At 49.6% G+C, this 144,179-nt stretch overlaps 1 protein-coding gene across 1 annotated transcript; it reads left to right on the forward strand.

The window, feature by feature from the left end:
* The first annotated feature begins 11,588 nt into the window (after positions 1 to 11,588).
* Positions 11,589 to 109,731, forward strand: LOC133352369 (hormone receptor 4-like). The gene is made up of 5 exons (XM_061567963.1): positions 11,589 to 12,003; positions 76,980 to 78,150; positions 93,497 to 93,584; positions 94,775 to 95,719; positions 109,396 to 109,731. The coding sequence occupies exons 2-5, from the start codon at positions 76,980 to 76,982 to the stop codon at positions 109,406 to 109,408; spliced, it is 2,217 nt and encodes a 738-aa protein (XP_061423947.1). The 5' UTR covers positions 11,589 to 12,003; the 3' UTR covers positions 109,409 to 109,731.
* Positions 109,732 to 144,179: the final 34,448 nt, after the last annotated feature.

The raw sequence follows: 144,179 nt of genomic DNA on the forward strand, positions 1-144,179 counted from the left end.
AAATTCAACACACATACATACACACGTAGCCGCCTCCTTCCTTGCAGCCTCGATGGCATTGTGAATGCTGGTCACCCATCCATCCACAAAGCAGGCTCAATATCTGCTGAGCATCTCAGATCTACCCGGGCTGGGACGCATTCCAGGTAATTTTCTCGGAGTTGCGGTGTCTTTAAACTATGCTCTTATATATTTAACCTATTTTATTTATTTTTCAAGTAGAGCCCACTGAGCTATACAGATCTTTTTCAGAAGCCATCTGGCCACAAATGATAACTAAAAAAAGTGGCTTATAGTGTGGATATTTATTGCCGCCAAACACTTTAAACGCACGTTTCTAAATGTGGAGGGAAAACACGGAGGACCCGGAGAAAAATCCACGCGACCACCAGGACAACATGCGAACTCCAAATATACAGGTGTCCGGGCCGGGATCGAACCCACGGCCATCCTGTATACCAGGCGAGGTAGTTAACATCTCGCCACGGGTGTCTTGTGACCCCTCAATTAATTAACCCCAAACATGTTTTTCCCTCTGCATATTCATTTCTGAGATGTTAACTACTTCGCCTGGTATAAAGAAGGTCGTGGGTTCGATCCCGACCCTGACGCCTGCCATATATTTGAAGTTTCCGTGTCTCTCTCTCCGTGGTCGCGTGGATTTTTCTCCGGGTCCTCCGGGTTTTCCCTACACATTTAGAATCAACATCACTCGTTTAGAGTATTTGGCTGCGATACATTTCCACATTACGATAAGCCACTTTGTTGGCTATCATTTGTAATTGCCAGGTCGATTCTGGAAAAGAGCTACATAGCTCAGTGGGATTTACATGGTAAAATAGAAGAAAATACCAATTTCAACTCGCGATTCCTTAAATTAAGGTACTGGCCAAACATCCCATCGCAGGACGCAACTGCAAACGAGTCTTGGGACTTGGTGAGACTTTCTTGAATATATATCAACGTACGGAATTCCCTTGTTGTTTCACGAACTTGCTATCCCCGATTTTTGGCTATCCGGGAATCGTATCTGGAACTTTACACGACCACTGAAGCGAGAGAGAGATACGCTGATGAGAGATAGACTGAAGAGAGATAAAGCGACGAGAGATCAAGTGGTGAGATAATTTCGATGTAAAGCTTTCGTGACTACAGGGAATCATCTTCTTGGTTCTTTCGGTAAAGTCACTTAGAAGGGAAGTAATACAATAATAAAAATAAAACATAATAAATATATTATTATTAAGAACCAAGAAGATGGTGAGATAATGTTCATGTAGTGAAATGCTTATTTATGCGTTTGGTCATTCCTTAAACAAGACAGATTTTCGTAGGCCAATATAATTATTCGCGAATTTGCTATTCGCGAGCACCCCCGGAACGTATCCCTCGCGAATGAAGAGGGAACACAACTGCACATCGCTGGGAGGAGTTAAGCGATTCGGCCAGCACGCGATTTGATGAATTGTCGCGATTCGATTAACAAAAAATATAATCCCTTAAACGGTACACTATTCTTACGGGTTCTTTTTTTTATTGTGATGAATGTAGCGGCCTCTAGTGGCTGCAGTGTAACATACATTACACGTACGAACACGAATAGAAAGTACATGATATCGTGGGTGTTCTTTTTTAAAATGCAACTTGCCTGGCATGGCGTGCATTGGGATTGATGGGCGACAAAAATATACATTTAGACAGATGCTTTGAAATAAGATGCAGAGATGTGCTCCACATCCTATTATTTTTAGTGGAGTGTCTATAATTAAATCGCCCTCTACCCTCTCTCTCTCTCTCTGTGTATATACACAGACACACACAGTATTCTTACTTTTGTAGTGACGTAAATGGTGTCACTAACGTGTTCGCGCCAGCTACTGTTACAGGAGTGCAACTGTGTGTCTGGAGTCTCTCTCTAGCACCAGAGTAAGTGCGGCGGGTCAGCCAGCGCTAGGGGAGCATAGTCCTGGCGATGGCTTGAGAGAGGTGGCAAGTGAGCACGTGGTAGCCTGAGTGGGGCACGTGATGCTCTGTCGAGATCCTTCGGGAAAGGTCTCGAAGGGGGCGTGGCCACGCGCGGAGCGAGGCCACGCCCAGGAGCATCAAGGGGCAGCCCCGAGAGAGTTCTTAGTTCGTCTGTGGAATCAAGCCTGGGTCCCGCGTCTCGTCATCTCCAGTTAACTCGCTGCTCACATAGTTAGCCATATCACCTACTATAGAACCCGAGTTACGTTCAGTGTTACCCGCTAGGGAAGTTGTTAAATAAAGGAGTCGCCTCCCAGTGCAGAGTGTGTGCCTCCGTGTTGAACACTACACTTTGAAGACGCTCGATATTAAGAGTTTCAAGTTGCGTGGGTTCATATTTTGCTCTGACACGCGTGAGCCGAGCACGAAGAGCGCGGATCGCAGAGGACGGTCGAGTTGCAGGTCGCGTCCTGTGTGAGTGTGTAGCAGCGTTGCTGTAAACGTCAGCACTGGGGAGACAAAGGCGGCCGGGTGTCTTGGCCACCTCGTTTGCCGTTCGGGCCTTCACGGGTGCTCGCCAAACACACACTTGGTCCAATAGTCCGCCAAAAAAAGGGGGGTACATTGCCCTTCTGTGTGTTTGCATTGGGGAGCGGTGGTGCACTGGATAGCGCACTGCGCCACAAACCCGGCGGCCCGAGTTCGAGTCTCGCTCACGGCACAACATCGGTGGTGAATAACCGTGGTGGTACTGGGCCTCCCCTAGGTCGACTCAGCCTTAGAAAAAATCTGCACATTGGTGCCGCGTGTGCGTGGTTTACTGGCAACTCAAACTCCTTGTGGGCCGTGAAAATCTCAATAGGCTCTGTCTGGCAACGCTTGCCCCAACGGTCCGTTGAAGGCTATACGGGGGGAGCTTTGCCTTTTGTGCGTATCTCACCCTTCTCCATGCGCTTGGGCGAACTTGAGTGAGTGGCACGGCCAAATTGAATTAAAACTCCCTCCACAGAAGCCCTTGCGGTGGGGCCGTAGAGGTCAGATCACTGCGCCTCTAATGAACCCGGCAAAACCTGGGTTCGATACCCCGGGGGCCGGCACCGAGCGATTGCAATTTATATCCGAACCTGTTCAACAGCTTCTTAAACGGGCTCGCGGTGCGAAACGTCACAGCCGGGGAGACAAAGGTGGTCGGGTTTTTGCGTGGCGCCGGCTCGACCGCTCCCACGTCTCCATCGTTGGCCTTAATAGGCGCTTTCTAACAACGCTACATGTGGAATGGGGGTCAGCAAGCAATAATAACCAGATACATTTTCGTTCGAATTCGGTATATGTGTAGTGGGTTCACTTGAGAGACACATCAATTCAGGAGACAACACGTGTATTCTACGACCACAACGGGGTAACTATATAACCAGTAACCACAACGGGGTAACTACATAACCGGTAACCACCACGGGGTAACTACACAAACGGGTCAGGTCAATCGGCACACTGCCTGACCCATGATGCTGAGCACGAAGACCGAAGAGAAGACAGCACGGCGGGTTCCATTCCAGCAGACAGCCCCGACGCAGCTCCGGGACCTCCCTTTTATGCCCCTCAGCGTGGCCCCGCTCCGCCCTCGGACACGCCCCCATCCAGAACCTACTAGAAGGTTCTGGAACCTACTAGAAGGTTCTGGATCGCCTTCCACGTGTCCCCTGCCTGGCTCCGCCCTCGGCCACGCCCCCTTCTGTAACTCACTAGAAGGTTCTGGACCCTACAATGCGTGTCCCCTCTGTCACCTTTGGCCTACATCCCATCACGTGCCCCTGCCGGCCAAATCGGGCTACTGCGTCCTCAATTGTCCCCTACTCTGCCAGCCCCAGAGACCTCTTCCATGACATCATAGACTCTGCTGGCAGAGAGGGCTACCATACCCACTGGTCCTCTCTCTGTCCGTAGATGGTGCTAGGCACCGCAGTGACCCATTATATGTCACTACATCACCCCCCACCCCCCCTTCGTAAAACTCAGCCGTCCCGGCTGATCACTATACCTCAAACAACTGCCTCACAAATTTTTGAACAACAACAAAATAAGTGGCAACCGTCGACATAACTGAGGAGCACCCCAAAAAAATAATTTGATGAGAGATTCGCGAGCCAAAACACTATCATCGTCATCGTATGTCATCACGTTTCAATTGTATCGTACCTGGAGGGCACTTTGCTCATCCATTGCTGGATGAGGGCCTCCCCAAGCTGTCCATACTTCACCACGCCGGCCAGCGAGGGTTGGTGATGCTGGGGGAGCATAGAAGCGCAGCACAACGGCGGGAATTTCTGCACTGCCCTCTGCTGCCCACCCCGTAGCTCTACAGCTGCAGTAGCAGCAACAGCGGAACACCACATCCAGTATACCCCTCGAATGTGGTGAGAAATGTTAAACTGATGGTGTCACCTTTATTGGCGATCTCTCTCTGTCACCCAACGATCGGCAAGCACTGCTTAGCTCTTATAAAGATGATTCACCACACACGCACACCCACTCAGGTATTCACTGATATCAGTAATGCCAACACGTAGGTGATTACATACCGACATAAACACGAGCCCTGATTCACGTGGACTCAGCGACGAACCTCAAACCCAACCTCAACCCTCCCCCACCTCCCTCCTCTCCACCACTAATCCTGCCTTTCTTCCCACACAGCAATCACTCTCTCCCTCCCACTCATCCCCCATCCCCCCTCCACCCCAGACTCCCTACTACCTAACCACTCACCCTCTTCACCTCCTCACTACCTAACCCACTCACCCCCTTACACCCACTCCCTAACCCACTCAACCCCTGGTATCTCCCTTCCCCGATCCGCAACACTCACTCCCTCTCTCCCTCCCACCCCACCCCCAGCCCACCTCCCCTCCCTCCCTCCCTCCCACCCCACCCCCAGCCCCCACCCTCTCCCCCCTCCTCTCCTCTATCTCCCACCCACAGCTCTCGCTGCCCCCTCACCGCCCGCTCACCTCAGCGCTTCCCTCTCGCCCGTCTCATAGCCCCCCCCCTGCCATTGACTCCCTCCCTCCCACCTCTCTTTACGCCAAACCTTCCCTATCCCCTCCCACTTCACCCGCACACCCATCTCACCCTCCCCTACCTGCCTCCCTTCCCACTTGACCCACAACACAAATCCCCCCACCCCCCACTTCCCCTCCCCCTCGATCCCTCCCTGCATCATCCCTCCCATTATTGCCCACACACCCCATCGTACACCCCCTAACCCATCCATCCACCCTCCCTCTATTTACCCCCCATCCCCATCCCCTCCAAGCCCCCCCACGTAACAAAGTAAAAAATCCGCCCGTTTCGCCTATCGGGGCAAGTGCTGTTCGTGAGTCGCACCTATGAAGGCGGGCACGGCGCACCAGGGCGTGAGTGGTCCAAGCACCACGTCTGACCGCCTTTGTCTCCCCAGTGTCGGTGTGTGTACACGCACCGCACCTCGGGGGTGGCCCAGGACTGGTTCGGATAATCGTCACTGGCGGTGTTGACCGTGAGCGGAAATCAAACTCGAATAAACCAACACCCGATCGCCCACACCCCTATAGGCACACTCACCCGCCCACCCATCCACTCTCCCACCCTCTCCCCATCTCCCACCCACTCAGGGCCCGATTCAGGCACGGGGGCTTTAGTGGCTGCTGCCCAGATGCCTCCGCCAGCTAGAGGGCCTCCAGAAATGAAGTGAAAAGTGATTTCGTTTGTGAATTCTGAATTTTTGTTGTTGTTAGCCTTGTAAAAATAAATTGTATTTTTCTTTAACTTTGTTTTCCTTTTCAAAATATTACGGGGGGGGGCTCAAAGTTCCCTGTCGCCCAGGGGCCTACAACATCTGAATCCGGTCCTGCACCCACCCATCCATTATCCCACCCTCTCCCCATCTCCCATCCATCCATCCATCCTCTCCCCATCTCCTCATCTCCCACCCATCCACTCTCCCACCCGCTCCCCATCTCCCACCCATCCACTCTCCCACCCGCTCCCCATCTCCCACCCATCCACTCTTCCACCCTCTCCCCATCTCCCACCCATCCACTCTCCCACCCTCTCCCCATCTCCCACCCATCCACTCTCCCACCCTCTCCCCATCTCCCACCCATCCACTCTCCCACCCGCTCCCCATCTCCCACCCATCCACTCTCCCACCCTCTCCCCATCTCCCACCCATCCACTCTCCCACCCTCTCCCCATCTCCCACCCATCCACTCTCCCACCCTCTCCCCATCTCCCACCCATCCACTCTCCCACCCGCTCCCCATCTCCCACCCATCCACTTTCCCACCCGCTCCCCATCTCCCACCCATCCACTCTCCCACCCTCTCCCCATCTCCCACCCATCCACTCTCCCACCCGCTACCCATCTCCCTCCCACCCATCCACTCTCCCACCCGCTCCTCATCTCCCACCCATCCACTCTTCCACCATCTCCTCATCTCCCACCCATCCACTCTCCCACCCTCTCCCCATCTCCCACCCGTCCACTCTCCCACCCTCTCCCCATCTCCCACCCATCCACTCTCCCACCCTCTCCTCATCTCCCACCCATCCACTCTCCCACCCGCTCCCCATCTCCCACCCATCCACTCTCCCACCCGCTCCCCATCTCCCACCCGTCCACTCTCCCACCCTCCCCCCATCTCCCACCCATCCACTCTCCCACCCTCCCCCCATCTCCCACCCGTCCACTCTCCCACCCTCTCCCCATCTCCCACCCATCCACTCTCCCACCCTCTCCTCATCTCCCACCCATCCACTCTCCCACCCGCTCCCCATCTCCCACCCATCCACTCTCCCACCCGCTCCCCATCTCCCACCCATCCACTCTCCCCCCCTCTCCCCATCTCCCACCCATCCACTCTCCCACCCGCTCCCCATCTCCCACCCATCCACTCTCCCACCCTCTCCTCATCTCACACCCATCCACTCTCCCACCCGCTCCCCATCTCCCACCCATCCACTCTCCCACCCTCTCCCCATCTCCCACCCATCCACTCTCCCACCCTCTCCCCATCTCCCACCCATCCACTCTCCCACCCTCTCCCCATCTCCCACCCATCCACTCTCCCACCCGCTCCCCATCTCCCACCCATCCCCTCTCCCGCCCTCTCCCCATCTCCCACCCATCCACTCTCCCACCCTCTCCCCATCTCCCACCCATCCACTCTCCCACCCGCTCCCCATCTCCCTCCCACCCATCCACTCTCCCACCCGCTCCTCATCTCCCACCCATCCACTCTTCCACCATCTCCTCATCTCCCACCCATCCACTCTCCCACCCTCTCCTCATCTCCCACCCATCCACTCTCCCACCCTCTCCCCATCTCCCACCCATCCACTCTCCCACCCTCTCCTCATCTCCCACCCATCCACTCTCCCACCCTCTCCCCATCTCCCACCCATCCACTCTCCCACCCTCTCCCCATCTCCCACCCATCCACTCTCCCACCCTCTCCCCATCTCCCACCCGTCCACTCTCCCACCCTCTCCCCATCTCCCACCCATCCACTCTCCCACCCTCTCCCCATCTCCCACCCGTCCACTCTCCCACCCTCTCCCCATCTCCCACCCGTCCACTCTCCCACCCTCTCCTCATCTCCCACCCATCCACTCTCCCACCCGCTCCCCATCTCCCACCCATCCACTCTCCCACCCATCTCCCACCCGTCCACTCTCCCACCCTCTCCCCATCTCCCACCCGTCCACTCTCCCACCCTCTCCCCATCTCCCACCCGTCCACTCTCCCACCCTCTCGCCATCTCCCACCCATCCACTCTCCCACCCTCTCGCCATCTCCCACCCATCCACTCTCCCACCCTCTCGCCATCTCCCACCCATCCACTCTCCCACCCTCTCCCCATCTCCCACCCATCCACTCTCCCACCCTCTCTCCATCTCCCACCCATCCACTCTCCCACCCGCTTCCCATTTCCCACCCATCCACTCTCCCACCCGCTCCCCATAACCCACGCATCCCTCCCTTCCTCCATCTCTGCAAGCAGCAACGGCAGCAGCAGCAGCTCGCTTCTCCGCTAGTGGGCGCGGTAGGCGTGCGTGGAGAGAGAGAGAGAGTCAGGCTGTGTCGAACCGTGCCGAGCCGTGCCAACTCTCTCCCCCCTCTCTCTGTGTGCAGAGCCGTACAGACTCCAACTCTCTCTCGCTCGCTCTCTCTCTCAGCAGAAGGCGCCTCGCTCGCAGGCGAATCAACACACGCTCCAGTGGTTGATGCGTCTATGGTATAGCAGCAGCCAGCTGGGCTCATACAAGCCGAGCTAAGCCTAAGCCAGCCCCGTCTCCTGAGTTAGTGGGGTGTGTGTGTGTGTGTTTCGAAAGCGCTTCGAATAGTATTCATTTAGACACGCACGTAGACACGGGAGCAGCTCAAGTGGACGCAACGATTACAGGATATTTTTTTCAGCTCAGCCTACATACCGCCAGAGTACACATTATTGTTAGTGTTGTGATATTTTGCGTGAGTGTCCGTGTGTGATAAGAGCAATTTGCTGCTTTGCATCATATTCAGTGATCACACAACCACACATAGTGCATAGCCCAAAGTGCATTGGTTGAACGTTGCAGGCTGATGTGAATTTCAAACTATATCCAATACAATAGCAGTTTGTGTTTATGTTGTAATAATACGTTTTGATGGTGAGTTATTTATCAAACGTGAAGTTCATCTTAACAACGTCGCGGATTACCACGTGAGTATTGTGAATGTAATAATCATCATTATTATTATTTCTACAGAAGAATTGCAGCGTTACAGCACACGGAGTCGTCAAATCGCTGAATATCGCCCCATACTTAATAATCAATCACGGGGAAATTATTAAATTTGCACCTGTTCTACCTCGTATGGAATTGTGTTGGCTAAATATGACTCCACTGCGCCTACTCATAATTAAGGTTAATCAATACATTGCGGTTAATTTTAATGCATTAACACACTTTTAACGGGGGGGGGGGCTCATTAGAGCATTTAATTTCGTACGGCTCGGGTGATTCCGGGAATTGCCGCACGAAACGCGTAAAGTAGGTGATTGAAATTAAGCAAAATAGTTCACAAAGCGGCGACGAATATGGCCGTTGAATGGGTTAAACGGTGTTAATTAAAACAACAATTAAAAAAATAACAGCGATGGGGGGGGGGGAACAAATACCACTGCGCTACGAACCCCGGGCGGACCTGAGTTCGATTCCCGGCACCACGGGGTGACGCAATCATCGGTGGGACGTCGAGATTTGTACCGGTTCTCGGCTCGAGCCGCACTGACCGGCGTGGTGAAGTATGACAGGGAGCTTTATCATCCAGCAGTGGATTGACAAGAGTGCATAATTGAATGCGAATGTAACGGTGCAATTAAACGTGAATCATGCAATTATATTTGACTTGCGTGTGAAAAATGGAATGGCCGTGGCGCAACAAGTGAAGGATGATTTGGAATGCTGCTGCTGCTGCTGTTGATTAGTATGCTGATAATATTAGTATAATGTTAATGATATAATCATAATAATGATGATATTGATGAGATTATACTGATGATGTTAATGCGAACGCTCGTGATGTCGATTTGATGATCGTGAGATAATGCTGATGTCGATCCAATTTATGATAATGAGATAATGCTCGCGATGATGTTGATTAGATAATGATAACGAGATGATGTTGGTGATGGTAATGATGATAGGCGTTTATTAAAGAGGCGTGTTCCCGTCTGCACAGACTCGGCGCCGTGCGCGTGCAACCTCCCGAGGGAGCGCGCAAACGAACGACATTGACGAACGAATGAACGAGTCACGTCGTCGGCACGAAAGTCAAGGACGGAGTGAAGGAATACACGTGACACCAAAGGAAGGACGCGTGGTCAGGGCGCGTGATGTCATTCAACATCCCCAGCGGCATCGTCCCAACCATCGGCACCACCATCAACAACAACATCAACAACAACATCACCTGCCCAGCTTCATGAGAGAACGAATCGCGAACGCCAGCTGATGTGCAGTATACATTGACTGCTGCAGATCTAACTGCAGGGAGAATTGCTGCAAGCGGTACTATACGACTGCTGCCTCGACTGCTGCTGCTGCTGCTGATAATTCGGATAATAATTTGCGATGTGGTAGATGTTATTTATTTATCATTAATTCATTAATTGAATCTGGGCAACGTTGCCTTGCTGGGATCGGCAGACGGAGCTCCCGGCCAATGAGAGAGACGGAGGCGAATCCGTCGCGACTCGGGATGAGTGACAGAAGAAGGCGATATCAGCAGAGGTGCCCCACTCACTCGCTCACCCACCCACCCACTCACCTACCCACCCACGCGCCCAACCCACTCACCCACCCACCCAGCCACCCACGGACTCACCCAGCCACGTACCCAAGCAAATCACTCACCCACCCACTCACTCACCCACCCACCCACGCGCCCAACCCACTCACCCACCCACCCAGCCACCACGGACTCACCCAGCCACGCACCCAAGAAAATCACTCACCCACCCACCCACTCACCCACCCACCGACTCACTCACTCAGTCACTCACTTACTCACCCACTCACTCACTCACTCACCCACTCACCCACTCACTCACTCACCCACCCACTCACTCACCCACTCACTCACTCACTCACCCACCCACGTACTCAAACTCACGCACCCAACCCACTCACTCACCCACGCACCCACCCACGCGCCCACGCACCCAACCCAATCACTCACACAATCACTCACCCAGCCACCCACGCACTCACCCAGCCAGGCACCGACTCACACACCCAATCCACTCACTCACCCACGCACCCAGCCACGCACCGACTTACGCGCCCACCCACGCGCCCAACCCAATCACTCACCCAGCCACTCGCCCAATTACGCATCCGCCCAGCCAGCCGCACACACGCACAAAGTAGCTCGGTGGCTTGCTCACCCAGCCAGCCACCCGTTCAACCCACCCACTAAGGCATTTATTAATTCACTCGGCCAGCACACTCGCCCAATCATTCACTCAGCCACTCATGTATCCATGCACGCATTCACGCACATTCTTATAAACGCACCGAGTCACTCACTCCTACTACTAATATCTTAACCCCGCTCATTCACCCAACCATTCACCTACACACCTACTCGCCCACCGACTCGCTCATCCACTCTCCTAGTCACCCAGTTGCACCCTCATCCATTCACCCACACATTCGCTTTTTCATTCATCTCACCTATTCCCCCAGTGACTCACACAAACATTCATCGACTCGTATAAATCAATGCACGCATCCACTCGCTCTCTCACCCACCCATCGACTCCTTCACGAACAGACGCGCGCACCCAGCGCACTGCCAGTCGTACTCACCGGTATATTCATTCACCCATCCACACATTGATTCACACACACACCTCTCACGAATTGAATATTTCACGCACAATCTCACTTGCCCTCTCACCCACTGACTCACGCACTCGCCGCTTCACATTTTCACCCATCCACTCGTACCCACATTCACCCACCCACTCACTAATTCACTCACTCACAATAATCACCCTGTCGCATGCACTATCGCACGCATCCGTGATGCCACCCACTGACCATCTCGCCCATTCACCATCTCATTCACCATGTCGTTAACTGCCTCACCACCTCACAGCCGCACTTGATAACCACCCACCCAACGCTTAACCACTCACCATCTCACTCACCCACTCGCTCACTCGATTACCATCTCACTCACCCAGTAGCTTGACCGCTCACCATATCGCTCACACAGCAGCTTATTATCTCACCATCTCACTCATCCACTCCTTCGCTCATTCACTCATTCGCTCACCATCTCTCTCTCTCACACACACACAGGCTCGTTTTAATATGCTCACTATCGCACTCGCGGTCACACACCCGCGCGTTTCAGATCACGCAACACCACAACCACAGTGAAAATGCGACAACAGCATTAGCTGCCATCCATCCATCCGTCCATCCTCTCGGTGTCGTGCTAAGGTGAGTACTGTATAATGATGTGGTAGCAGTCTTTGCACCTCGTGATGATGACGACGAGGTTGGCTTCACCACGCTACACATGCAATGGCATCGCTATGAAGGAGTTACAGATGACGATTGATGCTGCAGTTATAGATCTGCCTGTGGATAGTCGCACATACTGACTCTCACCTCGTTATAGACGATGCTTAGGATGTTGCAGTTACAGATGATGTTAATGTTGACGGTGGGTAGTCACACAGACTGACTATTTTGGCAAATCGCCCGATGATGCCGGATGTAATTACCAGCGAAACGTCGTACCCGAACTGTAAACGTTGTGGATTTACTCTCCAACATACCGGTGGGCTGAAGTAGTATACTACACTATACACTACACTATGCGCTACACTACTGTATACTACACTATACACGATATTAGTAACTAATTGTCGCGTTGTTTACGTGACAAACCTTCCTGGCTGTGTCGGGTGGTGGAGGGTTACGACACATTCACACTTACGCGATTTAACCCGAAAAACGTAATTATGGAGACTGACTCTCACCTCGTTATGGATGATGTTTAGGATGGTGATGTTGCAGTTACAGATTTGAAAAACAAGGTCTTACCTCGCTCGACAACGGTGATCATAGGCTGTACGTTATAGACGTGGTCGTAATTGACTTTCACCTCGTTATAAATACCGACGAAGATGATGATGATGTTGGTCACTTGGTTATAGCTGCACAAGTATCGAACTCACCTCGTTAGTCATGATGATGACGAGCTTTCCCCTAATTCTACTATCACAGGTATCGCTGCGATAGTTAGTGGACTTTCACCTCGTTGTGGAATGCTGATTTATGATGGGCTGTTGGTTACCGTTGTGACAGTGATTGATCTTACATCGTTATGCGTAATGATGATGATGATGACGACGACCATGCGACTGACGATCGGATACACGTCTTAAAGATGATGATGATGGTGGTGGCAATGGATGATAGTGGTGGTGCTGGCGGTGATGGCAAAATATCTGTCTCTAAATGTTATTATGACGAAGCTTAATGACGATAATGTTGCTGGAGGCAACAGGTGCTCGTTAATGTCGCAATGATGGTGCTGGTGGTGCTGGTGGTGCTGGTGGTGCTGGTGGTGCTGGTGGTGCTGGTGGTGATGATTCTAAAACGGATGTCGATGACAGCGATGGTGACGACGGTGATGGTATTGTCGAGGTAAACCCGACAAAGGTTGCTGATTGCGCGATGGGCAATGTGACCGGCAATCGATGTGCTCGGAAAGAAGGGGCATTGCCCGAAACGTCGCTCATCGTACATTGTTTCCTAATTAAGACCACGCACCGCACGGCGTTACTCACGAACGCGTTGGGTTTGTTGTTGTCGCCGTTGTTGTTGTTGTTGCTGTGATAGTCAACAGCTTCTATGATGTATCACTTGGCGAACAGAATACGACTCGACATTAATTTCCCCCAATTAGTGGAACGCATCTCGATTGCTTGGTAGGACAAAAACAAAAATCCCACCCGAGCTTTAGTTGCTAGCCACTGTAAGCAGCGCGCTAATTAAACAGGGCTGCTTCAACAACACAAAAAAACATTAACACTTATATGGAATTATCGTTTTTCATGGAAAAAGAACGGATAATATGACACTAACGCGATAACAAATGTGTGTTAATAGCTTCAACAATAGTTTCCACTCCAATCTAGATTTGAAGCTTTCGTGACTGCAGGAATCCATACTCTTTGGTTCTTTCGGTGAAGTCACGTAGGTGGTAGAAAAATAATAATCGATCACTAATCGATTATTTTTCTACCTACGTAAGGAGTCTCCCACTGGTTCGCCATCGTTGTCAACGCGTGCCTGCAATCTTCTGCAGGTGGTCTCCAGCGCCCGGAGACGCAACATTGCTGGCGGTGTTGTCGCAAATTCTCATAAGCGTCAACGTTTTCATTTTTTTTAAAGCACCCTATATATACGCGGTCTGCATCGGTACGGCAAGCGGATGCGCTTCGAACGGACTGCGCCCTGGCATAGGAACGTGGAGTTTCCACCACTGGTGATGACCCCTCGACACGCCACGCCACGCTGTTTGGGGAGAAGTGGCTCGGGCGGGGGTGATGATGAGACCTCGACGCTTTGGATGGTGGATCTGTGGTTCTGCTGGGGACGAAATCTTGTGTGTGTGTGTGTGTGGGGAGCGGTGGTGTAGCGGTTAGCGCGCTGCAATACAAACCTGGCGACCCGGGTTCGGTTCCCGCTCAAACGGCCAACACCAGTGACGATTATCTGAACCGGTTCTGGGCCTCCCCTAGGTCGACTCGGCCTCAAATGAGTACCTGGTGCGGCGTGTAAACATTGTCACTGGGAATACGAAGGCGGTCGGGAGTGGTGTTGGCCACCCACTGCCTCGTGTGCCGTGCCGGCCTTCATAGGTGCTCGCTAACAGCACTTGCCCCAACAGTCTGTTAAGGTTACACGGAGATATTTGTCCTTTGTTTGTTGTGTATCTACACGTGCGTTGAACTTCTTTAGCACCGCACGCAGACGACCGTGCTAATCAGGGGTGCGGCGGGGGGAGGACAACGAACTTAACAGAACAAAAAAACTATTCTAAGAAAAAAGATGAGTGGTTTTCAAGATGAGTGGCTCCTTGGCCTTGGGTGCCCGCACACCCTGGGGGTGCAAGATGCCCTCTCCGTGAGTGTGAGATGCCCTCTCTGGGGGTGAGAGATGCCCTCTCTGGGGGTGTGAGATGCCCTCTCTGTGTGAGATGCCCTCTCTGTGGGTGTGAGATGCCCTGTCTGGGAGTGTGAGATGCCCTCTCTGGGAGTGTGAGATGCCCTCTCTGGGGATGAGAGATGTCCTCTCTGGGGGTGTGAGATGTCCTCTCTGGGGGTGTGAGATGCCCTCTCTGGGGGTGAGAGATGCCCTGTCTGTGGGTGTGAGATGCTCTCTCTGTGGGTGTGAGATGCCCTCTCTGGGGGTGTGAGATGCCCTCTCTGGGGGTGCGAGGTGCCCTCTCTGGGAGTGTGAGATGCCCTCTTTGGGGGTGTGAGATGCCCTCTCTGGGGGTGTGAGATGCCCTGTCTGGGGGTGTGAGATGCCCTCTCTGGGGGTGTGAGATGCCCTGTCTGTGGGTGTGAGACGCCCTCTCTGGGGGTGTGAGACGCCCTCTCTGGGGGTGTGAGATGCCCTCTCTGGGGGTGAGAGATGTCCTGTCTGGGGGTGCGAGATGCCCTGTCTGTGGGTGTGAGATGCCCTGTCTGGGGGTGTGAGATGCCCTTTCTGTGGGTGAGAGATGCCCTGTCTGGGGGTGTGAGATGCCCTGTCTGGGGGTGTGAGATGCCCTCTCTGGGGGTGTGAGATGCCCTCTCTGGGGGTGAGAGATGTCCTGTCTGGGGGTGCGAGATGCCCTGTCTGTGGGTGTGAGATGCCCTGTCTGGGGGTGTGAGATGCCCTTTCTGTGGGTGAGAGATGCCCTGTCTGGGGGTGTGAGATGCCCTGTCTGGGGGTGTGAGATGCCCTTTCTGTGGGTAAAAGATGCCGTGTCTGGGGGTGTGAGATGCCCTGTCTGGGGGTGTGAGATGCCCTCTCTTGGGGTGTGAGATGCCCTCTCTGGGGGTGAGAGATGCCCTCTGTGGGGGTGTGAGATGCCTTCTCTGGGGGTGTGAGATGCCCTCTCTGGGGGTGAGAGATGCCCTCTGTGGGGGTGTGAGATGCCCTCTCTGTGGGTGTGAGATGCCCTCTCTGGGGGTGAGAGATGCCCTCTGTGGGGGTGTGAGATGCCCTCTCTGGGGGTGTGAGATGCCCTCTCTGGGGGTGTGAGATGCCCTCTCTGGGGGTGTGAGATGCCCTGTCTGGGGGTGGGAGATGCCCTCTCTGGGGGGTGTGAGATGCCCTCTCTGGGGGTGAGAGATGCCCTCTGTGGGGGTGTGAGATGCCCTCTCTGGGGGTGAGAGATGCCCTCTGTGGGGGTGTGAGATGCCTTCTCTGGGGGTGTGAGATGCCCTGTCTGTGGGTGTGAGATGCCCTCTTTGGGGGTGTGAGATGCCCTCTCTGGGGGTGTGAGATGCCCTGTCTGGGGGTGTGAGATGCCCTCTCTGGGGGTGAGAGATGCCCTCTGTGGGGGTGTGAGATGCCCTCTCTGGGGGTGTGAGATGCCCTCTCTGGGGGTGTGAGATGCCCTCTCTGGGGTGTGAGATGCCCTGTCTGGGGGTGGGAGATGCCCTCTCTGGGGGGTGTGAGATGCCCTCTCTGGGGGTGAGAGATGCCCTCTGTGGTGGTGTGAGATGCCCTCTCTGGGGGTGAGAGATGCCCTCTGTGGGGGTGTTAGATGCCCTCTCTGGGGGTGTGAGATGCCCTGTCTGTGGGTGTGAGATGCCCTCTTTGGGGGTGTGAGATGCCCTCTCTGGGGGTGTGAGATGCCCTCTCTGGGGGTGTGAGATGCCCTCTCTGGGGGTGAGAGATGCCCTCTCTGGGGGTGTGAGATGCCCTGTCTGGGGGTGTGAGGTGCCCTCTCTGGGGGTGTGAGATGCCCTCTCTGGGGGTGTGAGATGCCCTGTCTGGGGGTGTGAGATGCCCTCTCTGGGGGTGTGAGATGCCATCTCTGGGGGTGAGAGATGCCCTCTCTGGGGATGCGAGACATGGCCAGATGTTTGTTTTTAGGTCAACCATCGAAACACGCAAATTAATTACGGGCACCTACGTTCAACTACTTTGTTTCATCAAACCTATGTACTTATTAATATTATACATTTTTTTGTTTACGATTAAGAACCAAAGCGGGGGGGGGGAGGGGGGCAAGGCAACAGTAAATGTTAAGAACCGTTGATCAAGATTATCTAAAAGTGCCTCGATCGCAGGGGCTTCGTCATATCGGAAGTAAGAGCGTTCCAGACGGCCGCACAAGCGCATCTGTAAGCGCGCGATGCGGTGACCGCCTTTGTTCGACCGCCAAGCCAAAAGCCGCTGCGGCGAGGATGATCGGTGTGTTTTATTCTCATTGACGAGATCGGCAAGGTAATTGTGGCTCATTTGTAGCGAGCGCTTTTGTGTGTGCGTGTTTGTGTTGTGTGCGCGCAATTAGTGCGACCTTACAAAGGCAGTCGTTCGGCAAGCGGAAGCCAATGCAGCTGAGCGAGCACTGGAGGAACACGTTGTCGGATCTGGTGCACGTGGTCGATTTTATCTCTCGGTTGAGATCCAGAAACAGGAGAACGACGTCACAGTGAAGTTTGATTTTGAATTTGATATTTTGCGTTTTCTTTAGATCGCACACCTCCTGGCTCTGACACTCCTCATCCCCGATCACTCCCTCCCATCCCGTCCCGTCCCGTCCATCCATCATCCCTCCCTCCCTTTCTCCCCTCCCTCCATCATCCCTCCCTCCCCTCCCTCCATCATCCCTCCCCTCCCTCCCTCCATCATCCCTCCCTCCCTTTCTACCCTCCCTACATCATCCCTCCCTCCCTCCCCTCCCTCCATCATCCTTCCCTCCCTTTCTACCCTCCCTACATCATCCCTCCCTCCCCTCCCTCTATCATCCCTCCCCCCTTTCTCCCCTCCCTACATCATCCCTCCCTCCATCATTCCTCCCTCCATCCTTCCATCATCCCTCCCTCCCTCCCATCCCTCCATCCATCCTCATCCTCCCTCCCCTTTCTCCATCCTCCTTCCCTTTTCATCCTCGCAGACAGCGGCCTGACAGCCACCACACGCATCAGAACATCCACAGCGACTTGCCCGATGAAGCACCACCTCCACTTCACGAATGAAACCGTTAACGACAAATGCCACTGCAGTCGTGCGATCGTCGACATGCAACCCAAAGCATGGATCCGCATCGTAAACATGACACAGAGACCCATAGAGATACACGGAGGCTCATCGAGATATACATTAAAGACAAGCCACAAAAGTGCGATTGTGGGCCATGATTGTGGGCCATGCTTGTGGGCCATGATTGTGGGCCATGATTGTGGGCCATGCTTGTGGGCCATGATTGTGGGCCATGATTGTGGGCCATGCTTGTGGGCCATGATTGTGTGCCATGATTGTAGGCCATGATTGTGGGCCATGATTGTGGGCCATGATTGTGGGCCATGCTTGTGGGCCATGATTGTGGGCCATGATTGTGGGCCATGATTGTGGGCCATGCTTGTGGGCCATGCGCTCCTTCAACGGAGCAGAATCGTTCCATTGTGGAAATGCAAACCGAACTATGGACCATAACGGCGACACGACACGGACTCTCTGTCTGCCGAAGCCCTCTCGTCGTGACCACCAGCAGCAGCAGCAGACCTCGACACTGACATTCATCTCCTGGGCCGAGTGCCATTTTATACGCGAGAATATAATCTTTAAGAGGTCCATTGTGGGCCCCCTCGTTTTACGAGACGGCCGGGACGTGCAGACACAACGGACAGAGATGGCGAATGCTCCTAACCCGGGGCTGTGTGGGAAGCGTTAACAGCGCTTGTAAAATGCCCCCAACAAAGGCTGCAGGTGTAATTGTTAAATTTGTCTGCAGTGTGTGTGTGAAGTGGCTGCCGTCATCTTACCCGCTCGCCATCTCACTCACCCAGTCGCTCACCGTCTCACTCACCCAGTCGCTCACCGTCTCACTCACCCAGTCGCTCACCATCTCACTCACCCAGTCACTCACCCAGTCGCTCACCATTTCACTCACCCAGTCACTCACCCAGTCGCTCACCATCTCACTCACCCAGTCGCTCGCCATCTCATTCACCCAGTCACTCACCCAGTCGCTCACCATCTCACTCACCCAGTAGTGAACCACTCACTCTCACACACACACTCACTCACCATCTCACTCATACACACACACTCACCATCTCACTCTCACACACACACACTCACCATCTCACCCTCACACACACTCACTCACCATCTCACACACACTCACTCACCATCTCATCCTCACACACACACACTCACCATCTCACTCTCACACACACTCACTCACCATCTCACCCTCACACACACTCACTCACCATCTCACCCTCACACACACTCACTCACCATCTCACACACACACACACTCACCATCTCACTCACCCAATAGTGAACCACTCACTCTCACACACACACTCACTGACCATCTCACCCTCGCAAATACACACTCTCTCACCATCTCACTCACCCAGTCACTCACCCAGTCGCTCACCATCTCACTCACCCAGTAGCAGGGGCGGTTTCTTCATTAGGGCGATTGGGCGACGTACCCGGCCGGGTACAGGTAGCCGGGTATCGGGTAGGGTACGGGTATCGGGTACCCGGTTGCGACCTTTGGCTTGATGGGAGCCCTCGAACAATAGACTGCCGGGGGACACAGATAGAACGACAGATCAAGTTCTTGATGGGAGTCATCGAACAGTGAACTGGTGATCGACAATAAGAAACAGACCAGTCACTGAGTGGAGTTCTCAGGCAACAGGCTGATGATGGACAATGACAGAAAGACAGATCAGGCCACGGTTGCATATTTAAATAACCGACCAGCAGACTGGTCTCTGATGCGGTTGCTTTGATGAAAGGCTAATGATGATGTCTCCAATGGCGGCGTCTCTAGACAACAGACGCTATTAAACTACGACATATTTTTTATCTTTATTTTACAGGTATGTGTAGCTTTTTCAGGAAGCGACATGGCTGTCACAAATGATAGCTCAACGAAGTGGCTTATCATCATCACGTGGACATTTATAGCAGCCAAATACGATATCGGTGTGGGTATTTGCGTAGACGTGTTTGTGTGTGTCCGTGTTGGCACAGTAAGGGGGCACAGGTGGTGCATCAGCCAGTCATCTCGGTCATCTCAGTCAGTCGACCCATGGCACCTGGGTCTGCCAGCGGGTGTTCGACACTTCAGGTGGCCTCAAGGTGCACATGGCCTGGCACAAGCGTCGTGGTGACGTCACCGCCACTTAGTGGCGAATTGCGGTTGTTGTGTATCTGTGGGGAGCGGTAGTGTAGCGGTTAGCGCTACGCTGCGCTCCGAACCTGGCGACCCGAGTTCGATTTCCGCTCACGACCAACACCGGTGACGATTATCTGAACCGGTTCTGGGCCTCCCCTAGGTCGACTCGGCCTCAAATGAGTACCTGGTGCGATGAGTTAAGCATCGCCAATGGGGAGACAAAGGCGGCCGGGCGTGGTGTTGACCACCCACCCCCTCGTGTGCCGTGCCGGCCTTCATAGGTGCTCGCTAAAAGCACTTGCCCCTACAGTGTGTTACAGGCTATACGGGGGATCTTTGTCTTTTAATCTGCGCGTGGTGCTGGCCACCCACCCCCTCGTGTGCCGTGCCGGCCTTCATAGCCGCTCGCCAACAGCACTTGCCCCTACAGTCTGTTAATGCTACAGGGAGATCTTTGTCTTTCTACACATGTATGTGCGCTATGTATTGCACGCTTTACTTCTTTCACACCGTACGTAGCCAACCGTGCGAATCGGAGTTGCGGGGGAAGGACAACAAACTGAACGCAAAAAGCAGTTCCGAAGAAGTGAGTTCGTCGATCTAGATGATGATTTAAAAGCGCACAGCGGCTTCCTAATAGCGGAACGGAAGAGCGTTCCAGACGGCCGCAGAAGCGCAATCCGAATGCGATGCGAGGAGGGTGACTGGAGGTCACGTGGTGGTTTGAGCTCCTTGACGAAACCAGCGAGGTTCGAATCTCGCTCGCGGCCAACACCGGTGACAAATTATCTGAACCGGTCCTGCGGCTCCACTAGGTCGACTCAGCCTCTAAATTGAGTACGTGGTTTCGGTGTGTTAAAACATCGCCACTGAGGAGACAAAGGCAGCCGGGCGTGGTGTTTGCAACCCACCCACCCACTCGTATGCCGTATCGCCCTTCATAAGTGCTCGCGAACAGCACTTGCCCGAACAGTCTGTAAAGGTTTTATGGTGTGTGTGTGTTGGCTGTGTATCACAGGGCTGTGGTGACGCAGTCACGCTGCGTACATGGCCGCTCCCTGCCGGGCTTTAGCGTGTAAGCGTGACAGACAGGGAGACGGGAACAGAGAGAGACACGTGGAGAGAGACAGATACATTGTAGTTGGGAGGGGGCAGAGAGGCGGGGGTAGAGACACGCGCACAGGGAGACAGGGACAGAGGGCGCCTCTTCCAGGGTGACTGGGATAGGAAGATTGACACGTGGAGACAGACAGACACAGAGAGACACTGAGACACGTGGAGACACGAGGAAAGAGACCGAGAGACACTGAGACACGTGGAGACAGACAGACAGAGAGAGACACTGAGACACGTGGAGACAGACAGACACAGAGAGACACCGAGACACGTGGAGACAGACAGAGAGACATTGAGACACGTGGAGACAGAGAGACAGACAGAGAGAGATACAGAGACACGTGGAGACAGACAGACAGAGAGAGACACTGAGACACGTGGAGACAGACTGAGAGAGAGACACTGAGACACGTGGAGACAGACAGACAGAGAGAGACACTGAGACACGTGGAGACAGACAGACACAGAGAGACACCGAGACACGTGGAGACAGACAGAGATACATTGAGACACGTGGAGACAGAGAGACAGACAGAGAGAGATACAGAGACACGTGGAGACAGACAGAGAGAGAGACACTGAGACACGTGGGGACAGACAGACAGAGAGAGAGAGAGACACTGAGACACGTGAAGACAGACAGACAGAGAGAGAGAGGCACTGAGACACGTGGAGACAGACAGAGAGAGAGAGAGACACTGAGACACGTGAAGACAGACAAACAAGAGCGAGAGAGGCACTGAGACACGTGGAGACAGACAGACACAGAGAGACACCGAGACACGTGGAGACAGACAGAGAGACAGCTTGAGAGACGTGGAGACAGAGAGACAGACAGAGAGAGATACAGAGACACGTGGAGACAGACTGAGAGACGTGGAGACACTGAGACACGTGGAGACAGACAGACAGAGAGAGACACCGAGACACGTGGAGACAGACAGAGAGAGAGACAGACTGAGACACGTGGAGACAGACAGCCAAGAGCGAGAGAGACACTGAGACACGTGGAGACAGACAGAGAGAGAGACACTGAGACACGTAGAGACAGACAGACAGAGAGAGACACCGATACACGTGGAGACAGACAGAGAGAGAGAGAGACACTGAGACACGTGAAGACAGACAGCCAAGAGCGAGAGAGACACTGAGACACGTGGAGACAGACTGAGAGACGTGGAGACAGACTGAGACACGTGGAGACAGACAGACAGAGAGACAGACAGAGAGACGTGGAGACAGACTGAGACACGTGGAGACAGACAGACAGAGAGAGACACCGAGACACGTGGAGACAGACAGAGAGAGAGACACTAAGATACGTGGAGACAGACAGACAGAGAGAGACACTGAGACACGTGGAGACAGACAGAGAGAGAGAGACACCGAGACACGTGGAGACAGACAGACAGAGAGAGACACCGAGACACGTGGAGACAGACAGAGAGACGTGGAGAGACACTGAGACACGTGGAGACAGACAGACAGAGAGAGACACTGAGACACGTGGAGACAGACAGAGACACGTGGAGACAGACAGAGAAGAGCCAGACAGCGAGGCAGGGTCGCTATCACGCCGGGCTGTGCACCGAGATTCGTGCTGTCACCTGAATTGGAGTTATTGCCGTGACGTCCTTGTTCTAGCAGAGAACGTGGTACACGAGGAGAAATCATCTCGCGTGTTTCTTGGTTCTATGGAGCTGGACCGGACCCTAGGTTAACTCGGCATAAAATTTGCACTTACAACGTCACTGGATATCCGGTACTGGTGTGGTCAGTTCTCGTTGTTATAACCGCCGTAGTATTAAAACATGTTCATCATACTCTTAGGTTTTTTCGGTAAAGTCACGTAGGTAAAAAATGTAAATGAATAAAAGTTAAATTAAAAAAATTAAAAATTCACGACGTTTCGGAAGCAACACAAGCCTCCGTCTTCAGGTGGAACCGTCACAGCTACGACAGCTGTATCAAGTAAATGAGAGATCACAAGAAATACTATATATACGGGGTAGTATTTCTTGTGATCTCTCATTTACTTGATACAGCTGTCGTAGCTGTGACGGTTCCACCTGAAGACGGAGGCTTGTGTTGCTTCCGTAACGTCGTGAATTTTTTAATTTGTTTTATTTTACTTTTATTAATTTAAATTTTTTACCTACGTGACTTTACAGAAAAAACCTAAGAGTATGAATCCTTGCAGTCACGAAAGCTTCAAATCTAGAATCATGTTCATCATAATAACAATTGTCGTCATCATCATCATGTCTTCAGCCACCATAATGATTCCTTCATCATCATATCTTTACCATCATCTCCTGCCGCAGTATTGTCATCACCACCACCTTATAACCCACATCATCAATTAATCATCATTGTCATCTTAACCATTATCTATCATAATAATGAATCATCACTTGAACCAACACAATCATTAATTGTTCATCATCCAACATCATCATCACCTTGACCACAACAATACCAACAATATATTCTTGGTTCTTTCGGTAAAGTCACGTAGAAGGGAGACAGCGTCTCCCCGACAGACCTGGTCTTCACCTGAGGACGGCTGCTTGCATTGTGGCCGAAACGTCGTGAGTATTATTTTATTATGTTAATTTTTATTATTTTATTATTTCCATTCTACGTGACTTGACCGAAAGAACCAAGAAGATGAATCCCTGCAGTCACGAAAAGCTTTAAATCGAGAATTATTTTATTATGTTTTATTTTTATTATTTTATTATGTCCCTTCTACGTGACTTTACCGAAAGAACCAAGAAGATGAATCCCTGCAGTCACGAAAGCTTTAAATCGAAAAATAACAACAATAATCACCGTTTGCCATTCATCATCACCATCACATCGTGTTGACAAATGTCTATGCTCCGTGTCTTCACGAACCCCTCACTCACCAGCGCGGTGAAGTATGGTCAAAATATCACAAAGCCCAAAATGGGTTGTGGAGGAAGGGGGTTGGTTGGGGGGGGGCTGCGTGGGGTGGGAATGGGCTCTCATCCAGCAGTGGAGCGACGATGTTCTGCGCGTGCACTCGCAATGACGCGGGTGTCCACATTTCACTTGCGAAAGAGGATCATGGATCTGAATGGGTCGTAACCCGGATAAATAAAGAACATCGATCACTCTATCAGTTAATCGATGCGGTTGGGTTTGAAGGTCACGCATTGACCAACGTGTTGATCACAGACCTGTAATATTTTTAAATACCGGCTTGGAAATAATAAAAATAAACATCTCCTTGCATGGCGCATTGAGGTGGAGTTCACGATGACGAGAAGATTCATCATCGTCAGGCATGATCGATCCACTGCTGGATGAATTCCTCCCCCGAGACGCTGCCATATATCACGACCCCGTGATTTAAACATCCACTCACCACCCCAGCATGACGTGAATTGAAAACGAAACAATTTTTTTTATTTTATTTTACCGGGTTAAGTCCCACTCGGCTATAGGGCTTTGTTTTCAGAGGCGACCTGGCCACAAATGATAGCTCAACGAAGTGGCTTATCATCGTGTGGACATTTATAGCAGCAGTCGAATACTCTGAACGCGTGATGTTGTTGATTCTAAATGTGGGAGCGCAAAAGGACCCGGAGAAAAATCCACTCGACCACGGGGAGAGAGAGACACGCAAACTCCAAATATACAGCAGGCGTCAGGGTCGGGATCAAACCCACGACCTCCTGTATACCAGGCGAGGTGGTTAACAATTTACCACCGAGAGAGAGAGAAACATGCAAACTCCAAATATACAGCAACAGGCGTCAGGGTCTGGATCGAACCCACGACCTCCTGTATATCAGGCGAGGCAGTTAACATCTCACCACGGGGAGAGAGAGGGAGAGACGCAAACTCCAAATATACAGCAACAGGCGTCGGGATCGAACCCACGTTCTCCTGTAGACCAGGCGAGGTAGTTAACATCTCACCACTGGGAGAGAGAGGGAAAGACGCAAACTCCAAATATACAGCAGCAGGCGTCGGGGTCGGGATCGAACCGTCGTTCTCCTGTAGACCAGGCGAGGTAGTAAACATCTCACCACCGTCGGTAGACGTCCTCTGGGTTGGTGTTCCATCCCTTTGACTGTCACTCCATCGCTCGTCTCGGTCACCGGCCACCGTCCCCCACCAACTTTCCGAAACACGTTCCTTCGGAGTGGGCAGGTAGGAACTTGGTCGGACAGCGCATTCGTGCACGACAGAGAGCTCGCGGTCACGTGACGCACTTCAACCAATCCGGGAGCGTACACGTTTGGGAGGGGCTATGCACGACAGACAAATAATGCCTGGTGGGCAGTGTGGAACTGTTGTTCCTACCTGTATTAATGCATTATTTGGCGACGGCTGCAGCGTTGGTGGTGACGGCGCACGAGTACAATTAGCAACGACGACAAGAACAAACACCGTTCGTCAATGACGGTGAAACATAGGATAGGCTTAGCCCTTTCCGGCAATCATACGGGAGGTGTGAAGATGTTCAAACACCACGTAGATTACACCTGTTGCAAGGAATCAAGTTGGCACTAACACCACACGTTTCTTGTTAAAACATGCAAAAACGAAGTACTTTGCTCATAATATTAAACATCATAACGTTCTAATTGTTTTTGAAACTGATTGGCCTACACCAGAGACGGCCTCTTTCTTGGCCTTGTGTCTGCACCGGCGTTAGACGTCAGATAACGCCAAAAGGCGAACGGCACAAAGGCAATGAAAATGTCAAATAATTAATAGCTCGGTTGGGCCAATTTAAAAAAAAAATCTATTTTAATGTTTTACTTATTGCGCTCGTGCAGCCTGGAAAGCCGCCTCGCCGAGTCCTCACGACCCTCTGTCACGGGGGGGCCCTGCCAAGTTTTCGCAGCAGGCGGGTCGCCAAGTCGCTTTCCCATCATCCCAAATGAGTCATTTCCAGGTTACTTTTTCAGCAGTGGGACGTTTTGGTCAATTGCCAGTTGCCCCCAAAAATGTAGTTTTTTCTAGCTCGGGGAGAAAAGTGGAGGACAAAGAAGAATCCCATGGGCAACAGCGGGGGGGGGGGGGGGGGGGGATGACACACAAATTCCACGCAGAAAAGACACCCGAGTCTGGAATGGAAGCCCAGGAATGTTCTTGCTGTGATGCACGCACAGGTCGCTGCTACAGTACCACTTGCACCAGAGGTCGCAATCGGGTACCCGATACCCGTACCTTACCCGATACTCGGCTACCCGTACCCGGCCGAGTACGGGTACCCGTTTGCGACCCTGGTGCGGCCGGGTACGGGTAGGCCGTGAGTCACTGGTGAGTAACCGTTTGCCACTCATTTCCCAACGTCTTGTCTCTTCTCACAATTCAAGTTCCTAGAATTAACCCACCCGCGCCTGCAACATGGCTTCATACCAGAGGTCGCAATCGGGTACCCGTACCCTACCCGATACCCGGCCGGGTACGGGTAACCGGGTATCGGGTAGGGTACGGGTACCCGATTGCGACCCTGGTACGGCCGGGTACGGGTAAGGAATCAAAACCCGTTTGCGACCTCTGACTTGCACCACCCTACCGCCCTTTAACACGACGTTAAGTTGCGTGCAGATGCTTGCCCGCGGTAAATCCAAATTGTATTTCATTTGCGTTAACGAGTTGAATACTCTGACGGGAGCAAGAAGCACCACACCGGCCAAATAAGAACATTTACGGACTTGTATATCGCGAAAAATAATCCACCCATCGCCCGGGAACGCTCTCTCATTGCCACTTGGGGTGACTCATTTAAAAAAGAACTTCAGAATCTTTGTTTACACTGGGGAAATCCGATGAGCTATGAAGCTAATTTTTATAGATGTCCAGTAGGGACATGAGGTAAGAACGTTACAACAAACAGTAAAAAAACACGATAGGAGTGCAAAATACAAGAAATGTTAACAAACCCCCCCCCAAAAAAACATACAAAATTAACTAAATACATCCCCATCGTATCGGGCAAAGCTTACGGAGGCATTCACTTTTTTCCAGAAGTGACCTGGCCACAAATGATAGCCCAAAGAAGTGGGTTATCATCATCGTGCGGGGATATACAGCAGCCAAATACTCTCAACGCACTGATATTCTTGGGTCTTTTGGTAAAGTCACGTAGATAGGTTCAAAGAAAATAACAAAAAAAGAACAAAAAACTACGACGTTTCGATCGCAACACAAGCGATCGTCTAAACGTACGTTGACTCTAATTGTGTGTGTGTGTGTGGGGGGGGGGGTTACAAAAATAACAGGAGGACCCGGAGAGAGAAAAATCCACGAGCAAACGAGAGGAGAAAGAGACAAACACGTAAACTCCAAATATACATACTCTTAGGTTTTTTCGGCAAAGTCACGTAGGTAAAAAATAAATAAGAAAAATAATATACATATTTATATTATTATATTATAATTCTATTATTATTTCTATTTTTATTATTATTTATTTTTTACCTACGTGACTTTACCGAAAAAAAACCAAAGAGTATGAATCCTTGCAGTCACGAAAGCTTCAAATCTAGAATCCAAATATACAGACGGCCTCAGGGTTGGGTTCTCACCCTACGCTGCTGCTTTCTCCCCGTGTCTCCCCCTCCTCCTCCTCATCCTCCTCTATGCGCTTGCATCCCATGCAGGCGACAACGGCTCGAGGCCTTCTGCTAATGAGATTCCTCCTCGCACTTTAATGAGCGCCGGCTCGCTCGGCGATGAATCGCAACAGCAGGGGTGGCGGGCACGGGGGTAGGCGAAAGGGGAAAAAACCGCACGCCGCGGATTTGTAACGGACGCTAACGAGGAAGAAAAACCGGGCACGTCGCATCGATTCCGGAACGCTTTGAATGGCAATCAACGTGTTTGTTTGTCCGCGGAAGCATTTAAATCGCGATTATGTTTTGTTTGTCTTCTCTGTGGAGTCCGGATGTGCTCCCCCTTGGTTCAGCCTGGGTGTCCACCCGTCTTTGGATTCTCCGGTTTTCTCTCATCGCGAATAAAAGCACAAAAACTAAAGTAAATATGATGTGATAATTGTTTTTTTACCCTTTAATCTGGCAACAAAACTAACACCTCTTTTTAAGAGGAGTCATGTTTGCATAGACCCCAATACCTATAGTCATAATGCAAACAAAAACATAACTCTGATAATGTATGCACTGTCCTTGAAGTTGATTGGTCCACACCCGAGACAGCTTTCCTTAGAGCCTAGTCTCACATGGGTTGGACCAGATGACGCCAAAAGGCGCACAACTCAAAGACAATGCACCATCAGAGTATGAGAGCTCGGGGTAAGCATTTACACAATTGGTACCTCATTTGCCAGTAAAAAAAATTATCATATTTTTTTAAATCATATTTTATCATATTTTTTTTTACTGGAAAATGAGGTACCAATGGTGTAAATAGGATGTGTTTCGTCGATTGATTTTGGCTGCGGCTCACACAGGAGTCCGTGGGTAATTAGCGCCGCAGATGAGGGACGTTGTACGGGACTCGTGGTGTTATTTATAGGACGGACGAATAGAAACAAAACAACAACCACATCGATAATTATTAGAGCAGCGAAGGCTGTGCGAGCAGTAGCAATATCGCGTCAGATGAAGAAACAAAATGAGGCGGCCAATGTGTTTTAATTATTTTGTAAGAGAAGGGGCGGCACTGAGAAGTCCCAGGGTCCAGAGAGCAGAGGTCGCAACCGGGTACCCGATACCCGTACCCTACCCGATACCCGGCTACCCGTACCCGGCCGGGTACGGGTACCCGTTTGCGACCCTGGTGCGGCCGGGTACGGGTAGGCCGTGAGTCACTAGTGAGTAACCGTTTGCCACTCATTTCCCAACGTCTTGTCTCTTCTCACAATTCAAGTTCCTAGAATTAACCCACCCGCGCCTGCAACATGGCTTCATCCCAGAGGTCGCAATCAGGTACCCGATACCCGTACCCTACCTGTACCCGGCCGGGTACGGGTAGGGTACGGGTACGACCGGTTACGGGTACCCGTTTGCGACCCTGGTGCGGCCGGGTACGGGTACGGGTAAAGGATCAAAACCCGTTTGCGACCTCTGCCAGAGAGTGAGGGGCAGGGCCCAATTAGTTGGAGGGGGGGGGAGAGTGGATCGGCTAACATCATTGCATGCATGTCCTGGCGGTTGTGTTGGCCGCCGTAAGTGATTCACGTGGACAGGGCAGAGAATGAACTTTGGTGGGCCAAAGGGGCATGTGGTGGTTGAGTGAGCACGTGGTGGATCGGTCGCAGTGAGTGCCGAGCACATAAGTAAGAGGGTGAGTGGGCAGGTGGCCAAATGAGTGAGCTAGTGAGTGGGTGGCTTAGCACATAAGTAAGAGGGTGAGTGGGCAAGCGCTCAAATGAGTGAGCCCCGCCCCCCCTCCCAATACGTTCCATTCATTGGCTACCACATTCTGATAAGCCCCCCCCCCTCTCCTCCCACCTTAACTTGTATTTAAGAACTTGCATCTTGGAATCCCTGCCTCACTTGATACAGAAAATCTGGCTGTGACGGTCCAACCTGATGACGGAGACTTGTGTTGCCTCCGAAACGTCGTGATTTTTATTCTTTTATTTTATATTAATTTTAATTTCATTTTTTTACCTACGTGACTTTACCAAAACAACTAAGAGTATGAGCTCGTGAGTGGTTGAGCGAGCAAGCGAGCGATCGAGAGCTCAGTCGAGTGACTTTACGATTGTACGTACGACCAAGCGAACGAGTGAGTGAGCGAGTGAGAGATTCGGGAGAGCGAGCGAGCGATCAAGTGACGGAGCGCGCGCGCGATAGACAGAGAGAGAGTTAGAGAGTGAGCGAGCGGTGACCCACCGCTACCAAAAGCCGATGGGATGCGTGAGAACGATGGCTCCGGCGTTTCCATCGAGTGGCTCCACTCGTGCGCGCGCACCGCGGGTGAAGCAGGACTTCTCGACTCGGGCGGAATCATCGCCAGGGTTGCCAACCTTTCCAGGATTGCTCCAGAATCGCTCCCTCCCCCGCACCACCAGAATGCCCCCCCCCCCCTTGATGAGTGAGGTAGCTGCAGCTGCAGCAGCATTCGAGACGATGCATGCATTGCACTTCAAGTTTCAAGTTTCATTTATTAGGTATAGCCCTGTGAGCCATGCGGCTCTTGAGTCGGGTGCAACCGCAACAAACTAAATATGAACAGAGAACATCCCAAAGCGATGACGCGTAACAGAAACATCCTGGAATAAACCAGCAAATATCCCCCCCCCCCCAAAAAAAAGTATTAAAACGCTGTGTGAAAAAATCTCAATGTGGTGCAAGCCAACAACAACAACCATAAGACAATTTAGATTAACCATATGTTTTCAAATCACTAAAATAAAGCTATAAAACAATGTAACAACTGTAATCATAGGAACTGTGATTTAAATTGAACAATAAACGATATTCATAACACGTATGACAAAACTTGCAGCCATAGCTGGCAGCATGACACTCCCAGTGTATGATGTGTGAGTGAGTCAGCGGCAGCGTGACTTGTTGCCCTCTTCTGGAATTGAGAGATCTTCATCGTTCTTCTCGAATCAGAATCTTTATTTTAACTGCAGGAGGAATCCGATGAGCTATTAAGCTCCTTTTCACAGATGTCCAGTATTTGCGAGGCCCCGCCGTGGCTAGGAGATGTTAACTACCTCGTCCGGTATACAAGAGGTTGGGGATTCGATCCCGACCCTGACGCCTGCTGCTGTATATTTGGAGTTTGCATGCTCTCTCTCCATGGTCGCGTGGATTTTTCTCCAGATTCTCCGGTTTTGTTTACAAGGCGCACGGATGCCTTGTGCGTGTAGTTTTTTTTTTTAGTAAATCATTGAAAATCCATAATATAGCTTTTTTGGGTTAGAGAGCGTCAATATAAATGTGTCGTTAAACCCGCCACCACCAGCCACACCGCCAAAGAGTAAGGTTTGTCGCATAAACAGAAGATACCAGTAATCTGATTGTAAATGTTGTGGATTTGCTCTGCAACACACCGGTGTGCTGTACTAGTAACGAAATGGCATGTTCTGTTAACGTGACAAACCTTACTAATTGCCTTTGTATTATGGACGATAAATAACCAATGACTACCACAACCGTGCCTTCTTCGTGGGACTTTTTTCCGGGTCCTATGGGTTTTTTCCTTCCACCATGTAGAAAAACGTGCGTTTCGAGTATTTGGCTGCTATACATCTCCAACGTAACGATACGCCACTTCGTTCATCTATTATTTGTGACCGGGTCGCTTCTGAAAAAGAACTCTAAGGCTCAGGCGGGCCTTGCCTGATAACGTCTAATACAAGCAAAGTTCCCTTGATACGACCCCCGGGGTTTTTTGTTGCAGTTCGTGGCTGCGAAAAATCACAGGGCCGACGCGACCCAGCAGTCGAGCGCCTTTCACAGCTTGTCTTGTCGGCGATGTGCCCGCGGTTCGACCTCTGGCGGCCGCCCCTATTTAATACTGCGGCTGTGCGCATTCACGACACGGAGGCAACGCCGCCGCCGTCGCCTCGGGCAGCTGCTTCGCTCTGACAGTGGACACGTGTCAAGGGTCACGTGGCGTCACGCGCAGGGACAATTGTGTGCTGGCGTCAATGTCCGAATTTGAAAAATTGCACCGCAAATAATGATGATGATTTACATCTCTAAAGCACCCGTGAGCAATCGTTCTCAGGGGCGCTATGCATGGCAAGCGGAACCGAGGGAAGAAGAAAAAGAAGTGAGAAGGACGTTTGAAAATAACTGAAGAGAGAGAGAGAAGGGCTGCGTGTAGATGCAGCACTTGTCGTAGTTTAAAAAAAACAAGAGTGAGCGAGAGAGTGAGCGAGAGAGCGAGAGAGTGAGGGGGGGTACATAAAAGAAAGCATAAAAAAAAACGAAATGATGAACGAAGCAGAGTGCCGACTACACCGAGCATCTTGTTTCCTCTGATCGTAAAAAAAGGGAGAGAGAGAGAGAGGCATGTGTATACAGATACGCTTTTCGTCGAAATTTGAAGATTTGCATATCTCTGTGAAGTCCTGGCAAGGAGTCCCAGAGTTGAGGTGCCGCAATTGCGAAGGCAACGATCATCCCACCCCCCCCCCCCCCCCCCAGTGTGTAAGCCCAGAGACCGTGGTGACGGCGAGCAATGCACAATCTTGAGGATCTTCTTACTGATCTTGATGGAATATGCGTGGCTAATGTAGGTCATGAATGTAAGTGCAAATGGCTGTGCTCAATTGGATTGCCTGTACAACTAGTAATCGTCCCAACCCTCCCCACCCAAATGCGAAAACTTGGCAGGACCCTCCTGAAATAGGCCATGAGACTCGGTGACGCTTTTCTGGGTGTAAGAGAATAATAACAATGATAATCCGGACGTTCTGACAATCGAATTATCCGCGACCACGAACGGATAATTGAATCTGCCCTTTCCACCCCCATATCGGCGTGAAATAAGAGTCCTTTAATCTATACTACTTCATGAGAAGTAATCCGCGGTCATTGCCGTGGATGCACTGGCCCCCGTCAAAGTAATGTGGAATTTCCACCGCGCGACTCGGAGCCGCCGACGGAGTTGAGCGCCGCCGAAGGTGAATATGGCACCGCGCAATTCGTCTGGAATTCCGTGCCGTCGACTTCGTTTTGCGATTCCTCCACAGAGGCACTCGCGGGTCTCTGGACATTTGCGCCACGTTTGTAAGGAGCTTAGTGATATTTACACAGAAAGAGACCCACAGCTGTTTCCCCCCCCCCCCAAGCCCCTCATCTCCCAGCCTCCCACCTTCAATCGCTGCTTCAATCCGTGTTGGCAGTTTCGGGCTATTTTAACAATGATAATGCATCTTCTTGGTTCTTTTGGTAAAGTCACGTAGACGGGAAATAATAAAATAATAAAAATAAAACATAATAAAATAATTCTCACGACGTTTTGGCCACAACGCAAGCAGCCGTCCTCAGGTGAAGGTCTGTCGGAACTTTACCGAAAGAACCAAGAAGATGAATCCCTGCAGTCACGAAAGCTTCAAATCGAAATTTAATGATAATGCAGTGTAGCACCTCCTCCTCCTAACCACGATAATTGGTTCCACGAAACCGGTGGTGAAGTGATTAGGTTGTTAAGGGAGGAGAGGAAATGCGCGCTTAAAGGCTTAATTCGCTCCGACAGCATCGAAAGTTATACCATTTTTTTTCTCCACCCAAAAAAAGGCACCTTGTTATTCGAATCGATGGATATTAACGCGTAAAGTTATTAACACCATTGTAATAAAGGACTCCTTCACACGATGTTGGTCTCTGTTGGTCCTTTATTGATGTTCTTCTCCTCCTCGCTCCGCTGGCCTCCTCCTCGGCCCAGCGTCGTCTCTCCTTGCGCCCCGCGCACTCTGCAGCTACTCTGCTGCCTGTGCAACCTCGCACCCTCTGCTAGCCTCCGCTAGCCCTGCAGCTACTCTGCTGCCTGTGCAACCTCGCACGCCCTGTGCGCCCCGCGCACTCCGCTCTCTCCGCACCCCGCTGGCTGGCGCCGTCTGGCGAGCCCTATCAGCCTCGCGGCTGAAGGCACGGCGGCCACCCAACGTGGTCTCCCTCTTCACTCCCTCGACTGCTCCAGATGTCTTCCGGTCTCTTTCCTATAACCTCTCTCCCACGTGACCCTGACTCCTCCCTCTCCCACGTGACCCTGACTCCTCCCTCTCGGATCGTCACATACGGCCTTCCCATTAACGCTCGCATTACACCATTATAAACACTTGCTATTAAAAGAAACACGGTTAATACGTGCATTCATTAGAATTTAGTTGTACCGCCAACAGCCCGTCGTTTACAGAAAGCGAACACATTGTGCGCTTTGGAGGCCTGGCGTTAAGCGATTAGTCGTTAAGAGGGGTGGTCATTAAGAGGGGTTCTACTCTACACAACATTATACACTACACTACAATACACTACACTACTGTACACTACACTACTGTACACTACACTACAATACACTACATTATATACTACACATTGTGCGCTCTGGAGGCCTGTCGTTAAGCGATTAGTCGCTAACAGGGGTGGTCGTTAAGAGGGATTCTACTCTACACTACATTATACACTACATTCGACACTACACTACACTATACACTACACTATACACTTCACATTGTGCTCTCTGTGGCCCCATCGTTAAACGATTAATCGCTAACAGGGGTGGTCGTTATGAGGGCTTTAAATTAATAACAACAGCAGCAGAACGATTTGTGACAACAGCGCTTTCAGATGCGCTTCTGCGGCCGTCTGGAACGCTCTTCCTTCCGACGTTATCTACGTACGGTGCGAGGGAAGTTCTACATACGAACGTACATTAGGAAGCCACTGGAGCTGTCCAATTTTAAATAATCTAGATTGAAAACGAATTTCTTTCACAACTGCGTTTTGTGCTTAATCTGTTGTCCTTCGACCCGCACCTCCGATTTGCGTGATTGGTCTACGTACGGTGCGAAAGAAGTCCAGCATACCATACGTAATTGTAGAAAGTGGTCGTATGGATTTCTTGACATACGCACACAACTTGCGGGCATTTGCCTTCTCGTAGAAGTCAGCCTCGCGAAAAAGAAACAAAACTTGCAGTTCAACGTACGTACGTACGCAACGCAGGCAAATTTCGCGAAAGCGATAATCGCGGTACCCCCCCCCCCCCCCGTGCGCCGACCTTGACCAGCGCAGCGCTTTCACTTTGAACGTTGAACTCACGTCGCGCCGTTACGTAGCGAACCGTGCTAGTCGGAGGTCACCCCTCGTGTGTGGTTCTCAGATTGTTTGACTGCTGTACATTTCCACACGATGGGCCACTTCGTTGAGCTATCATTTGTGGCCAGGTCGCTTCTGAAAAATAGCTCAGTGGGCTTTACCTGGTCACATAATGCGTAGTCTAGTTGTAGGTTATTTTTTTTTTGCGGTTGTACTTTACCGTTCCTATTCTTTGCACTCCGATCGTGTCTTTGTACTGTTTGTTGTTGTAACGATCTGACCCGTCACGACTGGAGATCTGTGAAAAAGAGCTTCAAAGCTCATCGGATTTTTCCAGGATAAATACTAATTCACAATCTGATGACTAAGGGGGGGCACCAGGGGAGCATTGGAGAATGGCCTGGATCACACACACAATACAGAGACCCATAGAGATACATAGACCCATAGAGACCCATAGATATACATTAGAAACCCATAGAGATACGTAGAGATACATAGAGACCCATAGAGACCCATAAAGATACATAGAGACACATAGAGATACATAGAGACCCATAGAGATACGTAGAGACCCATAGAGACCCATAAAGATACATGGAGACCCATAGAGATACGTAGAGATACATAGAGATCCATAAAGATACATAGAGACCCCCAGAAATATATAAACAACGTGTGTTTGAATGCGTCTGTGTGTGTGCGCGCGTGTGTTTATGCTTCCCCCAAAAGGATGACATCGTGGCACAAGAAGAGTGGTAGAAGAACGAATGCGCCATGAATGTGACGTCATTCGAGAGTAGGCGGAGCAGACCCGGGGCGAGACTCAATGTGAATTAACCGGGTGACGGTCGCTGTGAGATTCACTGCCTCTTTGTTATAGCTATTGTTTGTTAATGCGTGTCCTCATGTTCCAGCTGGGGTGGAATGGTGGAGCCAAGTGAACCCCAGGTGTCCCAAGAGTTAAATTCCTCGGCAACGTAAAAAATGTTACTTCTTCTTGGTTAAATTTCGATTTAAAGCTTTCGTGACTGCAGGGATTCATCTTCTTGGTTCTTTCGGTAAAGTCACGGAGAAGGGAAGTAATGAAATAATACAAATAAAACCTAATAAAATAATTCTCACGACGTTTCGGCCACAACGCAAGCAGCCGTCCTCAGGTGAAGACCAGGTCTGTCGGGGAGACAGCGTCTGACAGACCTGGTCTTCACCTGAGGACGGCTGCTTGCGTTGTGGCCGAAACGTCGTGAGAATTCTTTTATTATGTTTTATTTTTATTATTTTATTATTTCCCTTCTACGTGACAATGTTACTTACTTGTTTCTCATGCTCGTCAACTCAGGAATGCCTCGCTGAGTTCTGAAGACTCCTTTATTTACCCCCAGGAGTGTCCTGCCAAATTATTGTTTATGTTTGCAATAGGAGAGCGATGATGTGGCAAAGTTATGAATTCATCACTGGCAGGATCCCGCATAACTTCAGTGGTAAATAGGATGCCGAATCTGTAGGTTTTTCATCGCTTCTGAAACCTACACCTCACTCCCCGGTCTCTTGACGTCATTTCTCCTTGTCAACTTCACCCGTGTCGCGTGACGTCACCACTCACCTCGCCAACGCACCCCAATCTAGCATGACGCAATCACCCCTCTCTGCTCCAACACACCAATGTCGCGTGACGTCATAACCCGCCCCCCCACTCACGGGTCTCTTGACGTCATTGCTCCCTCTCCTACACCTCACCCGCGCCCCGTGACGAATTCAATATTCACCGCTGTTATTGACCCGTGCACAGGACTTGAGCTCGGGTCGCGAAGTGCGCTAACCACTGCACTACCGCTCCCCCTTTCATACAAAGACAAAGATTCCCCAAGTGTTTTTAGGGCAAGTGCTGTTAGCGAGTAGCAGCTATGAAGACCGGAGACGGCAGCACCACGCCCGGTCGCCTTTGTCTTCCTAGTGGCGATGTTTCCACATCGCACCAGGTACACATTTAAGGCTGAGTCGACCTAGGGGAGGCCCAGGACCGGCACAGATAATCGTCACCGGTGTTGGCCGTCAGGTTCGTAGAGCAGCGCGCTAACCGCTACACCTACCGCTCCCCCACACACAACAACCGCCATTCGCCACTAAGTGGCGGTGACGTCACCACGGCGCTTGTACCAGGCCATGTGCACCTTGAGGCCACGTGAAGTGTCGAACGCCCGTTGGCACACACACTCACATACACACACTCAGTACTCACACACCCCCCCCCCACTCGTGCCCCCACTGCTGCCTTCGTTGGGGTGGGGTGGGGGGTCTCAACAGAGCGGCGACCGCGGCACCACCGCGGTGAATCATCCGGCTATTGTTTAATCCCCCCTACCCAAGTAATCGCGCGGAAAGCTTCCTCCCATTCTAGATTTGAAGCTTTCGTGACTGCAATGATTCATATTCTTAGGTTTTTTCGGTAAAGTCACGTAGGTGAAACATTAAAATTAATAAAAGTAAAATAAAATAAAAATCACGACGTTTCGGAGGCAACACAAGTCTCCGTCATCAGGTGGACCGTCACAGCCAGATTTGCTGCATCAAGTGAGGCAAGGATTCAAGATGTAATCCCTTAAATGCAAGTTGAGGGGGGAGGAGAGGGGGGGGGGGAGCTCATCAGAATGTGGTAGCCAATGAATGGAACGTATCGGGAGGGAGGGGGGCAGGACTCAAAGAAGGCACGAAGTGCTACGTAGAACGCATCGGGAGGGGGAGGGTGGCGAGCAATGACCAAGCCCGAATGACCTCATTTCAGCCAATCGCAGAACAGATGGCCTGACGGATGGGCTGCTTGGGGGATGCTTTTTTTTTTATAAAAAAAAATATTAGTGACCTTACAGCCCCTTGTCGTTACGTGGCTGGGCGATGGCCTTGCCCTGCTCCGTGTCGTTCGTGAGGGTTGTCTGACCGTACGCTCGCCACACCATTCCAGTTGCGGGTGTTGACAATGGCAGCACAGGTTGTCACTGATGTGGAGGGGGAAAAAACCGGAGGAGGACCCAGATAAAAACCCACGCGACCACGGGGAGAGAGACACCGCAAACTCCAAACATACAGCAGGCTTCGTTAGGGTCGTGATCGAACCCACGACCTCCTGTATACCATGGGAGGTAGTCAACATCTCACCACGGGAAGAGAGACACCGCTAACTCCAACCATACAGCAGGCTTCGTCAGGGTCGTGATCGAACCCACGACCTCCTGTATACCATGGGAGGTAGTCAACATCTCACCACGGGAAGAGAGACACCGCTAACTCCAACCATACAGGAGGCATTGTCAGGGTCGTGATCGAACCCACGACCTCCTCTATACCATGGGAGGTAGTCAACATCTCACCACGGGAAGAGAGACACCGCTAACTCCAACCATACAGCAGGCATTGTCAGGGTCGTGATCGAACCCACGACCTCCTCTATACCATGGGAGGTAGTCAACATCTCACCACGGGAAGAGAGACACCGCTAACTCCAACCATACAGCAGGCTTCGTCAGGGTCGTGATCGAACCCACGACCTCCTCTATACCATGGGAGGTAGTCAACATCTCACCACGGGAAGAGAGACACCGCTAACTCCAACCATACAGCAGGCTTTGTCAGGGTCGTGATCGAACCCACGACCTCCTCTATACCATGGGAGGTAGTCAACATCTCACCACGGGAAGAGAGACACCGCTAACTCCAACCATACAGCAGGCTTCGTCAGGGTCGTGATCGAACCCACGACCTCCTCTATACCAGGGGAAGTAGTCAACATCTCACCAAGGGAAGAGAGAGAGAGACACCGCAAACTCCAAACATACAGCAGCCATCGTCAGGGTCGGGATCGAACCCACGACCTCCTGTATACCAGGGGAGGTAGTCAACATCTCACCACGGGAAGAGAGAGAGAGAGACACCGCAAACTCCAAACATACAGCAGGCTTCGTCAGAGTCGGGATCGAACCCACGACCTCCTGTATACCATGGGAGGTAGTCAACATCTCACCACGGGAAGAGAGGCACCGCAAACTCCAACCATATACTAGGCATCGTCAGGGTTGGGATCGAACCCACGACCTCCTGTATACCAGGCGAGATATTTAACATCTCACCACTACAGTACCTGGTACAGCGATACCCCGGTTTACGTTGGGGGGGGCGGGGTGCATTCCTGAAAGGTGCGACAACGAATATGAAAACGACGTCAATCAAAGCGATTGTCAGGCGTAGCAGGCGGTGAAAGCGAAGGCTGAGAGGCGACGGATGACGATGATGTAAATCTGGGGATAATATGACTGTGCATCGGCCTAAAAAAACACCACCCCCCGGTGCTGAGGATTTACCTGCGACGTTACGGCCTCCTGTATACCAGGCGAGGTAGTTAACATCTCGCAAAAACAACAACAACAACAACAACAAAACTCCTTGAGACAAATAACATTACAAACTTCACACGGAAAGGCGCTCGGGTCGGGAATCGAGCCGCATGCCTTTTGTGCTATTGGGACCACAGGACGTGGCACCGCTGCAGCCTCACGCTGCCCAAGCCGATCGCACTGCTACTGCTCATGATGGATGATGGTGTGGGAGCGAGGCACCTATTGCAATGGGGGGGTGGGTGGGGGGGTAAGATACGACCGTATCGCACTCTTGAGCCCCACCGGACGCGAGTAGAACCTTGCGAGACCCCCCACCCTCTTGTACTTCAGGGTAAGCCGAACTCTCTTGAACTTCCTTTGCACCCGTACGTAGCTAACCGCGACAATCTCCGCCACGCCACGCATCCCCGACGCCCGGGCGGCGTGACGAACGGCACAATTAGCGCGAACGCTCGGCGAAGGGTGCCGTGAAAAGGTGGGGGGGTTGGGGGGAGAGGTGGGGGGGGAGAGGTGGGGGGGAGAGGTGGGGGGGAAGATGGAGTTGGGCGGGGGGGACCATCGCTGTGTGAAGTGCGCTGCGACTGCCGTCAAGCGATGCTGGGTGAAATTACGGGCGAACGCCGCTGACGATCAGCGGGGACCACGTCTCATGCACGTTTCATCCACGTTTCATCCACGTTTCCATCCCTCCCTTCAGCTCCCGTGTGGACGCTCGTGCGCGTGATGCACACACCGCTCGTTTTCAAACATCCGTTGTATTTATTTTTTTATTATTATCATTATATATTTTTTTAAGAACACCACCACCGGCTCATCCCGAAAGTGATTTTACAGCCGATGGTTTGGTTGGGTTCACAAGTATTTTTCAGCCGTTTGGGTCAGGGCCCGATTAAGTTTGATCGGGGGAGAGGTGGGGGGGGGGGGCTTCCCAGGGTTTGTGAAAGTTTTTTGGAAGTGCTTTTAATGTCAAGTGCGCGACCGCTGTTCCCGGGAATGATTCGTGTCACCCGGCCCACCTCGTCCTGTCCTCGTAATGCCCGGGCAGTGCCACGGCGGTGACGACTCACATTTGCGGGGAGCGGTGGCACAGCGGTTAGCGCACTGTGCTACTAAACCCCGGCGAGCCGAGTTCGATTCCCGCTCACGGCCAACACCAGGTGACGATTATATTTATCTTCTTGGTTCTTTCGGTAAAGTCACGTAGAATGTAAATAATAAAATATTGAAAATAAAACATAATACAATAATAATAATAATATATTAATATAATAAAATAATATAATAAAAAGATTATATTTATCTTTCAGTTTTTGTTTAATTTATTAGGTATAGCCCTGTGAGCCATTCGACTCTTGAATCGGGTGCAAACACAGCAAACAAAAAATAAAAACATGAACAAGGAAACATCTTAAAGTGACTGCGCACAAACAGAAAAATCCAGGAAAAAACTGCAAAGTCTTCCAGAAAAAAAGCATCGTACACCAACGCTGTGCAAAAAACCCAGTGAGATGCAAGTTAAACAACAACCACAACCACAAGACAACTTAGATTAAAGCCATCATTCTAACTCCGTACTACAACAAACAAGCATGGCCAAACCAAAAAACTTTTCGAAATCACCAAAATAAAGCTATAATCAATGTAACAGTGATCATATGAACTGTGACCGAAATTTCACAATTAACCGCATAAACAACATGTACTACCAAAAGCCCTGTAGCATAGCTGGCTGCATGAGTCACTTCACAACAACAGGAGCAATCAGTAGGAGTATCAACATTTTTCAAATGCACCTTCAAAGATCAGCACCGGTCGCTGGGTCCTACCCTAATTTGACTCAGTCTCAAATGAGCACCTGGAGCGGTGTGTTAGTATCGCCACGAGGGAGACAAAGGCGGCCGGGCGTGTTGTTGGCCACCCACCCCCTCGTGTGCTCTGCCGGCCTTCATAGGTGCTTCTCGCTAACGTGACTCACCTCAACCGCCTGCTTAAGGCGACACGCAGGATCTTCGTCTTTGGTGACAGGCAAAAGACATGCGCGCGTGGTGCGTAGATGTAACCTCTGTGGATTTGGCAGCACACACTGGCGTGTGCGTGGCATGTACTTAGGGAGCCGTGTGAACGTCGTTAAATATGTTTGTTTTTCAGCCCGCTTCCAATGTTTCTGTTGCTTGATGGATTTTCTCACCGTTTTACAGATTTGAATTGCTCAAATAACGCATATCCTTAAAGGACAATTTATACGCGACTTCCTTGTGCTTACTCTTTGGTTCTTTCGGTAAAGTCACGTAGAAAGAAAAGAAAATACATAATAGAATACGACGTTTCGTTTGCGAAGCAAGCAACAGTCATCAGGTGTGAATGCAAGCTCGGAGAGAGACACATATACAGAGAGAGAGACAAACACAGACACGGTGAGAGACATACACAGAGAGAGACATACAGAGAGAGAGACAAACACAGAGAGAGAGACATAGAGAGAGAGACAAACACAGACACGGAGAGAGACATACACACAGAGAGAGAGACAAACACAGAGACTTTGACTTTTAAAAGATTTTATTACTGGGGCGACAATTGCGCCCCAGCCGCTTCTCCAGTCAAAAAACACCGTGGTCATGCGACCAAGACTCCCTCCGGCGGGTCACAACAGAAGACCGAACAAAAAAGCGACACCCGTGGCACGCACGCCACTCTCGTCGTTCGCGAGCGCGTTGCTCCCTCCCACGCGCCTCACAGCCACTGCACCACTCGCGCGCGTCCCGCCGCCGAACAGTCACGCACACAAACGGTCACAGGTTTATTGTCAGCATGCCGTTCTCGCAGGTGCAGAGCGCAGAGCCGGCTTCCCACTTCTCCCGAAAGAAGTCGTAGTTTCCGCTCACTTGGCCATAGTATTCATGCTCCAAGTGGAGCCTCGCTCCTATTAGGCCCCTCATCATTGCAACTGTCGAACAGTTGCTGTCTGGGTTTGTGTCGTCTTTGAGTCTTCCCTTTTTCCGTGTCTTATAAATCGCCAGTTTAGCTTGTGCGACGACGAAATTCGCCAGCGTGTGGCGTTTATTTACGCTACGTCGCACCCCGCACACGAGCGTGCTTTCGAAGAAAGGTATCTCCAATTTCTGAAAGACACTCCTTAACGTTTGGAAGAGCGGTGCCAGTCTCCGACACTTTACATACATGTGGGCGAGGTCCTCCCTCTGGCCGCAAAAGACGCACGCGTCGGATGCTCCCGGGTTGACTCGCTCCTCCCACGCCGCCGAGGGTAGGGTCCAGTGGGCCAACCTCCATTGGAGGTCCCCGCTTCGCTTTGCCACCGGGGCCTTGTACATCTCAGCCCACTGAGGGGTGACATCAATCAGTGGGGGGAACACCTTTGCCCACTTCGTGCAGGGCAGGTCCTCAAGGGCTCGCCGGTGTAAGACCTTCACGCAGAAGTTGTACAGCGCCTTCTTGGAGGCGCTCTTCAGGGCGCCGTCCTCACAGTTCTCGAGTTTTAACAGCATCCCCGTGTCACTTCGCCCAGCGGGCTGTACACCGGCGATGCGCAGCTCCGGAAAGGCGGGAGGGGACGTGTGATCGTGGCCTGTGTCGTCTGGTGCATTCAAGTGTAGGTGCAGGCCTTTGGCCACCGTGAGTGTCGCACGCAGTATTTTTTCTCCAGCCAGTGCAGTGCGAAGGCCTGCGGTTCGGCTTATTTCGGCCGCATTTTTCCATTTGCGGCCTCCCTCGCGGTTTTCCACAAGGTCCCTGACCGCCCGCACTCCGGCTGTGGCGAAACGGTGTGCCATCGTCTTCTCTTGCCGGATGTCTGCAAAAAGGTCATTGTAGAACAGGGGTTCTTCCATGAAGGCGCCCATGCCACCGTACGGGTCCTCTCTCTTCCACTCCAAGCTCCGCCACGCCTCCGCAACGCCGCGATAGTACAGGGGGAGCCCCGTGCAGTCAATGCGGGCGAGGTCCGCCAGGAAGAGTTCTTTCCCGTATCCTAGCCGTCCCCCTGCGTGCCTCAGCAGGGCGGCGGCCAGTGACTTCCACGGTGCCTCGTCCGGGTCGTAGAGCAGGCTCTTCACAGCCTGAAGGCGGAACACCATAATCCGGGCGGCGACGTCCGTGAGTCCCTGCCCGCCCTCGTCCAACGGCAGGTGCAAGACACCCGGCCTCATCCAGTGTTTACCTGCCCAGACGAAATCAACGAGCGCTCTGTTCGCCTTCGCGATCAGCCATCTGGGCGGCTGGAGGACCTTCGTCGTGTGCCACAATATTGAGGCAGCAAGATTGTTCGCGACCAGTGTCCTCCCTCGAAAGGACAAGTGCTGTAGGAGGTGCTGCCACGCTCCCAACTTTGCCTCGAGCCTCTCGAGCAGGTCCGACCAGTTTTTTCTGACCGTTTGCGGGTCGCCCAGGTACACTCCGAGGTATCGGACCCCGTCCTCCCGCCACGCTACCCCGCCCGGAAGGGTCCCTAACTGTGTGGGGTTCTGTGGTCCGACCCTCAGCGCCGTGCACTTCTGCCAGTTTACTTTGGCACTCGTGGCTCTTTCATAGTTCCCTACAGCCCGGCTCAGCGCCGCAACGTCGTCTTGGCTTCTAATCACCACGCACACGTCCTCCGCGTACGCCGAAAGTTTTACTCTCACCTCCCCGGGTCCAGGAATATCCAGCCCGGTCAGGGCGTTCCTTAAGCTCTCGAGGAGCGGCTCCAGCGACAGCGCATAAAGGAGCCCTGACAGGGGGCACCCCTGTCTTACTCCCCTTGTCGCAGGGAAGGGCCGGCTCAGTCGCTGGTTTATTTTAAGCATGCTGTGGACATTGGCGTACAGCAGTCTGACGTATTTCGTGAAGGCGGTGCCGAGGCCGAGAGAGAGCAGGAGTTTCTCCAGATACCCATGGTCCACTCTATCAAAGGCCTTCTCCTGGTCCATGAAGAGTAGCCCCACCGCCGTGTTCTGCATTTTGGCCACGGATATGATGTCCCTTACGGTGTGTATGTTGCTATGAATGCTGCGACCCGGGACACAATAAGTCTGTTCGCTCCGTATGATGAGCCCTGCCACCATCTTTAGGCGGTTCGCCACGGCCTTGGCAATGATCTTATAATCTGTGCACAACAGCGAGATGGGCCGCCAGTTCCGAATTTGCTGCAGGTCGCCTTTTTTCGGCAGCAGTGTGATCACTGCCCTCCTGCAGCTCAGAGGCATCTCTCCCCTTCTTAGACTATCCTCTAACATTTCCATCAGACAAGGGCCGAGCAAATCCCAGAACGCCGCATAGAATTCCACCGGCAGTCCGTCAATTCCCGGCGCTTTCCCTCTCGGCAGCCCCTCCATGGCGACGCACAGCTCTTCCACGGTAAAGGGCTTCCCCAGCCTCTCCCTTTCCTCGCACCCTAGGGTGGCGTTTCCCTTCAGGAGCTCCTCGACCGCTCCCTGCTGCGTATGTTCGCTCTGGAGCAGGTCAGAGTAATAGCGCGTGGCGATCTCTCTGATTTCTTTCTCGTCTGTCGTCGCCCCTTCATCGGTGGACAGGCTCAGGATGGCGTTGCCATTGCGTGAGGGCGCGGAGGAGGTTTTGCTGTTTTCTCCGAGTCTGAAGAAGTATTTTGAAGGCGAGTCTGTGTACGTGAGGTGCTGCATCTTCTTCCTCACGAAGGAGGCGTGCGCTTGTTTGTCCGTGACGTTTCTGAAGAGTTGACGCCGTTCCAACAGGAGGGGGAGCGGCTCAACCCTGTCCTCGTGCGCGTTCGTTGCTGCACCTGTCTCGGCTTCAAGTCGCAGCAACTCGTCTGCCAGGCGCCCCACCGCATCGCGTTTGACGGCAGCCCTCTGTCCCGCGAGTTGCAGGCTGAGCGCTCGCACTTGTGTTTTCAAGGTCTCCTACCCCTGCTGGCCGGAGCTGGAGCCGGAGGCGGCCTGCTCCCTCCTCCAGTGCGGCCAGCAGGCTACGAAGGCCGTCTTGAACGCTTTCTCGTCCAACTGCTCCACGTCCATCCGCCAGTAGGGGCAGCGGCGCGACTCTCCATAGACTTGCAGCGACGTCGACATTAGATGATGGTCGGAGAACCCCGATGGATCTATTCTACTGTTGCTCAGCCGGTTTACCCCTTCTTTGTTTATATATATCCTGTCGAGTCTGGCTAGGCTTACTTTCCCTTGGGCAGACCCGCGGTGCCATGTGTACTGTCGTTGGGACGGGTGTTGCAGCCTCCACGCGTCTGTAAAGCCGCAGTGTCGCAGAATTTTTGCGAGTGGACGTGCGGATTCCGGGTGTGGTTCCGGGCCGTTTCGGTCAAGTGCTGGGTCTAGGGTGCAGTTCCAATCGCCCCCTACGACTGCTATTACTTCCTCCTCGTTGCATTTTATTAACGTGCGGCGGAGTGCGTTGGTGAAAAACACCCCTCTCTCTCTGCTCTTGCTGGGTGCGTACACGTTTATAATTCTGTACTTCATGCCACCGTGCACAAAGTCCATAGATATTAGGTGTGCCGCCAGAATTTCCTTGTACACCAGTCCCTCTGGGGCGAACCCTTGTCTGAGCAGGATCGCAACGCCCGCATGATGGTCCTCACCGTGACTAAAAAATCCTGGGGTGTCATTAAGATGTTGTCGCTGATTGTGCAGAGAGGCGTCGAGGTGGGTCTCCTGCAGGAGCGTCACGTCCACCTTGTGTTCGTCCGCAAAGGTGCGAATGCGGTGCCACCTCTCGTCACCTCTGGCTCCGTTGCAATTTAAGCTTGCAATCTTGATTTTGATGTTAAGGGCCATCGCGGTTTCAAATGTCAATCGTTACATCGACCCTGGGGGGGGGGGGGGTCTTGGAAGAGGAGCTGCTCGTTCTTCATTGTTTGCGCTATTTTCTTCAGTCGGAAGACCTCCTGCTTTGTGAAGGCGTACAACTCCGGTTTTCTCACTATTTTCCGGGTCGTCTTCAGGAAGCCCTTTATGTCGGGAAAAGTCTCTGTATGTACGATCTTCCGCTTGTTGTAACTTTTCTCGAGGTGAGAGCGGATTTCCTCGGGCGCGTACTCCCGTTCTGTCGCCACGCTGGAGTAGCTTGTTTCGCTCACGGTTCCGTCCACCTCGTATACTGCCTCCGCGTCGTCCGCATTCTCCTTTATGGCCTCATAGGTTTCGGTTGGGTTGGGTTGCTCCGAGGCACTCCCGAGTCCAATCTGTCTCTCCGCCATGGTTTCCCCCTCTTGTGCTCTGTCGGGCGGAGGGGGGGTGTTGTCTCCGAGCCCCATGTGTTTGACGAGCACTTCTGCAGCGTCCGGCTCTTCTCCTTCTCTCTCTAGGGGAGGGGGGGGGGCCGGGTCCAGTTCGGGTGGTCGTTCTCCCCCCCTGTTTCCGTCAAGCGAGTCGGCTCCGTTAGTGGTCGCCCTCGCGGACAACTGCGGCTCGGTCCCGTCACCGCCGGCTGCTATTGCGCTGCGGTGGCTGTGCAGCTCATCGCTGCTGCTGCCACTGCAGCTTCCTTCACCCCTGGTCGCGGCTGTCGCAGTAGGCCACGATGCGTTTCGGCCGGGTGCCACCGCCTCCCTTCTCTGCGGTGTCCCTCCTGGCCTTCCTTTTCCGCGTCCGCGTCTCGACGACGGTGAACTCCCCTTCCCCGTCGTCGTCCATCAAATTATCGCAGCCTACCTCATCGTCGGCGGGAGGGTGTCGCTGCTGCTGCTGCTGTTGTCGCTGCTGCCGTACGCCCCCCTCCTCCTGCTGCTCCTGCTGCTGCTGCTGCTGCGGCTGCCGCTGCTGCTGCTGCTGCGGCTGCTGCTGCTGCTGCTGCTGCTGCTGCGGCTGCTGCTGCTTCGGCTGCTGCTGCTGCTGCTGCGGCTGCTGCTGCTGCTGCTGCTGCTGTGGCTGCTGCTGCTGCTGCTGCTGCGGCTGCTGCTGCGGCTGCCGCTGCTTCTGCGGCTGCTGCTGCGGCTGCTGCTGCTGCTGCGGCTGCTGCTGCTGCATGCTGCCGCTGCTGCTGCTGCTGCCGCCGTGGAGGCGGCGGCGGCGGCATTTGCTGCGGCGGCGGTGATGTCGCCCGTTGCCGCTGTCGCAACGGCAGCGGTGGCGGTGCCTGCTGCGGCCGTTGTTGTGGCCCTTCTGCTCCCCGCGGTGGTGCTGCCTCGGGCGGCACCCTCTTTACCTTCTTTTCCTTCGGGCAAACCCTACGGGTGTGCCCTGTGCCACCACACCCGTAGCATCGTGGCGCCGCCGACGATGCATATACCGTGTAGGTGTGCCCTTCCAACGTGTACTTAAAGTTTAAGTCCACTTCCACTGTCCCGTCCTTGGGGATCATATACACCTGGCGTTGTGAGAACACCACGTGCGCCAGCTTCGGGTTCTGAGTTCTCAGCGGCAGCATCGTCACGTTCGATACTACCGTCCCGAACCGTTGGAGATCCTGCTTCAGTGTCGCGCCTTTCAGAAAAGGGGGGGCTCCCGAGATGATCACCCGGGTGGCTGGTGTTGAGAGCGAGGTGCACTGTACGTACACGTCCCCGACGGTGATCCCCGTCTCTGCCAGGCTCGCCACCATCCCCTTCTTCTCCACGTACACGACCACGCCGCGGTCCTGCCTTTGTGCGACCAGGACACCGGCGTAGCCTACGCACTCGGCTACCGCCTCTGCGACGGCCTCAGCTGTGGTCTCGGGCGGCGGGAAGCAGATCACCCCGTTCCCCCTCGCCAGACACTCTAGCCTGGGGTACTGCGCCATGATAATGCTGAGAAACTCAGGGCGGCACCCCCCGGCTATTGTGAGAAAATAAACGTAATAAAAAAGCAAAGAAGTAATAAGCCCCACACAAACCAAACACACAACAGCACACAACCGAACAAACGACCAGGCAGACAGACAGACAAACAAAACCAACAAACACACGGACAAACAAACACACCAACCACACCACACCAACCAGCCGACCAGCAAACAAAGAAAACGAACAATCCAACAAACAAACAAACGAGAGACAAACGAAAACCGCACCAACAAACACACAGGCAAACAAGCACACCAACCACACCACACCAACCACACCACACCAGCCAGCCGACAAGTAAACGAAGGAAACGAACAGTCAAACAAAAGAAACGACAGACAAACGAACAACCACACAGACAAACACACAGACAGATGACCCGACAGCAGTATTAAAACTGCTACTATCGCAGGCTAATACACACGAAGAAAAGACACAGGTTCACCTCTCTCTAGGCCGGGCTCAGGTGAATGAGCCCAGGCCTCCATTCACACCCACGTTGGAGCGGGAGCAGCAGGTTCGTGCGGCCGCACCCAACGAGAGACACAGAGAGAGAGACACAGAGAGAGAGAGAGAAAGACACAGAGAGACTTTGACTTTTAAACAACTTTTTTTTGCCGCCAGTAGCAAAAGCACTGGAGGCGATTGCAATATGAAATACACAAAGTCACCAGCAAACAAAATAAAAGAAACGTTACAAATCGACGCGCTGTGGCGCTGAAAGCACCGCGCACAATACAAAAGAAAAGTCACGTGGTTGTGATGTCATCGCGCACGCCACGGTGGCGAGCGAGCGCTTCAGAAGGTGAACACCACGAGGGTGCCATCCACGCTGGTACATAGAGGGCCTTTTCCGCTCCCCAGCGTTCGAAGAAGACGTGCACATCACCAACATGTGTGTGGTATGCGTGCTCCAGCCGGAACCGCGCCTTCAGCAGACCTCTGAACACTGGAAGCACAGAGCAGCCGTCAGTGTCACCCTCCAGCAACTTTTTTTCTCGTTCTGTACACCGCCATGAGAGAGACACACACAGAGAGAGAGACAAACACAGACACAGAGAGAGAGACACACATAGAGGAGAGATACATTATATATATAGAGAGGGGGGGATTAGGGCAGATAAATTAGCATGTCAGTGAGAGCGGCAGGGGGAGAGAAATTGCAAGTTTGAGAAAACAAACCTAGTAGTCGGCTAACACAGCAGTTCACACTTTACCTGGTTGATTACGTTCTTGCAAAGATTGTGCTTATGGATCTGGCGTGCCTCATTCGTTTCGAGTATTTGGCGGATATAAATATCTACGCGATAAGCCACTCGGTTGAGCTATCATCTGTGGCCAGGTCGCTTCTGAAAAAAAAAGACCAATACAGCTCAGTGGGCCTTACCCGGTAAAAAAAAAAGAAAAATTTTAGTACATTTTTTTCGTACATTTTTAAATCTCGTGGAGTGCTTCATGCCGATAATTCATACTGCCAAGCCGGCGTATCCGCATTCCAGAGAGCATTCAGCGCTGGCTTTTGAGGGGGGAAGCCCCACTTTGATAATTCACTTCCTTCCTCTGACTGTTTCACCAGGACACACATTGCCCTTGTGTTGCCAATCACTCCGTTGCTGTTCACCTTGGTCTTTTCAGTCCAGACCTCCCCCCCCCCCCTTTTGTTCAATGCGACAGACGAATTGTAAAGCTGCATCAAAGTTTTCACGAGCAGGTTTTTTTTTTTTATATCAACATACTAAGACTAATATCCCGACCAACCCCCGTATAGCCGTAACAAACTGTTGGTGCAAGTGCTGTTAGCGAGCACCTATGAAGGTCGGCACGGCAAACGAGGCGGTGGGTGGCCTGCTCTACTTCCGGCCGCCTTTGTCTCCCTAGTGGCGATGTTCACACGCTACGCACAACACTCAGCCGCTGTTTGTAACTAAGTGGTGGTGACGTCACCACGGCGCTTGTGCCAGGCTATGTGCACGTTAAGGCCACGTGAAGTGTCGAACGCCCGCTGGCAGGAGGTAACGAGACAGACCCAGCAGGTGCCATCGGTTGACTGACTGAGATGACTGGCCGATGCACCACCTGTGCCCCCTACTGTGCCAACTTGCTGTGTTTTAGCCATCCAGCCCTCTGCTCGTTGTTGTGAGCGTCGCTCCTCTACCCTCCGTTGTTGCTGGAGGGCGACTGCCTCCAACTGCCCAGTAGCGTCCTTCACGAGCCTCCTTCACAGAGGCCGATCTTGACACCACTGGTACCAGTCATCAGCAAGTCCACTCAGCTCCACATCCTCTTGTACCAAATCACTCCTTTCCTTCTCTAGCCCGTGCCGCACTCATTTAGCTCCCTCGATCCGGCCGAACAAAAGCTGTTTAGGCATACGGTGGCTAGACATGCGGGCTACATGACTCGGCTAACGCACAACTCACAGTGATACACACACACAGCGATGCGATGACTTCAATTGTCATTTTTAAGAAGAAAAAAGATTCGTGGGACGGGCCACAGTGTTGGTGGTGGCTTTGCACGTGGCCTCTCCTCTGAAGGTTTCCTGGTTTGCGTGAGAAATTGGGATCGTGGTCTGGGATGTGAGGCTTAATGGATTCATGTCTCTGTTGTGCTAACTTTTTTTTTTTGCTGTTTGTGCCTTTGGTGCCATTCCTTTCTTTGTTCATTATTATTTTTTGGGTTTTCATTTGCTTGGTAGTAGCTGTCTATATGATGTAAGCTCTCGTATATAATCAATGTGCAGCGTTGTGTGATGCCACTAGCATGAATGACGCTACATTGAATGAAGTAATTCTAATCCAACACTGTGGAGGCAGCAGCGAGAGTTGGTAGATTCACGTGGTATCCAAACGTGGGGGCACACTCTGTTACACGTACAGCACCGTGCGCTTGTTGCGCGTGTCAGTCAATTTGATGACATTTTTAATTCTCATGGCTGGAATTTTTCCACCTTAAGTTCACAAACGAGTTTCAAGTGCTGGCTTTTTTGGGGCAGTCATCGATGACTGGGTTGAGACTGTCATTGGACTGCACTTAAGACACTCAGTTTATAATAATAATGATTGCAATAATGGATCACATAAAGCTTCTATTATTTAATTTAATTTATTATTTTTCTTTAGACGTGACTTGACCGAAAGAAACAAATAATAATTCCTGCAGTCACGAAAGTTCTAAAATTAAGTACAAAGCCAATACCACACGTATCGGAGCACGTATTTATAGCTCAGGGTAAAATCTCTTCTTATTTTTCTTACCTTGATACTGGCAAAAACAAATGTCCCATCACTACAACAAAAATTACGTAAAAGATATTGATGAAGAACCTCATCGGTCAACGGAGAGCGCCGCCGGCTGAGTTTGGTTTTTCGCGGTTGTGCCGCCGTGGTGCGGCCGCGGCTCTTGCGGCACGTTGCCGGGTTCGGCGAGCCGCGTGTGCCATTCGGCGGGATGTCCGACGTTTCGCTCCGCCCACCGTTGGGAGCTGCTCCACAGGGAACGGCAACTCGGAGCGGCTCCCAGCACACGGAGCGGAGCGTCACAGCAGGCAACGTGCGATGATTGAATTTTTTTTATTTCTTCTCAGTGCATTTATATGTTGCTATTTTATTACAATTGTCAAACCCAGTTTTTTCCAAAACGTTCCAACTTGCTCTACAAACATTGATGTACATACACGGATGTGTTTGCAATTTCCATTCCTCTCCAAAGCGTACTTTTTTGGGTTAAATTAAGCTATGTCGCGAGCCATTCTTATGAAAATCTGAATCTTTTATTTATCTTGGAGAAATCCGAAGAGCTATGAAGCTTTTTTTACACAGATGTCCAGGAGGGGCAGAAAGTCACAACAACAAAGAAAACTAAACAAACGATAGGAGTGAAAAGTTTAAGAAAAGGAAGGCAAATCACTCAAAATAAATACGGAAAATAGATAAAGTATACGATGCACTCCTCTACTTACGAACATTCGACTCACGAACTTTCAGAGATACGAACAAGCGTGTCTGTATGTCCAAGTTGCCTGTTCGGACTGAGAGTCGTAAGTTCAACCACCGCGCAATAGATGGCGGTGGTGGCATCTACATCTGCAGAACGTGAAGAACCAGTGGCATCGACATCTACAGGAGATTATACAACTTTTAAAGCCATTCCCCGTAATTGTTGTACACGCCGTGCAACATGGTTGTAATCTACAGGAGTAAAGTTGCACTTAGGAGCAAATCGACTTACGAACAGAGACCTATGTGAACCTAACTCGTTCGTAAGTAGAGGAGTTACTGTAAGTTCATTTCGCGTTAGTACAAGGCATCATAGGGCGAGGCGTCATCACGAACGAAGCCGCTGCTATGTCGTAGTCTCACAGTAGGGGGAGATGTTGCTGCTGTCTGTGTAATCCCCTTTGTATGGATGTATCCCGAATGACGTCACGCACCTGGGGGGGGGGGGGGTGTCAGACATTTGTGACGATGTGTGACGAGGGCAGGGGATATTGAATCGCTCGCTGTGGATGAAGCAGACGGCGCCAGTACTTGCATTTACTTAATTTTACTCAACTTTATTTCCAAGGAAATACTCCACCGATCCTTTCGCAGGATGGTCCTGCCGAGTATTTTATTTTAAATTTTCCGCAGTAGTTGGGGGGGGGGGGGCGGTGGTTTGGGCTTGGTGGAGGGGGGGGGTGTAATCGCTATGTACGATCCCAATTGAGCGACACGGCGTAACACTGGGGGGCCTTGCCGGGTTTGCGGGGGGTGTTGAGCCGTACTGCTGGGTCGGGCAGCGTCACCTCGCCCCCCCTCGCCCCCCCATGCGCCCCCCCCCCCTCGACCCTGCTCCCCCCAAAATTCGAGCGGGATTTTGTGTCGTGACGCAACTCTCTTGTTGTGCACGCGGTCACCGTTAAGAGCGGGGGTCAAATTTGAAGGCCCCTGACCCCCACCGCTCTTTTGTGAACGTTCTTCGATCGGGCACCGTGCGTGAGTTCATTTCCTTTGCTCTGTCGGCCCCTTTTACAAACAACGACGACGATTGCCTCGGCAAAGAAACTCCGATGTGCCTCCGACGGTTTCGCCGCGAGTTGTTTTCGAATATCCACGCCGAATGATTGATTCTCCGCTCCGATTTTAGAAGGGGTAAAATAAAACCGCCAGCTTAAATTTCGATTTAAAGCTTTCGTGACTGCAGGGATTCATCTTTTTGGTTCTTTCGGTAAAGTCACGTAGAAGGGAAGTAATAAAATAATAAAAATAAAACGTAATAAAATAATTCTCACGACGTTTCGGCCACAACGCAAGCAGCAAGCATGCTAATTCCCTCTTGATATGCACATTATTTTGTCAAGGCGCTCCTCTTTCCCCCTCCAACCCAGCTTAAATATACGCTCCAAGCTTGGTGGTGTTTCATTCTTCACCTGAGGACGGCTGCTTGCGTTGTGGCCGAAACGTCGTGAGAATTATTTTATTATGTTTTATTTTTATTATTTGATTACTTCCCTTCTACGTGACTTTACCGAAAAAACCAAGACGATGAACCGCCAGCGTCTAATGCTGCGGGAATAGCCTCGTCGAGGAACTTTCATCTCCTTGCCTAATTCGCCGTCTCATTGTTGTAATGTTTTTCATTGCAATCGTAGCGTGGCTGCTTCATGACTTGAAACAACCTCCTTCTCTTCTCCCTTGCCTATCCTGCTACTGCTAATCCCTGCCCCCCCCCCGCCACCGGCTACAACCATGCCTACCCCTATCACTACCCCAACCCCTATCACTACCCCAACTTCTATCACTACCCCAACCTCTATCACTACCCCAACCCCGATCACTACCCCTATCACTACCTCTACCCCTATCACTACCCCTATCACAACCCCTATCACTACCCCAACCCTTATCACTACCCTAACCCCTATCACTACCCCAACCCCTATCACTACCCCAACCCCTATCACTACCCTACCAAACCCAACCCCTATCACTACCCCAACCCTATCACTACCCCCAACCCCTATCACTACCCCAACCCTATCACTACCCCAACCACTATCCACTACCCAACCCCTATCACTACCCCAACCCTATCACCACCCCCAACCCTATCACTACCCCAACCCTATCACTACCCCAACCCCTATCACTAACCCCAACCCCTATCACTACCCCAACCCCTATCACTACCCCAACCCCTATCACTACCCCAACCCCTATCACTACCCAACCCCTATCACTACCCCAACCCCTACCACTACCCCAACCCTTATCACTACCCCAACCCCTATCACTACCCCAACCCCTATCACTACCCCAACCCCTATCACTACCCCAACCCTTATCACTACCCCAACCCCTATCACTACCCCAACCCCTATCACTACCTCAACCCCTATCACTACCTCAACCCCTATCACTACCCCAACCCCTATCACTACCCCAACCCCTATCACTACCCCAACCCCTATCACTACCCCAACCCTTATCACTACCCCAACCCCTATCACTACCCCAACCCCTATCACTACCCCAACCCCTATCACTACCCCAACCCCTATCACTACCCCAACCCTTATCACTACCCCAACCCCTATCACTACCCCAACCCCTATCACTACCTCAACCCATATCACTACCTCAACCCCTATCACTACCTCAACCCCTATCACTACCCCAACCCCTATCACTACCCCAACCCTATCACTACCCCAACCCCTATCACTACCCCAACCCCTATCACTATCACTACCCCCAACCCCGATCACTACCACCTATCACTACCTCTACCCCACCCTATCATACCTCTACCCCTACCCCTACCCTATCACAACCCCTATCACTACCCCAACCCTTATCACTACCCCACCCCTATCACTACCCCAACCCCTATCACTACCCCCAACCCCTATCACTACCCCAACCCCTATCACTACCCCAACCCCTATCACTACCCCAACCCCTATCACTACCCCAACCCCTATCACTATCCCAACCCCTATCACTACCCCAACCTCTATCACTACCCCAACCCTTATCACTACCCCAACCCCATATCACTACCCAAACCCCTATCACTACCCCAACCCCTATCACTACCCCAACCCCTATCACTACCTCAACCCCTATCACTACCCCAACCCCTATCACTACCCATCCCCTATCACCACCCCAACCCCTATCACTACCTCTACCCCAACCCCTATCATTACCCCTATCACCACCCCAACCCATATCACAGCCCCTACCCACACCCCTCCTTAACCACTCCAACCTATCCTGTCACCGTAATGACACCACTACTTTTTAATAACCCCACTCTTTCTTTCAACCACTATCATCTTATGGACAATTTTATAGTCTTTGAAAAGGCGCCTTGGAATGAGGCATTATATACATCGATAGAAGATAGGATCATTAATAATGCGTTTGATCATCCCTGCGTGTGCTTATAAGCCAAGACCTGGCTTTTGACAGCCTGAGGCCGACTGCGCCCGTTTCCACAGGCTCCAAAATGCCTCTTCACCTCGTCGCAGTCGACGCAATGCAGACGTGGAATGGCATGTTTGCTACTGATTCGTGTCTCTTCTAGAATTCTAATTATCGAAGGATACATGCGGCCCGTGGCAAAAAATTCCTCTTCTGAGCTCAGCTTTGCTCTCGCCTAATTTGGCCATCCCTCTCGACGTTCTGCGAGTTGGAATTTTAAGCGATCTCGGATTGCAATCGTGATGCTTTCTACATCGAAAGTTAAACGACATCTTCTTGGTTTTTTCGGTAAAGTCACGTAGAAGGGAAGTAATAAAATAATAAAAATAAAACATAATAAAATAATTCTCACGACGTTTCGGCTACAACGCAAGCAGCCGTCTTCAGGTGAAGAATGAGAGGCTGCTTGCGTTGTAGCCGAAACGTCGTGAATTATTTTATTACGTTTGTTTTATTTTATTATGTTATTATATTATGTTTTATTATATTATGTTTTATTTTTATTATTTTATTACTTCCCTTCTACGTGACTTTACCAAAAAAAACAAGAAGATGAATCCCTGCAGTCACGAAAGTTTTAAATCGAGAATTATTTTATTATGTTTTATTATTTCATTATTTCCCTTCTACGTGACTTTACCGAAAGAACCAAGAAGATGAATCCCTGCAGTCACGAAAGCTTTAAATCGAGAATTATTTTATTATGTTTTATTTGTATTATTTTATTACTTCCCTTCTACGTGACTTTACCGAAAAAACCAAGAAGATGAATCCCTGCAGTCACGAAAGCTTTAAATCGAAATTTAAACGACATCGTTTCGAGGGTGGTGATGTCGCCGCTGCTGCGTTGGCAGCGGTGCACAGACAATAACAACAACCACACCAACAACAACCACAACAACAACAACGGAAACAACCACAACGACGACAACAAAACTCAACACACGTGTCTGTAACACTGCGTCGTCTTAAAACAAAAAAAGGTAGGCAACGTTTCGGGCAATGGTCCTTCTTCGTAGCACGTACATAGAGAGGGCAGTAGAGAGAGAGAGAGAGAGGGGGAGAGAGGTGATGCTTTGGGAGACGGAACTTCTTTACACCATGAGGGTGCCTGGTGAGAATATTTTTTTTTAAATATATTTCATTTGTATTGAGGCGATGTGCGGCATTCCCATACCTCACGTTGTTGACGCACGCGGTCACACGCACGCACGCACCGTCAACATACGCCAAGCCAGTTTAACACGCAGCAGCAGTAGGCTTTCACGACCAATATTATCCATAATAGAGGTGTTTGGGTTGGATCGTGATGAATAACCCCAACGGCGATGGATTTTCGTCGTGATTTATTTGCGTACATTAGCAAGCCCCTCCTCCCTCGCCTTCGCATACGAATGGCTCACACGTGACGAGATCACATTTATCCTTCTATTTCAAAACGAAACGGGAGGATCTTCTTGGTTCTTTCGGTAAAGTCACGTAGAAGGGAAGTAATAAAATAATAAAAATAAAACATAATAAAATAATTCTCACGACGTTTCGGCCACAACGCAAGCAGCCGTCCTCAGGTGAAGACCAGGTCTGTCGGGGAGACAGCGTCTTCAGACGTCTTCAGACGCTGTCTCCCCGACAGACCTGATCTTCACCTGGTCTTCACCTGAGGACGGCTGCTTGCGTTGTGGCCGAAACGTCGTGAGAATTATTTTATTATGTTTTATTTTTATTATTTTATTACTTCCCTTCTACGTGACTTTACCGAAAGAACCAAGAAGATGAATCCCTGCAGTCACGAAAGCTTTAAATCGAAACGGGAGGAGTTTTCCACAACTCTGGTTCTCGCCTGATGATGCTGGTTGTTGTAATTACCGGAGAAACGTCGTCCAGTACTCGAATTGTAAATGTCGTGGTGGGTTTTACTCTCCAGCACACAACCGCTTAGTGCTGTACGAGTAACGCAATGGCACGTTTTGTTTACGTGACGCCATCTTTGCTAATTGCCTGCGTCGGGTGGTGGCGGGTTTTAACGACGCATTTATATTTACGCGATGTAACCCAACAACCCTTCTATTGGGGGATAAGCCGAACCGGTGATGAAAAGCATGGGAGGCTCGCTGCCCCAAACCATTCAAGGGGTATCCTACTAAAGGGGGGGGAAAGGGTTACTTGCTCATAAAGGGGATAAGGGATGACAAGGGGAGGGAGAGAGCGATTATATTCTAGATTTGAAGCTTTCGTGACTGCAAGTATTCATATTCTTACGTTTTTTTCGGTAAAGTCACGTAGGTATTAATTTAGATTTTTTTACCTACGTGACTTTACCGAAAAAACCTAAGAGCGACTATAACTAAACAACACGGCTGATATAAAGGAATGGAAAAAAAACCACACAAGGCGGCCCTAAACGAGCATTTTTTTTAAAATTTCCACTGAGAATTACGTTTAAAGCACACAAATAATTTTCCAACGACCAGTTTTATTAATTAGCGCGCGGTCATTGCTCAAAGCAACATTGTTGGCCCCTTACTCAAGAGAAGTACGATCAAGGCATCATTCCACTCACGGAGTTATTTCCATCTCTCTGTGCGTGAAGATACATTCCGCAAAATGGTTTATTGCAAAAAAAAATGTGAACACTTGGGAGAATTTGCAACAATAGCAGGAGACATGTGCCGCCTCCGGGCTCTTGAGACCACCTGGAGAAGATTCCAGGCCCCGTGTTGACAACGATGGCGAACAAGTGGGAGATTCTTTGACTTTTTGAAGCTATCAACATTACATTTGTGATTGTGTTACAGTGAATTATCCGTTATTTTTGCATTACAAACGATCGTTTCAAAAAGTATGAAGATTTTTTTGAAGCACCCTGTATTATGATGCGTAATTATATTCTTTGTTCTTTCGGTGAAGTCACTTAGAAGGGAAATAATAAAATAAAATCGAAAAAAAACAAGAATATGAATCCCAGCAGTCACGAAAGCTTTAAATCGAAAAATATCCGTAATTAAATTTCGATTTAAAGCTTTCGTGACTGCAGGGATTCATCTTCTTGGTTCTTTCGGTAAAGTCACGTAGAAGGGAAATAAAAAAATAATAAAAAATAGAACATAATAAAATAATTCTCATGACGTTTCGGCTGCAACGCAAGCAGCCGTCCTCACCTGAGGACGGCTGCTTGCGTTGTAGCCGAAACGTTATTATTTTATTATTATTATTTCCCTTCTACGTGACTTATCCGTAATTAGTTCATTTCGTGTCGCATCGGGTACGCTCGAAGACCAAGTTTTACCGATACACGATCTAACGCAAAAGAAACTTAATTACGAATCGTTCCGTACACAGGTCAGCTCAATTTTAATCCAAGACCTGATCCCATCTTCTTTAATGATATTCACCATCATTTTTTTTTACATCTGTTGCGGGTGCTTTCCCCTCGTTCTTACCGCGGACGATCACGGCTCTCATGTCTCTGAGCGTGCCAAGAAAAAAAAACACACCCAAGACAGAATATGCTGTACTCTGGAAGTAAAAAAAACCCCATTAGGAAGACAATGAGAAAAATTAATTGCAGAACTCAACGCGACATTGATTGAAGATGTCATAACAAGCGACGAGAGCATGAAATCAGCCGAAGAGGAAATCATCGCGACCTTAATTATCTAACTATCTTACCGTATAATTTACTCTGTCGTTTCAAGAGCCTGGCGTTTAATAGCGTGAGTTACGGTTAGCTCGGGGGGGGGGGGGGGGGGGGCTTTGGAAAGCCTGACAACCCGGGTTCGATTCTTGGCTGCGATTAATATCAATGATTTGAAAACTAATTTCCTGCCTAAAATATTAAAACTTCACTAACTCATGGGATGGACTTTTTTTTTTTTTACAATAATGTCTTATAGTGTATTGTATTACATTGCTCTGTTTTTCTTTTTAACCTTTTCTTGTTTCATTGTATGTAATGTTTGAGATTAGGGATTAATAAAGTACAACCATAACCACAATCATATAAACAGAAATCTATGCATTGTTATATGAAGACAAGTCCAGATATTGTGGCCAAGGTTTAGCAAATTGTTGTTTTTATTTACATAACATAGCAATTATTATTTTTAAATATTTTTGAAGGGGGGGGGGACATTTTGAGCATATTTGAATATTGGGATGTGTCCCCCCCAATATATATATTATAATTACGACCTTGGCAAATTGTATCGAAACTTATCCCGGCTCTCACCTGGGCTCAACTCGGCATTAAATGCGTAGCTGGTGCAGCGAGCCAACACCAACATTTTGGGAGGTTGGGTTTGGCGAGGGACAGAAGTCGGCCCGACACGATGCCGGGCTACGTGACCACTCGCAACCTCCGATAGGCGCTCGCTAACGGCGCTCTCGCCCCTTGCGGTCGTTGAAGTCCTCAAGGCTCAAATCACAGCCGTCGTGTCACCAGCGAGTGGGCGCCACGCGCATTCGATGGGCTCGCATCCCTTTCGTGTTCCAACCCAAACCACACACGGGACGCATGCTGCATTACGGGCGCGTGTGGCAACATCGTCCACCCACCCTTACCCCCCCCCCCCCACCGTGCTTCGTTTGTACCCATTAAATATTTCCGCCGAAGCCAAAGAGTTAATGCTTTAAGCCGCACGAAGCTACCGTAGCCGCGTCGTAGAGCGACACGGGGAAGTGCATCGGTTGTGGGGGATGGCGACGGATGGGCTGGGCCCTGCCGCAGAGCGAGCCCGTGTCCCCCTCGGCCTCGCGGACCTCGGAGTCATGGGGCGGCAGTGGCGGCGCGCGAGGTCGCAAACGGGTTTTGATTCCTTACCCGTACCCGTATTCGGCCGCACCAGGGTCGCAAATGGGTACCCGTTGCCTACCCATACCCTACCCGAAATGAGTGACAAACGGTTACTCACCAGTGACTCACGGCGTACCCGTACCCGGCCGCACCAGAGTCGCAAACGGCTACCCGTACGCGTACCCGGTCGGGTACGGGTAGCCGTGTATCGGGTAGGGTACGGGTATCGGGTACCCGGTTGCCTCGAAGCGAGAAGGTTCCAGGGTTCGATTCCCTACACGGGCACCGCGGTTTGTTTAGTTCTGTCGTCCTGCATCGTGGTGTTTTTTTAAATGTATCTATGTATTTATTTATTTATTTCGGGTAGCGGTACGAACCCAGCGACCCAAGTTCAATTCCTGTTCACGGCCAACAACATTGACGATTATTTAAATCGGTCTTGGGTCTTCCCTAGGTCGACTAAGCCTCAAAACGAGTACCTGGTGTGGTGTGTAGATATTACCACTGGGGGAGACAAAGGCGGCCGCGCGTGTTGTTGGCCACCCACCACCTCGTGTGTCGTGCCGGAGTTCATAGGTGCTTGCTAACATAACTTGTCTCAACAGTCTTTTAAGGCTACACGGGGGATCTTTGTCTCTTTATCACTGTTGATGACCGGTAACGTTATTATGATGAGAATTTGGGGAAAATAGACGATGGGAGTGAATTCTCAAGGGGAGCAGTGTGAGGGTAGAAGCAGAAAGAGATGCGTTGTGTGACCTGTGGTGTGGTGAGTGGTGGGTGAGTGAGTGGTGAGGTGAGTGTGTGAGTGACGAGTGAATGAGTGTGTGAGCGAATGAGTGAGTGAGCAACTGGGCGGTGTGGGCCAGCGAATGAGTGGGTGAGTGAGTGAGTGGGTGAGTGAGTGAGGAGGTGAGTGTGTGAGCTACGAGTGAATCAGTATGTGAGCGAATGAGTGGAGTGGTTAGGTGAGTGAGTGAGAAACTAGGCGGTGTGCGCCAGCGAATGAATAGGTGAGTGAGTGAGTGTGTGAGTGACTAAGTGACTTGGTGGTGTGGGTCAAGCGTACTAATGAGTGAATGAGCGAGTGAGTTGTTGTGACCTGCAGTGTAGTGGTTGATCGTCTTGTAGATGAAAGGAAGCAATCAGTCTGTGGAACACCGAGTCCTCAACACAGGCGTAGGAAGGAATCCATGAGAATGAAATTCATGGCGAGAGTGCCCGTGGTACTAGCAGTAGTGATATAAGGGTTTGTAGTTGTGCCGTAGGGATGATGCTGCCACGTGGTGTCGATCATCATCCCCATTGGTTGCCCTGTACCAGTGGTGCAATTCCACATTTCTATGGCAGGGGCCAGTGAGCCTCTCCACGAGACAACCAAGAGTTTGTTTCTCACAAAGCATCGCTTTGGTGTCACTATTTGTCGCCCGTACGTTTTTTTCTTGCTTCCATTGCCTCTGGCACGTTCTGAGTCAAGAGTTTAAAAACAAATTAAATATACATTCCTGTGCGCTCCGGTTCCCTGCACGGACTTATTTATGTGTATGCGCATGCATCCCTTTCACGGGAGTGCGTTTGCGCGGAACTAGCATGACGCGTCGTTTCTCGAACTTACATTTGAAACGTCTATTTTGGGCCATTAGCCTTGGGGACGCGCAAAGGACGCTGGGTAGCTCGGTGACTTTGGGCGGGCCGGGGGTCATTTTGGCCGTGTCCAAGCAGCCAATTCTTGCTTTCGTATCTTTTTTTTCCCCAGATGTTAACTACCTCGCCTGGTATACAGGAGGTCGTTTGATCCTGACCCTGCCGCCTGTGGTATATTTGGAGTTTCTCTCTGGCGTGTCTCTCTGCCCTGTCCGTGGTCGAGTGGATTTTTCTCTGGGTCCGGTTTTCCCCCTCCACATTTAGAATCAACATCGCGCTGTTAGAGTATTTGGCTGCTATACATTTCCACACGGCGATGAGCCACTTCGTTTGGCTATCATTTGTAATGGCCAGTTCGCTTTTAACAAAAAGAGCAACGTAGCTCTGTGCGCTTTGCCTGGTAGAATAAAACGAATAAAAATTAAAACGGGTTCGCGAGTTTAGTGACCTGGTGATTGCAACTTGCTCACCAATAACTGCACAAAGCAAGACAACATCCAAAACCTCAACATTGCTTCTACGTAGTAGTAGGTTTTTACCCTTTAAACTGGTACAAAACTGACACCTTTATACAAGGCATCATGTTTGCAATAACCACAACACAAGCAGTCAAAACTTCAAACAAAAAGAAACAACTCTGATAATGGTAATGATATGCACTCTCCTTGAAGTTGATTTTATTTGTACCAGTTAAAAGGGTAAAAACCTACTACTATATTTTGCCACTGGTAAAGGAGGTCTCATAGGCGTAAATTGCTTCTATGCTTAATTTGGCTAAATTCCGGCCCCAATAATTCTAACGTCGCTTTGACCGTCACGCGACGAATATTTACTCTTCTTGGTTCTTTCGGTAAAGTCACGTAGAATGGAAATAATAAAATAATAAAAATAAAACATAATAAAATAATTCTCACGACGTTTCAGCCACAACGCAAGCAGCCGTCCTCAGGTGGAGAACAGGTCTGACAAGCCCCAGGCTTGGAGCGACTATTTAAGGCTTGAAGCTAGTCGCTCCAAGCCTGGGGCTTGTCATTCAGACTCTGTCTCCTCGACAGACCTGTTCTCCACCTGAGGACGGCTGCTTGCGTTGTGGCCGAAACGTCGTGAGAATTATTTTATTATGTTTTATTTTTATTATTTTATTATTTCCATTCTACGTGACTTTACCGAAAGAACCAAGAAGATGAATCCCTGCAGTCACGAAAGCTTTAAATCGATAAGAATATTTATTCTTTTGAGTGCGCGTGAGGACATTACATCCTGGGGCTTCGACTATGCGCGCGTTGACATTTGAGATCTGGGAAATGCGACTACCGTTTACCGTCGCTGCGCCATGTGGAAAAGTGCACCCCTGAAGAGAGAGTGGACACAATAACGTCGTTCGAATGGATTTCAGAAGTTATGTTTTTTTTAAATCCTTTATATTAAGTTCGCTTGCTTGCTTAGGACCGTGCAAATCTTTCGGTCGTTTTTTAACCCACTTCCCGTGATCCAATCGAGCTGACATTTTGCACACAGACTCGTTGTGCGTGACAATGCATGTTCGTGAGAAAAAAATTTTTTTTCAAAATTTTACACTGTTTAGGGAATTTTTTTAAATATTTAATTACCAATTGTTTCATGCTGCCAGACAATCATCTGACCCATAGGTAGCAGCCATCTCAAGCCAGAGGACGAGAGGACTCTAGCCGCCCCGATGCCATGCATATAAAGGATTTATAGTGAAAAACTTTGTTTTTACGGGTTTACTTGTTTACATGTTCGTTCCTCAGTCCACTTGTCCTGGTGAGGGTCGCGGCGGCAGCGTGTTGAGTAGTGGCGGTGCACACCTCCATTTCCCTGGTGTCAGCACTACTACACTACACTATACACTACCATACACTACTACACTTTACGTAGTGTATAGTGTAGCAGTGTATAGTGTAGTAGTGTGTAGTTATACACTACTATACACTACACACTACTACACTATACACTGCTACACTATACACTACTACACTTTACGTTGTGTATAGTGTAGCAGTGTATAGTGTAGTAGTGTGTAGTGTATATATAGTGTATAGTGTAGTAGTGTGTAGTGTATATATAGTGTATAGTGTAGTAGTGTGTAGTGTATACACTACTATACACTATACACTGCTACACTATACACTACTATACATTACTCCACTATACACTACTATACACTACTATACACTACCACTACTATACACTACTACACTTTACACTACTACACTATACACTACTATACACTACTACGCTATACACTGCTACACTATACACTACACTATATACTACTATACGTTAATACACTACTATACACTAGTATAAACTATACACTGCTACACTATACACTACTACACTATACACTACACGATACACTACTACACACTACCACTACTATACACTACTATACACAGACTCGAGATGTCCAGCCCCACCCACGCTAGGGGTTGGCAAATTGGCAGAAGATTCCAAGGTTGGTGACGCGGGTCGATACGTGATCCAGTCGCACGTAACCCTGATTGCACAGAAAGTGGCGAGATGTTAACCGCCTCACCTCGTATGCAGGGGTTCGTGGGTTCGATCCCAACCTTGATGGCTGTATATTTGGGATGGTGTATGTCTTTCTCCCCGTGGTCCTCCTGGTTTTCCCTCCACATTTAGAATCGACGCGCGTTTCGAGTATTTGCCTGCTATACATTTCCACGTGAAAGGCCAGTTTTTGTTTACTTTCATTTGTGAGAGCCAGATTACTCCTTAAAAACGAGCTATATAGCTCAGCGGGCCTTACCTAAATAACAAAAACATGTTTATAGTGAGCTTTTTTTGCTTAATATTGGAAGGAAAAACAACAGAAATAGTCACAAATTATACAACCACAGGATAAATGTCACCCGCAGAGTCACAGTTGTTCAATCACAGTCGCAAGTGTGGCTGCAGTTGGCAAGGAGAGGCAATTTGCGTCATTCAAATATTTGTTTTTGATCGTCATCGCTGTAGACTGACAGAGATAATATATTGCCATTCTAAATGTATTGCTATAGAAGGATTATCATCATCATCACCATCATCACGATCCATAGGTTTCCACTGCACATTTCCTCAATTGTTTACCACTTTCCTCTGACTTGTGCCAATTTGCTCAGGTGGTGGTCACATCTTTCTGGCACCGATCTCACATGCTCTTGTCGTCAGGCCATTCTCTGTGGGAGTTTATTCTTTCTCCGGTTCATAGAAGTGTAGTGGGTTCGAATTAGGTGCACACACACACACACAGCTTGGAGGCAACACTATTTATTCAACGGTAAGTAATAGAACACTGTACATGAGGTGGTGACCACCTTCCTCACCTCACTAACACTCTGGAACACGACACAGAGTGGACCAGGCAGGCAACGGGCTGCATGGTCCAGGATGACGACCCGGGACTTGGGGACCGATGATGTCGTCTTCACTTTGGAGTTCAACAGCCCCCCTCTGCATCCACACCCCGCTTATATCCGCTCCGGCGTGGCCGGCTCCGCCCAGGCCACGCCTCCCTTCCCAGGCCACGCCTCTCTTCCCCCACCTCACGGGAAGTCTGGGTCCCTTCACCACGTGACCCCCCAGGCACCCCATTGGGGCCCCCAGCCCTCGTACGGGCCGACACAGTAGTGACGTCCTATGTCACTACAGATGGATGCGGCATCTAAACTTGACCCAAAGAGCGATCAACGTAGACGCAATTAAAAGGTTGCACGTAGAAGAAGACCTGACAATGCAAGCCAACTGGGCCCTATTTGGACACACATACGTAGGATGGACAATAAACAGGAACATTATAATTGCGTTGTTGGGAGAGAAAAAATGGAAGCTACCGGTAAGAGAGGAAGACCGAGCAGAGAACGACCTTCACGACGACATCGTAAGGGATTGGTGCCATGAAGACGCGGCCACTGCCTGGCACAAGATAAAGAGGAAAGTGAAAACAAATGGCGAAATGTGCAGTGGGGGCACCCACTACGGGGCTACCTGCCCCATGGATCGTGATTGTGATGACGAGCGCTCGCACCTGTTGTGTGGTCCCGTTAAGAGATCAGCGAGCGATGGAATAAACAAAGTAAGCTCATTGCACATTCAAGCGACAATATCCCGCCTCCTCCCCGCTGTTTGGTTTGTGACGAGAGCAATTTATTATTCACCCTCTGAATGTTTTATTAAGTTGAGCGATGTCTATGAAATATGTATCCGGCTGGGGATTTCAGAATGAAAACACAGCAAGGAATCGTTGCTGTAAATAAAAGAAGACTTTTTTTTAAGGCGACTTGAAATTACGCAAATCGTCAAAATCACTTCAAAGTAAAAAAAAAATTATATTATGAATGTTTGTTGTTGTTATCGTCATTTTAGAAATCAATTGAAAGTCAAACGTTGAATAATAAAAAAAATAATGTGTTCCTTAGATGACAGTTGTGCGATAGCGACCAGAATATATAATAATAACAACACACCGGTCAATACGGATGCATTGGTATGTAGTTCTCCCCATCGAATTGTGCTGCGAGAAATCTTCGTCTTCCCGTGATAAGTGGCGGTTTCTTTGTAGCGCAGAGGTTGGCAAAGCCGAGCGAGCGCCGTGCGTGTACGCCGGACGTGGCCGATGGCCTGCTGTGGCACTGCCCACGTGGTGACGGAGGGTGTACAACGCAGCAGAAAATCCATCGCTGTACTGCACCTCTATGCTCCTCACTTCTATGCCGTCCCACATTCGGCAAGCCGCGCTGAGCTGCGCTCGGACGTAATTGCGTTCGCGATCGGCACCGTTGATTTGACGAAAGGACTTTGGACGGCACTTATTTGCTTACTCGTCGTGATCCACGAACCCTGCCTCCCAAGTCTACCCTCGTCGCGATGCCCCCCCGGCATATGGTAAAGACCCCGCTGTGAGTTGGCAGGGCCGACTGCGCCCCACCGCCCCGCAACGTGGGAAGGAAATTTATGGCCTCATTGACTAGAGCGTGAAATTGAGGTCGCACGCAACGATCGCCCCGTATAGCCCACAACAGACGGTTGGGGCAAGTGCCGTTAGCGAGCACCTATGAAGGCAAGGCACAGCACACGAGTGGGTTAGGTGGCCAGAACCAAGCCCGGCCACCTTTGTCTCCCCCGTGGCGATGATTTTATGCACGTCACCACATTGATGCTGAGTCGATGTAGGGGAGGCCGAGGATCGGTTCAGATAATCGTCACTGGTGGTGTTGTCGGCCGAGTATTCTTATTCTTAGGTTTTTTCGGTAAAGTCACGTAGGTAAAACATTCAAATTAATAAAAGTAAAATAAAATAAAAATCACGACTCGGGTGGCCGGGTTTGTAGCGCAGCGCGCTAACCGGCATGCAATATCTCTGGCACACACACTTGCCGCAGAGCAGAGCGTTTACACTGTGGCAAATGGGTTCGGGCCACCGGAGATGTTTATTTATTTTTGGCTTCGCCGGAATTATCGACGAAACACTTTGAGACACGTGACCGCCGCGGAAACGGAGCGAGGACAATCGTCGTCGTCGTTGCAGTCGTCCGACGGATTTTTTTTGTTTTGCTGCACCGTCCTGTAGCGTGAGAGACGTGGCGACGGTTGTGTATAGGGTCGGGGCGCATCGCTGGAACGCATTGATGGTCCCCCGGGGACAAGACAGGCGATGGAATGGCAGCCCAAAGGAGAGAAGCGCTCCGGAGAAGGTTGGCCGTCGCGGAAGTGATGTCCTGATGTTGACGTCGAGAGCAACGGCTTTAATTTCACATCGAAGTGGTTGAGGACAGATGATTGCGTCACGAGTAGCTGTGATGATGCCTCCTTTGTGTAGATCTGTGTTAGTCTATGGGTCTCTATGCAAGTCTTTGGGTTTCAGTGTGAATCTCTAGATCTGTGTGTGTCTATGGGTCTCGATGTAAGTCTATGGGTCTGATTGTGAATCTCTAGATCTCTGTGTGAGTCTATGATAGTCTCTATGTAAGTCTATGGGTATCATTGTGAATCACTAGATCTGTGTGAGTCTATGGGGTTTTCTATGTAAGTCTATGGGTCCCAGTGTGAATCTCTAGATCTCTGTATGTGTCTATGGGTCTCCGTGTAAGTCTATGGGCTCCAATGTGAATCATATATCTCTGTGTGAGTCATTGGGTTCTGTGTGTGGGTCTATGGATCTCTATGCAAGTCTATGGGTCCCAGTGTGAACCTCTAGAGTCTAGACGATGCGGTACGCGGATCGATTTTCTATTTTTGGCCCCCGTTTGTACCGTTTCGTTCGAATCATCTGTCTCCTTTGGGCCGTCTCATCGACCGCGTTGTTCCACCTCGTGCCCGTGCGACGCGTTGTTCCGTCGCGTTGGCGTTCCGTCTCCGTCCGCTCCACCTGAGATGACAAATTCACTTTTGGAGGCTCGGGTCAAGACTTTTATTCGTCTTCTTAGTTCTTTCGGTGAAGTCACGTAGAAGGGAAATAATAAAATTGAAACATAATAAAATAATTCTCACGACGTTACTTGATACAGCTATCGTGCTGTGACGGTTCCACCTGAAGACGGAAGCTTGTGTTGCCTCCGAAACGTCGTGAGAATTATTTTATTATGTTTTATTTTTATTATTGTATTATTTCCCTTCTACGTGACTTTACCGAAAGAACCAAGAAGATGAATCCCTGCAGTCACGAAAGCTTTAAATCGAAGCTTTTATTCGTGTTTACAAAAAAAGAAAGGAGCACACCTCCACGATCAGAATGATCGTTTATTATAAACACCGCCGCACGAAAGCGCGCCGCTGCTCTCCCAAAAGAAAACGATCGCCGCGGATGAACTCGCGGAAAGTCGACGGTGACAGAGCACCGCGAACGCCTTCGTTTTGAAACGCGTGAAGCAGGAGGTCGCCACCGTCGCCACTGCCGCGGTACACCATGGTACGTCACCTGCACCTTTTGTGTTTTTTTTTTCTCGCGCCGGCAGACGAAGCCATTCGAGCCACGCGTGCGCGGCCGTGTGCGGGAGGTTATTTGCCTCCGATGAGAAATGTTGAATTTTGTTTAAAACGCTCTTGTGTCGTTCTCCCATGCTTTGGGTATCTTATCTCATTTACAGCTGGGAATTTAATTCAAAATGAGCCCCCCCCCTCTCTCCCACCGACTGTGCCCCCCACGCCCCACTCCATGTACCACGATGGCTAGGAGATGTTAACTACCTCGGCTGGTATACAGGAGGTCGTGGGTTTGATACGGACACTGACGCCTGCTGCTGTATATTTGGAGTTTGCGTGTCTCTCTCTCCCCGTGGTCGCGTGGCATTTTTCTCTGGCTCCTTCGGTTTTCTCCTCCACAGTTAGAATCAACATTCCACGTTCAGAGTATTTGGCTGCTGCTCTTAATTTCCACGTGATGATGATGAGCCACTTCGTTGAGCTATCATTTGTGTTTGCCAGATTGCTTCTGAAAAAGAGCTATATAGCACCGTGGGCCTTACCTGGTAAAATCTAAATATGTTATTGTTTAAATTGTTTAGTTTTACGCACCCCACCTGCCTCCTATGCGCACACGTCGTAGATGACATTGACAAACGATCTATTTTACCGTTGACGTTTGACACTTTTGATGTTGCGCAGAAGAAGGGGGTGCAAACCGGCCACGTCGACCTCATTCTCCTTGATTGTCGCGTGAAGCGAGAGGCATCTGCCATGGGAATGTGAAATGTCTACCACCACTGTACCGGTAATGGAGGTTACTTCCCCCCTCCCCCCCCCCCTGCATTAGTCAATCTGTGCTCCGCTCGGTGTATGTATAATACGTAATCGTAACAAGCATTTGCACATTTCACCCATTAATATTAATATAATTTCCGGGGGTATAACAATGCCCGAGCCCCTTTGGACAAAATACAACACCGTTAGTCAACTTTACTTTATGGCTTTTATATGTGCCAACGCATGCCTTGGCGGCTGATTAACGAAATGTTCTCTTTTTTAGCGAGGGCAACGGATTGCATTGTTTCGGTGTCTTTTGCCCTCGGTTTTTGTTTTGGCATTGAATAACAACAAAACGTAATGGCAACAATTTTCATCTTGCAGCTGCTCCCACCGCCACACAGAATTCGCCTCCCTCGCTCTCGAAAAGAGAGGGGAAACGACTCGGAGACGCCAGGAGGAGGCATCTCATATGAATGGGAAGGCAGCAGCAACCACAATTGCTCAAGGGCTTAGGTCCTCTATATATTTTTTTTATTTTAACAGGTAAGGCCCACGACCTGGCCACAAATAAAAGCTGATCATCACGTGGAAATGTATTGCAGCCAAATACTCTAAATGCGTGTTTCTAAATGTGGAGGGAAAAACCGGAGGACCCGGAGAAAAATACAGGCAACCATGTGGAGAACAGGCAAACTTCTAATGTATGCAGTCGCTAGGGTCGGAATCGAACCCATGAACCTCCTGTATACCAGGCGAGGTAGTTGACATCTCGAAATTAAGTTATTATCGGCTAATGAATGAGCGTTTACACTTGGGAGGAAACCAGAGCGCCCGTACAAAAAAAAAAAAACTCACGTGTGCGAGGGGGCAACGCTCTATCCCGGCCGCCACGGGTAACAGGACGGACAACACGACAACAACGGCAACGACAACAAGAAAATAGTCGGCAAACAAAATTAAGATAACCAAACATTAAAAGACCCGACGAGCGGTCGCGGATGATTGCGTGGCACCGGGGGTCGTGCGGGAGACCCCCTCGAGCATCGCGACCCCCGCACGCTGACGACGATATCCAAGCGCAGATCTTCCCGATCGTCGCCGTCTGGAACGCGATACCCCTTGCCACCCCATCGCTAAATTTACGCGCCTTCCCGTGGCATAAAAATGGTAAAAAAAAAAGAATGTGATTGCTTGCTCTAGATGGGAGGCAAATGACACGAGTCTGGCGGCGCAATTGCGTTGTAAGTAGTAATGAAAGAAACATCTTAAGTAAGGTAAAGAAGAAACGTATGGATTTCTAAAAATAGATTTCTCTCTTCGTTCTCTGTAGGGAAAATGCCTTCAGCAATGATGATCGCCGTCAGGTGGTTTGAGAGTCCATTCGCAAGTGATGGGGGCCTGTTTTATCTCCTGGCCGTCACCTTTGCCACGTACCGAAGCAAAATCGAGGATCGATAGCCGGGTGGCTCCACGGTCAAAAAAGCTGAGCCAGCACTGCTTAGATGCTGGCTTCGAATCCAGTCCTCGGCCATCTGTGATTTAAATCTGGTTCTCCAGTGCAGTGAGTTCAGAGTCAGACGATGTATTTATACTGGAGGAATCCCACGAGCTGATTTTATTACGTGACATGAAGTAGGACCGTTGCCCGAAACGTCGTCTGTTATATATATTTTTCCCTTTAAGACAAGACACACACACACACAGACGTATTGAAGAACGTGTCGAGTGTTTGATGCTGTTAGTGTCATCGTGCACCACTGTCAACGCAGCAGCAGCATCACTAAATACTCCATTTAATAACATAATAATAGTACAGGCTGGAAAACCATGCTGCTTCAAACAGCAATAACTACAACAACAACACAAAGATCAGAGGGGAGGGTCAGAACGTCACAAAACAAACAATATGAAAACACGATAGGAGTGCAAAGTATAGGAAACGTAAGCAAATTTAATTTAAAAAATATGTACAAGAAAAACTAAACAATTTTTTTATGTTATCAGGTAAAGCCCACTGAGTTATTAGCTTTTTCAGAAGCAACATGGCCACAAATGATAGTTCAACGAAGTCACTTGATGTGTGGACATTTATAGCAGCCGAATAATCTAAATAATCTAAACGCACGTTGATTATAAACGTGGAGAGAAATACTGGAGGACCCGGAGAAAAAAATTCCATGTGACCATGGTCAGAGAGACATGCAAACTCCAAATATACAGCAGGCGTCAGGGTCGGGATCGAACTCCCATCACGTAACATTCGGTTTTGCACTCGATTTGACTAAATTCCAGGCCTCAAAATTTTCATGTCGTTTTGACTGCCGTGCGATGAATATTGCCGCTCGTATGTAGATCCCGTGACATCAATTGCCCAGGGTGGGGTCATCGTCTGCCGGCGTCACGGTCAAAAAATGTTTGGGGCCAAATCAGGAAGAAAATGACACCGCAAATTACTCAATTGGGAATACATTATCACCCCCGTCCTCCTCCTTCTTTTACCGTGACAACTTGACAGGACCCTCCAAAATAGAATCACAAGACTCATCAGCGTTGTTTTCACCGAGTGAAGAAGCGTCGTAATAATAATTGTCCAAACGGCAGAGAGCATCTCGTGTGATGCGTCATGGAAACGGCACGGGGTGGTGGGAGGGGGGATATGGGATGGGGAGGGATGGTGCGAGGTAGGGAGGCAAGCGGACAATACGTGGGGTCATGGTCCATCTCATCTGGGATGTGGGGAGGGGCGGGTGGGGGAGGGGGTTTGAGGTCTGGGAGGGTGGGGGAAGCTGCTGGGATGTGGGACTTACCCAACTCCCACCCTCACATGGCAGCTCTCTTCCCACCCGGCCACTTACCGCTTCGATAGCAAGGAGGTGGTGGGGAGGGGGGGTCACACGAGGTGGTGGCTGTGAGCGCGGTTCAGTAAGGCAGGGCCTGGCTCCGGCCTCCTCTTAAACCAGTTCGTGTTCCGTCATTGCTGTGACTTGCTGACCCGCCCCATGCTGAACATCTTGTGAAAGAAGGGCTTCGTACGCTCATCGGATTCGTCCAGACTAAGTAAAGATACTGATGATCCTATTTGGCGGCCGAAATAGGATCATCAAACGCAGAGCCTCTCCCTGTCCGATTCTCGTCCTGTGAGTGTTTTTTTTTGGCTCTTCGAATCGACCGGCGAGCCGGTAGAATTACACGTTGCCTGGCGCCATGTTGAACGCTCACGGCGCGTGACTTAATTTAATTTGTTTGGCTGTGTCGGGTGGGGTTCAGGGTGTTGGCGGAGAGAGACAGCCCGGCAAATACGGCGTCGATCTCGGCTAGCGTGCGGTGGGAGCGGTTTGTGGCCAGCGTTGACCCAACGTTGCCATGGATATCGTCCGCTCATCGGAAATTATTCCAAAGTCAGGCTTCGTGATATGTCACGAACCGGGCCTGAATTGTCCACTTGAACGAATGATACGAAAGAGAAAAAGAGAGGAAAACGCGCGCGTATTTTCGGGCTACGTTGCGCCGACTTAAAAATCTCTCATCACCGTCAAGCAAACGGTGAAGACCCGTGAGCTGTAATTGGGCTTCGAGATAAATGTTGTGCGGCAGGTGTTTTTTTATCTTATTTTATTCCTGGAGTCCTGGAGAAATTGCCCCGGTGTGATGGCCGTTGTGAACGGACAATGCACGCGGAGCCGTGTGGCTTCCCGTGACCCCTCGTGACCCCCCCTCCCCAGGTTGCCGATCAAATTGAACCCCCGGGAGAGAGAGACGGAGGGAGGGAGATAAACGCGCGCCTGTTTTTGGGTGGCTCTGCGTTACGTGCAACAGAAATATTTACTCTATCTACCCGCCTTCAAAATTGCAGGGTGACCGTTGGAGGGACGCAGCTGGCCAACGTGGTGGCAGAGCGCATGCGTTCGTGTGTGTGCGCTTGTGTGTGAGCGCGTGTGTGCGCGCGTGTGCGCGCGTGTGTACGCGCGTGTGTGCGCGTGTGTGCGCGTGTGTGTGGGGAGAGGTGGCGTAGCGGTTAGTGCACTGCGCTACGAACTCTGCGACACGGGTTTGATTCCTGCTCACGGCCAACACCAGTGACGACTATCTTGACCGGCCGTGGGCCTCCCCTAGGTGAGGTGTGTAAACATCGCCACCGGGGAGACAAAGGCGGCCGGGCGTTGTGCTGGCCAACCACCCCCTCGTGTGCCGTGCCGGCCATTATAGGTACTCGTGAATAGCACTTGCCCCGACAGTATGTTAAGGCTTTACGGGGGATCTTTGTCTTTGCACATCTTTGTGCACCTCGGGCAGTTGTTGCAGGTAGGTAGGGATAAAGATGATGCAATTAAGAGGGGACGATAAGAGAGGGGTGGAGTGAGTATGGAATAATGAACTTAATTGTAAATAACGAGTTACCATTTCCATTCTGCCAACCCAGTGAAGAATGACAACGTTGGGTTAACAACGTTGAACGCTGCGGTGGCGAGATGTTAACTACCTCGTCTGGTATACAGGAGGTCGTAGGTTTAATCCCGATCCTGACGCCTGCTGTATATTTGGAGTTTGCATCTCTCTCTCCCCGTGGTCGTGTGGATTTTTCCTCCAGGTCCCACGGTTTATCCCTCCACATTTAGAATCAACGGTGAGTTGAGAGTATTTGGCTGCAATTCATTTCCACGTGATAAGCCACTTTGTTGAGATGCCATTTGTTGGCCAGGTCACTTCTGAAAAGAGCTATACAGCTTAGTATGGTACCTCAACGCACACGGGAGTTTTCGCAACATCTTTTCGGTGACCCACCACCAACACATCGCTGCTGCCTCCGGCAATGCTCATGCGACAGCGTAGCCACCATTGCCCTTTGTCAATCCACTGCTGGATGAAGGCCTCCCAACCCCCTGTTGGGTTATTTGCTGGTCAGGTAGCGGGGGGGGGGGGGGGCGGTCGGTGAGTGTGTACTGTGTGTCATATTAAATATGTGCGATTGTCCAAAAAAAAATTACAAGAGTGTTTTCTACCCGCTGCACACGGCAACTTGCATAACAATCAGACAGCCAAGGTCGTTGGATTCACGGCACTCAACGCATTCGTGCATTAACCACCGAAGCACTGTTCTCCCAAGTTGGTGTTTAACATTGCACAATTTGACACTTGGAATGAATGGGTCTTTTTCACGACCCAAGTGCAGGGGCCGTCAAAGTGTGTAACGCTTGCAAGCGGGCAAAGTGGTAATTGCATCTCGGCACACTTCGGGAGCAGGGCCCCGGCGACACCACTACTCATGCGCTTTGCGTGCCGGCGTTTACTTGGATGTATCGTGTTAATTCTCAGCCAAAACACGACGTATGAAATAACAAGATAGCTCACTGACTGCTCAGCCACACTGGGGGAGCGCGCGTGGAGGTGGGAAGAAAAGTTTGAGCTGGCCGAACTCTCGCAAATTGAGTCACCGGAGACGGAGTCGAGTTGACCCGCGGCCAAATTAATCTGGCTGATGGACTTTTTTCTTTCCTGGGCGAGGAGCGATGATGGCACGCCGCTGCGCCACGCGCTGCCTTGGGAATTTGCCTCCCCCCCGCCCCCCACACACCTTTTGGATCTTCCGGGTTCTCGTCGCCGCGTTTTGCTGGAGTGCCGCGCGAGAGGAAAAGTTTCGAGAGAAACTCTTTTCAAACGGCGGCGTCACAGCGCTACCGTCGCTGGCATGCCCCTTCGCCCCCCCACCTAGTGCAAGGGGTGAAATGGAATCGTCCACCACCATCTACCACCGTCTACCTGTCCAATAATCCCCCCCCCCCACCATCACCATCATAGCCCGGTGCCTGGACCCCCCCCCCCCCCCCCGTGGCCTCTCTGTGGTCCTCTCAGTGCAGCTGCACCGCCTTCAAACTCAGTAGCTGTTAAGATCAACCACGTGTTTTTTTACCTTCCTCTCAAGTAAGGCGGCGGAGAAACTGCGGAACCTCCGATGACCGTGCCGTGCTTTCACAGCGGCCTAGCGATGGCTGCCCACCTGTTCTGGTTGAGTTTTCCCAGGATCGCCCTCTTGTTCATTTGACTGTCTTTGGAAATCTGTTACGTTTTCCCGGGACATGAATTGGCCCAGTTTTTGTCACTTGAACAATCGTATTCTTCTTTTTCTTCTTCTCATTTCGTATGGCTGCTGATGTAGATGTCGAGCAACAACTGCAATTTCCCATTCAAGTGGTCAAGCCAGGTAACCGCGTCAGGAGTAGCAGAGTGTATCGCCGTATTGTTTGTTGTGGATTGGGAAATTGCGTCGTCACGTGTTGTACGGTCTGTTCTGGACGACCACAGTCGCACATTGCTGGAGAGTTTTTTCATGTTCCATTTGTCCATCGGGTATCTTGGCATCGACCGCCATGGGTTGTGTCTGCTATTTAGGGTGGACCATGAGCTTCGTGGGAGATCAGAATCGTTTTTACAAGCTCATGCATTGGTGTTGAGCTCTCCCCCTCTTCTGGTATTGTGAGATATTCTTCTGCCCTTGATTCGTTTTAGTTTTGCATAGCTCAAAGGTGGCGACCCCGAACGGCAGCAATGGTTGGCAAGGGGCATAGATAACATGTGGACAACCACTTTTGGACGGATGTGACCCAAATGACAGGTAGCAGTGATGCATGGATAGGCAACTCTAGAACGGTTTCATCTACGCTGCGGTGAAGAGTCCCAGTGATGTCTGCCACTGCATCACTGCTGCTGTCAGGAAATGGCGATTGTTTTCTTTGCTTGCGTATTGCACAGAGGCCGTGTTGTTTTGACACCTCTTTGTGTTGTTGTTGTAGTTATTGCTGTTTGAAGCAGCATGGTTTTCCAGCCTGTACTATTATTATGTTATTAAATGGAGTATTTAGTGATGCTGCTGCTGCGTTGACAGTGGTGCACGATGACACTAACAGCATCAAACACTCGACACGTTCTTCAATACGTCTGTGTGTGTGTGTCTTGTCTTAAAGGGAAAAAATATGTATAACAGACGACGTTTCGGGCAACGGTCCTACTTCATGTCATGTAATAAAATCTAATATTATCGCGCGCTATGAAGACGGGACATTGTGCCCATCAGAGTGTGCGGGGGAAGGACAACAAACGAAACACAAGAAGCCGTGGTAAAGAAATTAGAAATTAGTTTTTCAATATAGATGATGTAATAGTGCGTGGCTCCAGTGGCTTCCAACTATCTGAAGGAAGAGCGTTCCAGATGGCTGCAGAAGTGCATCTGAAAGTGCGCAACGCGGTGACTGCCAAAAGCCGCCGACGTCGCTGCTGTGAGGATGACCGGAGTTCGCACGATGATGGTTTATGCGCCACGGCAAGATCGGCAAAGTGTCGTGGTTCACTCGCGGCACAGCACCTTGGGCACGTGTGACGAGAGCCGCGTTTTTTTCCTCTAAGACCGCAACTCCGTTTTCCGCCCACAGATGTCTTGCGTGAGGCCGCTCTGGGCATGGGGCCTGTGGACGGTGCTGGTCAGCCTGGCGCCCACCGCGTGGCCTGGCCTCGGCACTCACGCGCTCCACCCGGACGCTCCCACCGCTCCGGGCCCGCGGCCACCTGGTGCCCGCCCATGCCTGGCGCCGGTCTGCCCGCGGTGGAAAACGACGATGACGACGACGACGACACCGAAGCGCTCGCCGGGGCTCGCCGCGTTGGACTTCCCCGGCCGGAGCGTGAACCCCGCCGAGCGGCGCCCTGGCGGTGCAGTGGACGCCGGAGCCACGGGGCGTCTCCTCGGATCCAAAGGTGCTGCGGCGGCGGCAGAAAGCGACGCCGCTAACCGGATGGCGTTCCCCACCAGCCCAGTTCACAGCAACGCTGTGCACCGGTGGCCAGCAGCGCGATGGACGGTGGCACCGGCGGCGGCGGTGTTGTTCCCTGGGTTGGGCAGCGAGAGTGTGAACGGGCGGTGGACGCGGTCGGTCGTTCTGCCGGTGTTGCCGCGGGCAAGGCAGGATTCTCTGGGTGCCGTCATTTCCAAAGCGCCATCGACGGCGACAGCAACCGCGGCGGTGATAGCGCCGCACTGGACGACGATCGCACGGCGGTGGCCGCAGCGGCAGCAGCAGCGGCAGCGTCGTCGTCGTCGCCGACTGACTCGGCGGGGGGCATCGACTGGCCGGCCCAAACCTCGGCCGCCCCGGAAGGCCCCGACGGAGGCCCCGGAATACTTGGGAGCCGGCGGCGGCTGGAGGGGCGGCATCGGCGAAGCCGAAACGACGACGTACAACGGCACGGTGGAGTGGGGCCCCACGGCTGCGGACGAGGACCTGTCTTCGATCGAGGACGGGGAGGATTTGCCGAGCCCGGTCGGGGGGATGGCGGTGGCGGCGGCGTCGGCGGCGCCGGCAGCGACGGCGACGACCACAGAGACTGGAGACAGACGTGGGAGCGACGATGGCAGGAATGTGAACGAGCACGGCGAGAGCGAGGAGGAGGAGGAGGCGGGGACGGGAGGAGACGGCGATGGCGATGGCAGACGGGGAGAAGGGACGACGTCGCCGGTGCGGATCCGCACGCCGGCGAACGTGGACTGGGGGCGGGGCAAGGACATCGCCGTGGACCGGACGCCTGGCGGAGCGGCGCGCTCCAGCGGTGAGATGCGCCGCGTCCGCAGAGTCACCGTGACGGGTCGGTGACGATCGGTCGAGTTAAAAAATCATTCGGATCCAGGAAGGGGGCGAGGGGGTGGGCTGGGGGCCGTTGTCCAAGACTAACGTTTTGGGCAAGGATCCCTTTTTATTTTCTCATGTAGGCTTTGTAAATGTCGTAGGTTTACTCTACAATGGACAACCGGTGTGCTGAACTCGTAACTAATTGGCACGTTTTGTTTGCGTGACAAACCTTACTAATTGGTTGTGTCGGGTGGTGGCAGGTTAAACGACACATTGATATTCACGCGATCTTACCCAACAACGTCCATTACAAATGATCAATAATGGCAGTGTTGTTGACGAATGTGTGTCGGAGTTTTTTTGCACCATTATGGTTATTAGGATTTTGATAGCGTGGCACCCCAGCTATGGAACGCCTTGCTACTTGAAATCCGGCAATCAAAGTCGGTAGATATATATTCTTAGGATTTTTCGGTAAAGTCACGTAGGTAAAACATCAAAATTAATGAAAATAAAATAAAATAAAACAAAAATCACGACGTTTCGGAGGCAACACAAGTCTCCGTCATCAGGCGGGACCGTCACAGCCGAATTAGCTGCATCAAGTGAGGCAATGATTCAAGATGTAATCCCTTATAAGCAAGTTGAAGGGGGGAGGAGAGGGGGGGCTCATCAGAATGTGGTAGCCAATGAATGGAAACGTATCGGGAGGGAGGGGGGAGGGGCTCAAAGACAGCACGGAGTGCTCAACACATTGGGCAGAGAGGGGGAGGGGAGGCCTAATACACATGAAAGACAAAAGAACGAAAATGCCCCTGTTTATACCAATGCTGGCTGAACAATGAAGAGAGTACTGTTAAAAAATAACTGGGAATGTTAACACTCGGTAAAGTAAAGTAAAATAGTGCCTGTAGATATATTTAAGTCTGCTTTGAAAACCCATCTCTTTAAAGAAGGCATGCGCATTTTTACAATTGAATACACTGGTCAACACACTTTTTCTGGCATAAGGTATTCCAACGGTTTTAAGGTAATTTTGGGGTGCTGATTCCATGCAATATTTGAGATATCAAATATTGCATTTTCAATAAAAACTGCAGAAGAAAAATATTAAATAAATGTGGAAATCTACATAGAATTATATTATAAACACACTATCCTAAAAATACAGCACCATATTTTAACACTAAAGCAGTCACTGACTCGCAACAACTTGCAATCATAAGTGACAGAGTTAATTTCGGGTAAAATCAATGAAAATGGGGTATGCCGATAGAATAACAAGTATAACCCGTAAAAACTAAGTTTTTCACTATAAATCTTTTATATGCGTGGCGGCTAGAGTCCTCTCGTCCTCTGGCTTGAGATGGCTGCCACCTATGGGTCAGATGATTTTGTCCTAAAAAGTGTAAAATTTTTGAAAAAAATTTTCACGAACATTAATTGTCACGCACAACGAGTCTGTGTGGAAAATGTCAGCTCGATTGGATCACGGGAAGTGAGTTAAAAAACAACCGAAAGATTTGCACGGTCGTAAGCAAGCAAGCGCGCAAGTAAACTTAATATACAGGATAAAAAATTTAACCCGTAAAAACAAAGTTTTTCACTCTAAATCCTTTATATGCGTGTTCAATGGGCCACAATCCAGCCCACATTGGTCTTTGAAACGGGCGGAAAGAGTCTTCTCGTCCTCTGGCTTGAGATGGCTGCCACCTATGGGTCAGATGATTGTCTGGCAGCATTAAACAATTGGTAATTAAATATGTAATTTTTTTTCCCTAAACAGTGTTAAATTTGGAAAAAAAAATTCACGAAATGCATTGTCACGCACAACGAGTCTGTGTGCAAAATGTCAGCTCGATTTGATCACGGGAAGTGGGTTAAAAAACGACCGAAAAATTTGCACGGTCGTAAGCAAGCAAGCAAGCACGCAAGCACGCAAGCAAGCAAGCAAGCGAACTTAATATAAAGGATTTCAAAATGAGATGTGATAGAGCAAATCTGAGATCAGATTTGGAATCAGCACCCTGAAATTAGTCTAAAACAGCTGCAAAAGTCCAGGCCAGAAAAAAAATGTTTTTTTTGTTGTTGACCAGTTTTATAACTCTTAACCAGTTCGGCGAAGGCTCGGATCCGAACACCAGATCCTCAATCGTGAAGGTCCCAAGCTCGGCGAAGTGCCCTCCGAGCCACTCCCAGTCGCCCCGATCTCTCTACGCTCCTCCCTCGTCCTCTATGCACGGCCGTGCGCTGCCGCCCGCCTCGATGGCACCCGTCGCATATTCCTGAGACGCGCAGAGATCAACACTCTGTTCTCGTTCGCAAAGCGCCACTGCCAAACCTCACCATCTATATTGCCGCGCCAGTGTGCGGAACCCCTTTTTTGGGGGGGAGAAATTGTGAACGAGATTTATATATTTATTTGGGGAGGGGGGGTGGGTGGCGGGGCTTGCAAAACATCAACGTTTATTTTTCGCGAAGAACATTTCATTTTCAAGCGAGTGTAATTCTTTCTACCTCCACCCCCACCCCCTCCCCATCCCCCGGCTCTCATCAACTCTCCGCTGCCATTTGCGCGCGGCTCTCAAGTCAACTTCCAAACGACCCAGAAGCACCGCCGCTTAATAGTTGCGCCCGCTTCCCACTCCACGATAAACAAATCTGCCGAGCTGTTATTAATAAGTCATTGAACAATCGCGCGCGTTTGCAGCCAGCTTTATTGCTCATTAATAAGGCATTCCCGGAGCTCTGAGCCCCCCCCATCAAGGTGAGATCTGAATCCTCAGAATGCATCTCGACAACACTCTGGCTCTGCATATGTATTTATTCTTTTTTTTTCGATTTAAAGCTTTCGTGACTGCAGGGATTCATCTTCTTGGTTCTTTCGGTTAAGTCACGATGAATGGAAATAATAAAATAAAATAAAAACATTAAAAATTAATTAATAATTAATTAGGGGTATGCATTCATGTTGAATGTCACCCACGTGTCCGCACGTAGCCAACCGTGCTAATCGGAGGTGCGGTGCTGCAGCGTGCTTCTTCATCCGCTTGCCTTTCATTCGTCCGTTCATTCACGGGGTGGCGGCGTTTGCCAGAGGCCCTGCATCACGGCCCCACCAAGCACCGGCAACGCTTCCCACATGGGGGGTGGGGGGGGGCGGTGGGGGGAGTTGCTCACGGCAGAGGGCGATGCTTTTGCTGCGCACGCGACACCACTGGAGCCGTGCACAAGCAGAGTCAATTACCCCGCTGTGTACGTCCATGGAGGGGCAACGCGTTTCTGAAAGTTGCGGCGACGAATATCGAAACGACGTATTTGTACGTCGAGGCGATTTACGGGGCAGTAGTAGGTGGTGGAGGAGGACCGGCTGAGAGGCGATGGATAACGGGAAAGGACGGATGACGATGCCGTCAGTGACGTGAGCGTGTGGGGTTTGAGGCGACAGCAAATCGGGGTTCACGGTGTTTGTAATCAAGTGATGACGTATGTGCGAAACGACGTAAATGGGGGGAGATGTCCACTGCAATCGTTCAGCTTTGGGATGTTTGGGCAAATACCACACCAGTTACATCGTACGTGGTTTTATATATTTATTCTTAGCTCGGGGAGGAAACTGAAGAAGCCAGAGGAAACCCATGCTGAACAGGGGAAGAAAATGTAAATTCCATGCAGAAAGGGCACTTGGACCAGGGATCGAACCGCAGCCCTTCTTGCTGACACCTGCAAATCAAACAAAATTCACCAAACCGCCACGTTGTAACTCCTCCGCGGAGAGCACACCGATCGGGGGCATTGTGAACTGTGATCATAACGGGGAGCGCACTTGTAAAGGTTACTTGGTTTGTAACGCAGACGATGGTGCCATTTTTAGTAGCCAAGATACCTGGCTATTTTACATAGAGACCCATAGAGATACATAGAGTGTGAGTATTGAGTGTGTTTATTATGTGGACGATGGTCCCTTTGAGTGTCCAGTTGCCCCGCTGTTCTACGTGGGAGATCCGCCCATGGTGGTGCTGCATGAGCACAGCAGAAGGAGTAGCGGCGACGGAGACGAAATGACCACAAAAAAACCCCACCAACAGTGCCTAAAATGAGTAACAGGGTGCTTGAAGGAACAGTGCACGGCTAACGTAAGCGCCCTGGTGTTGGTGCAAGGCATAAAATCCGAGGGTGGTGGTGGTGCTGGAGGGTGTAGTGGCAGTGGTGGCGGTGGTTGTGGTGGAGGCGGTGGTTGCGGTGGAGGCTGTGGTGGCGGTGGTGGTGGTGGTGGAGCCGGTGCTTGCGGGGGTGGCAGTGGTGGCGGTTGCAGTGGTTGTGGTGGTGGTGGAGCCGGTGGTTGTGGTGATGGTGATTGCGGTTGTGGCGGTGGTTGCGGTGGTGGCAGTGGCGGTGGTGGCGGTAGAAGCAATGGAGGAGTTCGTGATGATGGAGCTGGTGGTTGCGATTATTGCGGTGGTGGTGGAGCCGGTGGTTGCGGTGGTGGCGATGGAAGCGGTGGAAGCAATTATCGCTGTCAGCGGTAAAACTGCGCGCGCCGCAGGCGTCTGTCGACCGAGTAAACCGGAAAGGAAGGAATCAAGCAAATGATGGATTCTTGAGCCATGCCAACGTCATCACCACCCCCCTTTGCGATGTCCTTTAAATGGTAATCGTTGCTCCAGATGTTGTGAGCATAGGCACGCAGCAAAAACTAAGAAAACCAGCCTTCTATTATATGCATTCATATATATTTAGTCTACGCATTTTAATGAAGTACTCGCAATAAACCTGCAAGGGTGGGCTTCTCTAAACGAAGGCAAATGTCCTTAAGTGCTGGTAAAGTGCTGACAGGGTGTGGGCAGGATTGCTGTCATTGTCATTGCTGTTGTCATCGGAGTTGCCGCTGATGCTGCCGCCACCGCCAGTATTCGGCAGGGTAGCATCGGGGGGCAGCGAGCCTCATGGCGCCCGGCAGGGCCGGCTTGGAAGACAAGCGAGCCGATCACGGGTCACCAAATGGGTCACCTAACGGGTCACCGAACGGTTCACCTAACATGTCACCTAATGGGTCACCTAATGGGTCACCTAACATGTCACTTAATGGGTCACCTAATGGGTCACCTAACGAGTCCCCTAATAGCTCATCTAATATGTCACCTAACGGGTCACATAATGGGTCACCTAATGAGTCACCTAACGTCTAACCTAATGAGTCACCTAATGAGCCAACTAACTGCTCACCTAATGGGTCACCTCACGGGTAACATAATGGGTCACGAATAAGTCACCTAACGGCTCACCTAACGGCTCACCTAATGGATCACCTAATGGGTCACCTAATGGGTCACCTAACGGGTCACGTAATGGGTCACCTCACGGTCACCGAATGAGTCACCTAACGGCTCACCTAATGGGTCACCTCACGGATAACCTAATGGGTCACCGAATGAGTCACATAATGAGTCACCTAATGGGTCACCTAATGGGTCACTTAATGGATCACCTAATGGATCACCTAATGAGTCACCTAATGGATCACCTAATGGGTCACCTATTGAGTCACCTAATGGATCACCTAATGAGTCACCTAATGGATCACCTAATGGGTCACCTAATGAGTCACCTAATGGATCACCTAATGAGTCATCTAATGGGTCACCTCACGGGTAACGTAATGGGTCACCAAATGAGTCACCTAATGGGTCACCTAATGGGTCACCTAACGGGTCACCTAATGGGTAACCTAATGAGTCACCTAATGGGTCACCTAATGGGTCACCTAACTGGTCACCTAATGGGTAACCTAACGGGTCACGTAACGGATCAATAGCGTCTCCCTCTGCTCGAGTGAGCATTTGGTCGACGCTCGTCTCCCGGGGAGATGCTGAGCCAGTGATGGAAATTCAACATTACCATGGCATGCGTCAGTTGCTCCACAGGGCGGCCGTGACAACCCGATGAGTTGTTGAGATTCAAGGTTGCTCACAATTCGGTTTGTCAATTAAATAGGATTTTAGTTTTTTTAAGTTGTGATGAACGTAGCGGTCCCTAGTATCAAGTGAACATATTTCTTATGACATATACAAGTGTAAAAACGCGACTCTTACATCTAGAAAGTTGTATCCACCCACTCGCGCACTGACCCATCCATCACTCACACAGCCGTTCACTCAACCACTCACTCATCCACCCGCCTCCTCACCAACCCACCCATCCACTCGCTCATTTGTCCACACAACCACTCACCGACCCACTCACTTACCGACTCACCTACCTACTCACCCACTTACACACCCATCCACTCACCCAATTACCCATCCACTCACTCAACCACTCACCATCCATCTACCACTCACTCGTACACCTAGCCCTCTTGGCAATCAAGTCGACACCATACCCAGCTGGAGTAGCTTGTTCATCATAAGTCGATGTCATTGGATCAACTATTATGAGCCATCTCTTGTCCGACCCAGATCCTATAACTGCCCTGAAGGTACCAGCTTCTTGACACGTAAAACGCCTTGGCATGTGGGACATGATGAGTCAAGCTCCTGTAGATTGCAAAATAAGGGAAGATGTCACTTAAGTAGTTTCATGCAGCTGAGCAAATGTTTCTTCTCTCCTGGTGACCCCACAATACGCCGCTGCTGTTCCTTCGTTTTGAACAAACTGTTCAGTGACGCTACTGCATCTTAACAATAGACCGGTGTTTAATAGGGTCGCTAGACAATAGACTGATAGACCAGCATCTGATGGGTGTCTAGACAATAGACTGATAGACCAGCATCTGATGGGTGTCTAGACAATAGACTGATAGACCAGCATCTGATGGGGTGTCTAGACAATAGACTGATAGACCAGCATCTGATGGGTGTCTAGACAATAGACTGATAGACCAGCATCTGATGGGTGTCTAGACAATAGACTGATAGACCAGCATCTGATGGGGTGTCTAGACAATAGACTGATAGACCAGCATCTGATGGGGTGTCTAGACAATAGACTGATAGACCAGCATCTGATGGGTGTCTAGACAATAGACTGATAGACCAGCGTCTGACGGGGTGTCTAGACAATAAACAGGCAGACCAGCGTCTGATGGGGTGTCTAGACAATAGACTGATAGACCAGCATCTGATGGGTGTCTAGACAATAGACTGATAGACCAGCATCTGATGGGTGTCTAGACAATAGACTGATAGACCAGCATCTGATGGGGTGTCTAGACAATAGACTGATAGACCAGCATCTGATGGGTGTCTAGACAATAGACTGATAGACCAGCGTCTGACGGGGTGTCTAGACAATAAACAGGCAGACCAGCGTCTGATGGGGTGTCTAGACAATAGACTGATAGACCAGCATCTGATGGGTGTCTAGACAATAGACTGATAGACCAGCATCTGATGGGGTGTCTAGACAATAGACTGATAGACCAGCATCTGATGGGTGTCTAGACAATAGACTGATAGACCAGCGTCTGATGGGGTGTCTAGACAATAGACTGATAGACCAGCATCTGATGGGTGTCTAGACAATAGACTGATAGACCAGCATCTGATGGGTGTCTAGACAATAGACTGATAGACCAGCATCTGATGGGGTGTCTAGACAATAGACAGATAGACCAGCATCTGATGGGTGTCTAGACAATAGACTGATAGACCAGCGTCTGATGGGGTGTCTAGACAATAGACTGATAGACCAGCATCTGATGGGGTGTCTAGACAATAGACTGATAGACCAGTGTCTGATGGAGTGTCTAGACAATAGACTGATAGACCAGCATCTGATGGGGTGTCTAGACAATAGACTGACAGACACGCAACTTATGGGGTGTCTAGACAATAGACTGATATACCAGTGTCTGATGGGGTGTCTAGACAATAGACTGATAGACCAATGTCTGATGGGGTCTTTAGACAATAGACTGATAGACCAGCGTCTGATTGGGTGTCTAGACAATAGACTGATAGACCAGCGTCTGATTGGGTGTCTAGACAATAGACTGATAGACCAGTGTCTAATGGGGTGTCTAGACAATAGACTGATAGACCAATGTCTGATGTGGTCTTTAGACAATAGACTGATAGACCAGCATCTGATGGGGTGTCTAGACAATAGACTGACAGACCAGCTTCTGACGGGGTCTTTAGACAATAGACTGATAGACCAATGTCTGATGTGGTCTTTAGACAATAGACTGATAGACCAGCATCTGATGGGGTCTTTAGACAATAGACTGATAGACCAGTGTCTGATGGGGTGCCTAGACAATTGACTGATAGACCAGCGTCTGATGGGGTCTTTAGACAATAGACTGATAGACCAGTGTCTGATGGGGTGTCTAGACAATAAAATTACAGACCAGTGTCTGACGTAGTCTCTAAACAATCGACTGACAGACCAGTGCCTGACGTAGTTTCTAAACAATAGACTGATAGACCAGCGTCTGATGGGGTGTCTAGGCAATAGACTGATAGACCAGCATCTGATGGGGTGTCTAGGCAATAGACTGACAGACCAGCGTCTGATGGGGTGTCTAGACAATAGACTGATAGACCAGCATCTGATGGGGTGTCTAGACAATAGACTGATAGACCAGCAACTGATGGGGTGTCTAGACAATAGACTGATAGACCAGCATCTGATGGGTGTCTAGACAATAGACTGATAGACCAGCATCTGATGGGGTGTCTAGACAATAGACTGATAGACCAGCATCTGATGGGTGTCTAGACAATAGACTGATAGACCAGCATCTGATGGGTGTCTAGACAATAGACTGATAGACCAGCATCTGATGGGGTGTCTAGACAATAGACTGATAGACCAGCATCTGATGGGGTGTCTAGACAATAGACTGATAGACCAGCATCTGATGGGTGTCTAGACAATGGACTGATAGACCAGCGTCTGACGGGGTGTCTAGACAATAAACAGGCAGACCAGCGTCTGATGGGGTGTCTAGACAATAGACTGATAGACCAGCATCTGATGGGTGTCTAGACAATAGACTGATAGACCAGCATCTGATGGGTGTCTAGACAATAGACTGATAGACCAGCATCTGATGGGGTGTCTAGACAATAGACTGATAGACCAGCATCTGATGGGTGTCTAGACAATAGACTGATAGACCAGCGTCTGACGGGGTGTCTAGACAATAAACAGGCAGACCAGCGTCTGATGGGGTGTCTAGACAATAGACTGATAGACCAGCATCTGATGGGTGTCTAGACAATAGACTGATAGACCAGCATCTGATGGGGTGTCTAGACAATAGACTGATAGACCAGCATCTGATGGGTGTCTAGACAATAGACTGATAGACCAGCGTCTGATGGGGTGTCTAGACAATAGACTGATAGACCAGCATCTGATGGGTGTCTAGACAATAGACTGATAGACCAGCATCTGATGGGTGTCTAGACAATAGACTGATAGACCAGCATCTGATGGGGTGTCTAGACAATAGACAGATAGACCAGCATCTGATGGGTGTCTAGACAATAGACTGATAGACCAGCGTCTGATGGGGTGTCTAGACAATAGACTGATAGACCAGCATCTGATGGGGTGTCTAGACAATAGACTGATAGACCAGTGTCTGATGGAGTGTCTAGACAATAGACTGATAGACCAGCATCTGATGGGGTGTCTAGACAATAGACTGACAGACCCGCAACTTATGGGGTGTCTAGACAATAGACTGATATACCAGTGTCTGATGGGGTGTCTAGACAATAGACTGATAGACCAATGTCTGATGGGGTCTTTAGACAATAGACTGATAGACTAGCGTCTGATTGGGTGTCTAGACAATAGACTGATAGACCAGCGTCTGATTGGGTGTCTAGACAATAGACTGATAGACCAGTGTCTAATGGGGTGTCTAGACAATAGACTGATAGACCAATGTCTGATGTGGTCTTTAGACAATAGACTGATAGACCAGCATCTGATGGGGTGTCTAGACAATAGACTGACAGACCAGCTTCTGACGGGGTCTTTAGACAATAGACTGATAGACCAATGTCTGATGTGGTCTTTAGACAATAGACTGATAGACCAGCATCTGATGGGGTCTTTAGACAATAGACTGATAGACCAGTGTCTGATGGGGTGCCTAGACAATTGACTGATAGACCAGCGTCTGATGGGGTCTTTAGACAATAGACTGATAGACCAGTGTCTGATGGGGTGTCTAGACAATAAAATTACAGACCAGTGTCTGACGTAGTCTCTAAACAATCGACTGACAGACAAGTGCCTGACGTAGTTTCTAAACAATAGACTGATAGACCAGCGTCTGATGGGGTGTCTAGGCAATAGACTGATAGACCAGCATCTGATGGGGTGTCTAGGCAATAGACTGACAGACCAGCGTCTGATGGGGTGTCTAGACAATAGACTGATAGACCAGCATCTGATGGGGTGTCTAGACAATAGACTGATAGACCAGCAACTGATGGGGTGTCTAGACAATAGACTGATAGACCAGCAACTGATGGGGTGTCTAGACAATAGACTGACAGACCAGCATCTGATGGGGTGTCTAGACAATAGACTGATAGACCAGCATCTGATGGGGTGTCTAGACAATAGACTGATAGACCAGCAACTGATGGGGTGTCTAGACAATAGACTGATAGACCAGCATCTGATGGGGTGTCTAGACAATAGACTGATAGACCAGCAACTGATGGGGTGTCTAGACAATAGACTGATAGACCAGCAACTGATGGGGTGTCTAGACAATAGACTGACAGACCAGCATCTGATGGGGTGTCTAGACAATAGACTGATAGACCAGCAACTGATGGGGTGTCTAGACAATAGACTGATAGACCAGCAACTGATGGGGTGTCTAGACAATAGACTGATAGACCAGCATCTGATGGGGTGTCTAGACAATAGACTGATAGACCAGCAACTGATGGGGTGTCTAGACAATAGACTGATAGACCAGCATCTGATGGGGTGTCTAGACAATAGACTGACAGACCAGCATCTGATGGGGTGCCTAGACAATAGACTGATAGACCAGCATCTGATGGGGTGTCTAGGCAATAGACTGATAGACCAGCATCTGATGGAGTGTCTAGACAATAGACTGATAGACCAGCGTCTGATGGGGTGTCTAGACAATAGACGGATAGACCAGCATCTGATGGGGTGTCTAGACAATAGACTGATAGACCAGCATCTGATGGGGTGTCTAGGCAATAGACTGACAGACCAGCGTCTGATGGGGTGTCTAGACAATAGACTGATAGACCAGCATCTGATGGGGTGTCTAGACAATAGACTGATAGACCAGCAACTGATGGGGTGTCTAGACAATAGACTGATAGACCAGCATCTGATGGGGTGTCTCGACAATAGACTGATAGACCAGCGTCTGATGGGGTGTCTAGACAATAGACTGATAGACCAGCATCTGATGGGGTGTCTAGACAATAGACTGATAGACCAGCGTCTGATGGGGTGTCTAGACAATAGACTGATAGACCAGCATCTGATGGGGTGTCTAGACAATAGACTGATAGACCAGCATCTGATGGGGTGTCTAGACAATAGACTGATAGACCAGCATCTGATGGGGTGTCTAGACAATAGACTGACAGACCAGCATCTGATGGGGTGTCTAGACAATAGACTGATAGACCAGCGTCTGATGGGGTGTCTAGACAATAGACTGATAGACCAGCATCTGATGGGGTCTCTAGACAATAGACTGATAGACCAGCATCTGATGGGGTGTCTAGACAATAGACTGATAGACAAGCATCTGATGGGGTGTCTAGACAATAGACTGATAGACCAGCATCTGATGGGGTGTCTAGACAATAGACTGACAGACCAGTGTCTGATGGGGTGTCTAGACAATAGACTGATAGACCAGCATCTGATGGGGTGTCTAGACAATAGACTGATAGAGCAGCAGTCTGATGGGGTGTCTAGACAATAGACTGATAGACCAGCATCTGATGGGGTGTCTAGACAATAGACTGATAGACCAGTGTCTGATAGGGTTTCTAGACAATAGACTGATAGACCAGCAACTGATGGGGTGTCTAGACAATAGACTGACAGACGAGTGTCTGATGGGGTGTCTAGACAATAGACTGATAGACCAGCATCTGATGGGGTGTCTAGACAATAGACTGATAGACCAGTGTCTGATGGGGTGTCTAGACAATAGACTGATAGACCAGTGTCTGATGGGTGTCTAGACTATAGACTGACAGACCAGCATCTGATGGGGGTGTCTAGACAATAGACTGATAGACCAGTGTCTGATGGGTGTCTAGACAATAGACTGATAGACCAGCATCTGATGGGGTGTCTAGACAATAGACTGATAGACCAGCAACTGATGAGGTGTCTAGACAATAGACTGACAGACCAGTGTCTGATGGGGTGTCTAGACAATAGACTGATAGACCAGCATCTGATGGGGTGTCTAGACAATAGACTGATAGACCAGTGTCTGATGGGGTGTCTAGACAATAGACTGTTAGACCAGCATCTGATGGGGTGTCTAGACAATAGACTGATAGACCAGCATCTGATGGGGTGTCTAGACAATAGACTGATAGACCAGTGTCTGATGGGTGTCTAGACAATAGACTGTTAGACCAGCATCTGATGGGGTGTCTAGACAATAGACTGATAGACCAGCATCTGATGGGGTGTCTAGACAATAGACTGATAGACCAGTGTCTGATGGGGTGTCTAGACAATAGACTGATAGACCAGCGTCTGATGGGGTCTTTAGACAATAGACTGATAGACCAGTGTCTGATGGGGTGTCTAGACAATAAAATGACAGACCAGTGTCTGACGTAGTTTCTAAACAATAGACTGATAGACCAGCATCTGATGGGGTGTCTAGACAATAGACTGATAGACCAGTGTCTGACGGGGTGTCTAGACAATAGACTGATAGACCAGCGTCTGATGGGGTGTCTAGACGATGTGCAAGTCAGTTTAAAGTTAAATTTAGATGTATTTGTTTATTAGTCACAGTAAAAAGAATAATTGGATATGGTAAAAAAAAATTACCTCGGCAACTTTGGCAGATGCTGCGCATTAATTTTCTATCATTAAGACCACAGAGTCTCAAAATATTCTCACTCCTGCACTGTGTCGGTGATTAGATGTCAGCTACTTCGCATAATATGCAGGAGGTCGTGGGTTCGATCCCGAGGTGAAAGGCAGCTGGCCAATACGTCACCACCAACAATTTCCCAAGCTCTGTTGTCCTCTATTTAGGGCATTAGATGGAAATACAGAAAAAGAGTATTGAATCTATCCGTGTGCATATTTGAGCATTGCGCCCTCACAAATTCCATGCGTCCCGTGAAAAATAATCTTGCCACTTACCAATGTCTACGTAAATAAATAAATCAATGCCACTGCTCTTAACATTCCTTCAACTGTCCCACCATCCAGCCAGAGCTGTTGCCTTAAATAATGAAAGATAGAGCGGGCCCTGCCACAGTCACGTGTAGTGTGTACGAGTGACTCAGTCTATAAGAGGATGATCATTGCCCAAATGTCATCATGCCACCTTGACACCACTTTCATAATAACTGAGCGTGTGTTTAGCTACAATAAATAGTGTGCACAAACTGTTCTGCTTACAATTTGTAAAAAAAAAAACACTCTGTTGTAAAAAAAATATATATACCTATCAAGAAAAAGAAAGAGATTTCTTGCAAATTGGAATGGATGCAACGTGTAACAGCAGCCATATCTGCCACGCTGCATAACAAAAGAGGCATCAATATTTCTCAGCTGTTCCGTGGAAAATAAAGACTCGCTCGTGTTCCATGAAGCCACAACAGGAACACAAAGCGCCGCCACTGCTGCCACCAACATACGACACGCACGACTGCTACTGCTGCCTAACTGCCTTGGTCAAAGGTGATTAATAGCTCGAGCGGAATCTGTGCAATTTTCGTGGTGGGGCGCCACTTTCCAAGGATGCTGGCGTGTCGTTGAGACTCCAGCGCGCAACTCCCTCTGCAATTTTTCCCCCTTGCCGACCCCTGCCCATGGATGGACAATCTTGCGAGACGCAAAGCTGCATAGCTCATCGGGTTTTTCCGGAATAAATGCACGCACAATACACTATTTAAACTAAATGAAATTTTTTATCACCAGGTAAGGCCCACTGAGCTATATGGCTTTGTTTCAGAAGTAACCTGGCCACAAATGATAGCTCAACAATGTGGTTTATCATCATGTGGAAATTTATAGTTGCCAAATACTCTAAATGCATGTTTCTAAACGTGGAGGGAAAAACGGGAGAACTCGGAGAAAAATCCACATGACCACGGGGATAACGTACAAACACCAAATATGCAGGCATCAGGGTAGGAATCGAACCCACGACCACCTGTATGACAGGCGAGCTAATAGTGCACTCTGGCAATGTGCAAGTGCAAACCTGATTGGCTTCAAAGATTTAGCACAATCGGGAGTATCTGGGTAAATTGGTAAAAAGCTACATTATGGTATAATGAGACGTGTAATATGAATACAACGTATGCCATAGTTTGGCTGCAGTACATTACTCCACTTCAAAAGAAACAATTTTATCACAGTCTGTGCTTGCTTTCAAAGTCAGGCCCCAGACTATCCAATCAACCAGCAAAATAAATGAGCAAACAATATATATCCTTCATGTATCTGTCCCTCCACATAACAAGTGCATACATTTTTATACTTCGCGTCAACCACATAGTTGTCTGAGAGTGTACAATGTCGGAATACTGTGTTTCATCCGTTGTCAAGTTTGCTTGGGCCAATGCTGGTGAGCTGAAACATGTTATATCCAAAGATCCGCTATTTAACGTAAAGGTCCACGTTGCAATGCAAATACCTAACACAACCTAATAAATTGCGTCATATCTTGTGGTTGCCTTCTCTGTGTTCACTGTCCATGGTTCTGAATGGCAGAATCAGAATATATATATATTTATACTGGAGAAATCTGATGAACTATGAAGCTCTGTTTCACAGATGTACAGTAGTTTCACAGATTACCGTGTGTGTTCCTGTCCATGGATCTGAAAGGCTTTGTGTATTCGCTGTCCATGGGGCTGAACGGCCGGTTATGTTCCCTGTCCATGGTGCTGAATGGCTGTGTGGATTTCATTTCCATGTTGCTGAATAGCTCTGTGTATTCGCTGTCCATGGGGCTGAACGGCCGTGTGTGTTCTATGTTTTTGATGCTGAACGCCTATGTGTGTTCCCTGTCCATGGTTCTGAATAGCCGTATGGGTTTCCTGTTCATGGTTCTGAATGGCTGTGTGTGTTCCCTTTAGGTCTCACTGCGCGCCAGGTCACCACCATCGTCAGCATTTGCTCCATCAGCTTCGTGGTCATTGCTGCCGCTGTTGTCCTGCGAACCAGGTGATGATGGTTACGGTGATTATTAGCGGAGTGACGATACATACGTTCATCATTTAATGTTAATTCGTCAGCTCACGGTAGACGCATCGATCCTTGTGTCTAACGGTCGATGTTTTTAATATTCAATGTTAGATTGGCATGCATCACAAGAGGCGCTACAATTCACCACTGTAATAAATATATTATTGAATCGAATCGTGACACAAAATCTTCATAATTCATTGAATTGTCATGGGGTGAATAGTTACACACCTTTATTAATGAATCATTACACCCTTAATGATGATGTAGTATTTATTCCCGTTTTTTATTTCAAATACGACTGTTGCTAGCTTATCGATTACGTAAAAATGGAAAAAAATTATTGTGGGAAACACTACAGAGCTTGATACAAATGTATCACATACAGCATTATAATAAAACGTTATCACAGGTCAAGCTTATTCTTAATTACACTTTATTAATGTTGGTTGTAAAATCCTCCATTATGTCATAGGGGGACTCGTTCCAATCATTGGCTCTCATAACAATGATAGCTATTTCGAAAACTACTACAGGGCAAACGTCCCTTATTCAGCAGACGTTTCGCCCGGAAATCGGCTTTAGGAAACTTTCTCATGAGTTTTGTAATAAACAGCACCGCGTGGTACCCGAGGACAGGTGCTGAACGATGATCTGGTAGCGATGTTTATCTGCTAGACTCACGGGGACTTATATCCCCAACGCTCGCTGGCACTCTGTGAAACCAGTCGTCTTCTTTGAAACGATTGAAGACAACGGAAGAAAGTGTAACCGCTGATATCTTCTTCATCGCCTGTCCACTCTATCCATCATCATCATCACGCCACCGTCTCCACCATCTCCTTGTCCCTCTCCCCTTGTGTCATCCCTGCCAACTCTCTCCTCCACCACCCACAATGGCACCCTCTCCACAAACCTCCGTATTCCTCTCTCCACCACCTCATCGCATCACCCCACCTCCTCCTGCCCACTCATTCACCGCTCCTTTTACTTCTCTTCCTATCCCACCGCGACTGTGACCCCTCACCTCTCAACCAATGCCCCGATCTCCCTCGCCCTCTCAACCTCTCACCCGTCACCCCCTCCTCTGCCCTGCCCTGCAACCGTCGGACATGGGGGTTCTGCTCGCCCACCTGACTGCCCGCTCTGCACGCTCGCTCGCACCGCAGCTGGGTGCGCTCTCGCAACCGACGCAATGTCCTGCAGCGAGACGGGGGCAGCGGCATCGAGGAGACCTGCCCCACCGTCTCGCCGTTCCACGCTTGCAAGGCCGCGGCGGCGGCGTCGGCAGCGGCGGCGGCGGCCGCTTCGGCGGCCACCTCGTCGATGACGGCGTCGTCGCGCGTCGGGACGTACGCCCCCTACGCCGAGCCGCCCTCGCCGGAGCCGGCGCGGCCGCCCTCCTCCTGCTCGACCGCGCCGGGCCAGCCACAGATGCTGCAGCACCTGGCCCAGCGGGCCCACCACCAGCTGCAGGGCCAGCCGCAACACCACCCCCCCGCGGCGCATCATCACCACCACCACCCGCCGCCGCCCCACCACCAGGCGCACCACCACGCTGTGTCGCACCACCACCAGCAGCAGCAGCACCACCATCTGCACGTGCTTCATCAAAAGCAGCAGCAGCAGCACGAGATGATGTTGCCGCCGTCCGTTTCGGCCGCGATGCCGGCGGTGGCGCGCGGGGCGGCCCCGGCGGCGCCGTTGGCGGCGGCTCCGCAGTGCGCGCCGTCCGTCTCCACGGTGACGGCGGTCATCTGCGAGCGCCCGCGGGAGAGGCCGGCCGAGGGGCAGACGATGCAGGCGCCGCAGACGCTGGCGCAGATCGCGCCGCCCGCCGCCACCGCCGCCGCGGCGTCGATCGTCCCGGGCCTCGCGCTCGGGCCGCGCCTCTCGCTGGCGTCGCTGCCGGGCCTCGTGCCAGCCGGGAACGCCGCTCACGAGCCGAAAGTGCAGCAGCAGCAGCTGCTGTTGCAACAGCAGCAGCTGCAGCAGCAACAGCTGCAACTGCAGCAGCAGCAGCTGCAGCAACAGCAGCAGCAACAGCAGCAGCAACAGCAGCAGCAACAGCCGCTGATACCAACAATCTACAAAGTTCCATACGGCAGCAACAGGTAGGTGACCTAGGTGTTCGCATGCCAATAAGTCATAGGTCAGCCACTGAGTGGTGGGGGTTGGCGGGTCACGCGCAGACAGAGCGATGACGACGGCGGTGATGGCGGTGATGGTGTTCATGTGTGAGATGTCCGACTGCAAGGCAATGATGAAGCGGTGCCAGGCAGCTGGCAGTACAGCAAGTAGGGTTTTTTTATGCTTGATTTCTTCTGGCAGACGCTGTCTGTCAGAGGAGTTGCGAGGGGGGGTGGGAGGGTTTTCTCTGGGTGCTTTGGTTTTCCTGCTGTGTGCAAATAATTCTCACAGAAAAGGAATTGGCCAAGCGAGTTAAGCAGGGGGGGCCCTGCTTAGAACGAGACTTGAGACTCGTCGAGGATTTGACGGGGGGAGGTGGTGGTTGGGTTCAGTAAAATCAAACGGCATTGCCTACGTACGATGCGTTGTGTGTCCGCCGGCAAAGCTTTGTTCCTCCGGCGATGAATGAACGTCCTCGCCGGAAGGTTACAAGGGAATGGACGTGGTCGGTGAACCTTTTTTTTAATCCTTTATATTAAGTTCGCATGCTTGCTTGCTTGCTTGCGTGCTTGCTTGCTTACGACCGTGCAAATCTTTCGGTCGTTTTTTAACCCACTTCCCGTGATCCAATCGAGCTGACATTTTCCACACAGACTCGTTGTGCCAGACAATTAATGTTCGTGAAAAAACATTCCAAAAATGTTATACTTTTTAGGCAAAAAATTTTTATTTTACATATATTCAAATAGAACTCAGTCATCACTTTGGCTGAACGTCACAGTATAAGAGCCCAGAGCATAACCCCTCCATAGGCCGTGGCGGAGTAGCGCAGTTTGTAGCACCCTCGCTTCCCATGCCAAAGGTCGCGGGATCGATCCCCGCGTCCTCCACAGGCGAATATATTTTTTAAATCCTTTATATTAAGTTCGCTGCCACGCATATAAAGGATTTATAGTGAAAAACTTTGTTTTTACGGATTATACGTATTTCGTTTGAAGAAGGCTGCACAGCGACAACGACGATCCGCGAGAATCGAGCGGCGTCGCCCGACACCGCCCCTCGTCCAGAGGGGGCCGCGCTCTGCGTTGTAGTGAACGCGACTACTTCTCGTCCTGGGCCAGGATGGATTTGTGAGCTTTGTCAACGTTCCTTCAACATATTATTGGTTCTTTTGGTAAAGTCACGTAGAAGGGAAATAATAAAATAATAGAAATATTGTTTTATATTTATATAAATTTTATTATTTCCCTTATATGAATCCCTGCAGCCACGAAAGCTTTAAATCAAAATTTACGTTCCTTCAACACTTGAGACTCCTTGTACATGCAGCCGGGAGGACGAGGTTGTGATAGGTGGGGTACTGGGGGCTGGGGGCAGGGGTCAGGGGTCAGGGGGCAGGGGTCAGGGGTCAGGGGGCAGAGGGCAGGGGGCAGGGGGCTGGGGGCAGGGGGCAGGGGTCAGGGGGCAGGGGTCAGGGGGCAGGGGACTGAGGGCAGGGGGTAGGGGTACAGGCAGTTACTGGAGCTTCCAACAATCACTGTTACAATGTAAAATAATGAACAATTCTTTCGTCAATTCACTGCTGGCTGAAGGGTCCCCCAAAGTTACGGGTTGACCATACTTCACCACGCTGGTCAGTGCGGGTTGAGTGAAGTGTGGGGTGGGGGAGGGTGTTCGGGATTGGTTCAGATATATCACTCCGCCACTCACGTGAGCTGTGGCCGGGATTCGTACTCGTGTTGTCACTTGCGTGCTCAGAAGAAGGGCAATTTGCTTACACGTCGACTATTATATATATTCCTTCTAAGGCCACAGTGTTGTCGATGAACGTGTTGAGTTTTACACATTGCCGAGGCTTATCTCACGATGCGCTAACCACCGTGCCACTAACCACCGTGCTAACCGAACAGTGCCACTAAGCACTGCCCATTCGCCTTTTCACAGTATTTTTTTAAATTGATTTGATGAATTAAAATATTATTGTAAATGTATCTTAGCCCAAGTCCGGGACCTAAACATCCTCGTACAATTTTGTTTTATTGAATAAAAAAATGCCTTTCAGACGCACGTGCATTGCACGGCTAACGTCATGGTGGCGAGATGTTAACTACCTCGCCTGGTATACAGGAGGTCGATGATTCGATCCCGACCCTGACGCCTGCTGCTGCTCTATATTTGGAGTTTGCGCGTCTCTCTCGCCGTGGCCACGTGGATTTTTTTTCTCCTGGTCCTCCACGTTTAGAATCAACGTGTGGTCAGATTGTTTGGCTGGTGCAAATTTCCACACGGTGACCAGCCATTTCGTTGAGCTGCGAGACTGTTTCTGAAAAAAAAGAGCTAAAAGCACACTGGGCCTTACCTGGTAAAATAATTAAAAAAAAATAGTTGTTTAGTTTAGTTTCCTCCATGCAGCACCAGCAACAGCATGAGCAGCAGCATCTAGATCCTCGTGTGTCCTCTCTCTCCCTCTCCTCGTCTTTCCTGAACCCTCTGCTTCCGTATCTCCGTTCCTTCTCCGCCCCCCCCGCCTACTCTCGTTCCCCATTCTTTATCTTCTTCCCTCTCCCGTTCCATGCTCTTCTCCCCGCACGTTACATTCCGTGGTCTCCACTCCCCTTAACCACATGGTGTTTCACGGGTAGGGGAAAAAAATGTTTAACGCGATGCAGTGAATTGATTTGAACGAGAAGTGAATCCGTCAGCTCTATGGGTCCGGAATAATTCGGTCAACAAGCCCGATTCTGCTGATGAGACTTTAAAAAAAGTAGAAACCGGTCCAGAGTTTTGCCGCTTCCTTTAAACCGAATGGTGCGAAACAAATGGGCGCTATGAACGTTCATTCGTGAATGTGTGCAGTTCAAAAGGCATTGCTTATCAGAGCGGCTGCATTGAAACAGATGTGCTCATTATATGGCGTTGTTCATTATCACTGTAGCTGGTGTTGTTCATTCTTCTAAATTCGATCTACTTGATAAGTTGTTATTACTTTTGCATGGTCTCCATTCAAAGAGGAGATTTTTTTTTACAAATAATTAAATGTTAACCATCTCATTTGCATAACAATGATGATTACTACTACCATTGTTGTCGGTGGTGGTGGTGTTAGCCTTGGAGCGGTGACGCAGCGGCCCAGCGGTAGCGCATTACGGAGGTTCCCAGTTCGAATCCAGCGGCCGCCCTGATCAACCTTTTCTCCCATTCTGAGACGTCTGCAAGATGCAGGGTGGTGGGTGTCCCCGTTCACTGCTAAATCTCGGAACGCGCAAGCAGCTCGACGTTAATTCTATTCAGAGAGGCAGAGCTCCATCGTTTTTAAAGACAATCGCACTCACTGCGGAAAACCGTAGCGACACGACCACGCTCGATGAGAGCTGACGCCAAACTGCGCTACACGCGCTCCCGCACGGCCTTGTGTGGGAGCCTCGGCACTGTTTTATTCTGGTTCGTTTATGATGACGTAAGTCATCGGAACGGGAATGGGCAATAGTACGGTGTGTCTTGTTGGTTCTTTCGGTAAAGTCACGTAGAAGGGAAGTAATAAAATAATAAAAATAAAACATAATCAAATAATTTTCACGACGTTTCGGCCACAACGCAAGCAGCCGTCCTCAGGTGAAGAACAGGTCTGTCGAGGCGACAGCGTCTGAATAAAACAGCACACGTGCTTGGAGCATATATATAAGCTGGGTTGGAAGGGGGGGAAAGGGCGCCTTTACAAAAGAATTTGCATATCAAGAGGAATTTAGCATATTTATGGGAAATGCAGGTATGTGATTAGTACTACTTATGCCCGTGCATTATGATGGATTAGCAGCATCAAAGGGAGGGGATATGGGAAATGCAGGTATGTGATTAGTACTACTTATGCCCGTGCATTATGCAGGATTAGCAGCATCAAAGGGAGGGGATATGGGAAATGCAGGTATGTGATTAGTACTACTTATGCCCGTGCATTATGCAGGATTAGCAGCATCAAAGGGAGGGGATATGGGAAATGCAGGTATGTGATTAGTACTACTTATGCCCGTGCATTATGCAGGATTAGCAGCATCAAAGGGAGGGGATAGGCATTAATAAAGGGAAGAAGTGTGTGTATATGAGTCGTACTTGTACTACGCTCTGTCTGCCTCACTCACGGTGGAAATTGGTCCGCCCCAAACCGCATCTACTGCACAAACCTTGGCAGTAGATGCCGGGATACCCGATGCACGAATGGAAGTGTTGATAATCTCCAGTAGTGTGCGACTGGTAATCCAGAACGGACCGTATAATGTATAATGACGCAATGCCCCGATCCACAAATGCGAAGGAGACGTCACAGTGATGATACACTCCGTTGCTTCTGTGCTCGACCACCTGAATGTGAAATCATAAGTCGTTGTTCTTCATCTACATCGGCAGCCGTACGAGAGAAGAAGACGGTGGCTATTGAAGATCGCCCGGCCATCGTGTGCCGGCATCGGAGGTCAAATTTTCCAAATTCCAAAATTTCCTGGAAATAATTACTCATTTGGGATTACGCAATAGCAGTCATCACTCCCCCTCCCTCCTCCCCCTTCCTTACCGGCAGACCCATGGCCCTGGTAACTCTTGCCAATTACATCATCCTGGTCTCTTGAGTTCTGACCTGGTGAATACAGAATAAACCCCCAAAAAAATATCTTGTTTGTACAATTAAAAACTAAACTTTGCTCAATTGCTCCCCATAAAAAAAATAATTCGTGTATATTTACGTTTCAATCGCATGTCATCTAAGAATATGAATCCCTGCAGTCACGAAAGCTTTAAATCGAAACTTGGCAGGTGTATCGCGAGAGTGAGAATCGACGCATTCATAACAACACCGGGGCCAGTTACTTGAACGACGAATTAAGAATGTAACTCGTATAAAACCGATGCATCATTGAAATGCCGATTGAGAAGCTGCATGAATCTCATTTAAGCTCTCTCCTCGAGGGCTGACACCCTTCAGTGAATTGGCTCATTGCCTGCTATAAAACAAACAAGCAAACATTTATAGACCGATGGCCTTATCTTGATGGGCAAAATCATGACCATTACTTAACATCAGCCGCAATCTATCCAACGCTGATGGTATCGCCAGGCCATCGGTAGTTAACACCTCGCCTGGTAGACACGAGTTTGTTGGGGGGAGGAGCTGGGTGGGGAGGGGAGGGTGGGGAGGATGCTGGGTGGGGAGGGTGGGGCTGGGTGGGGGGTGAGAGGGGTGGGGCTGGGTGGGGGGTGAGAGGGGTGGGGCTGGGTGGGGAGGGGCTGGTCACCCCGTGGTGCCCTTATAAAACTCAACGTTTAAGCTACTCACGCCGGCTTGTGTCCGCCCTCACAGTCGGCGATATTTGCGGAATACACCACGCCGCCGTTGACCCTGGCCATTGACCGAGCAACCCAACGTTACTACCAGCTCCCTCCGCAGGAATGTGTTAAACCGATAACCCCACGATTGTATTCCATATACTCAAAGCCTCGCTCGAGTCGAGCCGATCATTTTCTTTGGCCGATTGAGTGCTTTTGATTTCGAGACACGAGGGTGGCCCAGAGAAAAACCCCTCCCATCCACGCGAGGAGGTCGCAACAACACCCAACCTACCCCCGCCCGCCGCCACCGCCGCCTGTCGGAAACCGACTTTGCTGTACTTCAACATCTTTGCAGGCACAGCTGCCTTTGATTCCTCATTGGTTTATTTTTGGGTTAGGTCGTGTTGGTGTAACCGACGCTTACAATTGATTGGCGTTCACCCCGAGGACGCGGTCTAGCGACCCGAAAAGGAGGCTAATTTGTGAAATAGTAAACATCGAATCGTAATATCGCGTGTTTGCGCAAGCCCGCGGATGACAATTACTCGATCACTCCTCGCGCGATCCATCAACCCCCCCTCACCTACCTTCCTATGCACGTGCGTTGAACTTCTGCCGTAGCGTACGTAGCCAACCGTGCTAATCGGAGGTGCCACCCAACCCCTCCCTCCCCCCCACCGTGCCTCGCTCCACACTTTTGCAAGAAAAGCAACGAGAGCGTTGGACAGGGGTCAAGTGACAGTGGGGGCGGCCTTAGAGGAGGCGGCCGTTGCTGCAGCCCTCGGATTATTCCGTCCCATGGCACAAGCCCCCAAGCAGCTGGGGGGGGGGGGGCTGTGTGCTCAAAGCATCGGCGTAGGCTGAGGGTTTGGTTTGAGCGAAATATGAACGGCGATTGTCCTCTGCGTGATTGTTCACGTGCAAATTCTCCGAGGCGAATCGTGCCCCCCCCCCCCCCACACACAATGCCACGGATGTCACGTGCCCGAATAAATCATTAGCATGTATTGTTTTTTTTAAACTTTTATCTTACTTTTAAAATTGTCGTCCAGGAATACAAATTCAAATGTAGCTCCTTAACTTACGAGGCATGGGCCTATCAAGACTGTTGTTATTAAGCCTAGTTATGGAAATGGGCTGACATTTACGTTGGGGAAGTTAACTCATGCCCGGCCACCTTTGTCTTTCCAGAACTCATAATGTTCTACCAGAGCAACTGTCATGGTTGGCTGAGTTGACGCTATGAGTGGCTCTACAATCCAGGCTCAGATGTGGAATCCGGTAAATAGGCCCACAGTCATATTAATATTGCCACCCACCGTGTACAAATTCCGATTAGTGAGCACAGCACCGTAATTCGAATGTGTTACAAGTTGTAACGCATTGGTAATGGTGTTATTATTGCGTTCTGCATTTAATTGGCACTGCCCTGTCTTCCGCGGTTGAGCGTGAGACCTTGGGTCGCTACGGCCTTCACGTAGGTGCTGATTAACAGCACTTGCCCCAAGAGTTGTTCAAGGCTATTCGGAGGATCTTTGTCTTTGCTACTGCCTTCCCAGAGACGGTCCGAGGAGTAGCCACCGGTCGGGGTGGAGTAAGCACAGGGTGGAGTAGACACGGGGTGGAGTAGGCACGGGGTGGAGTAGGCACGGGGTGGAGTAGGCACGGGGTCGGGGTGGAGTAGGCACGGGGTCGGGGTGGAGTAGACACGGGGTGGAGTAGACACGGGGTGGAGTAGGCACGGGGTGGAGTAGGCACGGGGTCGGGGTGGAGTAAGCACGGGGTCGGGGTGGAGTAGCCACGGGGTGGAGTGGACACGGGGTGGAGTAGGCACGGGGTGGAGTAAGCACGGGGTGGAGTAAGCACGGGGTGGAGTAGGCACGGGGTGGGGTAGGCACGGGGTGGAGTAGGCACGGGGTGGAGTAGGCACAGGGTCGGGGTGGAGTAGCCACGGGGTCAACCAACAATCTTGGTTGTTTCTAGATTTGAAGCTTTCGTGACTGCAGGAATCCATACTCTTTGGTTCTTTCGGTAAAATCGCAGCAGACATCGCGGCTATCGCGATTTTCACCTGAAAAGGGGCGCTTGTGTTGCGTTCGAAACGTCGTAATTTATTTAGTTTCATTTCTACCTACGTGACTTTACCGAAGGAACCAAAGAGTAATCTTGGTTGTCGGTTTGACTCGGCTCATTCCCTACTTCAGGGTGAATAAAACGAGTACCACTTCGCGATGAAGGCAACAGTTGGATGGTTATATGGACAGACTTGCTCCCTCGTAGTGAAGCGTGGAATTTCCACCGCTGACAGTGCAGGACTAAATAAAAAAAGCAGGAGATGAGCAACCAATCGCTCACCTGAGCAGGAGGTCACACTTGAGGACTTTGTTAATCTATGCGGAGGGACACCTTTGCACCTGGGGCAATTGCTCCATTGCTCCAGGTTCTTTTAAATGACTCCCGCCGAGTAATTTTTTTTGGGGATTCGAGTCTTCGGACGGCACAGCCCTGCCCTGGCACCGTCGCGCGCCGATCTTACCACCGCAGCCTACGCACGTGCAGATGTACGGCACGGGGCGTACATTTCACACACCGCTGAGAACCACCGAGAGGAATCTACAGCGAATGGCAACTTGAGTTCCTATCGCATCAACAAGTCCCCTGTAGCACGCAATAGGCTTTCACGACTAATATTATCCATAATAGACGGGGTTTTTTGGGTTAGATCACGTAAATATAAACGTGTCGTTAAACCCGCCACCACCTGACACAGCCAATTAGTAAGGTTTGTCACGTAAACAAAACGTGGCAAATCGTTACTAGTTATGTTCGTTACTAGTCGTGTTGTGGGTTTTTACTCTCCAACACACAACCGGTGTGCTGATTTTGTAATGAATTGCCATGTTTTGTTTCAGTGACAAATCTTACTAATTGGCTGTGTCGGGTGGTGCCCGGTTTAACGACGCATTTATGTTTACATGATCTAAACCAAACACCTATTATGGATAAGTCCCCTATACTCAAAGCCTGTCATGGTGGCGAGATGTTAACTTCCTCGCCTGGTATGCAGGAGATCCTGGCTTCGATACCGACCCTGACGCCCGTTTAATATTTGGAGTTTGCGTGGCCCTGTCCCAGTGGTCGTGTGGGTTTTTTCTCCGGGTGCTCCGGGTTTTCCCTTCCACATTTAGAATCAACATCACGCGTTTAGAGTATTTGGCTGCGATAAATGTCCACGTGATGATGACGATGACGAGCCGCTTCGTCGAGCTCTCGTTTGTGATAGCTAGGTCGCTTCTGATAAAGAGCTGCATCGCTCAGTGGGCCTTACCTGGTAAAAGAAAAATAGTTTAGTTTAACATGAAGTAAAAATTGTTTACATTTTTGTTTTGCTTGTCCCGAACCAGTGATTGGAAACCTTCCATTATCAGAGCGAAAGATCATTGGCTTCCCGTGACAACAGCTGGGATCGCCCACACAATGTTTGTTTGTTTGTAAAGCCAGCGGGGTGATGATGATAATAATGATGATTCCATTTATACAGCGCTTTTCATCAAGGCTTTCAAAGCGCTGTACAGGACGCAGCAGCAGCAGCAGACACTCAGCATAACAATGACATTATACTGTTAGGAACCTCCTGGTTACACCAGCCCACAGGGGATTATTGTGTCCGTCCGTCGTGCATCCAAAAATGGGAGGGGTGGGGCTGGGTGGAGAGGGGAGGGTGGGGAGGGGCTGGGTGGGGAGGGTGGAGAGGGGCTGGGTGGGGCTGGGTGGGGAGGGGCTGGTCACCCCGCGGTGCCCTTAAACGTGTAACCTACTCACGCCGGCTTGTGCCCGCCCTCACAGTCGGATATATTTGCGGAATACACCACGCCGCCGTTGACCCTGGCCATTGACCGAGCAACCCAACGTTCCTACCAGCTCCCTCCACAGGAATGTGTTAAATATCTTCTAATAATAATTTACTATATTAACTGAAAGTAAAATAAGCGGAAGCGTATACATTTGCTTTAAGGCGCATATAAATCATGTCCACTACTCTGAGATCCTGATATGTCTCGTAGAAGAGCGTTCCTTAGCCTGGGGGGTTCCCCGGGAAAACATCTCGGTTACCAATAGAAAGAAGCCTCGGCCTAGGAATGCAGAGAAGATCTACCTCATGCCCAGATCTAAGAGACCTTGAGAGGACATGTGGGTGCAGCATGTCAATGATGTAGGCTGAATTGATCCGTCTGATATTTGAACTTTTAATGCCTTGCACTTGTGAGTAGTCCGGTGCTCTATGATTAATATTTCTCATATTCTTTGATATATAATTGAAAGGGGGTGGGAGGGGCAGTGGTTAGCGCAATTGACAATGAATCCACGAACATGACTCCTGTCAGCACCATCAGTTTGGAATGACATCTGAACCAACCTTTTAACTAAACCATCACCGACCAGTGCGGTCAAGCGTGGTCAAACAACCCACGTGATCAAGGACAGCGCAAGGGAGGCTTTGATCTAGCAGCAGTGGATCGACAACGAGCTGTATATTATACTTAAAAAAACAACAACTTGGGCATCGAGTAAGTTCTCGAGTAACTGACACGAGTACTTGTACGGGGTTGAAATTCAATACTCCTCCAGTTCGGCTTTTACGCTCAAACATCTTGAGCATTCAATTTGCCCATGTGCCCTGCACCGCCACTTCAAGGAAGCCACTTAGAACAATGATATCTCAGTCGATGCGTGCATTTTTAAAAATTGTTTTGTGGCCGTGCAACCAAAAAAACTATGGACCGAGTAGTTAAACCGCTGCGGTCTGTGCTCCTTCGACGGAGAAGTGCTCTGAACGTGGCCAGCCGACCTCGAAATTTCCATTTAGGCTCCTGAACGCATTATACTGCACGCGAATAATCCAATTGAGTTCATTTCCGGTAAGTGCCAATGAGTGTTCTGGAGCGTCTCTTAAAATTTCCACCGCTCGATTTTTTTTTTAATCGGAGACAACCGACGGCAGAACGACTTCGTGAACCGCATTTCAATGCCGCCCCCCCCCCCCCCCCACGGCCGCCGGTCGATCGCGAGCATCGCAAAAAATGAACCGGGGGTGGGGGGGGGGGTGTTTCTCTAAAATGATTCGCCGTCAACCCGGAGCGGCGCGGGGATGTCCCGCGTCTGCTGCTCCGATATAAAATGTCCCGTGTGAGTGCTCGACGAAGCAAGCGCGTGCCAGGCCCCTGGGTGGGTGGTGGTTAAGCGGCGGCGCGGAGGTTACAGCGCGCGGCAGACCCAGCGACCCGAGTGTCGGTGCCAGCACGTGGCGGGCAACTACGCCGGTTGGCGATTGTCCCAAACCGGGCGCTGGGCCTCGGCTCGGTCGACTCGGACCTGGCGCGGTGTGTAAACATCGCCGCTGGGGAGACAAAGACGGCCGGGGGCGTGGTGCTGGTCGCAGCACCACCCTCCTCGTGCGCCGCGGTGGCTTTGCTACGGTGCCGGCTCGCTAGCGGCACTCGCCCCAACAGTTTGTTTAAAGGCTTTACGGGGGGGGGAGGGGAGGGGACCTTTTATCTTCGGCTAAGCCTCGCTCATCCATCGATCGATGGCCCGAGAGCGCCTCGCCCCCAAAGTCTCTGCCGTGTCGCTGCTCCCCCCACGCATGCCGCCGCGTGTCGTTTCGGGGACATCGGCGCTCGACGATTTCCATTCCGCTCGCCGGGGGCCTCTCCGGGACACCGCGGCTCGTGCGGCCGTTTTTGTTTGTTTTGTTTTCGTTGTCGCGGCGCGGCCTCTCCGATGCGCCCCTCGGGACGTTCTCGCCTGCCGTCCCGCAATGCCGTCCGGCGCTTTCGTGCCACGGGTCATTCCCTCCCTTCTCTACGCTTGCGAAACGTGGACCCCCCTAATGGAACATCTTCGCCGGTTAGAAACATTTAGGCTGGCCTGCCTACGATCCATGCTGGGTTTAACCAGGCTGTATTGTTTGAGGAGCTCACAAATCCTTGAAAGATCTGGGCAAAGTCCTATCGGTGAGCTCCTCCGGCAGGCAAGGCTGCGTTGGCTGGGCCATGTAGCCCGCATGTCCAGCCACCGCATGCCTAAATAGCTTTTGTTCGGCCGGATCGAGGGGGCTAAACGGGCGCGGTACGGGCTAGAGAAGAGATGGAGTGATGTGGTTCAGGAGGATGTGGAGCTGAGTGGACTTGCCGATGACTGGTACCAGCAGTGTCAAGATCAGCCTCTGTGGAGGAGGCTCGTGAAGGACGCTACTGGGCAGTTGGAGGCAGTCGCCCTCCCACAACAACAGAGGGCGGAGGAGCGACGCTCACAACAACGAGCGGAGCGCCGGGTGGCTAAAGCACAGCAAGTTGGCACAGTAGGAGGCACAAGTGGTGCATCAGCCAGTCATCTCAGTCAGTCGACCTGTGGCATCTGGGTCTGCCCCGTGACCTCCTGCCAGCGGGCCTTCGACACTTCACGTGGCCTCAACGTGCACATAGCCTGGAACATACGCGCCGTGGTGACGTCACCGCCACTGAGTGGCGAATGGCTGTTTTCGGCGCAATTTCTCAAGCCGAGCTTGGTGGCCCGAAGAGAGGGTGCTGCTGCGAAACGTCGCACGTCGCACGCGGGGGGGGGGGGGGGGGTCACATCCCGAGGTCACATCGGAGAGCCGTGACGGCTCGGACCGCGAAAGCGGACAAAGGGCGCGGGGGGGGGGGTGCTTTTTTAGCGTCTTCACTCCATGGCCGTGACTCGGAAAAAACGCGGGTTTGGTTGCAGGGTCTCGCGTGTCGTTGTTCGCGACTATGAGCTGCTGTACCTCTCTGTCTCTCTCTCTCTCTCAAGTTACATCTTACGCTTTTGTCCATTACCCCCACCCACCGCACCTAGCACTGCACCCCCCGCTCGTTCCCGGTCCCTGACTTGCTCATCGCCAACCCTCCCCATCGCCGTGCTTCCCTATCATTCTCCAAGTTGGCGAGAGGCAATCAATTCTTTTTACTATAAACCTCTGTGGTTGAACAGCTGTAGGTATTGGGGGAGAGAAGAGGGGGTGGGGGGGGGATGCGTTGGAGCGTAACGTGTTCCCGAGGCTTCGCGTCGGGGCGAAGTTGACGCAGAGACGAGAGTCCCGCGTGATTCGGTGCCCAGTTGCGCCGTGGGACATTTTTTCCGACGTTCTAAACAAAACAAAAAAGGCATTCCGATGAAGGAGTCTAAATTCGCGATCCTCCTGAAGTCAATCGATACGAGGCTGCCGGAGGAAATATCCACAAACGCAGTGCTGCACTGTTGAGCACTCTTGTAAATACAAATATATTAAGTAATGTATTAAAATAAAAAAAAAGGTTGCTAGTTTTAGTGGTGGAATCGATGCTGACGAAAAAATGTCAACGTTTACCGTAAAGGGTCATTTTTTTTTTTTGCACGGCCCCATTTTGCTGTCAACTTTGCATAATAACTGGACATCTGAGACGACTGGACATGTGTGAAAAAAAGAGCTTTGCAGCTCATCGGATTCCTCCGGTATAAATACATTTTCCGATTCTGATTCAACGCCGCGCTCAGCCACAACATATCACACCCCCCCCTTCTCTCCAACCAGTCTCCACCTTTTCCGTTCCTGAAAACAATGCAAAGTGAGGTTGTTACCGAAGCATGTATTTTGCATTTTGCCCGCCGTGCACGCACGCGTCGGCGTTGGGACGTTCCCATGTTTGTTTTGTTGTTGTTGTTGCACGCGAGCAGAACCCCCTCTGGCCGAGCTCTGCTCCATCGTTCAATCGCGGCGCCCCTCGCAGAGGGCCCCCCCCATTCCCCTTCCCGCTCAAGAGTTGTATATTTTTTTACGTCCCACTTTTTTTTTTTCAAAGTACAAAGGAGTAACATTTGTTTGTGTGTTTGTTTCTTCCCCTTTCGTTTTGCTACTATGATTATTTATAATTATGTAACAAAAATAAGAATAATATTAATAATGGAATCTCACGGATTTTTTTTTTATTTTTTGCTCAAATTGTAATAGTTTGATATGATTTTTTTTTTTACAATTTTTGTTTTTTACCAATATTTTATTTACCGAGAGCATTTCAAAAGTGAATAACGCCTACACGTGTAAATCTTGTCAGGTATGAAGAAACAGACTGTACGGGAGCAACCTGGCGATCTACCACTGTCTAACCATGCCCTTTGACCTTCACCTTCACCGCACCATTGAGGACTTTGTCCGATTGGCACTTTTCCATTCGTTAAATGGTGATAATCACTTTTTGGAACTTTACCAAACACACACATACACAAAAATCCCACAACAACTAATAATAATAATAACTGACATCGTGTCGCTTCACTCTTACAGACCAAGATTTTAAAAGCTGGAACAAAAAAACACGGCGGCCGTTCTATGATTTGTCGCATTTAGGGGCAAGGAGACGCAGGGACACGTGTCGTGAATTAGCAAGAAAAACCACAACGTTTGACCACTGGTTAAGCACGAAAAAAACCAAACAACACACAAAAAACAGCACGACCGAAGAAAAGAACCCCCGAAGACCTGTCTTTGTTGGCGTGGAAATGGACACCCGGCTGGGATGCCCTCTGAATGCTCTGCGCGGAACGAGAAAGACAAACCACGGAATTATTTGACCGCCGAGTTTTTCAAACAACCAAATTGGAATTTGCCGGTGCAAACAAATTTTAGTTTTGCCTGAGGACACAATCGGAATGTGCTGCTTCGTTTCTTGCGATACGTTTTAAGATCGTGATGCGACAGGCGACGGTGATGTTGGGGTGGCCAGTTGCGTCACGGCGGCCTGCACGGCCGCGCAAAAAAACCGACTCGCTTCGCTGTCCGTCGCTGACTGAAGCTAGACGAGCGAAACAGACGAACGAAACGACCGAACGAGCAGATCCACCAACTTCCCCCACATCTCCCCTCCCCTTCCCAGTAGAATTTTCACCCCTTCTGGTTCCAACCGCCGTCCCACGGATTTGCATCGGACGCATAAAGTAAGGTCACTCGCGAGCGACGCGTCACCTTTTTCCAGAGCCATCCAAACGGGTGGACTAAAGCAACCGTTGAGGGTTTGTGTCGCCGTGTGTGCATTGTGGTGGGTGGCTGGGTGGTGGCGGAGGGGGGGGGGTGGTCTCCTCCGGGAACGGAAGGAAAGAACTATGGAAACATCTCTGCCGTTTTGCCGTGTAAATTGAGACGTTTTGAAAATGTGGCGATTTGTCAGGAGTTGCCTTTGCTGTCCGCGTGGAGCGTCTGTGGCGTGGATGATGTGACGAATGTCTCCGATGTTTTTGTACACGCGGGGTAGAGACGTGCACATTTGTTCCCGTGATGGCGAGTTTTTGCAGATATGTGACGGAAAAATGAGAAATAGAACGAGAATACAAAATTATATATATATAAAAATACATATATATTGTTCAGAAACACTTTAATTGTTTTGCTAAGTCTATAATGTTGTCATCTCTGCCTGACGTGATCATATATCGGCTATCTGTAAGAGTTTAGACAGTACTCGTGTTGTTTCAGTGCTGAACTTAAAATTGCCGGTTAACGGCTATAATTGACACTTTGTGAACATGTTTACGGGCATCTCGAAATTGCCATTTAATAACGATCTGCAGCCTGTAAACTGGGCCGCGTGGCTTTGTTTACGTTGAACGTTGGCAATGGAGCTACTCGAGAGAGAGAGGGAGGCGTTTTTTTGTCCCACTCCACGTTTGTGCCCGATTTCGTCGGCTCTCGGTGACCCAAAGCAGAGGTTGTGACGGGTTCAAGTTACTTGGGTGGGTGACCACCGCCAGGGGAGGGCCTGCCAGGTTGTCGCGGCCGTGGGGGGTGCGGAGGTATGTGGTAATGAGAGATTGTAGCGACGAGTATCAATCCCCACCCCCCTCCCCTCTCCACGTGTGCTTGATGGGTTTTAAATTGGTGGGTTTTCTCCGGGTCTTCTGGAACCCTCCCTCCCCTCACTCCACTCCCTCCCTCCACTCCCTCCCTCCTTCCACTCCCTCCCTCCCACGTGAAGCCCACTCACGAATGATATAGGGCAAAATATCCCAATGTAGTGGGATGCTCCTGAAAAAATAGCGAGCCATGAGACTCAGTCGAGGCTATCCTGGATAAATATTTTACATTATTATAATTACGCAACGTGGTTTTTAAAACCATTGTTTTCCGTGACCAGTTACACTATTTAAAATGTGACTTTGGATACCGGGATGTAAATGGAGACGATATTTTGGTCTGAATAAGAAGAAAAATCGAATGTAGTCTTCGTGTGTATTTATGGATCGGGGTGCCGTTAATATATGTGCTTTTTAAATCATTTAAATTACCAAATAAAAAAAATTAAAATACAATCACCCATTAGCCTCTTGTTGTATATAGCTTTCTAAAGCTGATTTCTGCAGTCCAAAATCCATTATTGAGTGGCAACAATTTTTTTAAACGTTAAATTGAAACGCAGTCCTTTACATTGTGTGTACTGTACATATACACTCACTTGTTATTGATTTTACACATTTCTAATTTTTAAAATAGATTTCATTGACAAACAATATTCAGCTTTGTTGTCGGTTACAAAACTCAAACAAATGACACCGGTTGAATTTATCTCACAGCTTGCCAAAGTCATTCCCTGTAGCACAATACACTTTAAAACACACAGCACGATCATGTTAAAAAAAATTTTGTTCGTTGCAATTCCTGTCGTTCTTTGACGAGCGTGGAGAAATCTAAGCCCGTCGGTGTTATTTTATTTCGGTTCACCACTTTTTTTTTTACCGTTGAGCGGCAGTGCCCGATCGAAACTGCTCGCTTGGGCCCGAGGTAGTCGTCGTTTCGTGAGCTCTCGATTATCCGTGAGCGGATGAATGCGGGGTGCAGGCTAACCGAGCTCGCGAGAACACCTGAATACATCCCAAAGCATCTTTGTCCACTCTGGTTGCCACCCGTCCTGCTTCTCCCCAAGATCTCCTCTTTTCGAGGTCGCTAAGGCTGGGGAAAGTCTTCTACAAGTCTTCCCGGGACGTGACAAGTCCCGTTTTTTGTCAGTTGTGTAGGAATACACTACTGAAGACGACACATTTTACGTGTAGTTGCCCCCCCCTCCCCCCCATCCCTCTTCCCATATTGTGAGATATTATTCTTCCCGTGACATGTGCCCCGGTATTTTAAGCCTCCGAGGATTGTAACCCGAGTGCTCCTGTCACCGCAAACAAATTATTTGGCGCCGCTGCTACTGCTGCTGCTGCTTTGGCAGTGGTACGTGAGGACAAATTAAAAGTCACCACGTTCGTTAATTACACTGTGGTCTTAAGAGGGGGGGGCGGGGGGGGATGCATATAATGAGCAACGGCTCATCTTTATAGCACGTTAGAAATGTTTGACACACACAGGTGCGTGTGTAACGAAGAAGGGCGGTTGCCTGAAACGTTGGTTGTCTGTTCTATATATTTTTTTCGCCCTTTTAAGGCCACGCGCACAGAGGTATTGACCCAAACGAGTTGAGATTTTTTTTCTCTCTCTCGTTCCGATGGCTCTTAGGACTGAATAAACACAATCGACTGAATTCCGCCGAAGGTAAAATCCGTAATTGACACACGTGTTCCGCTATCTGTGTTCATGTTTATTCTGGGTCACCCCCCCACTCCCCAACCTCGCGATTGCCCCGGATAAAGTCTCGATTATAATCGAGAGTTTGCCTGTACGGTACCACGTCGCATATCCGACTCGCAGTGGATTGTGGGGTAAATAGGCCCACAGGAGTCGGCAAACCCGCGACTCCGGAGCCGCGTGACGGCCTCTTTAAAGTGACCGTTTCGTGACCATCTCTTTGTTCAGGAACCACCACCGTCTCCTATTTACCCATGGTGCGTTGTTCGGCACTTGAAACATTGAGTTTATGGGTTTTTTTGTTTTTACCGAATGAAAAAAAATGTCTCTCTCTTTTTTTTTAGTTTAATTGCCCATCACTGAGTGTAGGCAAATATGTGCAGGGTGGGTTTTGTGAACATCTACAGTATTAAAAAAAAAGACCGTTATGCCAAACAAAAACAAAGATCCCCCGTATAGCCTGAACGGACTGTTGGGGCAAGTGCTGTTAGCGAGCACCTAATGAAGGCCGGCCACGGCACACGAGGGGGTGGTTGGCCAACACCACGTCTGACCGCCTTTGTCTCCCCAGTGGTGATATTTGCACACCGCACCAAGTACTCATTTGAGGCTGAGTCGACCTAGGGGAGGCCCAGGACCGGTTCAGATAATCGTCACCGGTGTTGGCCGTGAGCAGGAATCGAACTCAGGGACACCAGGTTCGTAGCGCAGCGCGCTAACCGCTGGACCACCGCTCCCCACCATTGCGCCACACACACACATCTAACAAATGAGCTCAACGCATCCAACAACACCGTGTTGCCTTTAAAGAAAATCATATAATTATTACAAAATCATATGACAAAATCATATCATTGACGACGTTTCTGTTGTTCAACGGCCCTTATTCATGGCATGTGCTATGAAAATGTTTCCTCTTATATATGTATCTTAAGGCGATGCTGTTGACAAGTGTTTCGAGTCATTTCTTTTTTATTTCTTCATATCCAGATGTTCTGAGCGTCATCTCAACATCGGAACTGCGGCCTGAAATAGAGGAATATATAATCGGCCACGTTTCAAACAATTGCCCCCTTTGTTCGTGAGTGCGTAGGTGACTGAGCACACACACACGCACGCATGTTACCGGACAAAGAGTCGTGTCTACGAGTACAATGGGCGTGCGCGAAGACACGGAACACATCACCCGTGCAATATAGCACGTGCGAGTACAACACGTGGGAAGCGTTAGTGCAGCGGTTAGCACGCAGTGCTCGAACCCGGCCACCGGGGTTCGATTCCCACGCACGGTCAACACCGGTGGCAATTACCTGAACAAATTCTAGGCCTCCCCTAGGTCGACTCAGCCTCAAAATGAGTACCTGGTGCGGTTTGTAAACATCGCCACTTGGGGAGATAAAGGCGGCCGGGTGTGGCGCTGGCAACCCGCTCTTGTACAGTGTCGAACTTTATAGGTGCTCCTCGCTAACAGCACTTGCTCCTACGACCTGCTAAGCCTACACGGGGGATATTTGTCTTTGGAGGTCATCGATTAATTGTCCAGGAGGGGCGGATATGCGAAGTTCGGTTCGGATATGCGACGTTCAGTTCGGATATGCGACTTTGTTACTTGCCATGGTGAGAGTGCCTGTGATGCTACAGCACCCATGTGTGTGTGTGTCGTGCGGGAGGGAGGGATACGCTTAATCCTGGCCGAGCGACACACGTGTGAGTAAAACTACTGTCAAGAAGAGCTTTTGAGCTCATCGGATTCCTCTAGATTCTGATAAAGATAAAAAAAAGACTTGAAATGGAGAAGACTCGACAAGCCGGAGGGGAGTGGGCGGTGGGCGGGGGGGAAGGAGAGACCAACCCCTGTACTTCCTGTGCTGTGTATTTGAGAAAAAATAACCCCCCCTCCCATGTTACTTTTCAGCAGCAAAGTTAGAAGTTACCTGCATCGTCGGAATGCGAACGTGGCGAACGTGCCCTGGATTCGTGAACATTTATTATTATCAAATTGTATCCATTGAAAAAAACCCTAAAAGGCATAGCTTGTGAACCGGGTGTAAAATACCCTTATAAGTGTGTGCCATTCAAGCTTACGGCGACCTCGTGACAATAAAAGAAAAAAAGTATTTAAAACGTGCCCCTTCTTTGTCGCCTCCCGTGTCGTGGTGTGTGTCGTGTGCTGTGCGGTGAAGTATGAGACGAACGCGGTGCAGTGGGCGCCACGGTGGCTAGGAGATGTTGACTACCTCGCCTGGTCTACAGGAGGTCGTGGATTCGATCCCGACCCTGACGCCTGCTGCTGTATATTTAGAGTTTGCGTGTCTCTCTCTCTCTCGCTCCCCGTGGTTGCGTGAAAATTTCTCCGGGTCCTCCGGTTTTTCCCTCATGGGACAAAAAGAAAATAAAGTGTCAAATAAAAAAATAGTTAAATATATCTGCGACAAGTACGGTGAAGTATGGATTTGATCATTTTAAATTCCACCGGCTCGCAATGCAGTGATTTAATTAAATGCACCCCTCCCCCACACCATGATTCAATAAATGGTCACGATTCGCGTTAAGAACGATTGTATTTTTGCTGTTTTCCATGCTGGTCAACGTAGCGACAGGTAATATATTGGCGTTCAAAATGTATTGGGACAGAAGGATACTGCTGGATCTAAAGTGGTCCCAAAGAATGACCAATTCAAAGGTAAGAAAAAGGTTGCACAAAGAAGAAGACCTGATGGTGGAGGCTGTCATGACGAAGAAAATTCTACTTTTTGAACACATATGTGGGATGGACAACAAACAGGAAAATAAAAAGTGTGTTTTCTTTGGTTCTTTAGGTAAAGTCACGTAGGTGAAAAAATAAATATAAAAATTCAAATAGAAATGAAAATAACTAAATTAAATCACGACGTTTCGGAAGCAACACAAGCCTCCGTAATCAAGTAGGACAGTCACAGCAAGAAATAAATTGCTGATTATTTCTACCTGATGACGGAGGCTTGTGTTGCTTCCGAAACGTCGTGATTTAATTTAGCTATTTTTATATCTATTTTTAATTATTATTATTATTATTTTTATTTTCACTTTCGTGACTTTACCGAAAGAACCAGTCACGAAAACTTCAAATCTAGAAAAACGTGTGTTGTTCGGAAAATCTAAGGAACCGTAAAGAGACGAAGACCCAACAGGGACAGTGGCTTTGACGACGACGTCGTAAAAGATTGGTGCCGGAAAGATGTGGCCACGACTTGAGAATATTGGCACAAGACAGAGAGGAAAGTGGCAACAGATGACGAAATGTGCAGTGGGGCACCGACGTGGATATCTGCACAGAGCGTACTTACGGAGCCGCTTTTCACTCACTGGGCCCCCGGTGTCTTCCTGCTGAAACCAAGTTCTGCCATCAGACATTGTTCCAAAAGGCCTCTGCCATGCTGATAAACTACAACGATATAAATATTTGTTTTCTTCTCAAAGACGCGAGAAACACATTTTTTTCTGATTATTACCCATGACCCCCCCCCCTTCCCCACAGTATTACATAATGAGTTGCAGACAAAACCATATTGCATCGGGAACGAGAGGGTTGTCAAAGCTGCCCGTCTGCCAGGGGATATAACGCGACAATGTGCGTCAAGCGGCGACGACAATTTACGCAGCACGGAACAACAACCAACGAGCGCTCTGTGGATCGTTCGTAAAGTGGCCCAGAAGTAGTTCTGTAGCGTTCGTTTTGCGGGACACGAGGCCCCCTGCAACCAGCCGAGTTCCAGATGGGACGGTTTTGGTCACCTATGCGTGACGAGCCACCTGCCACAACAGCGCGATGATGGGATTAAAGAGAACGGCGGACTGCGAACACTCATTTCACTCGCCGTCGTCGTCGTCGTCGTCTCTGATCTATCCACTGCTGAATGAAGGACTCACTCCCCAAGCTGTCGGCATCCTTCACTCCTTGCCCACGAGCTCAACCCCATCGCTCAACCTCAGCAGGTGGACGTCCTCCCCCGGGCAGTTGCGTTCCCTTCCGTTGGCCCGCCACTCCGTTCCGTCGTTTGACTGCGACCCGGACTAAGCCCACTTACTTTTCTCAACAGGTTCACGTGGTTGGCTATCCCTTTTTAGTGGAGACATTAAATTTTGACTTAAAGCTTTCGTGACTGCAGGGATTCATCTTCTTGGTTCTTTCGGTAAAGGCATGTCTCCCCGACAGACCTGGTCTTCACCTGAGGACGGCTGCTTGCGTTCTGGCCGAAACGTCGTGAGAATTATTTTATTATGTTTTATTTTTATTATTTTATTATTTCCCTTCTACGTGACTTTACCAAAAGAACCAAGAAGTGGAGACATTCTCGATTCCATGCGTTCGTCATCATCATCTCTCGCCGTCTCGGCTGAAAGTACGCAAAGGAGCGCCCTTTGTTCCAATTTTTTTGTCCGTCAATAAAGATCAGCAGCTGACCAATAGCCGCTCCGCCCTCCCCCACCCCGCCCCAACACACACACCCCAAATAAAATTTTCCTTTCGGCTGAATGTTTTTGCAACGGCAAGGAGTTTGTGAAAATAGAAAGAAAAAAAATCAATGCGTTACAAGTGGAAGCGATCGTTAAAGCGCGGGGCTAATTTGTGAGAGTTTAAACTTATTTGTGAAGTCGGCTGTAAATATTACATGAACGACGCTCGCTCATCTCATCGAACAACTGTCTACGCAGTCGCTTGCTCCTAATAAGGGCGCAATCGGGTTGCATCGGCGGTGGAAGCAAAGGATTCTAGATTTCTTACAGGACTAATGTTTAATTCTGTTTTATGTCGCACTTTGTTTCTTAATAATTTATCTTTGTTTCTGTGCGTGCTTTTTTTTTTTTTACCCGCAAAGGGTGCAAATTTATGTCTTGCATTTCATATTTTATATGAAATTGGTGAATTATTTACCAACCGCCACGTCAGTTTTTCGCGGTCGGGTTGCGTACGGCTCTCCGCTGGTGCGCTGTTTAAGCAAGGTGTCTGACGTTTCGCTCCCAGGAGCTTTAACACGCGACCGATATTACGATTCACAATCGTTTTTTTTTGGGGTCAGGTCGTGTGAGTCCAATGTGTGTCGTAAAACCCTCCTCCACCCGATACAACTGTAGAGGAGTAGAGGAGAGTGGTGGCATCGTGTGCACTGTCCGGTGCGATGACATCACGGGACGTGGGGTCGCACGCGCTGGACAGTGCACGTGACGTCACGCCTCCTAGGGTATTTAAGGGATACCCCGTGACGTAAGCGGGGTCACTGTAGGAACGGGGATAGTAAACAGGGTGAAGAGGGAACCAGGGATAGTGAGAGGGATTGAATAGGGAGTCTGGGGTGAAGCCGGTGGTAGCAGCCGTAGAGGTGTGTGTCTGTGTGTGTCTGGGTGTGTGTCTGTGTGTCGGTCATCTCGGTCAGTCGACCCGTGGCACCTGCTGGGTCTGCCCCGTGACCTCCTGCCACCGGGCGTTCGACACTTCACGTGGCCTCAAGGTGCACTTGGCCTGGCACAAGCATCGTGGTGACGTCACCGCCACTTAGTGGCGAATGGCGGTTGTTGTTGTCTGTGTGTCGGTGGAGTCGGCAGAAGAGTGAGTCTGGGGAGAAGCCGGTGGTAGCCGTAGAGGTGCTTCTCTCTCCGGAGTCGGCAGAGTCCACGATCCGACACGAGAGAGAGAGACCGGAGCTAGCCGGCAGGGACCCGGACTCAGAGTAGGACCCCTAGCCCCTGGGAGTTGTGTACCCTGCTGTGTAATATTGCAACAGCTTTAATAAACCCTGGCGGAAGCCCTTAACTTACCTCCGTCTACGAGTACGTCCGTCGGAACTACTCAACACAACCAAGGAATAACTTCATAAACAACTTTATTAATCGACTGTGTCCGGTCGGCGAGGGTTTACGACAAATATTTTACTCGCGCGACCTGACCCAACACTCAATTATGCTTCTTCGAAAATTGAAATTCTGTTTGAGATCAGGTTTAAGCTAAATTACTACTCAACATTTGTTTTCATTTTGCCAGAAAAGGCCCCACTGAGCTATATAGCTCTTTTTTCAGAAGCGACCTTTTTCAGAAGTGATAGTTCAACAAAGTAGCCACTTTCTTCTTCTTGGTTCTTTCGGTAAAGTCACGTAGAATGGAAGTAATAAAATAATAAAAATAAAACATAATAAAAGAATTCTCACGACATTTCGGCCACAACGCAAGCAGCCATCCTCAGGTGAAGAACAGGTCTGTCGGGAAGACAGCGTCTGAATGAAACACTACCATGCTTGGAGCGTATATTTAAGCTGGGTTGGAGGGGGAAGAGCGCCTTGACAAAATAATTTGCATATCAAGAGGAATTTAGCATATTTATGGGAAATGCAGATATGGGATTAGTCACTACTTGTGAAATGCGTAGGAGGTGGGCGGGGGGTTTCAAAGTCATAATATGCCCGTGCATTATGCAGGATTAGCAGCATCAAGTAGCCTATCATGTGGAAATGTATAGCAGCCAAATACTCTAAATGCATGTTGATTCTAAATGTGGAAGGAAAAACCGGAGGACCCGAAGAAAAGTCCACACGACCACGGGGAGAGAGACACCGCACACTCCAAATATACAGCAGGCATCAGGGTCGGGATCGAACCCACGATCTCCTGTATACAAGGCGAGGTAGTTAACATCTCCTAGCCACCGCGGCACCCTTTCAATAATTTATTTGCTATATGATGGAGAAACAGAAAATATGCCGCGAATGAGTCGCCATGGTGGAACGGCACAAGCCCTCTCAGATACAGACGAGATGTCCTCGAGGTAGATGGGCAGCAGCGAACACTAACGACCGTGATTGGCTGATGAGTCCCGATAAGCACACATCACCAGTCTACCCTCGTGTCTCTGTCTCAAGGCTGCCCCGTCGGCCGTCCACATTTGCCTCAATTCATTGATGGTGAGCTCAGGCGAAGCGGGCCAGAATGCAGTTCTACTGAACTGGTGGTTTTGCACAAGGCCGTGAGGTTTTGTCCGTGCAATTTTGCATCTTTGTGTGTTGATCAATGTAAGTGTCCGTCTTGAATAAATTAAATTTTGCGTTTCAGATACGCCGTCGTCTTTTTACGTTGTTGGGTTTTACGTCTCACTCGTTCAAAGTAAATTACCTATTTAATTCTGCTCATATATAAAGGTGTAATCGCCGAAGAAGCCGCTGTTTAAATTCATTAGCGCGTTTATATGTGTGTGGATGTATTCATCAAAGGTGCTCGCTAACAGCACTTGCCCCAAGAGTCTGCTCAGGAGATGTTGGGGATCTTTGTCTTTGGATGCATTTGGCTGTCAATCATATGGCGTGGAGTGGTGGCGCAGTGGTTAGTGCACTGCCCTACGGGTCCGGCCACACCCGAGTTCGATTCCCGGCCGCGACCAACATCAGTGGATAATATCTGAATCGGTCCTGGGCCTCCGCTACGCCGACTCAGCCGTAAATGATTACCTGGTACGGCGTGCAAACATCAGTAGTGGGGAGGCAAAGGCGGCTGGACGTGGTGCTGGCAACAATGCTCTCTGTGTGAGTCTATGAGTCTCTATGTAAGTCATTGGGTCTTAGTGTGATTCAATGAGCCGCCCCCTGTTGATGATTTCAGATTGGCCTATGAAGATCACCTTTGAGAGTTTCTATTCTAAGGGACATAGCCGTTCAATTTGCTTTGTCCGGGGGTTGTTGATTTGCAGGCACACCTACCCACCCACTCGCCCACCCACCCACCCACTCGCCGACCCACCCACCCACTCGCCTACCCACCCACCCACCCACTCGCTCACCCACCCACCCACTAACTGCCTTCCACGTGTATCATAGGGACAGTGTGAAGTGCTACACTCCGTGGCTTGGATTTCGAAGCCAGAGTCGCAAACACACAGGAGGGAGACTTGTATTTTAGTTTCCACCTGTGCATCAGGTATGCTGCGTCTTTAATGGTCTGTGCGGCCACCGTGATCTGCCAAGAAATTGGAGAACATTGAAGTCAGGCGAGATGAAAAAGTGCTACCTTCGCCAACCCGCACACCTGACTGACCCGTGTGGTGAAGTATGGCCAAACCAAAACCCCCGTGCATCAGTTACACACCCCGACCAAAGGTGCATCACCTTCGCCGACGAGCGCACTCTGGATCGAGCATCCGTGCCGTCGTCTGGGACATGAAGGAGCAGATGTGGGGGGGGGGGGGGGGCACCCTGAAGGATGAACGGGGAGGGGGAGGGGGGCAGCCTTCACTGCAGGTTGGTGAGTGGTGGTGGCGAGTCCCAAGGCCAGTTCAGACATCTATCATGGGACCATTTTTTTTTACAGCATCAATGTATGAAACAAATAAGAATAGTTTTTACCCTTTCTGGCAAGAAAACAGGTGTCACGATCTTTGAACATGATCATAGCTGCTCACCCCGAGCTATAAATGTTCTGATCCGTGCATTGTCTTTGTTGTGTTCACCTTTTGGCGTTCGCTGGTCTGACACTGGTGAGACTACGCTCTAAAGAAGGCTGTCTCTGGTGTAGGTCAATCAGTTTCAAAGACAATGCCCAAATATTATCAGACCATGTTTGTTTGCATGTTCACCACAAGTACGTGTGGTTAAGGCAGAATTGATTGCTTGCAACAGGTTTCTATTTGGTGTTTGAACATCTTAACACCTGTTTGATTGCCAAAAAGGGTAAAACCAATTTTACTTTTTCATACTAGTTCAGACATCACCGGCCACTGATTGCTTAGCCGTACGTGGGAATCGAACCCGGGGTTGCCCAGGTTCGCTGCGCGGAGTGGTAACCACCACACAACTCAAATTGTATGACGTTCATCAGTAGCGTAACCGGCGTGGGGGCAGGGGGTGTCTTGCCCCCCCCCCCCTGGTGGCCTACGCATCGAGTTGTGGGCCCCCTTGACAACCACCACACTACAGAGCTGTAGTGGCTGCATTTTGCGAAGACGGAGCCCACCCCCCCACTGCCCGCAGCGTTAAATATGCGAGACCGTGAGCGAAACGATGGTGTGATTCAGGCAAGAGGAGCCACGGATATACAATGGCCTAGGTGCGACCGTGCAAGACAAATCAAATATTGGGGTCCCGCCTGACCGATTGCTGCACTCCTTGAGCTCCTAACGTCGTTCACTATGCCACTGTAGCAACATGTAAATAACCACACGTTAAAGTTTTGCCATGATATAACCCAGGGGCGGTTTCTTCATTAGGGCGATTGGGCGACGCACCACCAATCTCATTCAACCACAGAGTTACGCGAGCCGTTACTGTGCCTCTGGATATAGTCCAATCAGCGTCATGTCACGTTCTGTGGAGTACCGCCTCTTTTTGGGCGATTTCACTCCGGCTGAGAATCGCCCAGAGTGTTCCCATAGACTTACATTCAAAGATGTTTTTTTTTCGAACGGCGGGCGCTGCAATGCATTCTCTATGGCTTCCGGGAGGGCTCGCACTAACGTGCTTACGTCTTCATACGTAAGCACGTTTCAGTCAACAATATTATTTGTCGCCACCTAGTGGAATCTTTAATAAAAGAAACTGAGTGGATTGTAATAATAGTGAGTATAGAAACAAACAAGATGTATTGTAAGAGTCACTTTATTTTTCATTAATATTAAAGAAGTGAAGTTGTCTTTACATGCTTAAGCTGTTAATTTATCCATTGCATGTGTGGACCTTATCCTTATCAATCATCCAGACATTTGCCCCCCCTGAAAGATTTTGCAGGAGCCGCCACTGATATAACCACGGAACGTTTAATAAGCCTCAATGATGTTTCCCACTCTCGAACAGCAGCCCTTGATTAAGCCAGTCTTTTGTTTTCGTGCCCTTGTTGATTTGGAGACGAATCTGTAGTTGTGGCAAGGCCTATCATTTTCAGCCACACTCATTACACTATGTAACACAATTTTTGCTCCTGGGTAGTAAGTGTTATTTCGTAATTGCTTAGGCCTATAAAGTATAGAAAATGGATATTATTCCCCACAAACTTTGCTTTTGTGACCAGGACAGTGATATTTTACATTTATCTATATCCAATGAGATAACGGGCGAATTTGTGTATTTTCGTTCACATAAAGTCAGAAAAACAACAACATATGAATCTAAATTAACGTATGTTTACATGCATTTATACTAAAGTAATACAACAATTACAACAAAATATTTAGAAGTGAGTAGTTTTTTCGAGATTTACGATTATACTGTAAAATCACTTTCGCGAATCAGCCCCCAAATGTAGTCTCCCATCATGTTCTTGTTATACTGTCCTTGGTAGCAGCGTTCAAAGTCCAGTATATTCCAGTGAAAGCGCTCGCCTTGCTCCTCCGAGTACGCTCCCATGTTCCCCTTGAATTGATCAAGATGAGCATCAAGGATATGGACTTTGAGGGACATCCTACAGCCCATTGTGACGTAGTTCTTCACCAGTCTCAACCAGCTCCACATAGTTTTCGACCTTGTGATTGCCCAGGAAGCCACGAACCACTGCGACAAAGCTGTTCCAAGCCGCTTTCTCCTTACTAGTGATCTACTTGAGGAATTCATTGCACTCCAGGATCTTCTTTATCTGTGGTCCGACGAAGACACAGGCTTTGACCTTTGCCTCAAACATCTTAGGGAAGAAGTCTTGAAGGTAAAGGCTGCCGACTCCTTATTTACAGTTCTGACAAATTGTTTCATTAGGCCCAATTCGATGTGCAGTGGTGGCATCAGCACCTTCCGGGGGTCCACCAGCCGCTTCCACTTGACGTTGTTGCTCCCCACAGAGAACTCGGTCCGCTGTGGCCAGTCCCGCCTGTGGCAGTGCACCTTGGTGTCCCTGCTGTCTCAATGGCAAAGATAGCAGGGAAATTTGGTAAAACCGCCTTGGAGACCCATCAGAAATGCGACCATTTTGAAGTGTCAGATGACCTCCCAGCCGTACTCATCATACTTCAAGGCGTCCAGTAAGGTCTTGATGCTGTTGATATCCTCTTTGAGGTGCACCGAGTGAGCCAGGGGAAGATACGGGTACTTGTTACCATTATGGAGCAGCACGGCTTTGAGGCTCCTGGATAAGCTGTCAATGAAGAGGCGCCACTCATTCTGGTTACAGGCGATTTCGATTGCCTCGAACAGACTGGTCACATTGTGGCAGAAGCAGAGCCCATCTTGACGGGTCAAGAAGCTGCAAAAAGGTTGGTGACGCTTCCTCTGATCTGCGACTTGCACGCTTTTATCCAACAAGTTCCACTGCTTGGCCCTAGACGTCAAAAGCTCGGCATTGGACTTGGAGAGATCAATATCTCTGATCAAGTCGTTGCGGTCTATTTGGTTGGGGTAGTATGGGTTTCTCTCCTCAGCTCCACCTTTTGTCCCCGACAGGCATGCCAAAATATACCTTGTCGGCCTCACACATCTTAGCAGATGCTTCCACAGAGTACTTTTTCGCTCTTGTCTTGATAAATTGGCCGCAGACATAGCAAAATGCGTCTGACGGATGCTTGCAACCTCTTGATGCCATCTCAGAAATATGCAGATATGTATCCACTTAGGCAGCTGGAACTAAACTGAACTGGTGGGCTTAAGGCCCCCGTATTTATACTACTATTTATATTACTGGAAAGTTCTAGAATGTTCTAGAAGTTACTCCAAGTTTACTCAGCACTGAATATATCTAGAATGTTCTGGAAATTATGTAAATTTCAAAATATCACTGTCCTGGTCACAAAAACAAAGTTTGTGGGGAATTATAGCCATTTTCTGTAGTTTTGAGGCATAAGCAATTAGGAAATAACACTTACTACCCAGGAATAAAAAAAAATGGTTACACAGTGAATTATCAGCCACGACGATCATTATTATCAGCACCGATCATTATTAGTTTGTTATCCTTCCCCCGCACCTTCGATTAGCGCGGTTGGCTACGTACGGTGTGAAAGAAGTTCAGCAAACACACATTAATTATCAGCCATGATCAATGAAACGATGTCCTTGACGCGTGTACGTTCTTTAATCCACGTCTCCCTCTTTCTGTCTCTCGATGCAACAACCCTCAAACAATTACAATTGAAACGCTATGTAGAGTGGCGGCGGCTTTGGTACTGTTTTCTACTCACTGTGGCTCCGTGTACCCAGAGACTCTTCCCACTGGAACATCTCTGCGAAAAACGAGCGTTTATCGGATTCCCCCGGCATAAATAAATATTCCGATTCGGATTCCTTGTGTCACATTGAGTTAAGCGTGGAGTCAGACTCAGAATATGTATTCATACTGGAGGAATCCGATGAGCTATGACGCTTTTGTTCACAGATGTATTTTTTTGCTGCTTCTCATGTGCTGCCACCACAGTCACGTGTGCATCGAGAACCGGTCACGTGATGATGGTGAAATGGGCAGCAGCGGGTAGACCAGGGGGGTCGGCAACCAAAATAACACGGAGAGCCATTTGTTTTACTAATGCAGTAACCCCCCACCCCCTCCCTGACCCCTCAACATTCCCAAGGGCCACAATGCAATGTGAATGGGGTCACGAAGCGGTCCTTTAAAATGCCCACATGCGGCTCCGCAGCCGCAGGTTGCCGGCCCGTGGCGATCGACCGTGGGCTCGCGATGATGATGATGACGATGGTGTCGCTTGGGTTTGTAGAACTGGTGAGGTCGTGAACGCACGCGGCTCTTCCAGGGTGGAGCTGAGACACCGACCAACAGATGTTCCACGGACCGTGTGTCTCAGTCACGCGTGGCCACGCTTCCACACGTTGGCTTCTGATAGTGCCGACTCCCGTTCGCAGTTGGTTGGTTGAGTGAGTGAGTGGATGGGTGAGTAACTGGGCGAGTGTGTGGTTGTGCGAGTGGACAAGTGGGTGAGTGAGTGAGTTTGTGTGCGAGTGGATGGGTGGATGGATGGGGAGTGAGTGAGTGAGTGGGTAAGTGGTTGAGTGCGTGTTTGTGTGAGTGCACGAGTGGGTGAGTGGACAAGTGGGTGTGTGAGTGAGTTTGTGTGCGAGTGAATGGGTGGGTGGATGGGTGAGTAACTGGGCGAGTGTATGGTTGTGCGAGTGGACAAGTGGGTGAGTGTGTGAGTGAGTTTGTGTGCGAGTGAATGGGTGGGTGGATGGGTGGATGGGGAGTGAGTGAGTGGATGGGTGAGTAAGTGGTTGAGTGCGTGTTTGTGTGAGTGGGCATGCGGGTGAGGATGTGAGTGGATAGGTGGATGAGTGAGTGAGTGCGTGGTGAGTTGCTAGGTAAAAAAAGTAAATGACCCTACCTTGCCGAGGCCTAGGACCGCCAGTGGCCCGCTGGGCCTTGCAATGAAGAGCGCTGCTGTGAAGCGAGGGCTATAATGTCACATTTGGAGTGGCTGAGCCAGATGATTACGTCAGGAGTGGTGCATCGTCGCCGCTGTGACGATGTCGCCTCCTCCTCCGTGATTGTGAATCCGACGTCGGGTCGCGTGCATATTATATTTATTTCAACAAATCTCACAGGGTTATTTAATCTATTTTAACGAATGTGCAAACTGACTTCCATTAACCCGAATGGATTCCTACACGTGCAAAGCAATGCATGGACCGTGAGATCCAAAATAATCTATCTTCATAAATTCTTCGATGCGGTGTGACCTCCGTATGAAAGGGTGGATGTGCAGTTTCGGGGATGAACCCGGTGACCCCAGTCGCGGTTAACATCGGCGTGGAAGGGAAATCCGAACCGGGTCCCACCTGTCACTCACCCCGCAATGACCAGAGTGGTGAAGTATAGCATTGGGAAGCGTTCATCATCCAGCAGTGGATTGACAAAGGTCTGTGAGTTCTTATTTATTTAACAACAACAACAACACAACAACTTGATTGTTAAAAGTCCATCAGGGCGTGCCGGTGCGGTCCTCGTTGTTTGCTCTGCACGTGCTGGAGGAGGAGGCTGTCACGTGGTGGCTCTGTGGTGGCTACGTGGGGCTGACGTCCACTCCAGTCACACGTATATACATAACGTTCACAAACATATATTTATCTTCTTGGTTCTTTCGGTAAAGTCACGTAGAAGGGAAATAATAAAATAATAAAAATAAAACATCTTTCCGACAGACCTGTTCTTCACCTGAGGACGGCTGCTTGCATTGTGGCCGAAACGTCGTGAGAATTATTTTATTATGTTTTATTTTTATTATTTTATTATTTCCCTTCTACGTGACTTTACCGAAAGAACCAAGAAAATGAATCCCGGCAGTCACAAAAGCTTTAAACCGAAATTTAAACATACATGTACTTTCTTTTTCATCAATATCTGGCGCTCTAACTCTGTGACGCTCACGCGTCAAAGCATTCAATCAAGAAAACTGCACTCCCTAAACGACCGCCAAACAAAAACACGTACCATTGCACGCGGAGTGGGAGGAAGGGAACGCGTGTACATGTGCCAGCGTTGATTTTTTGACATCGGTTTTTTTTGCTCTTTATTCCCATCGGAACGTCAAGCAAATAGGAGTACTTTTCTCAAACTTTAACGACATCCGCGGCGTAAGTTTTCGTCACGGTTTTGCCCAGACAGCCCTCCGCTGCTCGTTACCGCGTGACACTTTGGCACGACGTCCGACGTTTCGCTCCCGCGCCCTTGCGTGAGCTTCCTCCTAGAGCGAAACGTCACACGTCACGTGTTGAACGACACGCGGTAGGACCCCCGAAAACGCGCCGCGGTGGCGAGATGTTAACTACCTCGCCTGGTTTGCAGGAGGTCGTTCGATACCGACCCTGACGCCTGCTGCTGTGTATTTGAAACATGCGTTTCCAGTATTTGTCTGCTGCTCTAAATGTTCACGTGATAAGCCACTTTGTTTGCCGCCAGGTCGCTTCTGAAAAGTAGTAATGTCGCTCAGTGGGCCTTAACTGGTAGAATTAGAAGTTTAGTTTAGTTAGTTTATTTGGAGTCTGCGTGTCTCTCTCCCCGTGGTAGCGTGGATTCTTCTCCGGGTCCTGCACCTTTGGAATCAACATCGCGCGTTCGGAGCGTTTGGCTGCTGCAATAAATGTCCACGTGGTGATGATGAGCAAATTCGTTGATATTCTTAGGTTTTTTCGGTAAAGTCACGTAGGTAAAACAATAAAATTAATAAAAGTAAAATAAAATAAAAATCACGACGTGTCGGAGGCAACACAAGCTTCCGTCTTCAGGTGGAACCGTCACAGCCACGACAGCTGTATCAAGTAAATGAGAGATTTCAGGAGCTACCACTCCGTTTATATAATGGTTGGAGAGGGGGGGGAAGGGCCAAGTACGGCACACTTTTTATTCATATGGTAAGGTGAGGCTTAAGAGGGTGAGCCTTTGTTATGGAGAGGTACGGTTTGTGACTCAACCTGGCCTTCCTAACACTAAAAATTCGTTGAGCTATCATTTGCGGCGGTCAGGTCGCTGCTGAGAAAAAGCTACGTGGCTCAGTGGGGCTCTTACCCTAGTAAATTAAAATAAAGACAAACTATTTCAACTAACAACCTACATGGCAGCAAGGGTGGCACAGTCGTGTTTTTTTTACAATCGGGTTTAATTGTCTTTTCATATTAAACCCGATCATCTGAGATTGGGAGAACTCCGGTTTAATTGGTTCTAAATGCAGAACCGCACTTCTCAACGATGGGCTTCATCCATTCCAAGCTAAGGAACTCACTGGCGCCCACGATTGTGGAGAAGCTCGTGTTCATCAAGACCAACCTGCCCGCCGCATTCTACGACTACCCCGTGCCCGACGGCCCCCCGAGTACGACAGCAGCACCGACGAGGAAGCAGCCTAAGCCTATCAGAGTTTCGTATTCATTAAACCAGGTTTAAATTCCCCGAAATCGGGTTTAATTGTATTAAAGAAAAAACCCGATGCCTGCCTCTGGAAAAATCGGGTTTTTTCCACCCATGCATGGCAGCTGTTCATCAGGGTGTGAGAAAGTCATGCCATTTGCACAGTGACAGCTGTCAACCTGCGATCGATACTGCGGGAACCTAACAATAGATAGATAACCCCCCACCCCACCCTCGGCTTAACTCCCCCAATTATAGGGAGGAATAATGAACACGAGCATCAATAAACAAGTAGTCATTACTCATTGATGAAGTCTTCCAGTGTTAAATTTAAATTTCTCTTGAAAGATTAATGAAAATTGTAATCGTAAAGTGAGGGCTGTCGTGATCGAAATCTCGGTCAATTAATTTTCTTCCCTCGGAAAAATCTTTCGAGAAGGCCATTTATTCAATTTGAATTATTTTTCAAACTATAAAAAAACAAACTTTGCCCCCTACGAAGGCTCCCACGGCACACGAGGGGGTGGGTGGCCAGCACCACATCCGGCCGCCTTTGTATCCCTCGTGGCGATGTTTACAAACTACACGAGGTACTCTTTGGAGGCTGAGTCGACCTAGGGGAGGCCCAGCTCCTCCCCGAGGTCACAGAATCGTCGCTGGTGTTGGTGGCCGTGAGCGGGAATCGAACACAGGTCTCCGGGTTCGCAGCACAGCGCGCTCACCGCTACATGACACTCTATATACACACATCGGAATGCCAACATTGTGTATGGCACGCATATGTTTGCTTTCAAAACATTTTTATTTGTAGTTTGGCGTCACAGCGGTTCCAAATCTCAGCCGTGAATTCATCAAGATCGCCTAGGGGTGGGGGGGGGGGGGTCACAGCTCTGTGCCGGCACCACTCACACACTCCAAAGGTTCCGAATCGTGGGTTTCAGCCGCCCCCCAAATCAAACGGGGTTCCCAGCCCGGTCACTGCGCAAAGCAACCGTCGCGTTTGCTTTCGTGCTGCAGTGGTGGCCAAGTTGACGGCCTCATCAAACCCACGGCTCTGCAGGGCGAGTCGCGGTGGCGGTAGTTTGATCAAACTCGCGATTGAAAGCTCATTTCCGCAGCCCCTTCCCCCGCGCGTACAATTACACAGCAGGCGTCAGGGTCAGGGTCGAAACCACGACCTCTTCTTGCATACAAGTTCAAAAGCACGCTGGCCGCACCGTGGCAACGGTTGCACAGAGGCAACAGTTGCCACAGCGTCGTCAACGGTTGCTGTTGCGTTACAGTGTTCATGAATATAGGTCGAATGCACGCACGCCCGGTTGTTTTTTTCAAACATGCCAATGGGGAGAAGGGGGGGGGGTAGGGAGGGGGGGTCTATTTGACGAGTCGAAGGTCGGTCGTGGCAATTCACGTGTATCCTTTTTGAGGGTCTCTCTCGCTCCGGGTTTCCTCCCCGCACGATCGATCGCTAAAAAGCGCGTTAACGGCAGTGTCCAAACATCCTCGGGGCAGCATCCCTCCTGACACTCGAGTCAGTTGGGTTTTTGTTGTTGTGTGTCCTGCGTAAACAATGCATTGTCGTCCGATTAGGCTACGGGTTGACTAACGTACGGCGCAAAAGAAATTCAATGCACGTATATACAAAGATGACAGGCAATCTCGTGCGTACGTATGTAGATTTTTTTCGCACCGTACGTAGCCAACCGTGATAATCGTAGCCGTCGCCGCCTGGCTTAAACTAATTTAACTAAACTAACCCGGGGGGAGGGGCAGCACGTGGGCACACTGGTGGGGCCACGTGAGCCGAGTTCAATTCCCAGACGCAGTCAATAACCAAGCAGCAAGTGGTATCCTCATCATGATCATGTGATTCGTTATTATTGTTATGGGGCCACAGGCTCCTTCCAGGACGAATCCCCATGTTTATGCAGGTTCGAGAAGTGTGACACATCAATTGAGGAATCGCAGTTCCCAGCCTTGCGTTGGGAGGACGGGGGAGGGAGGGGGGGAACGAGAAAGCGTGAGGCAAAATAATTTTTTGGCTTTCAGCGCGACAGCTGGAAGAGGAAAAGCAATTTCTGTGCGATTCGTCCAGAGAGAGCGAGAGGAAGCCATCGCGAGAGCGCGCGAGAGAGACACACGGAGTACAAATCTGCATTCCCTTCGTCAAGTGGATGGGGGGGGGGGGAATGGGAGAATCGATAATTGACTTCGAAACGCTGTTCGGTTCGAGAGCTGCTCTCCGGGAGCCCGTTTGTGCAAAGACGGGGAGCTGATGCCAAAGACCACATTTCTTTTGACCTCTTAAAAAATTAACCCGTAAAAACTAAGTTTTTCACTATAAATATTTTATATGCGTGACGGCTAGAGTCCTCTCGTCCTCTGGCTTGAGATGGCTGCCACCTATGGGTCAGATGATTGCCTGGCACCATTAAGCAATTGGTAATTAAATATAAAAAAAAATCCTAAAAAGTGTAAAATTTAGGAAAAACATTTTCACGAAAATTAATTGTCACGCACAACGAGTCTGTGTGGAAAATGTCAGCTCGATTGGATCACGGGAAGTGGGTTTAAAAGCGACCGAAAGATTTGCACGGTCGTAAGCGCGCAAGCAAGCAAGTGAACTTAATATAAAGGATTTAAAAAGAGGTTTCATCTCAGTGTGTATATTTATTTTTTACATGTTTTATCCACGTCGTTTTAATGCTGCCCTTGCCCTCGGCAGCGTGGCTGCTGCTGCTGTTGCTGCTGCCATCGCCACTGCCTTGTGTTGCTTTATTTTTACTTTTGGAGGGCACTTTACCATCTCCGGTCTGCCCCGCCGAGCGCGCGGCTGCCACCCTGACCACCCACTCACCCCAATTTGCGCCTCTTCAATTCCCCGTCACATGCCGAGGAGGGTGCGGCGGCTTCTGCGAGTGGCCATTGAGACCAATTAGGGCAATGGATACAATTAATCCTCTCGTCGACGGACAACGGCACCGCCCAGAGATGCCATTACACCAGACCTCATCGCCTCTCGTCGACTCCCACGGCCCTCCAATATCTCAGAGCCCCATGCCACCTGCCCACCCCCCTGCCAGAGAAATGCTGCCCACTCATCCATGCGAAATATCACCACTGGGAAATGGACACAATTAATCATTAACTGCTAATGGGTAATTAAACTTTCCTGATTAATCAAGGGGATGACAGGAATGAATTTCGCGAAGCGATTACAAGTGTGCGAGACTATAAATTGCGGCTTCTTTTTTTTAATCTCCTTCGTGTGCCTGCATGCTTATTTAAAAAAAAAACGTGTAACACGTATTGAATATCGGTTATGAATTACCAAGGTTCATAGTGGGCTCAAAATTAAAACACCCATCCGGGGCATAATTCACATCTCTTGCGTGTGCTCTGAAATTCCGAAAAAATAATAATATTAAACTGAAAAATGTTGGTAAGATACATCTTCTGACTTTCAGAGCATGTGCAAAGATAAATGCTTCAAGCGGGCATCCATTAAGGCTGGCAGGGCAAATTGTGTGTGGTACCGTGGACAGAACCATTCATTCCCGTTCGCATTTGTGTCCCCGTTTGTGGTGTTCATTGCCGTTGTCCTTAACTGAACTCCTGTGCCCTCATGTCCCCCGATCGCGCTCACCGTTCACGGGATGCGGGAATACCAAGGCCCACTCGGTCCAACATCGGAGCAAAGGAGGTCATAGGACGTTTGACACGTGCTAGGCTTTCGCGGCCAACATTATACGCAATAAAGGGTTTTGTTGTGGGGGTTGTAAATGTGTCGTTAAACCCGCCACCACCCGACACAGTCAAATTGTAAGGTTTGGCACGTGAACAAAACGTGTCAATTAGTTACTAGTTTAGCACACCAGTGTGTTGGAGAGTAGACCCACAACATTTACCATTGGAGTACGACGTTTCGCTGCTGATTACAACCAGCTTCATCAGAAGACACATTTATATTTACGCGATCTAATCACGAATTTTGTTATTATGGTTTTCGGACATTTTCGTTCGTCATGTTCTGAGCCTTTGCAACTCTTCCCCTTGGTCAGAAAGATTGACCAATTCGGTATCCATGTATTATTTTAATAACTTTCAACTTGGCAGCGAGTTTTTAATCACGTTTTAATAACATTTAACTTGGCAGCGACGAGCTGAGTCAATTGACATCTTTTTTGTTTATCCAAAAGTTTTCGGCTGCAGTCGCCCAGAGCAGAATCAAGAAGCATATAACGTCTCAATGCCCGATTCACAGATACGTCACAGCGACGATGATGCACTGCTCTGCTCCTCCCGACGCAATCATCTGGCTCGAGCACCTCGATGTAAAATCACAGCTGTCGCTTTCCATCAATATCAGTTTCACGAAGATGAAGACAGAGACCCATAGACTCACCCAGAGATCTATATGAAGGAGGCATCAAATATCGATTTAAAGCTTTCGTGACTGAAGGGATTCATATTCTTGGTTCTTTCGGTGAAGTCACGTAGAATGGAAATAATTAAATAATAAGAAATAAAAGATAATAAGATACAAATTCTCACGTTGTTTCGGCCACAATGCAAGCAACCGTCCTCAGGTGAAGAACAGGGCTGTCGGAAAAAACAGCGTCCTAATGAACACTGCTAAGCTTGGCAGCGTATTTTTAAGCTGGGTAGGAGGAGGAGAGAGCCTTGACAAAGGAGTTTACATATCAACAGAGAAATTTAGAATTTTGATGATATGGGATTAGTCACTACTTGTGGAATGTGTAGGTGGTGGGGGGTCTCAAAGTCATATTATGCTAGTATATTATGTAGGATTAGCAGTGATAAAGAGAGGGAAATAGGATTAGCAGTAATAAAAGGGAGGGAAATTTAATAGTAAAGAGCTGCAGCAGCCAAACCACCGCGTATCAAGCTCGTGCATTATGTGGACAACAAAAAAAGAAGGAGTTTCTAAAGAACTGCAAATCGTCACAGTGGCGGTGACGCAACCGCTCCATTGCTCCTGACGCAATCATCTAGCTCGACCACTTCAATGTGAAATCACAGCTACTGCTGTGCATGAACATGAGCCACACGAAGATGAAGACAGAGAGACCCCCATCGACTCACACAGAGATCTCTATGAAGGAGGCGGTCGTCAGAGCGGCGATAAAGCACCGGTCCTAACGCAATCATCTGGCTCAGCCACCTCGATGTGAAATCACGGCCGCTGCTCCCCATCAATGTCAACCGTGCGAAGAAGAAGCCCAGTGTATCGGCTGATAGTTTCCGAGTGCTTTTAATATAACTGTGGATCATGGTGAGGGAGGAGTGATGGCGCAATAACTCCAATCGCTGCGCTATTAGGAACGCGGTGACCTGCGTTTTATTTCCAGCAATGGCTGACACCAATGGCATATAATATCTCCACAATTATTGACCTCCCCCGACCCTTCTCATTTACCGACTAATAGTGACCGTCGTGGGGAAGTAGAATCGAGCAATACCCATTACCGGCATGCATTGGGGAGGTCGTCATTCAGCAGAGGATTGGGGCAAGCATGGCTGAAAGTCACCTGTTTGTATACTCTCTGGTTCTTTCGGTAAAGTCGCGTAGATAGATACAAATTATAAAAGAAAACACGCAACGCAAGCGTCCGTCTTTTCTTTTATTTTTCTCACCTGAAGACGGACGCTTTGGAGTTGCGACCGAAACGTCGTGTTTTCTTTCATTCTTTAATTTCTACCCACGTGACTTTACCGAAAGAACCAAAGAGTATGGATTTCTGCAGTCACGAAAGCTTCTAATCAAGACTCACCTGTTTTTGTTCACAAATTGCAGTTGTATTTGCTCAAGGGTTATGCGAGGTCTTGCTCCTTCTGGGATATATATATAAATGTAATGTTGTTGTCAGCCCACAACGTGACTGCACAAGAGGAAGTTTGCATCGCTCATTTGGAGATGAGTCGATCCAGCAAAGGGTACAGCAGCTCAGCTTTGACTACCAGTGCCCCTCTATATTTCACGACCGTCAAATAACTTTTGTTTCGTACGCCCTGTCCGTGGTCGGCTGGGCGAGCGGTCAAAGTGGTGGCTTCCTCTGCTCGTCACACACAACGGCAATGTACTCCTCATCGCCCCCCCTCCTCCATGTGTAACAGCCATGATCAATCCACTGCTGCCGATGCTATTGGCCGAGAATCGAGCCGCCCGGGAATCGAACTCAGGTCGTCGAGGTCAAAGCGAGAGCTGACAAATACGTCACAGCTTACCCCAGAACCCATTGCGAACGATGTCCTTTAATTGAGATGCAGCTGCATTTTGACGGTCCATAAATCCAAATCGTATTGCATTTGTACAATGAATTAATCATAACCCATACATTCTTAAAATATGCGATTCGACGCGTGCGTCGTCGTGACATTAATAATGCGTATCAATATTTAAAGGATTGCATCGTTACACCGCTAATATGCCATCGCGGTGGGTTGTGGGTAATGTAATAACAGAAGAAATAAACCGGGGCGGGAGGGGTTGTGTTTTACTGCATACAGACGTTGCCGTTTGTTTTAATCCATAATCCTACGTATGGTGCGAAAGAAAATCAACATACGGACTTTGCATGTCCGATTAGCATGGTTGGCTACGTACGGAGTGAAAGAAGTTCAACATACAGACATGTCACCTCTGATTAGCACGGTTGGATATGTACGGTGCGAAATAAGTTCAACATACTGTATATACATACATAGCATCTCCGATTATCACGGTTGGCTACCTCTGGTGCGAAAGAAGTTAAACATGCGTACGTACATGGAACCTCCGATTAGCACGGTTGGCTTCGTACGGTGCGAAAGAAGTTCAACGTACGTACATGGCACCTTTAAATAGCACGGTTGGCTACGTACGGTGCGAAAGAAGTTCAACGTACGTACATGGCACCTCCGATTAGCACGGTTGGCTTCGTACGGTGCGAAAGAAGTTCAACGTACGTACATGGCACCTCCGATTAGCACGGTTGGCTTCGTACGGTGCGAAAGAAGTTCAACGTACGTACATGGCACCTTTAAATAACACGGTTGGCTACGTACGGTGCGAAAGAAGTTCAACGTACGTACATGGCACCTTTAAATAGCACGGTTGGCTACGTACGGTGCGAAAGAAATTCTTCATACGTACAGTACATGGCACCACGGATTTGCACGGTTGGCTCCAAATATAAAGCAGGTGTCAGGGTAAGGATCGAACCCACGACCCTCATGCATATTAGGCGAGGGAGTGTACATCTCGCCACCCATCTGATAGTATAACAACAGCAGGCTGTCGGCGCTAAAGACACAATATCTGCCATCGAACAACTAAAGCCTCACACTGGCTCCGTTCCTTTTCATATCTAAGATCGGTGCACGTTTAAATATAACAATGGTAGAACTCCCCTTCGCAGCCCCCTTCGTGTGTCGTACCGGCCTTCATAGGTGCTCGCTAACAGCACTTGCCCCTACGGTCTGTTAAGGCTACACGGGGTGATCTTTGTCGCTGCAAAGTCTCTTGGTGACTTAGGGCCGTTGTCTTTGTGGACACTTAAGCCGTGACTGATTACAGACATGTTCTTGGATGGCTGTAATGTTGTACATATCGAAGATGCCATATGCTGACCCAGTGAAATACCGCATTGCCCTGTGCTGCGCTTTTCAAAATATACTGACACGTTTAGGTTATTAAAGTCTTATTTTGGCACTAATTGCACGACTGTTTTTTTTAGAACACTGGGTTATTTCCAATTAGAAGAGAAATCAATCTATTTAAACATTAAAACATACGAATCACTTCTTATTTACGGTGTCATTAAGGTAATTTAGGGTTGTAAATAAACATCAGCCATTAGCACGGTTGGCTACGTACGGCTTGAAAGAAATTCAACATATATACGTGTATATTTCACCTGGTCTTGCATGGCATCGTCTCGTTTTTCAGTGATGTATCTGCTGTCGATTATGATACGATTCATAACAACTGCCCGAACTGTCAACACGTAGGCTGTGTAATTTTCTCCCGACGTAATTAACCGTAATCAAAATAAGTCATTTTTCGAGACGATAACAAAACAATAACTACATTGTATATCGTAATATTATCACAGAGTATGTAACAAGACCAGTTAACCATAAGAGAGTTTTTTTTTGGTAGGATCGTGTAAATGTGTCGTTAAACCCGCCACCACCCAACACAATCAATTAGTAAGGTTTGTCACGTAAGCAAAACATGCCAATTAGTTGCTAGTTCAGCACGCCGGTGTGTTGGAGAGTAAACCCACAACACTTATGATTCGAGTACGTCGTTTTGCCAGGTAATTAGAAGCATCACCATCAGGCGACAGCCATAGTTAAGAGCAGTTAAACAGCGTCCCAAGCCATCAACTGCCCCACACCGTCAACAAGGTGATGTTAATTTTAGATTTAAAACTTTCGTGACTGTAGGGATTCATCTTCTTGGTTCTTTCGGTAAAGTCACGTAAAGTCATTCTACGTGACTTTACCAAAAGAACCAAGAAGAAGGTGATGTTAATTTCCCCATCTTCATCATTTCCGGTTTTAAATAATGACAAACAAAAACTAACTGGATTTTTTAAGGTACAAACAAAACCATGAGGGGACGAATTTTTGCCAGTATCAATATGACGACAAAAATAATATGCTTCACCCTTTCTGGCAAATAATACAGGGAGGTGTTAAGATGTTCAGACACCAATAAACGCAGATTGCAAGTCATCGTCAAGTCTGCATTAACCACACATCATGCTTGTGGTAAGAAATGCAAAGCGAACATGCTTTTATCACGTGTGCATTGTCTTCGACACTGATTGGCCGATACTAGAGAGAGCCTAATTTATCGCCTTGTCTCACAAGTGTTAGACCAGAGAACCCCAAAAGGTAAACGGCAGAAAATCCAAAATTGTCCCATATATATAACCGCGCAACCCGAGATAGTAATGCTTTGATATTTCCATTGCTTTTGGGCTATTTACCTTTTGGCATTCTCTGGTCTAACGCTGGTGAGACAAGGCCATCGAGGATGCTGTAGTTCTGGTGTAGGCCAATAATTTTCAAGGACAATTCATGAATTTGTATGTTTTTGTTTGCATGTTTTTACACCACAAAGCGCGTATTTCATGGAGACTTGACGCCTTACAATATGTGTATATTTGGTGTTTGAGCATCTGAACACCTCCTGTATACTTTTGTGCATAAAAACTATCAAGGTTCATTGACCTTTACGAGCAAAAACCAATCAACAGCTGCTCAAACGGCAAACTGCCCTCAAACTGTCAACAAGTGAATTTTCTCTGGCGTAATTTCCTGTCACGTGATCACAGAATCCACACCCTAGCACAATGGTCGACCCCTGTCAGCTTTTGTTGTACGATTAGCAGAGTTCGTATCCGCATTAATTTTGTCTCAACCCCTCATTCAATGACAAGCTCAACAGTAAATGTCATCTCAATCATGGGACACCTATTCAACGTTTTGAATGTGTTACATCTAGTTGCCTAGATATTACCAATTATAGTAATTTATTTGTTTAAAGCTTTGACTGCAAGGATTCATCTTCTTGGTTCTTTCGGTAAAGTCACGTAGAAGGGAAATAATAAAATAATAACAAGTTTCTACTTTAGTTTTTTACGTGGTGGTTTAGTTACTGCAGCTACATACTATTAACATTCCTTCCCCTTATTAATGCTACCCCTATCCCCTCCCTTTGATGCTGCTAATCCTGCATAATGCACGGGCATAATATGACATTGAAACCCCCCGCCCACCTCCTAAGCATTTCACAAGTAGTTACTAATCCCATATCTGCATTTCCCATAAATATGCTAAATCCCTCTTGATATACAAATTATTTGTCAAGGCGCTCTTCCCCCTCCAACCCAGCTTAAATATACGCTTCAAGCCTGGTGGTGTTTCATTCAGACGCTGTCTTCCCGACAGACCTGTTCTTCACTTGAGGACGGCTGCTTGCGTTGTGGCCGAAACGTCGTGAGAAATATTTTATTATGTTTTATTTTTATTATTTTATTATTTCCCTTCTACGTGACTTTACCGAAAGAACCAAGAAGATAATTTATTTGTATTTGCCGTTTGTGTGTATACATCGAATCTATTCGATTTTCTTTTCGATTTAAAGCTTTCGTGACTGCAGGGATTCATCTTCTTGGTTCTTTCGGTAAAGTCACGTAGGAGGGAAGTAATAAAATAATAAAAATAAAACATAATAAAATGAAATAATTCTCACGACGTTTCGGCTACAACGCAAGCAGCCGTCTTCAGGTGAAGAATGAGACACTGCAAAGCTAGGAGCTTATATATAAGCTGGGTTGGAGGTGGAAAAGCGCCTTAACAAAAAGAATGTGCATATCAAGAGGAATTTAGCATATTCATGGGAAATGCGTAGGAGGTGGGCGGGGGGGTTTCAAAGTCATATTATGCCCATGCATTATGCAGGATCAGAAGCACCAAGGGAGGGTGCAGGGAGTAGCATTAACAAACTTTAGTTTTCTACGTGGTTGTTTAGTAACTGCAGCTACATACTATTAACATTCCTTTCCTTTGTTAATGCTACTCCCTGCACCCTCCCTTGGTGCTGCTGATCCTGCATAATGCATGGGCATAATATGACTTTGAAACCCCCCCGCCCACCTCCTACGCATTTCCCATGAATATGCTAAATTCCTCTTGATATGCACATTCTTTTTGTTAAGGCGCTCTTCCACTTCCAACCCAGCTTATATATAAGCTCCTAGCTTGGCAGTGTCTCATTCTTCACCTGAAGACGGCTGCTTGCGTTGTGGCCGAAACGTCGTGAGAATTATTTTATTTTATTATGTTTTATTTTTATTATTCGATTCTCCTCTTGCGTTTGGTAGCAATAACTTCAAGGGGCTAGAAGCCAATGTCACGATCTGCTGGCCATGACGAGAAGGCTTCAGCAGAAAGCGTTCGTGTCATACGATTAGTTCTTTCGGTAAAGTCACGTAGGTAAAAAAGTGAAATTAAAATTAATAAAAAATAATAAAATCACGACGTTTCGGAGGCAACACAAGTCTCCGTCATCAGGTGGGACCTTCACAGCCAGACTTGCTGCATCAATGATGCAGCAAGTCTGGCTGTGACGGCTGTGACGGTCCCACCTGATGACGGAGACTTGTGTTGCCTTCGAAACGTCGTGATTTTTTTTTATTAATTTTAATTTCATTTTTTATCTACGTGACTTAACCGAAAGAACTAAGAGTATGAATCCTTGCAGTCACGAAAGCTTCAAATCTAGCGTTCGTGTCATTCCTCCTCCGTTGAAGGAGCCTAGGCCATAGTGGGCTTACTGCGTGGGTCCATAGCACGGGTTGCATGGCCCATAATCACATTACTGTAATATGTCTTTAATGTACCTCTGGATCTCTGAATCTCCATGTGTCTCTATGAGTCTCTACGCATGTCTCTCGATGGGTTAACTATATGGATCCATGGTTTGGGTTGCATGGCCCACAATCGTAGCACTGTGACTTTGTCTTAAATTTTATATTCGTGATTTGTACACACGTGCAGAACTGTGTTAAAGAAGAGTTCAGGTAAACCTTCGAATAGACGGTGCTTGCCCCCGAAACAACTACAGTTAAACGTAGCGAGGTTCTCATTACATGAGCAGGGTGTGGTAAGTTAAACAAATAACTTATCTGTTATGGAAAAGAGGAATTCGTGAATGAAAACTGACACACGCCAGCACATTTGTACACTCGAAAGACAGCACGCACACATATGGCTATTGGTAATGATAAGCTGTGATAAATGCCTTTTTTGAATGTACAGAGAAGTGGTTTCGGGGCTTTGTAGTGTTTGTGCGAGCACGTTAGGTGTCCTTGGGTGGACTTTCTGAGCACTCAAACAGACGGACGTGATATTTCCTCGGGCAGAGCAATAACCCCGCCCCATCGGCTCCGCTTACTCACAAAACCGCTGCTGGGACACTATTGATCCTGAAGGCAGAGCGTTCGATGATGTTAGTGCAACGTGGTGATTAAACTTAACCCTCCCCACCCTTTACCTGTTAATTTACACAACTTTTGCTTTAATTAGAGTTGTAATGATAATGCACGGCCCTTGGTTAATGAATCCACTGTTGGGTAAAGGTCTCCCTTTGCCTTTCGGTCATGGGGGGGGGGGGGGGTCGGGGTGGAGGGGTTTATTTGACCATACTTCACCACACCTGCTCGGTGCGGGTTGGCGAATGTGGGACCCAACATCAATGTGGATATCTCTCGCCGCTGATGTTGACCGTGGGTGGGAATCGAACTGAGATGGCTAGATTCATGGCTAAGTGTGGGGGGAGAGGCGGCAAACTGCGCCTTGAACCCCGAGCCCACGCTCCCCCGCCCACCTGAATTCGCGCTCGCATCTGCTTCCGTTTCCCGAAGGAGGCTCCCTAGCTCGTAGGGGCCGGAACGTCGGACATCGCAGAGCGCAGCAGCGACCCGTCCGAGCGTGGGGGGCCTTGTGACTTGTGAGCTGACGCGAGGCGCAAGGCTCGCAACGGTGCAATTCGACGACGCTTCGTGGTGTCGCGGGCGCGTTGCAATCACGGAGGCCACGTGCGCGCGCGCGCTCACGCCTTTGGAACAAAGCGACATGAGGGGTTGGGGGGGGGAGGGACCTTCAACTTATCCGCAGGGTCGAACGTGCATCTTGGTGGCCGAGAAAGCCCGAGGTGGGGATAGATTTGCGGGACGCCGTTGCCCGTGCGTCGCTGCTGGCGCTGCTATAAACAATCCCGCGCCGCGAATGGGAAAGGGACTTTGCTACGGTGGGGGAGCGACGAAGTGGCATTACTGGCGAAGGCACAATAATTAAACTGCAGTCTGCGCGTGCTCGATTACTTTGGAGTTTATCCGATTCACTTTAGATGGTTTTTTAATCATCAAGCCGCGCAATACAGCGTATGGGTTTTTAATTTGCCATTTATTCTCAAGTCGATAACACTCAAGTCGATTTCATGCGTAATTAAGGAAGAAACCACGTTTCTGTGAGGACTCCACAGGACACATGGCGGAGCTTGGCAGTCTCTCTGTCAATCCCTCAACCCCCCCCCCCCCCCCCACTGCTCAGGTAGCCCCTCCCGCTGCTCAGGTAGCCCCACCCACTACTCAGAGAGCCCCGCCCACTACCCAGGTAGCTCCACCCACTACACAGGTAGCCCCGCCCACTACTCAGGTAGCCCCCACCCACTACTCAGGTAGCCCCACCCACTACTCAGAGAGCCCCGCCCACTGCTCAGGTAGCCCCGCCCGCTGCTCAGGTAGCCCCCACCCACTACTCAGGTAGCCCCACCCACTACTCAGAGAGCCCCGCCCACTGCTCAGGTAGCCCCGCCCACTGCTCAGGTAGCCCCGCCCGCTGCTCAGGTCGCCACGGCCCACCTCATCCAAGACTTCTGGCCAGTGTGGAAGAGTAGGCCAAATTTCCTCTTGGGGGGGGCGGGGGACGACGACTCTCTCGAGCTTACTTCTAGTGGAGGCCCTTCCACCAGCAGTGCCGAGAGCAGGGAATCGCGGGGGCTGCGCCTTCTCCAGTAACCCAATTGGTTGCGGACGGTGAATAGACGAAATCACTTCACTTAGCACGGCCTAGACCGGGGGTTGGCAATCAAAACAACAACAAGGGACTTTTTTTTCGTATTCGGTAAAAAACAGAAACAATATTTCAAGAGCCGGTGGTCAATAAAAAGTAACGTCTCGAAACAGTCCTCAATGAGCCGCATGCAGCTCCAGAGCCCCAGGTTGCTGACTCCTGCCTATGGTGAACTGGGCTTCCATGGTGAACTGGGCTTCCATGGTGAACTGGACTTCCATGGTGAACTGGGCTTTCATGGTGAACTGGACTTCAATGGTGAACTGGGCTTCCATGGTGAACTGGGCTTCCATGGTGAACTGGGCTTTCATGGTGAACTGGGCTTCCATGGTGAACTGGGCTTCCATGGTGAACTGGACTTCCATGGTGAACTGGGCTTCCATGGTGAACTAGACTTCAATGGTGAACTGAGCTTCCATGGTGAACTGGGCTTCCATGGTGAACTGGGCTTTCATGGTGAACTGGGCTTCCATGGTGAACTGGACTTCCATGGTGAACTGGGCTTCAATGGTGAACTGGGCTTCCGTGGTGAACTGGGCTCCCATGGTGAACTGGACTCCCATGGTGAACTGGACTCACATGGTAAACTGGGCTTCCATTGTCAGGGGTCGGCAACCAAAATAACAAGGAGAACATTTTTTTGTTTCACGAATTTCAAGAGTCGCCACTGCGGTCCTTTAAAGAGCCAGCATGCGGCTCTGGAGCCTGGAGCCGCATGCTGGCAAACCCTCCCTGCGGTTGGACGACGTAATGTCTTAATCAGCTGTACGTCCACGGCAGGCAGAGTTTTTAAAAATGCGACGCGAAATTTACGACCCGTATCGAGTTGTCACGCGGGTTGCCTACGCGAAAAGGTCGCGGTCCATTAAGACACATTAAAAATAACCCACGCCTTTGACCCGGCAGCTTTAACCCCCCCCCCCTTACCCCCACCCCTCCCCCCCAGCGCGCACAGATCGATACACGTAAAATATAAATTATGCTAATTGGTCATTGAGAGCAAGCAGAAATAAAAAGTAGCCACTAATGGAGTGAGCCATTAATTTAACTGATGGCATGGATGCAAGAGCAATGTGGCGAAGGCTGGGGATTTGTTGTGTTGGGTTTTAAATTTTTCTTAAGATCTAGGGTTAAGGATTTACACAGCCCAATCAAGTCTCATGGGCATTGCCGCATTTATTTGATTTCGTGGAACGCCGAGTGAATTTTTAAAATTACATTTTAATTAGGTGTTTACATTGGCTCTCATGTACGTTATTCGATTAAGTATTTATTAAATGTCACGTTTATGACATTGAACTACGGGTATGTTGTTTAAAATGTTCAACCAGGTGAGAGCCTGACTGGCTGAGAGCCTGGACAGGTGAGAGGCTGAACTGATGATAGTCTGGACAAGTGACAGTCTAGAGAGGTGAAAGCTTGGACAGGTGAGAGCCTGAACCAGGCTCTCAGGCTATGCAACCAGCAAAGATTCCCAGACTTAGCAGAGACCAATAAAATAACACGGGAGACCCATAGACGAATATACCGATAGACTAACACAGAGCCACAAGTTAATACAAAGTCCAAAACACTTATGCAGAGACTCGTAGACTCGCACAGAGGGTCCTCAGACTTGCACAGAGACGTATAGACTCACACAGAGACCAATAGATTCACCACAGACGCCTGTAAACTTACGCAGACCCACAGACTTACATAGATACCCCTACACGGACACGGAGACCAACCGGCTTACACAGAGATGCACAGACTGACACAGAGACCCAATCTAAACAAAACTATCTTCTTGGTTCTTTCGGTAAAGTCACGTAGAAGGGAAGTAATACAATAATAAAAAATAATAAAACATAATAAAATAATTCTCACGACGTTTCGGCCACAACGCAAGCAGTCGTCCTCAGGTGAAACCAGGTCTGTCGAGGCAACAGCATCTGAATGAAACAGCACACGTGCTTGGAGCATATATATAAGCAGTCACGAAAGCTTTAAATCGAAATTTAAACGAAACAATTTATTTAAATTTTACCAGGTAAGGCCCACTGCGCTATGTAGTTATTTTTTTAGAAGCGAC

This window comes from Lethenteron reissneri, chromosome 40 (assembly GCF_015708825.2).
Source record: "Lethenteron reissneri isolate LAM-NWPU_2019-01 chromosome 40, ASM1570882v1, whole genome shotgun sequence".
In the NCBI taxonomy this organism is placed as follows: Eukaryota; Metazoa; Chordata; class Hyperoartia; order Petromyzontiformes; family Petromyzontidae; genus Lethenteron; species Lethenteron reissneri.

Excerpts from the sequence above, each read along its gene's own strand:
- LOC133352369 (XM_061567963.1), top strand. The coding sequence starts at position 76,980 with ATGTCTTGCGTGAGGCCGCTCTGGGCATGGGGCCTGTGGACGGTGCTG. Across the intron at positions 78,151-93,496 it reads CGGAGCGGCGCGCTCCAGCG|GTCTCACTGCGCGCCAGGTC; the intron begins GTGAGATGCGCC and ends TGTTCCCTTTAG. Across the intron at positions 93,585-94,774 it reads GCTGTTGTCCTGCGAACCAG|CTGGGTGCGCTCTCGCAACC; the intron begins GTGATGATGGTT and ends CTCGCACCGCAG.